The 111,217-nt window shown below is 54.2% G+C and overlaps 39 protein-coding genes across 39 annotated transcripts; 20 read left to right on the top strand and 19 right to left on the bottom strand.

Annotated features, from left to right (window-relative positions):
• Nucleotides 1-1,898: 1,898 nt before the first annotated feature.
• Nucleotides 1,899-2,849, bottom strand: MYCGRDRAFT_56988 (uncharacterized protein; the record flags this gene model as incomplete). The annotated part of the gene is made up of 2 exons (XM_003853889.1): nucleotides 1,899-2,681; nucleotides 2,741-2,849. The coding sequence occupies 2 exons, from the start codon at nucleotides 2,802-2,804 to the stop codon at nucleotides 2,242-2,244; spliced, it is 504 nt and encodes a 167-aa protein (XP_003853937.1).
• Nucleotides 2,850-3,069: 220 nt separating this feature from the next.
• Nucleotides 3,070-4,686, top strand: MYCGRDRAFT_85300 (uncharacterized protein; the record flags this gene model as incomplete). The annotated part of the gene is made up of 2 exons (XM_003854286.1): nucleotides 3,070-3,886; nucleotides 4,088-4,686. 2 exons carry the CDS (start codon nucleotides 3,070-3,072, stop codon nucleotides 4,684-4,686), a joined length of 1,416 nt encoding a protein of 471 aa, XP_003854334.1.
• A 147-nt stretch (nucleotides 4,687-4,833) lies between these two features.
• MYCGRDRAFT_38862 (uncharacterized protein) lies at nucleotides 4,834-6,034 on the bottom strand (the record flags this gene model as incomplete). Its single annotated transcript, XM_003853888.1, has 2 exons — nucleotides 4,834-5,880; nucleotides 5,936-6,034. 2 exons carry the CDS (start codon nucleotides 6,032-6,034, stop codon nucleotides 4,834-4,836), a joined length of 1,146 nt encoding a protein of 381 aa, XP_003853936.1.
• Nucleotides 6,035-6,569: 535 nt separating this feature from the next.
• Nucleotides 6,570-8,025, top strand: MYCGRDRAFT_38075 (uncharacterized protein; the record flags this gene model as incomplete). Its single annotated transcript, XM_003854287.1, has 3 exons — nucleotides 6,570-6,905; nucleotides 7,005-7,379; nucleotides 7,432-8,025. 3 exons carry the CDS (start codon nucleotides 6,570-6,572, stop codon nucleotides 8,023-8,025), a joined length of 1,305 nt encoding a protein of 434 aa, XP_003854335.1.
• Nucleotides 8,026-8,577: 552 nt separating this feature from the next.
• MYCGRDRAFT_103818 (uncharacterized protein) lies at nucleotides 8,578-9,486 on the top strand (the record flags this gene model as incomplete). The annotated part of the gene is made up of 2 exons (XM_003854288.1): nucleotides 8,578-8,692; nucleotides 8,771-9,486. Coding segments are annotated over 2 exons (753 nt in total), but the record flags the coding sequence as incomplete, so codon positions are not given.
• Nucleotides 9,487-11,057: 1,571 nt separating this feature from the next.
• Nucleotides 11,058-11,825, top strand: MYCGRDRAFT_91870 (uncharacterized protein; the record flags this gene model as incomplete). The annotated part of the gene is made up of 1 exon (XM_003854289.1): nucleotides 11,058-11,825. The coding sequence occupies one exon, from the start codon at nucleotides 11,058-11,060 to the stop codon at nucleotides 11,823-11,825; it is 768 nt and encodes a 255-aa protein (XP_003854337.1).
• A 3,212-nt stretch (nucleotides 11,826-15,037) lies between these two features.
• MYCGRDRAFT_70086 (uncharacterized protein) lies at nucleotides 15,038-16,008 on the bottom strand (the record flags this gene model as incomplete). Its single annotated transcript, XM_003853887.1, has 2 exons — nucleotides 15,038-15,825; nucleotides 15,882-16,008. The coding sequence occupies 2 exons, from the start codon at nucleotides 15,943-15,945 to the stop codon at nucleotides 15,038-15,040; spliced, it is 852 nt and encodes a 283-aa protein (XP_003853935.1).
• Nucleotides 16,009-17,496: 1,488 nt separating this feature from the next.
• On the top strand, nucleotides 17,497-20,271 carry MYCGRDRAFT_91868 (uncharacterized protein; the record flags this gene model as incomplete). Its single annotated transcript, XM_003854290.1, has 7 exons — nucleotides 17,497-17,732; nucleotides 17,899-18,969; nucleotides 19,610-19,651; nucleotides 19,814-19,861; nucleotides 20,001-20,028; nucleotides 20,086-20,112; nucleotides 20,167-20,271. 7 exons carry the CDS (start codon nucleotides 17,497-17,499, stop codon nucleotides 20,269-20,271), a joined length of 1,557 nt encoding a protein of 518 aa, XP_003854338.1.
• A 1,929-nt stretch (nucleotides 20,272-22,200) lies between these two features.
• MYCGRDRAFT_91867 (uncharacterized protein) lies at nucleotides 22,201-23,063 on the top strand (the record flags this gene model as incomplete). The annotated part of the gene is made up of 3 exons (XM_003854291.1): nucleotides 22,201-22,219; nucleotides 22,275-22,750; nucleotides 22,818-23,063. 3 exons carry the CDS (start codon nucleotides 22,201-22,203, stop codon nucleotides 23,061-23,063), a joined length of 741 nt encoding a protein of 246 aa, XP_003854339.1.
• A 523-nt stretch (nucleotides 23,064-23,586) lies between these two features.
• MYCGRDRAFT_91866 (uncharacterized protein) lies at nucleotides 23,587-25,776 on the top strand (the record flags this gene model as incomplete). Its single annotated transcript, XM_003854292.1, has 7 exons — nucleotides 23,587-23,693; nucleotides 23,753-23,846; nucleotides 23,903-24,470; nucleotides 24,536-24,967; nucleotides 25,026-25,252; nucleotides 25,361-25,612; nucleotides 25,675-25,776. The coding sequence occupies 7 exons, from the start codon at nucleotides 23,587-23,589 to the stop codon at nucleotides 25,774-25,776; spliced, it is 1,782 nt and encodes a 593-aa protein (XP_003854340.1).
• A 2,738-nt stretch (nucleotides 25,777-28,514) lies between these two features.
• On the bottom strand, nucleotides 28,515-30,557 carry MYCGRDRAFT_70082 (uncharacterized protein; the record flags this gene model as incomplete). Its single annotated transcript, XM_003853886.1, has 3 exons — nucleotides 28,515-29,600; nucleotides 29,656-30,411; nucleotides 30,462-30,557. Coding segments are annotated over 3 exons (1,938 nt in total), but the record flags the coding sequence as incomplete, so codon positions are not given.
• A 2,524-nt stretch (nucleotides 30,558-33,081) lies between these two features.
• MYCGRDRAFT_39227 (uncharacterized protein) lies at nucleotides 33,082-34,160 on the top strand (the record flags this gene model as incomplete). The annotated part of the gene is made up of 4 exons (XM_003854293.1): nucleotides 33,082-33,267; nucleotides 33,329-33,463; nucleotides 33,547-33,735; nucleotides 33,867-34,160. 4 exons carry the CDS (start codon nucleotides 33,082-33,084, stop codon nucleotides 34,158-34,160), a joined length of 804 nt encoding a protein of 267 aa, XP_003854341.1.
• Nucleotides 34,161-34,479: 319 nt separating this feature from the next.
• MgSCP9 (serine carboxypeptidase) lies at nucleotides 34,480-36,388 on the top strand (the record flags this gene model as incomplete). The annotated part of the gene is made up of 3 exons (XM_003854294.1): nucleotides 34,480-34,670; nucleotides 34,754-34,927; nucleotides 35,167-36,388. The coding sequence occupies 3 exons, from the start codon at nucleotides 34,480-34,482 to the stop codon at nucleotides 36,386-36,388; spliced, it is 1,587 nt and encodes a 528-aa protein (XP_003854342.1).
• A 2,747-nt stretch (nucleotides 36,389-39,135) lies between these two features.
• On the bottom strand, nucleotides 39,136-40,584 carry MYCGRDRAFT_39611 (uncharacterized protein; the record flags this gene model as incomplete). The annotated part of the gene is made up of 3 exons (XM_003853885.1): nucleotides 39,136-39,210; nucleotides 39,325-39,848; nucleotides 39,900-40,584. The coding sequence occupies 3 exons, from the start codon at nucleotides 40,582-40,584 to the stop codon at nucleotides 39,136-39,138; spliced, it is 1,284 nt and encodes a 427-aa protein (XP_003853933.1).
• A 989-nt stretch (nucleotides 40,585-41,573) lies between these two features.
• MYCGRDRAFT_91862 (uncharacterized protein) lies at nucleotides 41,574-42,315 on the bottom strand (the record flags this gene model as incomplete). The annotated part of the gene is made up of 2 exons (XM_003853884.1): nucleotides 41,574-41,769; nucleotides 41,939-42,315. 2 exons carry the CDS (start codon nucleotides 42,313-42,315, stop codon nucleotides 41,574-41,576), a joined length of 573 nt encoding a protein of 190 aa, XP_003853932.1.
• Nucleotides 42,316-44,314: 1,999 nt separating this feature from the next.
• Nucleotides 44,315-44,807, bottom strand: MYCGRDRAFT_103816 (uncharacterized protein; the record flags this gene model as incomplete). Its single annotated transcript, XM_003853883.1, has 1 exon — nucleotides 44,315-44,807. One exon carries the CDS (start codon nucleotides 44,601-44,603, stop codon nucleotides 44,409-44,411), a length of 195 nt encoding a protein of 64 aa, XP_003853931.1.
• Nucleotides 44,808-44,838: 31 nt separating this feature from the next.
• Nucleotides 44,839-45,437, top strand: MYCGRDRAFT_103814 (uncharacterized protein; the record flags this gene model as incomplete). Its single annotated transcript, XM_003854295.1, has 1 exon — nucleotides 44,839-45,437. The coding sequence occupies one exon, from the start codon at nucleotides 44,853-44,855 to the stop codon at nucleotides 45,045-45,047; it is 195 nt and encodes a 64-aa protein (XP_003854343.1).
• A 1,061-nt stretch (nucleotides 45,438-46,498) lies between these two features.
• On the bottom strand, nucleotides 46,499-47,761 carry MYCGRDRAFT_91860 (uncharacterized protein; the record flags this gene model as incomplete). The annotated part of the gene is made up of 4 exons (XM_003853882.1): nucleotides 46,499-46,554; nucleotides 46,655-46,728; nucleotides 46,832-47,209; nucleotides 47,259-47,761. 4 exons carry the CDS (start codon nucleotides 47,759-47,761, stop codon nucleotides 46,499-46,501), a joined length of 1,011 nt encoding a protein of 336 aa, XP_003853930.1.
• A 3,532-nt stretch (nucleotides 47,762-51,293) lies between these two features.
• MYCGRDRAFT_108706 (uncharacterized protein) lies at nucleotides 51,294-53,666 on the bottom strand (the record flags this gene model as incomplete). Its single annotated transcript, XM_003853881.1, has 7 exons — nucleotides 51,294-51,359; nucleotides 51,618-51,819; nucleotides 51,959-51,987; nucleotides 52,058-52,094; nucleotides 52,204-52,834; nucleotides 52,885-53,365; nucleotides 53,423-53,666. 7 exons carry the CDS (start codon nucleotides 53,651-53,653, stop codon nucleotides 51,294-51,296), a joined length of 1,677 nt encoding a protein of 558 aa, XP_003853929.1.
• A 739-nt stretch (nucleotides 53,667-54,405) lies between these two features.
• On the bottom strand, nucleotides 54,406-55,365 carry MYCGRDRAFT_91858 (uncharacterized protein; the record flags this gene model as incomplete). Its single annotated transcript, XM_003853880.1, has 4 exons — nucleotides 54,406-54,528; nucleotides 54,583-54,869; nucleotides 54,946-54,972; nucleotides 55,305-55,365. 4 exons carry the CDS (start codon nucleotides 55,363-55,365, stop codon nucleotides 54,406-54,408), a joined length of 498 nt encoding a protein of 165 aa, XP_003853928.1.
• Nucleotides 55,324-56,175, top strand: MYCGRDRAFT_103811 (uncharacterized protein; the record flags this gene model as incomplete). Its single annotated transcript, XM_003854296.1, has 3 exons — nucleotides 55,324-55,366; nucleotides 55,558-55,898; nucleotides 56,090-56,175. One exon carries the CDS (start codon nucleotides 55,649-55,651, stop codon nucleotides 55,850-55,852), a length of 204 nt encoding a protein of 67 aa, XP_003854344.1.
• On the bottom strand, nucleotides 56,161-56,935 carry MYCGRDRAFT_70073 (uncharacterized protein; the record flags this gene model as incomplete). The annotated part of the gene is made up of 1 exon (XM_003853879.1): nucleotides 56,161-56,935. The coding sequence occupies one exon, from the start codon at nucleotides 56,920-56,922 to the stop codon at nucleotides 56,161-56,163; it is 762 nt and encodes a 253-aa protein (XP_003853927.1).
• Nucleotides 56,936-60,375: 3,440 nt separating this feature from the next.
• On the top strand, nucleotides 60,376-61,673 carry MYCGRDRAFT_23284 (uncharacterized protein; the record flags this gene model as incomplete). The annotated part of the gene is made up of 3 exons (XM_003854297.1): nucleotides 60,376-60,448; nucleotides 60,499-60,828; nucleotides 60,877-61,673. Coding segments are annotated over 3 exons (1,200 nt in total), but the record flags the coding sequence as incomplete, so codon positions are not given.
• A 974-nt stretch (nucleotides 61,674-62,647) lies between these two features.
• MYCGRDRAFT_91855 (uncharacterized protein) lies at nucleotides 62,648-63,525 on the bottom strand (the record flags this gene model as incomplete). The annotated part of the gene is made up of 3 exons (XM_003853878.1): nucleotides 62,648-63,120; nucleotides 63,186-63,348; nucleotides 63,400-63,525. 3 exons carry the CDS (start codon nucleotides 63,523-63,525, stop codon nucleotides 62,648-62,650), a joined length of 762 nt encoding a protein of 253 aa, XP_003853926.1.
• Nucleotides 63,526-64,790: 1,265 nt separating this feature from the next.
• Nucleotides 64,791-66,512, bottom strand: CYP-51 (putative P450 monooxygenase; the record flags this gene model as incomplete). Its single annotated transcript, XM_003853877.1, has 5 exons — nucleotides 64,791-65,371; nucleotides 65,427-65,462; nucleotides 65,514-65,846; nucleotides 65,897-66,226; nucleotides 66,280-66,512. The coding sequence occupies 5 exons, from the start codon at nucleotides 66,479-66,481 to the stop codon at nucleotides 64,791-64,793; spliced, it is 1,482 nt and encodes a 493-aa protein (XP_003853925.1).
• A 2,161-nt stretch (nucleotides 66,513-68,673) lies between these two features.
• Nucleotides 68,674-69,613, bottom strand: MYCGRDRAFT_70066 (uncharacterized protein; the record flags this gene model as incomplete). Its single annotated transcript, XM_003853876.1, has 2 exons — nucleotides 68,674-69,418; nucleotides 69,483-69,613. The coding sequence occupies 2 exons, from the start codon at nucleotides 69,591-69,593 to the stop codon at nucleotides 68,915-68,917; spliced, it is 615 nt and encodes a 204-aa protein (XP_003853924.1).
• A 180-nt stretch (nucleotides 69,614-69,793) lies between these two features.
• On the top strand, nucleotides 69,794-74,086 carry MYCGRDRAFT_38812 (uncharacterized protein; the record flags this gene model as incomplete). Its single annotated transcript, XM_003854298.1, has 1 exon — nucleotides 69,794-74,086. One exon carries the CDS (start codon nucleotides 69,794-69,796, stop codon nucleotides 74,084-74,086), a length of 4,293 nt encoding a protein of 1,430 aa, XP_003854346.1.
• Nucleotides 74,087-74,129: 43 nt separating this feature from the next.
• Nucleotides 74,130-74,789, bottom strand: MYCGRDRAFT_103805 (uncharacterized protein; the record flags this gene model as incomplete). The annotated part of the gene is made up of 1 exon (XM_003853875.1): nucleotides 74,130-74,789. The coding sequence occupies one exon, from the start codon at nucleotides 74,685-74,687 to the stop codon at nucleotides 74,262-74,264; it is 426 nt and encodes a 141-aa protein (XP_003853923.1).
• Nucleotides 74,773-75,310, bottom strand: MYCGRDRAFT_80044 (uncharacterized protein; the record flags this gene model as incomplete). Its single annotated transcript, XM_003853874.1, has 1 exon — nucleotides 74,773-75,310. A coding segment is annotated over one exon (386 nt), but the record flags the coding sequence as incomplete, so codon positions are not given.
• Nucleotides 75,311-76,086: 776 nt separating this feature from the next.
• On the top strand, nucleotides 76,087-78,027 carry MYCGRDRAFT_70063 (uncharacterized protein; the record flags this gene model as incomplete). Its single annotated transcript, XM_003854299.1, has 1 exon — nucleotides 76,087-78,027. One exon carries the CDS (start codon nucleotides 76,087-76,089, stop codon nucleotides 78,025-78,027), a length of 1,941 nt encoding a protein of 646 aa, XP_003854347.1.
• A 2,271-nt stretch (nucleotides 78,028-80,298) lies between these two features.
• MYCGRDRAFT_108699 (uncharacterized protein) lies at nucleotides 80,299-84,380 on the top strand (the record flags this gene model as incomplete). Its single annotated transcript, XM_003854300.1, has 10 exons — nucleotides 80,299-80,614; nucleotides 80,724-80,854; nucleotides 80,983-81,026; nucleotides 81,268-81,340; nucleotides 81,989-82,072; nucleotides 82,127-82,207; nucleotides 82,489-82,721; nucleotides 82,777-82,914; nucleotides 82,970-83,652; nucleotides 83,702-84,380. The coding sequence occupies 10 exons, from the start codon at nucleotides 80,299-80,301 to the stop codon at nucleotides 84,049-84,051; spliced, it is 2,133 nt and encodes a 710-aa protein (XP_003854348.1).
• Nucleotides 84,381-88,302: 3,922 nt separating this feature from the next.
• On the top strand, nucleotides 88,303-89,053 carry MYCGRDRAFT_80040 (uncharacterized protein; the record flags this gene model as incomplete). The annotated part of the gene is made up of 2 exons (XM_003854301.1): nucleotides 88,303-88,433; nucleotides 88,626-89,053. Coding segments are annotated over 2 exons (437 nt in total), but the record flags the coding sequence as incomplete, so codon positions are not given.
• Nucleotides 89,054-89,851: 798 nt separating this feature from the next.
• MYCGRDRAFT_70061 (uncharacterized protein) lies at nucleotides 89,852-92,738 on the top strand (the record flags this gene model as incomplete). Its single annotated transcript, XM_003854302.1, has 2 exons — nucleotides 89,852-91,815; nucleotides 91,872-92,738. 2 exons carry the CDS (start codon nucleotides 89,900-89,902, stop codon nucleotides 91,984-91,986), a joined length of 2,031 nt encoding a protein of 676 aa, XP_003854350.1.
• Nucleotides 92,739-92,882: 144 nt separating this feature from the next.
• Nucleotides 92,883-93,740, top strand: MYCGRDRAFT_39137 (uncharacterized protein; the record flags this gene model as incomplete). The annotated part of the gene is made up of 5 exons (XM_003854303.1): nucleotides 92,883-93,011; nucleotides 93,151-93,216; nucleotides 93,302-93,416; nucleotides 93,473-93,538; nucleotides 93,598-93,740. The coding sequence occupies 5 exons, from the start codon at nucleotides 92,883-92,885 to the stop codon at nucleotides 93,738-93,740; spliced, it is 519 nt and encodes a 172-aa protein (XP_003854351.1).
• An 831-nt stretch (nucleotides 93,741-94,571) lies between these two features.
• MYCGRDRAFT_27686 (uncharacterized protein) lies at nucleotides 94,572-95,066 on the bottom strand (the record flags this gene model as incomplete). Its single annotated transcript, XM_003853873.1, has 1 exon — nucleotides 94,572-95,066. A coding segment is annotated over one exon (495 nt), but the record flags the coding sequence as incomplete, so codon positions are not given.
• A 503-nt stretch (nucleotides 95,067-95,569) lies between these two features.
• PATPB2401 (proteasome regulatory particle subunit RPT6) lies at nucleotides 95,570-96,931 on the bottom strand (the record flags this gene model as incomplete). The annotated part of the gene is made up of 2 exons (XM_003853872.1): nucleotides 95,570-96,540; nucleotides 96,597-96,931. 2 exons carry the CDS (start codon nucleotides 96,829-96,831, stop codon nucleotides 95,606-95,608), a joined length of 1,170 nt encoding a protein of 389 aa, XP_003853920.1.
• Nucleotides 96,932-97,825: 894 nt separating this feature from the next.
• Nucleotides 97,826-101,379, top strand: MYCGRDRAFT_70055 (putative H+/Ca2+ transporter; the record flags this gene model as incomplete). The annotated part of the gene is made up of 5 exons (XM_003854304.1): nucleotides 97,826-98,042; nucleotides 98,097-98,146; nucleotides 98,201-100,022; nucleotides 100,080-101,032; nucleotides 101,097-101,379. The coding sequence occupies 5 exons, from the start codon at nucleotides 97,826-97,828 to the stop codon at nucleotides 101,190-101,192; spliced, it is 3,138 nt and encodes a 1,045-aa protein (XP_003854352.1).
• Nucleotides 101,380-101,765: 386 nt separating this feature from the next.
• MYCGRDRAFT_91843 (uncharacterized protein) lies at nucleotides 101,766-106,755 on the top strand (the record flags this gene model as incomplete). Its single annotated transcript, XM_003854305.1, has 10 exons — nucleotides 101,766-101,795; nucleotides 101,848-102,103; nucleotides 102,156-103,300; nucleotides 103,720-103,894; nucleotides 103,977-104,536; nucleotides 105,074-105,178; nucleotides 105,453-105,656; nucleotides 105,711-105,905; nucleotides 105,975-106,022; nucleotides 106,249-106,755. The coding sequence occupies 10 exons, from the start codon at nucleotides 101,766-101,768 to the stop codon at nucleotides 106,753-106,755; spliced, it is 3,225 nt and encodes a 1,074-aa protein (XP_003854353.1).
• Nucleotides 106,756-108,523: 1,768 nt separating this feature from the next.
• On the bottom strand, nucleotides 108,524-110,628 carry MYCGRDRAFT_108694 (uncharacterized protein; the record flags this gene model as incomplete). Its single annotated transcript, XM_003853871.1, has 2 exons — nucleotides 108,524-109,993; nucleotides 110,090-110,628. One exon carries the CDS (start codon nucleotides 109,946-109,948, stop codon nucleotides 108,524-108,526), a length of 1,425 nt encoding a protein of 474 aa, XP_003853919.1.
• Nucleotides 110,629-111,217: the final 589 nt, after the last annotated feature.

The raw sequence follows: 111,217 nt of genomic DNA, 5'->3' as shown, positions 1-111,217 counted from the left end.
TTGCAACATTGGTACGGGATGTTGCAGCCACATCTGTATTGCCAATAAGTGCCAGACCTGATCGGTGAGCACAATTCTCGGCGTTCTCTTCCTGAAGCGTTCGAAGCGGCTGACTGCTGATAGTGATGGCCTTGATGCAGTTCGGGTGTGAAGCACCACGCCGGAGGTGAAGGCAAGGACCGAATATGTGTGCAATGTAGACGATAGAGCACTCCCTGAATTTAGCACCAGCACCAACACCATTCGTCTTTCAAATAGAGCCTTTCAAGTTGATCGTTGCCCAGTTCGAGGCCGGTTTTGAGTTCCCGATTTCGAGGCGCTGGACTTCGTTCCGGGGTTGGCCATATTCCGTCGAACGGTACAGTGCAGCCGGAACAGCGTGTTGATGACGGCGATGATGAATCAAGGTCGGTACTACACCTTATCAATGGTTCACTCAGGGTATTTATAGACGAGCGTGTTGGTTCGGTACGACGTCTATTGTTCTCTTTCGAAGGGCAAGCGGTCTGCCTTGTGAACCTTTGGTATATTCGTCACCTGTATTTGACTGGCACTTACGTGTCAAGCTCGAATTAAGCCAACAAAAAGCTGTACAGCCCTGGCCTCCGGCATCGGGAAGGTTTGAGCGAGATGCCACAGCATGCTTGTACTACCACACCCCAGAGACCGGCCCGTTGGTGAAGCGTTCGGAGATCAAGCAGAGATACCTGAGAGTGTTTGTCCAACGGACACATGACCTTGACCCAAGTTGAGCTGTTGATGAGCCGCCTGGCGGGACTACGTGAGCCGAGTTGATCCCGCTGACTGGGCTTACTCATGTTGGGTCGGAGAAGTTGGGTCGCTGGTCCAACCTCCAGTATGCTCGGAACCTCGAGTATAGCAGACACCAACCAGAAGAAAGGACGGTGCTCTGCGCACAGCCGACACCTGGTGTTGGTGCTGATGTCTTGAGGAAATTAGCATGTTGCTGTCCAGAGATACATAAGACTCTCGTCCCATGAACAAGAAATCGCACCCAGGCAACAGAACAAGAATCTTCCATATACACATACCTCAACGTACTTCCTCAACACCCAGCAACCAATTCAATCCACCAGCACACCTCCAAGCAAGATGTATACCTCCACCGCCGTCCTCGCCATCGCCCTCGCGGCGTCCACGACCCTGGCAGCACCCAGCCAGGTCAAACGCCAGACAGCACCCTGCATGCTCAACACGGTCAACAACCCGTCCACCAACCAGGTCGCCAGCTCGATCAACCAATGGAACGCGGATGTGGATGCTGTCAATACGTTCCTGAACACAGCCCTCACGCTGTCCGTGAGCTCGCTCGGCGCTGCTGCTCAGAACGCTTTCAACTTCGCTCAGGATGAGCCGTGCCAGCTGATGTACGTGAGACACCATGTCCGCTACTCCCGCATGAAGAAGTTGAAACTGACATTCAATGCTTGACCAGGACTCTGGCTTCCGTCCCCGCAATCGGCACTGCAGCGTTCACCTGCGCGGTCTCAGACTTGACCAACATTTTTAAACCAAGAGTAAGTCATCTCCAGCGGTCCGTCCACCCTCCACATTTGCTGACTGCCTTCCTTCTCAACAGGTACTGGACAACCTGCAGTCGATCATCAACAAGCCCACCGACACCGCCGCCGTCCACGCGGCAGTCAACGACATCAACCTGATCCGCTGCTGCAACGTGCTCCCAGATGCGACCATCTTGTGGACCGATACTGCTGAGGACTCGGGTATCGGTGGGACCGTGCAGACCGTGGCTAACAGAGAGAATGCTTGTGCTACTGTTGATTGTTCGGCTCAGACTCCGGTGTGCGCGTCTATGGATAATGGCTCCTTCTGAGAAGGGGAACAGATTCGGTCGATGTTGTCGCGGAGATGATCGAGGATGGCTGTCGAGAGTTGTCCATTGTGTTGGAGCAGGGCGTGGTTACTACTTGATTTTGCCTTCGGAGTAATGAGACTGGGCTTTAGAGGCGTTCACCGCCATTATCGATCCTTACGAGTATTTGACAACCAAAACAATGCGTTGATGCACGCCTTCCGACTGCTGGCAAGTTTGAGGCCACGCTCCATGTTCTTGAATGTGAGGCTCAGAGGTTCGTTTCGATTTTGCCGGCTTCAGTCCCAACGTGTAGTCCCAGCGTCTCCAAATCCGCAGTCCAAGCCAGACATCAAGAATGTCAATCGCATGAATCCGTTCATTGTATTGTGGTGGGCGTATTTCAGTCACCTCCCACCCACAGCCGCATACCCTCCCCTACCTCCACCAGACGCAGCCCCTGCACCCTCTTTCGCAATCTTCCATCGTTCCCACACTGGTTTCAACAACGCCCAACCCAGCAATCCTCCCGTAGCCAAAATGAAGCCATACACCACCGCCTGATCTTTATACGAATCCCTCTGAAAACAAGTCGCCGCTACATCTTCCTCTTTCGCGTCCGCGCAGATAGGGAGATTGTAAGACAAGCAGAAGGACTTGTTGCAATCGGCGCAGGTTTTGGGATGGAGGGTTGGTGTCTTTGGAGGGTCATCGGCGTCGGCGCGGAGGGTGAGGGGCAGACCGGGGTTGGGAGGAGGCGCGGTGGGTGGAGCGGGCGTGTTGGGCCCGAGGAGGGGGATTATGGTGCTGTTAGTGAAGCAGGTGCATTTGCAGAAGGAGGTGGGTTCTGGTGAAGATGACTTAGAGGGGAGTGAGTATTGGACAGAGTGACATTGGATTGCTTACTGGCTGCGAGGGAGAGGGAGAGGAAGGAGAGGAAGATGAGGACGGCGCGGAGATGGCGGTTCATTGTTGCGGTGTAGTAGACTGATTATATCATTTCCATCGCTTGTCGCTAGGTATTGTGCTTGGTGGTTGTGCTCGATGTCGGACTCGTACTTCGTTCAATGTCAATGATGTACCGCCGAGTCCATTCACATGTGGAGACGGGGTTCCCTCAGGGCAGCTCCTCCGGGCCGCCCAGCCCGACGATCAGCAGAAGATTAATTCCGACGATCCACCAACCTCCATCCTTTGAGTACCCTACACGCTCTTCACAATGCTTCGATAAGACCATGGAAGCTCCAGCTCGCGTTCGTCTGCACATCACTCCTTTCAACCCGTCACTTCTGGATCGCTACGTCCCGGACTCGCTCAAACCGCAAGCTTCGAATATCTCCTTCCACACTGTTGAGACTTTTCCGGAACGGGGCTTCGGCTACGTCGAATTGCCAACGACAGAAGCACAGAAATTGAAGGCGAAGCTCAACGGGATGACGTTGAAGGGAGCGAAAGTGAAGATCGAAGAGGCGAGGCCGGAGAAGAAAAGAAAGAGTAGCGAGGCGATAGACGGCGAGGATGTAGAGGAGGAGAAACCGAGGAAGAAGTCGAAGAAGGACAAGACGGAGAAGAAGGAAAAGAAAAAGGAGAAGCCGAAGAGGACTGAAAAGGTGCTTACAGGATATGTCTTGGACGAGGGAAGGCATGTGAAGAGGGGATGGGCCGAGGAGACTGGCAAGAGCAAGACAGGGAAGAAGGAGAAGGAAGGGAAGAAGTTGAAATTTAAGACTTCGGTGGATGAGAACAAGATGGTCGTTGATGAGCCTAAAGAGAAGAAGGACAAGAAAGAAAAGAAAGAGAAGAAGGAAAAGTCGAAGCACGGACACAAGAAGGAGGTCGTGGTTACGGAGTTTGCGAAGAGCACGAAATTGAACTTTCCGAACGTCAAAGGCGAGACGAAGGACTTGACGTATGAAGAAGGGCAAGGATGGGTAGACAAGGAGGGCAACGTGGTGGAAGCTGAACCGTCGTCGAAGAAGAGGAAGCGAAGCAAGGTCGCCAAAGAGCCCAAGCCAGTTCCAGTGGAAGACGCAGCTCCAGCCGCAGATTCACGTGCCGAGATGGAGAATGAGGAAACTCGCGACCTCTCGCCCAATGGCGATATTGCTTCCTCCGACTTCTCACCATCCGAAGCCTCCACCGTAATATCATCCGATGAATCCAGCGACGTGGACGAAGAGACCACCCGACATCTTGATCAAGCCACATCGAACGCTCTCGCCAACACCGGCTCGACAGAACTGCCAGCCACAGCTCTCGGCTCCGTCAGCGAAATGATCCAAACTCCACCACCAGCTGAGGACCAATCTCAGAAAGAAGTCCACCCACTCGAAGCCCTCTTCAAGCGCGCTCCACCTACCGCGAGCTCTTCCAACGAGCCCACAGCTCAAACCGAGTCATTCGGCTTCTTCGGCAACACGGCTGATGATTCCTCCGAAGACGAAGCGGAGAACATGCGAATTGATATCCCCGCGGCGAACACTCTGTCAGCCCTACAAACCGCCCCACAAACGCCTCACACGAAACGAGATCTAGAATGGAGAAGTATACGATCCGCGGCGCCGACGCCGGATACAGCTGCGATTGGCAAAAGATTCGAGTTCCCTCCTACGATTAATGGCTACGATGACGAGGAAGCGGAAGAGGAGGCGCAGGCGGACGACGGAGAGGGCAACGCGACGGTCGGAGCGGAGGACAAGAAGAACGCTGGCAGAGAAGGCGAGAGTGAGTTCCGACAGTGGTTCTATCAAAATCGAGGAGATTTGAATCGAGCATGGAAGAAGAGACGCAAGGAGGAGAGGAAGGTCGAGAGACAAAGGGAGAATCGGCGGGTGGGAAGGAAAATGGCTTGAAGTACATTTGACCATACCGACAGAGTACAGGCAAGAAGCAGAAATCCAAAACCCTACGATGTATGCGTTGCTACACGCCATTTCCCAAGCCACAACCACCGTCCCATCTCTCACACAAATCCAGCCACATCACAACATATGTATCACTCACAACTTCACCCCGGCCCGGTCCTTCTCCTTCGCCTCCAGCACCTTCCCCCAAGCCATCTCCGCAAACACCCCTCTCTCCCCGCCATACTTCTGCGCCTGTCCACTACTCGCCTGCCTCATCGCGTACCTCGCCGCAATCCCCTGGAAAATAATACTATCCCTAAACAGCGCAAACGCCGTCGCCCACGCGACATCCTTCTCACTCACCGTGAAACCCACATCGGACTGATACCAGGCTATACACTCTTCCTTGGTCGGTAGTCCCGGATGAGAAGCAGCCGTCGACTGGGGATGATCTGCGGGCAGGAAAGCTTCGTCGGCGTGAACCCGCGGCCAGGAAGGGGTGGATGTGGAGATGGTCCAGGGTTGGATGAGATTGGTGAGGTCGGCGAGGGGATGTCCGATTGTGGCCATTTCCCAGTCGAGGATGCCGATTACGCGGGGTTCGGTGGGATGGAAGACGAGATTGTCGATTTTGAAGTCGCCGTGGAAGAGGACGCCGCGATCTTTGGGTTGGGTGGCGGGTTGGGAGAAGTAGGAGAGGAAATCCTGAAAGTGAGGGAGTTGACCGACGGGGATCCCCGTGTCGACGTCCTTTGCGGAAGCTTGGGACTCCGCGAGGGAAGTGAAGGTTTTGATTTGTCGGGAGTAGAAACCTGACGGACGACCAAAGTTCTCCAACCCGACGGACTTGATGTCGACGCGGTGGAGTTTGGCGAGGGTACGGATGGCGTCGCGCCACATTTCTCGACGATCGGAAGCGGAGATGTCGTCACCGGGAATGGCGGCGTTGGAGATGAAGCGGCCGTCGAGGAAGGACATGATGTAGAAGGGAGTGCCGAGGATGGAGTCGTCTTCGCAGAGGGCGTAGGCGGTGGGGACGGGGACGTCGGTGGAGGCGAGGGCGTGGATGACTTGGTATTCGCGGTCGACGCGGTGGGCTGTTTTGGAGAGCAGTTTTCCTGGAGGTTTCTTGCGGAGGACGTATCGCTTCGCGGTGGAGTCGGTGATTTGGTAGGTTGGGTTGGATTGGCCGAAGCCGAACTGAGAGGTGCTTGTTAGGAGTGAAGGAGACAAGGAACGGGGAAAGTCTACTGACCTGCTTCAACTCGATCGGAGTCTTGATCTCGGGCACGTTGTCGTTGATGTACTTTTCCAACTTGGCCTGGTCGATCGGTTGACGGACCTCGCCTGCCATGTTGGCGGAGATGGAGTGATAAGATTCTACCAAATGAACAGCGACGTGAATCAAGCGATCAAAATGACAGTCCCATATGATACAGCAACTCGGAATATGTATGCAAGATGGTGTCAAGGTATCTCTCTAGACGTCTCTTCGATTTTTACAACGGATGCGGTCGAACAGTGATCGACTTCCCGAGGCAATAGCGGAGGCAGGTCCGTTATATCTCTTTGACCCTTCCCGCCCTCCGTTCCTCCTCTTCCATTCTTTCCCGATCCGAGCAATGCTCCGACTTCTCCTCACTTTCCATTGTCCATCCCCGGGCCATTGGCGTGTCGCATACATCCTGTCAGCGAGTGAGAGAACTGCTTATTGTGCAATATCTGGTACTGTATACTCCGACTCGCGACACTCTGTGTCTGAGTACTACCAACGGTCAAGCAACACAACCTCTTGTTGTCCTCTCATCTTCTCCTCCACCAAGATAGCAAGGTCTTCTCTCCCTCCTTTCCCTCCGCCTTCTCATATCTGTAATCACTCCCCCACAACAATGTCATCCCCAACCCTCCACCCCTCCTTCCACCGCCTCCCCCTCTGGGTCCGCGAGAACCTCTCCCCCAAAGCCCTCTCCCTCCTCACCCGCGTCTGGACCTGGGTCGAGGAAGAATGCATCCCCGCCGAACACATCTACAAAGCCCAACTCGCCGAGCCAGGTAAACAATGGCAGCATCCACCGATCATGTTGGAGTTGAGGGAACGGGCGAAGCGGGAAGGGTTGTGGAATCTGTTCTTGCCGAAGCACTTTGGGGAGTTGAGTCCCGGGTTGACGAATTTGGAGTATGCTACTATGGCGGAGGTTATGGGGAGGTGTTATTGGGCGGCGCAGGTGAGTCTTGAGTCTAGTTGATGTCCTAGCCCGTTGCGACTCCCCCTGGATGGTTGAAGCTGTTGGGACGTTCGGTTGACGCTGGACTGAATGTTGCAGACGATGAATTGCCATGCGCCTGACACTGGTAACATGGAACTATTGGCCAAGTACGCATCCTCAGAGCAAAAGGAGAAATACCTCATGCCTCTTCTACGTGGCGAGACCTTCTCCTCGTATAGCATGACAGAGCCGGATGTTGCGGCCTCTGATGCCACCAACATTGCCTGTCGCATCACACCAGATCCTGACGACCCAGACTACCTCCTCATCAACGGGAGGAAGCTCTACGGTACCGTAGCAAACAACAAAGATCTAGGCTTCTACATCCTCATGGGCTGCAGCGATCCCGAGAACCCAGATCCATGGAAACGACACACTACGGTGATCGTACCAAAAGGAACACCAGGCCAGCACTTCGTTCGGAATTTGACCGTAGATCATCCTCTCGTCCCTCTCTCCACCTCCCCTTCTAATCTCAAACCAGATCATGGGCTACCCCATGCCGCCCGAAGGCCACGGCGAATTCATCTACACCGACGCCCGCATCCCGCGCTCTAACATCATCCTCGGCCCCGGCCGCGCCTTTGAAATCGCCCAAGGCCGTCTCGGACCCGGTCGAATCCACCACTGCATGCGACTCATCGGCGCCACCGAACGCGCCTACGAACTCGCCTTGATCCGCGCCACCGACACCCGCTTCACCCCTCGCGGCAAAACTCTCGCTTCCTTCGACTCCAACCTCGAACGCCTGGCGGACATGCGCATGACCCTCGACTCATTGCGGCAAGTGGTCATGAACGCCGCCCACACAATGGACGTGCAGGGTAACAAAGCGGGGACGTATGCTATCGCACAGAGTAAAGTCTTGGTTCCGAGGGGTTGCGCGAAGATCATCGATGAGTGTATGCAGATGTATGGCGGGCAGGGACTCACGCAGCATACGGTGTTGCCGGAGATGTGGACGTATGCCAGGTTTGTGAGGGTTGCGGATGGACCGGATGCGGCGCATCGGCATCAGGTGGGGAGGGGGGAGGTGAAGGGTGTTGAGGAGCGGAGGGAGAGGGTTAGGGGGTTATGAGAGGAGGGGAGCGGAGTTGGGGAGGAAGTGGGGGGTTGAGATGGAGGGGTTTGCGGGGGTGGATTTGGTGGATGAGAGGGAGGAGGGGGTGAAGGCGAAGTTGTGAAGGAAAATCGTAGTAGAGGTCTTTGAGCCAGTCGCCTCATCTGATCTCCTTCAGCCAGGGTGGGAAGCTGATGCACCGCCTCACACAAAAACGTCGTCAGCTCATCAGTCTTGCTAGCACCTTCCACGGGCAGTACAGTTATTCGTCTGCCTGGAGAAATACCTTGCTCTATTCACCTCTGCTCTGCATTTTAGCCAAGCTTCTCGCTATCGCATAGACGGGAGTTCACCTGATGATCAATGCAACGTGGCTAGTGTCGCACGTGAAAGGAAAAAGGTGGCGTGGCTCAGCGTCAGCCTTCCATTCGAAATTGGAAGAGTTGGCGTGGATGACGTCTCCCGCACAATTCACGCAGCAAGAGCCAGGGCATTCAACGCACAAACACCGCAACTGACCAACGTATAAGAGACATCCTTCTTTCTCGTCTCTTGCTTCAACAAACACAAACATCCTCCACACTCTTCAACAATACTCTTCAAGACAACACCACCACACAAAACACATCACCTCCACCATCATCATCATGTCCACCGTCCAAGTCAAGGGCATCAGCTCTCAAACGTACGTGTCCCCACCACCCCGCCATCACACCCCCACCCCAACCCTCACCGACCAAACACTGACTTCAACACCACACAGCTCCGAGAAGGAGATCAAGGACTTCTTCAGCTTCTGCGGCAAGATCCAGTCCCTCTCCGTCAAACCCGATGGCTCTTCGCAATCCGCCAGCGTGACCTTTGAGAAGGAGACCGCCGCTAAGACCGCCCTCCTCCTCGACAACACCCAGCTCGGACCTTCCCAAGTCGAGGTCACCTCCGACTCTTCCTCCACCTCCTCCAACACCTCCACCTCCGGCAAGCCCATCTCACAATCCGCCTCCGAGACAGCGCAATCCGCCGCCGACACCGCCAAGTCCGCCGCCGCCGATGCCAAAGACAAAGCCACCGACCTCAAAGACGCCGCCGCCAATGAGATCGCTCAAGAGGACAAGCCCCGCGCTCGCGTCGCCGCCGAGATGCTCGCCCACGGCTACGTCATCTCCGACCAGGCCATCCAAAAGGCCCTCGCGCTCGACCAGCAACACGGCGTGAGCAAGCAATTCACCACCGCCCTGCAAAACTTCGACGCCAAATACCACGTCACCGAGAAAGCCCAGCAGGTCGACCAGAAATACGACGTCACCGGCAAGGGCATGCAGGCGTGGGCCGGCTTGACCTCATACTTTGAAAAGGCGGCCGAGACCCCGACCGGACAGAAGCTCCGTTCGTTCTACGAGCAGGGCTCCAAGCAGGTACTCGACGTCCACAACGAGGCCAAGCACCTCGCGTCCATGAAGCAGGGCAAGTTCGAGAAGCACCCCGTGCCAGGCAAGGAGGGCCGCACCGAGTGCGCGTGCAAGGCCAACACGGGTAAGTGCTCGTGTGCGCCCGGAGAATGTGCTTGCTCTAGCTGCGCAAAGAACCCCGACTCCGGCGCCAAGACGAGCGATGTCACCCCCGAGCAGGCCGAGATGGAGAAGGTGACCATCGGAGGTCAGGAGAAGACCAAGTGCAACTGCGGCGGTAACGAGGGCAAGTGTCCTTGTGAGGCTGGCAAGTGCGCTTGTGCCAGCTGCCCCAAGTCGTCGTAGGTGTTGAGAGATGTCGGAGTCGAATGGCGTTGGCGGTATGGAGTATGAATCATGATGAATTGTATGAGTAGCATGTTTTCAGAGGGAGGATGGAAGAGCGATGAGAGAGGAAAAGGTCGTCGATGATGTATCGCGTACCGGTGCTTTGCTAGCGATTAGTCTGTTATGAGACCATGGATGAGAATGAAAGATTGAGCTTCTACTTGCCCTGCGACATTCCCTCGCCTCTTGGTGCCGAGCTGCCATGCCATGCTGTGCTCTCTGTCCTTCATCTTGATATGTCGTGGTGTGAAGGCGTAGATTATGGCATAGCCGCGACCGCAAGAGACGGTAAAGAATGGATTGGAACAACGTGAGAGATCGAAAGGGAAAAGAGTGAGAGTGCAGGCACAGCGTGAGGTGGCCTATGTACTATTTGATCTAGCATGCATGTCATTTTGAGCAAGTTTCCCATCACGTCTTTTGCTGTCCGGTCCCGTCCATCACAGTTCCCCTTGTTCGTCATCTGATGTGCCGGTTCCGAGGAATTGCCTGTCCTGTGAGAGAGTGTGACATGTGATGCCATCCTCCAGCGTCCTATTCATTCTTCTCCGTACAAATGTGAGATACTTTTGCGCTTCTGTCTCTCTACTTGCTCAAGGGGTCTTACTATTGCTTTTGTGTCGGGCTGGCAGAGTCTGGATGTATGGATGAGGGGGAAGATGGATTGGAAATCAGCGGTGACGATGAGGAGGAGGGAGTGGGGCTCGACTCGAAGCGAAGTCGCTCGCAATGGTTTCGCTTCAATCCACCTTGAAACCTCCCTCCGACTTCTCATCGCTGCACCGGACTGAGCAGAGACATTGAATTGACGGACGACATACCACGAAGACGGACATTCACGTTGCGTTTATACGAAGCTGAGATACAGACACCGGGATTCGAGTCGAAGAACGGAAGAAGAGGGAGAGAAAGAGCAGTGGCATCCAGTTGTTGATATCTGAGGAGCACGAATAGGCAGAGCACCTCAGGAGAAGGGGTACCTTATTCGAGAAGCAGTGGTACGGCAGCGAGGTAGGGCGTTTTGCTTGGGGAAAGGACTGCGCGGTTGAGTTCAAAAAAAGTGGGAGGTTACACAGCTGGCAAAGAAGAGCAATCGCCTGGAGACGCAGCTGTGTAACGGGCGAAGGTGACGGAGATCAAGCCAACAACCGCAGTGAACGGATAGAAGGGACACCGATTTCAAACGTACAGAGAAATTCAGCACATTTGGACGGACCACTCGAACCAGCACAGCACAGAAATCCAACCGCCAAAATGACCATCCCACCCTTCGAAGCCACCTTCGCGACGCCCCTGCACTGCGACTCCTGCGTGCAAGATGTCAAGAAATCCCTCTCCCACCTCCCCGACATCCACTCCTTCGAAGCGTCCCTCGAAAACCAACAGTTCTCTCTCTTCTCCTCCCTCCCTCCCAGCAAAGTCATCACCACCCTCGCCTCCGCCGGACGCACCGCCATCCTTCGCGGCAGCGGAGACTCTGATTCCTCCGCTGCGGTAGCGATTCTGGAAGACCATTCACAACCTGTTGGGGAAGCGGTGAAGGGTCTGGTGAGGTTGGTGGAGGTGAGGGAGGGGTTGGTTGTTGTTGATGTTGGAGTCAAGGGATTACCGAGAGTGGAAGCTGAAGATGGAAAAGAGAGGGTTTTGTCTGTGACGGTGAGGGCGGCGGGAGATATTTCGCGAGGGGCAGGGAGTGTCGGTGGGGTGTGGAGGGAGGAGGGGAAAGAGAGAGGTGTGCTGGGTTCAGTGAATGTTTCTGCTTCAGGAGAAGGGACGGCGTTCTTCGAGGTGGAGGGACTGAGGGTGTGGGAGATTATTGGCAGGGGATTGGTGGTTTGTCCGCAGGGGAGGGAAGAAGATGAGGAGCTACTGAGCAGTAATGGACAAGGCAGAGGAGATGTGTTGGTTGGCGTGGTGGCTCGGAGTGCGGGTGCGTGGGGCAACGATAAGGTGGTGTGTAGTTGTAGTGGGAAGACGGTGTGGGAGGAGAGGGAGGAGATGGTCGGGAAGGGGATGTTGTGAGACCCCTAACCAGAGGGCGAGACATGAGGGACAAACACTGCGCGGTTTGCTCGTCCACATCGAGAAATTCACCAAAAATTCATATTGCCGTCAATTCCTACAACTTTGTCGCACAACGCTGGATTGACACATCGTCGAACCGACGACAGCCAACAAGAAATGATCGCCATCTACAATGGCTCGCTCCGAACGCTTCTCCGCCAAAAGCGCATCTTACCGCTCTTTCCACGCGCTCAAGTGTCTCGGTCAATTACTGCGCTCGTCCCATATTTACATAAGAACAAGATCCAGGACGACCTTTACCGCGCCCAGATCCAAAGCCCGAGGAGGCCTTACGGCTTTGACTTCCAATCTTACGGTGCCGTCACTTCACGATGGCTACCTGCCAAGTACGCTGAGCAAGATCAATTTCATGATGTCTAGGATATGACGGTCATCACCTGGAACATCGACTACAAGAGCGCAGGAGCAACGTGCAGAGCTACAGCTATATTGAGCCATTTGGAGGCCGCATGTAGCGACACACCACTCAACGCCATGATCACGCTGCGGAAAGTTGGCCATGAGGCGCTCGACACCATCCTGAAGAGCACTTGGGTGCGGGAACACTTCAAGGTCTCGAATATCCAGCCACCGCCGGCTTAGCTTATGGAGTGGAGCGTCAAATCCAGAACTCGCATTACGAACGCCCGGTTTACAAGGCTCTACCACTCGGAAGACCCACTCTCGAAGACATCCTGGTCGATGAACCGGGCCAGCAGCTCGGATTCACCGCAACTATGATTGAGATGGCCTCCACGCGTTCTATCCATGTCATGTTAATCTCCGCCGATGTGCCAATTCAGCGCAGCTTTCGGATTCCGTTAGCGAGAGGCAATGACGGCTTGGTGGCAGACTTCTGCTCATTGGGGTCCAGTCATGAAGACGATGTCGTACGAGTGTGCACAACCGATCTGTATGACGTGTCCAGGGTCGTAGGACGAAGAGGGTCGAAGCAAGATTGTGACTCGGAAGTGATTCTCGCTTTGTGTGAACGTGGTTCGTCAGTGGGCTATAACATTGTTGGGAGTATCGTCACCGGCGATACAGACCCACACGCCGTCCACGAACCCAAGAGACCGAGCACCAACGCAGATGAGACGTATCTACGAGATGTATGGCTAGATGGACCACCGGAAGTGATCCCCAAATTCAAGCCGGGCCAGCGAGACTTCTCGGACGGACTGGCTCGTGGAAATACTTGGGGATATCAGCACAGTTTCAAGAAAAGGAACGGTAGGCGCGCGGAAAGGATTTTGAGCGCAGGAGCATGGAAGGCTGTCCGTCTGTGCGAAGGCGAGCAGTTGACGAGAGGGCTGAGAAGACTAGGCGTTGGCGCGAAGACGGAGGTGAAGGCATTCAAGTACGTCAGTACAGAGGAGTTTTATGGACCTGGAGGAATGCACAGCATGAAATCGGTGGTACCGCAAGTCTCGTTTCGTGACAAAGACTAGCTTGAGCGACCCGGTGCTATCTGGTCTACGAGCGACCACTGGATCAGCGAGCATTTTGGTCTACTGGCGAAGTTCAAAACGACATCGACTTAGCAGATCGCTCCCGACATTCTCCGAGCTTCTACTTCTTATGATAAGACACCTTCTCAAACACGCCCATCTCCGACTTCTTCAGCCCCGACATGATTTTCTTCGTCCACTCGCTCTCCCCCAACTTCGCCATTTCCGCAGCTGGGAAGGTCTCTCCATCGATGTAGTGCTAGCCAACCACGTCAGCCCGAACCTCATGTAGCATGCCAAAAAGAAATCATACCAAGGTCAAAAACTTCGGCGGCTCCAATGGACTCGTCGCTCCTTCCATCGGGAACGCTGCGAGAAGCTCGTAGCGCTCACTTCGTCGCCAACCCGGGACCGTGGCGCAGTCGGAGAGGTGTTCTTGGCGGTAGAAGTTGTCGAAATCTTGGTCGTCGGCTGGAGTCATGGCCGCGACGACGAGGAAGTCGGATTGGCCTTCAAGGGGAGGTGGTGGTTAGTAAAAGCCCTCGAGGTGGAGAGAAGAGAAGGTGAGACTTACCTGGCTTTGCGTTCTCCGGCGCGAAGAGCTGCGTGCATTTGTAGGACCTCACGTCCAATGAAGCTATTTCCGACAAATTCCCACTGCTGGGGAGGTCGTCGTAGTGAGTTGGAATGGCTGCGAGACATCGATCAGTCTACCACTTTTCGTCGCTGAATCGGGATCTCAAGTAAAGTCACTCACTCCCCATCTCTGCCGTGTTCAAAAATCCCGTATCTTTCAACGGATAGAACACCAGCACGGGACGTTCAAAGGTCGGATCCTGCGCCTGCCAGATGTAGGCCTCTTCGACGCCGGAGGTTTTCAAGACGTCTGGGACGTGAGAGTCTCCGTACCATTTGAGGTAGTCGTCTTGAGAGATCAAGTCTGGCTTGATGACCTTGGAGCCGACGTAGCTGTGATGTCGTAGCGTTAGTTTACGGTCGAAGGATGGAAGGAGGAGTGGAGGTGAATATGTACAGCAAACCAGGAGATGTGCCTTGCGGTTGTTTGTCCATTGTGAAATGGGATTGATGGTGGTAAGTGTGTAGATTGAATTGCAGTGCAGCAAGAAGAATACGTGGTGAAAGGGTTGCCTTTGCAAGGTAAGCTTACTTCTAAGAGCGCAGAGCTACCAAGCTATACGACTGACTCTAAGGTATCTTTCCTGTAGGCTGACGTCGCGTTGGACCCTTGCTGCATTCCGATGACTGCCGAGCGTTCAGAGCACGCTGTGCTTAGAAAACAGAGAAGGTCAGAAACTGTTGCCCAACAGGCATACCGCTGTCATTGCAAGGTCTAGGTTATCGATTGTGAGACCCATCAAAATCAGCCCCGTCCAATCATGTCCAGAAGGTTCCGCTGGACAAGCAACAAGTTTAAGCTCACGCCAGATCGTCAAGTCAATGTGCCCATAAGGTAGGGAGAGTTGCCTGCAAGACACTTAATTCTTACATGGAATGGGATGGCGGAGACTTTGAACTGTCGGAATGCCCCGGGACGATTGGGACGTTGAGAATTAGAAGGGAGCCAAGGATTCAGCCTCCGATGGAGAGGTGAGAGCAACAAGCGACTCGTCAACGAACAGTAGGAGGAAATGCAAAGGAAACAAACCAAATGACGCACGCAATCGGGAACAGTCGATCGCCTATACCCTGACACTTCTCTCATATTTTCGATAATCTCCCCGCCGCCCATCTCGCACCGCCATCCACCGCGATATCCTCGCCGTTGACGTACGAACTCGCCTTCGAGCATAGGAACAGCATCACTCCTGCAATGTCGTTCGGCTCGCCCAGTCTCTGCCTGGGATTCGCCCGGCTCAACTCGTCCACGCCTCCTAGATTCTCGATGAGACCATTTGCCAGCTTGGAAGGGAAGAATCCAGGAGCGACAGTGTTGACGGTGATATTTCTCGGTCCGAGTTCCATCGCTAGGTTCCTCGCGAGATGATGCGCTGCGGCTTTGGAGGCGGAGTACATGATCGTTCCGTTGTCGCCGACGTGGGCGACATTCGTACCGGCAACGGAGGAGACGATGATAATTCTCGACGGGTCCGATGGCTGGCCAGCAGCGACTAGCATAGGACAGAACAATCTCGCCAGATTGAAGACGCCGCGAACATTCAAGTCCAACACCTTCTGGCTTGACCAGTCTGGTGTCGGCTCGAATGGTCCTCCCCACGTCGCTCCGGCATTGGCAATCAAAATGTCGAGGACGGGAGAATGCTTCTGAACTTCTGTGACAAGACGTTTGATGTCTTCTTCTTGGGCTACATTCGCTGGAATCCCAATGGCTTGTCCGGGAAGATTCTTGCTGCGGGCGAGTTCATTGAGACGGCGAACGGCCTGGTCGATGCCTTGCTCACCGCCGGCCTTGCGCGCGCTAATGAAGAGTGTCTTGGCGCCGGCGAGGAGGAGCGCAGTGGCTGTGTGTAGGCCGAGTCCTCTCGATCCTGAGGTAACATTAGCGTGTGGAGTTGTAGACTGGCTACGAGCTTGACGAACTGACCTCCCGTGATGAGTGCTACTTTGCCCTCGACTGAGAAGAAGCCGTTGATGTTGATGTCGGACATTGTGTGAGTGGCTTCGTTCGCCGATAGACTCTGATACAGTCCGTTCGTTGTAGCATGTTGGGTGATACCACTTGATCCTGGGTCGTTGTAAGAAGGTGGAGTCGACCGGACTGAGTCAACTGCTTTAACCGACCCAGCCGATCGCTCCTCCTTTCCATCACGTGACTTGTGCAAAATGACTGGAGTTGATCCTGGAGCGGGTAAGCTTCCTCCCCTCGACATCACCGCGCCGTGTTCATCGACTACACGTACTCTGACATTCTGCGACATCGGTATTCAGACTGTCGCGAGGCTTATTATTACGACTCACCGCTCTCGACCTGCCATGAATGCCGCGGCACGCCGCCGCATTTGCAGCTGCGACGGAAGAATCGCTATCCAAGGTCTGCTCTCAGCTGAGCAAGCCCTGAGCAGCCATAGCCTTGGCACAAGCCTCTGCACTCCTCAGTGGTGGCGGCATGCAGGATATAGCTCCGGCTCGCGCTAAACCACCACATCAGCTCGTTCCATCGCTGGCTAGAACATTCATCCACTGCCCTAATGGGGAAGGAGATGAAGTTCAGCTGGCGGCAAGACCTTCTCAGCCAGCCACAGTTCAGGGTCACGGCCCAAGAAGCCACATGTCCGCCTTTTCCATTGCTCCTGGCGCGTCGCAGTGTTGAGCATGGAGCTGACAGAAGGCGGATTTACATACGAATCGATGTAGGTCAAGGTGAGGAAAGGACGCATTGTTCGCGAAAGACTCAGCCAGAACGCGTAGAGCTTGCCACGGCGACTCGCAACCATGGCATTTTCCGGAGCCTGTCTGATGCGAAGCTGAGCTTAAGATTTGAAGAATCACGCCACCTTTCTCCGCGCTTGAGAAGTTGAGGAGACGGCCTATAACCCGTCCTGCAGCTGGACAGCAGAGCTAAAAACCGTGAGTTTGTAGATTGCTGCAACAGCGCTACGGAAGCAAAAGTTCGAATTTTGAGCCTAGGTCCTCGCTTGATCGCAGTCGGCGTGGCGCTCCCTGTGTCGTGATAATGCTGCTGTTTCGCACCCCAGCGCGAGAAGTCTCCTTCTCTACGATCATACGCACTCTGATTCGACACTTTGACACGAACTGGTGCGCCGACTGTCCTCTGTTTGAGAACGACCAGCCATGAGGACGCCACTATTCTCCTTGTGGACCCTGGGGTCCTTGATCTCAAGTGTCTTTGCGAGCCCACCTCATTCCGAAGACAGACAAGCAGTACAATGCTACAACAATCGTCAGACTCAGATCGCTGGTCGGCGCTGTGTTCAAGTCTGCAAGACCGACTTTCCGCAGTACGACTTCCAATTACTCCACGCGCCGGACTTGAATACATGCATGAAAGCATGCGCCTGGAACAAGAAGTGCGAGTTTGCCTCCTACGACCGTAGCTCCAAGAACTGCTACCTCAAGAGCAGTCGGGCACAGAAGAACAAGAGAAAGTGTGCATGGACGGACTCCGTTATATGTCAGCCCGCTCCATCCAAGGCGGTCACCACGACGACCGCGAGACGTAGCACAAGCACAACTACTACATGTCCCACGACGACTTCGAGGACAACTGCTCGCACCACGACCCGGTCAACGACTGCTTCGTCTACAACGCGGGCGATTCCGACGACTGTTACCTCGACCTCCACTCGAACCACGGTGCGGACGACCACTGTATCGTCAACGCCCCGAACTACTTCGACAACCTCCGCGCTGACGACGACGTCAACTACACTTTCCACTGCAACTACCGCAACTTGCCGCACCGACAGCGGCCAGTGTCAATCTGACCTCGATTGTTGCGGCGGATTCAAGTGTCGAGATGGGTCTTGTTCTGGCTGCTTAGGCGCGGGAAGCAGTTGCGAATCGGGGGACGATTGCTGTGTCGGGTTTTGTTCTAGCCAGTGTCCTGGGCCTGACCCTGCTGCTGCTGTCACAAGAACTAGCAGCTCAACCAGTACGACCACAACGAGCGTTGTGTCGACGCCTTCTCCTATTTCCTCGTCCAATCCCGTCGAGAACGTGCCATCCTCTGGGCGTTCCTTCACTCTCAACGCATTCAGCAATAACGGCGTCGACATTGGCTCTGGCGCAATCTCCGGTCAAAGCTCCCCGCGAGAGTTCACTTTCAACCCACAAAATGTCGCCTCGAGCTTGAAGATGGATTCCTCAAATCGCTTGGTCGATGAGGGCAGTGGCTTGATCGCGAATGTGCAAACCACATTCAGTCGAAAGAGAGCGAACCCAAGCGTGTCACAAATTTTCTTCTCCTCGTTGCAGACGATAGCATCAAGCAACGCTGCAGCATGCGTTTGCGAGGTCACCCGACAGCTTGGTGTCGATGTGTTCAGCTGCAGCTGCAACGGCCTCAAAGGTCTTGTGCTGGGTCCGAATGGCGAATTGGGCGTGGGAGAAGGCACAGGCTTTTCTGCATTTCAAGCACGCCCAGCGTTTCGCGAGACTTCGGCATCGACCGCTACCTCTATTACGAGTCCTTCTCAGCAGACGACGACTTCCAACGGAGCCAGCACATCCAATGTATCATCATCCACCAGCACCACTGCCGCTGCGAGGTCTTCTTCGTCCCCCTCTGCGGTCCTCACTGCCACCGGTTCCAGCTCCTCCACGACCTCCGCGGACGCTGTGGGAGCTGCTTCGCCCTCTTCCGCTACCTCTGGAGCATCTACAAGCACGACCTCTGCGGCGTCAGTCACCACCACCACGAATGCTCAAAGTAGTGCATCGACGTCCTCGAGTAGCACTAGCACCATCGAGAATGTAGAGACGACAACAACCATGTCGCAGAATGCTGGTGACGTCGTTCCGTCATGGACCGGCTCTGTAACGACCAGTAGCGCGACTCAAGACAGCGGTGTCATCTCGTCCCTGACAACGACCGGCAATGTGAATCAAGACAGCGGTAGCACTTCTTCCTTGACGACGTCCAGCAGCACGGGCGAGCCCGAGTCCACAGCAACAACCGAGGAATCAAGCACGACGTCTTCGACAGCTGCAGCGTCAGTCCCCTCCGCGCCCACCACGCAGCCTCCGACGACGACGCCTTTCGATCCCTTGCCTGATTTCGATCCGTTGGCTTGCGGCGGCGGCCTTAAGAACTGCGGAATCGACATTTGTATCTTCGGGAATTGCGAGAGTAGATGCAAAGACGTGAAAACAGATGGTAATAAGCCGCGTCCAGGAAGCTGCAGCAAACATTGCTAACCGTCATGTAGGACGCCACTGCGGCGCTTGCTACAATGATTGTGGCGAAGGGGAGTGTAGCAACGGCATTTGTGGGTGTCCTACCGCCGGCGACACTCTCTGCGGTGCTTCCCCGAAGCGGACCTGCTCTAGTCTCCAGACTGACAACAAGAACTGTGGTAAGTAACTGAAGTGCAGAAGGCCTCCAGTGTCCGAGACTGTCTTGGACGCCGGGCCTTCGTCCATTCCACACTGTCTACAACATCCGCTGACCTTATACGCGTTGCTTTGCAGGTAAATGTACGATCACTCCGACTGCTTTGTTTATCTTTTACGATGTGCTGACGATTAAATTACCCTGAGGTGGAAATGCGTGTACAGGTGGTCTAATCTGCCTGGGAGGATCCTGCGATCAATACTGCACACCGGGTTTGACGACCTTTTGTCCTAATATAGGCTGTCGAGACCTAAGGTCCTCCAACGACAGTTGTGGCTCTTGTGAGTGCCATCTGATCAGCTTGACACTGTGTGCAGCCTTGCTCTATCAAAGGAGATGCTGACGATTCATGCAGGCGGCAATACCTGCGGTGATGGCGGTACGTGCTCAAATGGTCAATGCCAATGCCCTGCTCCCGAGAGCAACTGTAGAGCGGGCGACAGCAATTACTGCGCTAAGCTTGACTACGAGCACGACAACTGCGGGACCTGGTACGTTACCCCCTCATCTGCTGTTCCCCATTCTTCGCCGGCGCGTTGGCTGACCATGGTCTCTGCCTTCAGCGGATTCAAGTGTCGAGACGACTCCAGGTGCCTTCTCGGCAATTGCTACAAATGCCCACCTGAAAAGCCAAGCTACTGCTCAGGTCCTGGAGCAGGTAAGTTGGCCAACACAGATCGCTGCCAGACTTCAACAGGCTGACCACACGTTCTAGGTGGATGCACAGACCTTCGTGATGATCGTAAGCTGTCACACTGCTTATGTGGTGAACATTACTTGCTAACACAACTCATAGGCAATAATTGCGGCAGCTGCGGCAATGTTGTTCCAGAAGACCTATATACTTACGAGAGACCACCCAGTCTCCGTGTTAGCTATTACTGCGACATGGGCAAGATAGGTTTGACGTTCCATTGAGGCGACTGAGAACTAATGCCTCTTGTCAATTTGTCGGTGACGACTTCTGAACTAGCTGCCAGCATAAATAGCACTAAACATCGAATTGACCATCCACCGCCGATCCTGCAAGACATGAAGGAGCTCTGCCTTGGAGAGGATCTACGACGGCGTTGAAATCCTTCCACGCTGCCGCCGCGGGTTTCGTCCTGTCCCACGCCTCAATCGCCCTCGACATTCTCCATCAGCAACATTCAGCAACTGACATACTCGAGCGGATGAGATGTGCTGGTCTCGAGGTTAATCCGGGCTCAGGGCGGTACTATCAAATCCTGCACTGCCATTCGGTGGCTCTGAAGCAGGCGGTGCTCCGCGAATTGCACGACAACTGTTCGTCCGTGGTTTCACTTTCTGCCCGTCCGCTTGCCTGTGGCCGACCTTCCCCACATCGTGCGATACCCGCCTTGAGGACGAAGATGGCCGAGTGCTGCCGCACGAGGCTGGCGAGCGAACCCGAGAGTAGGCAAAGAAGGCATCGAGCTGTGAGTATAGCTGCTGGGCATACATCGCTTGATGTTGAAGCTGGCCCTCTTGCAGGATATGACAAGAGAGGCTGATGTGTTCGGGCCCATACCCAGCTTCACAAGACTCCACGATACACAGCTCGAATATCCTGATGCGCCGCGCATTCACAACGCGCCATGGAGATCGCACATCCGATTTGACAAATCGTGCGAGCGAGAAAACTTGGCTCTCTTCGGCCGGTGTGAACAGCAGGAGTTGTGGTCGAAGTAGGAGTCTCGAGCTCTCCGGATATGCCTGGTCACCTCAAACGACTCGCCATCTCACTCTGCCCAAAGAACGTGAAGATATCTGAAACGGCGACGCCAGCGATTGCGATATCTCGAACACTCGATGCCCGGCTCGAAACGTGGTTCCGCTAATAGGACGAAACTCTAATCCCTGCGTATAGAACGCGAAGTATGCAGGCGAAAAGCTTGCCAACACACGTCGTGGCGTCGTCGGCTTGTCGGTGAAGAATTAACATCGCTACAAGCCGCATACCGCGGTTGCTCTGTCGAGGATGCTCTAGAGCTCGTTCGTTTTTCCCTCCACCGCCGAAAGACCGCAGGTGGATGTCAGAGCTAATGCTACAGGATCCCAGGTCGTCTTCCCTGTAGCACCAGATCGAAAGCGTGCTTTCTATTGGGCGAGTCGTTCAAAGCAGGGGATTTCTCACTCATCATTGACCGGGTTATACCTGTCTTTACCGGATCATTGCGCAAACGGACACACAGCACACGCGGCGAAACGACCTCACCGCTCGAGCTCCAGACCATGTCTCGTCACAGACACCTCGAATTGTCCTCCAATATGCTTCTCCCAGGCTCGCATCTACGGCGACTTATCTCTTTCATGACGACCAGCACACTCTCTCCTTCTACTCTTCAATCCTGTCTGCTCGAGTTGTGTAGCAGCAATGTTTCCTTCAACGCGCTTGTTCGACATAGTGGTGGGCCTCGTGGCGGTGCTACTTCTGGACGTAGCATGGCACAACTTTGGCCAGGCAAAGTACTCGCTACGTGACATTGCTAATATGCAACGGAGTGGTTCACAGTCTGTCCTAGCCCTCTTCCGAAGGCCCTTCAACTCGCGCTGACGCTCTACTGCCAGATCCACGCTGGGGCATGCGGACCTGCATAGGCTCTTCTCCGGTATCGTCCAACCTATACACGCCGCATACACGGATCCGACCGGGAAGATCTTCGAGATGCCGCAAAGTCGGTACTGGAGCAAGCCCCTCGGAAAGCGCATTCTGGTCCTCGATATCGACACCCGCATGCCAAACGGTACGAATGAGCTTTTTGGAGAGAAACCGATGGAATGGGCGACACACTAGTCTAAGGGAGGCGGCCTCGTATCGAATGCAATCATGGATCATTACCTTTATGGTGAGTGGCAGGATGGCATGCGTGAGCGTCCGGAGTGATGGCTGAGCGAAGACAGCCCAGATCCATGGCTACGACTACAAATACGTCCATGCGCAGCAGATGGACGGCTACCACGTTACGTGGATCCTACCTCATATTCTCGCCTCGCTACTTCCGGACTATGACTTTGTCCTCGCTCTCGATTCCGACGTTACCGCTACGCAGATGGAAGTCCCTCTTGAATGGCTTTTCAATCGCTGGAACATTACGTCGCAAACGTCGATAGCTATGCCGTGGGACACACTCGAAGAGCGGCCGGACACGCACCAGATTCTGAGCCAAGACAGCAAAGGAAACCAGGTTCTAAACACGGGCTTCGTGCTCGTCCAGAATCTGCCCTTCACATTCGACATGTTGCAGGCTTGGAGCGAGTGTCCGACCGAGAAACGGTATAAAGGATGTGGGCACTGGAAGAAGAACTGGAGTCATGAGCAGCGCGCTTTCTCCGAGTTCATCCGGTACGACTTCAACCCGCAAGGCGACAACATCGTGGTAAGTCTCCATCGCTCGCCTCTGCGCTTTGATCTTCGACGAGTACTAATGTTGCATGTCTTTGAAGCCCATCGCCTGCGATGATGCCATGTCCTGGCCCGGTGCCGTGGACGAACGACCAGGGCCTTACAGACTATTGAACGACTGCCAAGGCAGGTTCTTCCGCCATCACACGTGGCACAAGGAGAGGCCTCGGGAAGAGTTCCAGGACTCGGCTATGCAGCTCCTGACACGGCTGCTGCAGGAGCGGGTGAAGCAGAACGTGGACACGATCTTGATCGAAGAGTCCAAGGGACAGCTCGGAAGGAGGTGACAGGGTACATGAACAGACCGAGAAGAGATGGGCAGAGGCGACTGCATGTAGCGGAAATACCCGCAGGGAGCACGAGGCGTTCTTTGAATCGTCGTTGCTGTTTAGACATAGATGAGTATTAGCTGGCTGGTCGGGTCTCTTGACTGGATTCTCGTTCAACTGTGCCTCTCCGCTGCTTTCGACGACTGTCTGATTCTGTTGATGTCTTCGCCCGCGGCGCTGGGCCTTTTGATCGGAGTATTGCTGGCTTATTTGTTCGTTGTCCTCGATCACGACCGGAATCCGTGGAATAGACAATGACAGAAGCGAAGTAATAAGAGGACAGAAGTCGATCACGTCGGAATAGGTATTTCCATGTAGATATGCCGCATTTACCGAAGCTCTTCCCCACGTTTCGCACTGCACAGCTTCCATTCCTCCTTCACCTTCAGCCACTCTCCTCCTCACGGGCGCCCGCAATTGCCATGCTTCTTCCCGAGCGGAGGCTTTGCTCCCAGGACTCTGCTTGCATCCCACCAACCGCATGTCGTTGACTCGTGCGGGTGACTCGCCGAGGTCAATGGCCGCATGGCCGGAGGATCTATACCGGAGCTATGCTCCCTCCATGCGTAGGAGATCTGTACATGCAAGGTAGGAAGTCTGATCTCTTCTTCTGCTTCTATTATTCATATCTATACATTGCATTTCAGCGGTCCAAGGGAACAGATTGCTAGGCACAGGCAGGACAAGAACGACCACAACATGATCTTTAGCTCGCATATCCCGGATATTGACATACCCAAGGTAACACGATCCCTTGCGATACCCTCAATCAGCCCTACTGACCTACAGTCACACAGTGCAATGTCCTCAGCTACCTCTTCCCGAAGAACGAACCCGTTTCCTCCGAACCAATATGGATAGACGCTGCCGACCCTTCGATCAATGTGTCTCCACAACAGATGCTCATCTGGATCAAAAGAGTAATAATCGGCCTCGACAAGCTCGGTCTGAAGAAAGGCGATGTCTGCATGATCCACACGCCCAACCATGTCCTCGTACCGGCTGCATACCTCGGAATCGTTGGTGGAACACGATGCTTCAGCGCCGCAAATCCGATCTACACGGTGGAAGAGATTGTGCACCAGATGAAGCTTACGGAAGTCAAGTGCTTGTTGGCGCATCCGAGCTTGGTGGAGAGAGACTTGCAGGCTGCGGCGAAAGTGGGATTGAGTAAGGATCGGATATTCCAGTTCACAGAAGGAGAAGAGTTGTTGCCAGAGTTGAACGGCGTGAAGGATTGGAGACATATGTTGGGCAGCGTGGATGAGGCGGAGAAATTCAGCTGGACGGAGTTGGGCGAAGAGGAGTCGACGAATACCATTGCCACGATCAACTTCTCGTCAGGGACCACAGGATTGCCGAAAGGTGAGCTATATGTGGAGGAGTTCCAACCTCGATCGGTTGCTCAGCGTACTGACACAACCCGACAGGCGTCATGATCTCCCACCACGCTTTAGTCGCCAATGTGGCACAAACCGCCCGGGTACGTTGGCCGAAGCTCAATTTCGAAAATGGTGATAAAGTCAGTGGTAGTCGCTGGATTGGATTCCTACCGTTGTATCACGCCTACGGCCAAATGTACGCCAATCTGATGTGCGCAAAATTCGTCGTGCCGATCCACATCATGAAGGCATTCGTCTTCGAGGATTTCATGAAGTGTATTCAAGATTCGAAAGTCACCGAGCTGCAGGTCGCGCCGCCTGTGCTGGTGATGATGGCGAAGCGCCCGGAGACGAAAAATTATGATATCAGCTGCGTGAGGGAGATGCTGTGTGGTGGTGCACCGCTAGGCAAGGATTTGCAGAATGAGATCTCGAGGAGATTCAAGTGCGATGTGAAGCAAGGCTGGGGAATGACGGAGGGTGAGTTGCGATTAATTGGACAAGTTGGTGGAAGCAAAAGCTGACGAATACCATCAAGTGACCTGCGGATCGATCATTCAAGAGGAGCCGCAGGATACCGGAACGATTGGAAAGCTGCTTCCCAACACCAAGCTCAAATTGATCGACGACGATGGCAAGGAAGTCGGCTACGATACACCAGGCGAAATGTGCATTCAAGCACCTAATGTCATGCTTGGATACTGGAAGAACGAAACAGCAACACGCGAGGCGCTCATGGATGGCGGCTGGCTGAAGACAGGCGACGTGGGATTATCAATAAAGAAGGCTATGTTTGGATTGTGGATCGCAAGAAGGAGGTGAGAGCAATGATCCACAGAGCTCACGAGAACACACTAACGCTTTAACGCACAGCTCATCAAAGTCAACGCTCTGCAAGTGGCTCCCGCCGAGCTGGAAGATCAGCTTCTCAAATCGTCCATCATTGCCGATGCCGCGGTCGTGGGTGTCACAATTCAAGACGAGGAATGGCCATGCGCGTATGTCGTGTTGGCGGACAGTGTGGAGGCGAAGAAGACGACACCAAGGCAGATTCAGGACTGGTTCCGGCCACGGGTGGCCAGGCACAAGGCACTAGTGGGTGGAGTGAAATTTGTCGACGAAATCGTGAGTCTTGCGGTTTGCCCTCCGAAATGCTCCATGCATGATTTGTTGACCGTTCGTTGTAGCCCAAATTACCCAGTGGCAAGATTCAACGCAAGATCTTGAAGGAGTGGGTCAAGAGGGATACTCCGGAGTTTGCGAAGAACTTCAGCCGGGCGAAGCTATGAATCTTGTTGCTCATTCCTTCGGATCGATCTGTTGCCAAGACGTATGCATCGTATCATCGGAGCCAGAGACTCATTTGCGTATGACGATAGCGTGAGACAGCGCCTGTTCGTACCACTTGTAGATACACCGCGATTGTGCTGATACTCTCGTCCTCTGCAAATTGAAACGCTTGACGATCACTGAGCTCAGGTCCATCACTGTCCATTCACTTCGTAGTTATTGCAAATGCGCAGAGCTCGTGGCGGAGCAACGCGCGGTTTTCGTCCGTGCATTTTCCCCGGACTTACCCCGTAAAACTTCCCCAGATGATCTTCCAGTAGCCGGAACCCAAGGCTCCACTTGTCGACAGCGCCCCTTGAGCAGCATTCCACACTACACGCCTTTTCGTGTACCTAGCGGTGTTGTTGTCAAGTGAACCCCACGGTTGAAGACTCAGTACGCTCCACACTGGATCCACACTGGAGAAGCATGTCCCGATCAGGATGCACTCTGCAGCAAAGGTGGCGTGTCTTCTCGGATGTCAGCTCGGCTGTGTTACCTGGAGCGCCAGAGCTGCCCTGTCGCGTGCCATGTACCTTTGTACCAGAGCTGTCCTTCCAATGAGAAGCCGGCCTTTGTGCTTCCTCCGCACTCAATTCGAGCTTGTAATCAGCGCAACAGTGAAAACGAGGCTGCGTGCGGGGTACTTGCACATGACCTGTGGTGTCTCCTTCCTCGTACTTAAGAACCGCGACTCCCTCGTACCTCGAAAGTCCTTCTTTGTACTCCTCAGGTCACTTCTTCGTCGAACTTCCAACAACACCCACCTTCACACCAGAGCAGCGCTCGAACAAACTCCACTCCACACTCCACTCCACAACAGACGCCATCACAATGTTCTCCACACCAGCCGGCACCAAGATACTGTACAACGGCGCCGCCTTCTTCGGCACCTGCTCTGCCTTCGCCGCCTTCTGGGTCGGCGTCAGACTCCCCGTGCAACACAACAAGCAGGTGAGCATTGTCGCAATGAACTCCTCATGCGCCGCGACACTTGACTGACACGTTCTTCTCAGGGACCATACCACTACCACCGTCTTGCAAAGGCCGCCGCACGCAAGGCACCATACCTGCGCCGTCTCCCCAAGATGGTGTAAATGACTCCATCTTCCTCGCGGAATCGAGGCACTCCGCCAACCTCGTCGCTTGCATCCACGACTTCGCGACACGTCGACATCGCAGTTTGGTCCTTCTCGTTCGTCGGAGCAGCTTTCGCGTTGCCATCGACGCGTGATCGTCAGTCAAACTGATCACCGGCATCACCCTCCCTCGCCGTCGCACACCGACGACCGTGAATGCGGACGCGATATCCACTTGTCGAAAGGCATGGCTGCACGCGATCATCGCCAGCGCGGAGTGTTTCTTTGTATTTAGTTTTTCTGGGCCAAACTGGCAGGTCCTTGGGATTGGCGTTTCAACAATCATGGGCTCGGCTTCGCAACACGTCGCCTTGAGCCTTGATTGGGGCATGGATGGATGGATGGGAACTTTCGATGTTATCAGTGCTGAACCAAATCATTTCGACTTGCAATCGATACAACACCACAACGTATTGCACTCTGTTCCACTCGGCGCCACTCCTTCCAATCATGTCCATTCCTGTTTCATCGTGGTGAAGTTATGTTCCCCGATGTCGACGAAGGTCGAAGTTTCTGGGTACCTCCATCGCACGCCACTTTCGACTATCGTCTCGTCGCCGTCTTCATGCAAGCGGATGATGGAGAACATCTTTGGGTTCGGCGTCGCTCTTCACGTGGTCTTTGCGTCGGTCTGTGTGCGGGAAGATTTGAAGCTAAACCAGCGGTGCGAGAGTCGGGTCCATCGAGCCATTGGGATTTCAGTAGAAAAAATACTACACGACATTGTCATGATGACATTTTCCCAGCATGATGCTTTATGCGTGGAGTTCAGCGTGTCTTCGGCAAAGCAAAGCAGGGCAGGCAAGGCAGGTAGATGTTCAATTGATGCAGCGGAGGAAAACGCGAAGAGTGGCGGAAGATGTTCCAACCGAGAATTTAATGCCTCAGGCACAAGTTGCAGCGACTATATCACGAATCCGTGTCGAAGCTTTCATTATTGCCATTTAATTTGTGCCACCAAATCCATTCGCTGGATACTGTCCGGGCGCTCCATTTGAACTACCTCCACCATTGCTGGGTAGCGACTGCCAACGATTCCAATCCTCCTCCGTGGGCAAGTAAAGGAACTGAGATTGGTCATTCGGCAGGGGAGCCAGACCGCCATTGAGAGCGGGAGCTTGGGAAAGCTGATGAGAGAAATCTTGACTGCTCAAGTGTGGATCATTCCACGCAAACTGAGCGTTCGACGGCGACGGCGTCAGCATGTGTTGATACTGAACATTCTCAAGCGGCATGGCCGGCCATGATGACAGTTCGCTCCCCGGCGGTAGCATTCCGTACTCTCCTGTTGATACTTGGAGTGGAGCTTGAGTTTGTTGCCCGAGCATGGCGTTCTCGAGGCTCACGTCACTGATGTGATTCTCTCGCGGAGCGGAAGTCGGCGCCTGGATGGAGGAAGAGGAGTCCTTCTTGGAGAGGGAGGACTGCAGGGAGGATGATGAGGCTTTCTTGGAGATTTTGTTGGTTTGTCTTCGCTTTGCGACGCCTCCTTCGGGCTCCAGTGTTGTACTGCTGCGTCGAGCAGGATTGGTCGAGTTCGAGGGACTGATGGGACCTCCGCGAAGCTCAATCATGACGGCATTCAAGACAGCAGCCATCCTCTCAGCAGGTTGGAAGGGATGCGCCATGTCTTGTAGGGCCGAGTGTAATACCTCCAGATACTGCATGTTGTTGTTGCGATCTGCAATATCCGGCATGTATGCCAATGCCGCGATCAGAGCCGTCGCAGCTGCTCCGGCGTGCTGCATGCCGATGCTGAAGATGACTTTGCCATCGAACTTTTGGCGATGCTGCCAGAAAAGTCGGGCCATAGCGATTGCAGATTTCGTGCAAATTGCGCGACTAGCGCGAGAGAAGTGATTGTCCAGTGCAGTGACCTCTGCAGACGTGGAGCAGTCCGTGTCATCGTATCGTGCGAAAGGGCGGTGGAGGAGGATGAGTACTGCATGGTACTGCTGATGCAACAGATAGAAAGAGAAGGGCGCATTCTTGCGATTCTCTTCGTTGTAGCGCAGATCTTGTGGCAGTCGGGACGTCCAGTTTTTGAGATCACGGTCGATTTCGGCCATGCGAAGGTAGGCTGATTGATCAGGAGCGCTGACTGTTGGTGTATTCCGCCGAAAGTCTGCCAGCTCGGCGATCTTGCCTCCAATTTCCATCAAGTCGATCAGTGCCTCGTAGATGCGTGTGTTCAAGCTCTTCTCCCTGCCCGCAGGCATGCACGTTCCGAGCCGCTCGAATTCGTCCGCCAGTGAGTAGATTTCCAAGTCGACACTCTTCATCGTGAGCGGTCGTCCGAGGAAGAGCGACCAGTATCGATCGTAAACGACGCATGCCCACAGAGTCATCCGCCTGATGTCGATCTCGCGTTGGGACAAGCCGGCTCGACTACTGTCCAGATGGAGACCGATATCGAAGCAGAGTCTCATCGCCATTCCAGCGTACATCCATCCAGGGTTATCTCGGCCGACGCCTACTTCGGAATCACCGAGAATGAGAAGCGCTGCGACTGATGGGATACCCCCCGGACATTCCAATTCCAAGTCCAGCATGTACTTGGCCTCGCGGTGGAGTGTGCTCTCTCGCTCAGGTAGAGCGAGTCGTTGTATATCCGGTCTTGACTTATCAGCGTGTCGATAGCCCATCTTGAGATACGTCAGCTCTGGTAAATCGTCGTTCGGCATTGGCAGTAGCACTTACAGCAAGGATGCAGACATGCAGGAACCCGGAGTAGAACTGTGTCCTTCCATGCTCTCGATCTTCGTTGAATGCCTCCTGGTGAACGACATGGAGAACACCGTTGTAATGCTGCCAGAAGAGCTCCATCAAATAGTCATGCGTCTCCGATGACAGCGTCCGTATACATCTCTCAGCTCGTTTGGCTTGCTCGGGATGCTGGGTGCAGGGCGCCGTAGCGGGAACATCCAATTCTGAATAGATGTGACAGTTGGCAGTGCCTCCATACCATCGTAAGCGTCCCGACAGCTGGTCGAAGGATAGATGGCCTCTGGTCGACAGTAGGCGGCTGACAAGTCCAGTCTTCTTTTCGTCAAGGTTGGATCCGCCATCGTGGTCGTGTCGATCTCGCTGAACGTCTGCGTTGGAAGATCCCAATTCGTCAACGCTTTCGTTTTCCGGACTTGTACCTCCTGCAGAAGTGGGCTCATGCTTGGCTGCAGTCGACGCAGAGGCGAAGGGTGGCACAGCAGGTCGAGCGGGAGACTCGTCTCCATCGGTAAACAAGCTGCCACGAGTTGTCTTCGGTGGATATGTCACTGGAGGCGGTTCGATCCCGTTCTCCTTCAACAAGGTTTCCAACAATGCGACTCGCTCGGTAAGTGTAGTCATGTACGCTCTTGAAATCGGTCGTCTCCGTTCGTCGTCGTTTTTGATGACGCATTGGGCTCCCGACCGCTTGCATTGCTTGCATTCTCGCTCGCCTGGAGGCACTTCGCACTGTTTGGACCAGTCAGTGTCCACCGAATTGCGAATCTCGTCAAACCTACACGTATTCGACGTTCGCGGCACGTTGCACAGGCGATCGACGCACGATGTCGTGACTTTTGTCGCTTGTTGCTGCTGGCACCCGTCTCACTTTCCATCGCCTGGGAGTCGTAATTGATCGTCGCCTCGGGCATTTTGCGAAGACTGTCCTCTGCATTCAAGAGCAATGCACATCAGCATTGAGGTTCAAAAGGCGTCTCGGCAGATGTGGGCCTGCATGAGAGAATGACAGATAGGGCTCTCGATCTTGGGGTCGGCGTAAAGCATGAGAGCGTTAATGTTTTCCTCACTCAGCACTGCCGACGCCCGCATGGAACGGTGCGAGCGACCGCACCAGTTGTACTTCGCGCCTTCGCTCGCAGCCCTGTGCGAAGCGAGTCATGGTACTGGCGCATGGACGCGATCGCGATGGGCCCACTTCGGCCCGTCAAAGCAAACCAAGTGAAGATGTCAAGGTTTGGTCAAAGTTTCTCACGCAAGACGGATGCAGAAAAACAAAAGTCATCTCTTCGACAAGGCTGTGCAGTCAGTCTGCAACTAAACCATTGTAGTCTATGATAGTGGACTCGAATCGAGCGAAAGATAGACATGATGCATTGATGGTTGATGCAGTGCTTCACGGCATCTATCGCAAGGGTGGAGAGCGATCAGCGCTCTGACGCCATAATCGATAAAATATGCGCGGAAAAGTTCCTGATCTACCTTCAGTACCATGTCTCTGTCTTCTTTGAACACTTGACCAGCTGCAGGTCGACTCCGAGGACGGAAATCTGTCATCTAATAATAACCACTTCGATCCCACTTCCTCAACACATCTCGCTTGTGTCGGCCGGACTGCGGGTTCACTGACAAGGCCGGAATAACGGTACTCCGAGGCGGTACCTGAAGGTCATGGACATGAAGAGATTACAGCATCCTAGTCACGAGTGAGTCTAGACCCGTACACGACACTTGTCGGCGAGAGCCTTCTTGCGAGCTTCGACAGCTTCGAAGCGTTGCTGGGCCAATCATCGCATGCTCCCATTCACATAGCACACGAACAAAAGCCACGGGATTCAGGAACACTTTGCAGATCAAGCATACTCCCAGCAACATTATTGTCTGCTGAGCCCGTCTCGTGTCGTCTCAAGGCGCATCGACTTGTAGCCTTCGGCAATGAGTACCGAGATGGGGGAAGCATACGTGGCTTGCCAGGTACTTGTTACATCGCGCGAAGTGAACAGCTGAGCCTGAAGACCATCGATCCGCCGTCGCGATACTTCTCGGTGGTTGGACACTAGTTGGCCTTGGTGCCAGGTTGTTCGGGGACCCCGGCGGTAGTGTCGTGCTCGAACAGGCTTCGGATTGGGGCTTCGATTGGTAACGCGATCCCTAGGCCGTCGCTCCATCCGGGCCGGTCGAGATCCAGGCGTATACCCTGATGGGTGAATTCACTGGAGCCAATGGGGGGCTATGGGGCCGAAAGGCAGTACCAGGCCAGTTTGTCGCTCGAAGCATGCCGAGCCATGGTCTAATGCAAGTGTAAGGACCCAGGCGCCTGCGGCATATCAGACTATGCACGCAGTGTCGGGTGGCAGCTGAGCGTTTGATTCGTTAGCTGACGGTCCTAGCGCTTGCGTGCTCCGTAGTCAAGTTCGGGCTCCTCAGCACGGTGTTGTACGTCCAAGTGTCTAGGAGGGCGATCGGAGCTCTTCATTGACGGTGGAAGAGGCTCACGTCCAACTAACCTTTTCCGCAAATTGGATGCGGCAAACCGACACTTGCCCTCGGACTTTAGCCAGAGAAGAATCGATTCGTAGTTGAGTCGTTGCATACGACGAGAACACTCCGGACGATCGACCACACAAGAGGACCAGACCACAGCATTCCCATCTCAGATCACTCCCGTCAGCCGATGACAAGGTGACACGGTCATGGTTCGAGAGATCCACAATCTCAAGGTGACCGGAGTCATGATTGAAAATCGGCGAACTCGAGGAGGGATTCGGTATCGTTCTTCCGCATCGAACTCGGCAAGCTTCGGAGGCTAGAAAGGCGGCCCATTGATCATTCCACGCAATATTGGTCTCTGCGTCCAATATAAGAAGCACACAGTCGTCCAGCAGACATCGGCGGGTGAGAGGCGGTACCTCGAGGCTACGCGGCTGCGAACTCCCTGTTTTGGACCATCATAGGTATTGAGATGGAGTTATATCAATGGCGCCGTTGTTGCGATAATGTTGGAAGGAGAGAGGGTGATGTCAAAGGTGAGATGAGGTTGGAGAAGGAAGATGGGAAGATGGGACCGCCCGCCAAGCTTCGATTCATGGCGGTCAGGGTCCACGCGGACGTCCACAGATCTATTCTTGGGGGCTATGTCCAACACAAAACAACACATGAGACAGCATCCCTCGTTGAAAGGCTCACAGTGCAGTCCGTTTAATATGCCGATATTCAAACAAACGTGACGTTGAAGATAAGGACGATCTTTGTGGACTTTCAATCTTTTCCTTCAAGCAACAACATCAACGACGGCATCACAATACCAAGCATACTTATTTCGAAAAAGATCTCGGACAACCTGGAAGTTTCCCAACAGCGTAGCGAGCAGTATCTCCGCCGACATCTCCGACAACGACAGCCATGGCTCCGGCGCCTGAGGTCGACTTTGCAGAATATGTGTCTCCAGCCTTTCACCATTTCGAACGGCGGGACCTGACAGTGAATCGGACACAAGCGATCACGGTTGGAGTCATCGGAGTATACGTCGTCGTCATTGCTCTACTTTGGAACATTCCCTACGTCAAGAATGTTCTATGGCCCTTCAAGGTACGAACGAGGCGTTGGACCGCCCGAACAATGTGATTAGTTCAAGCTGACCTTGCCACAGATGCTTACCATCGCGTTCCACGAGTTTGGGCACGCCATGGCTGCCGTTCTGACCGGCGGTAAAGTAGAGTCAATCGAATTGAATCCAAACGAGGGTGGCGTGACCCACATGCGTGGAGGCAAGCAATTCTTCACAGTACGTACAGCCATTCGACCGGACCATCTGGGCGGCTCAAACCTGCCACGAAGTAACAATCGTAGATCTGACCAGTACCACAGCTGCCGGCAGGATATCTTGGATCGTCCCTGATCGGAGGCCTCCTGGTCTTCTGCGGATTCAACATCGTCGCCTCGAAAGTGGCATCGATTGTGCTCGGCGTCTGCTTCTTGTTGACACTCTGGTGGGCTCGCAAAGACTGGCTTACGATCGTAACGATCATCCTCGCGACTGGACTTCTGGTTGGAATGGTAAGTTTTGAAGTGTATAAGGTCTGCGGTAATCCGAGACTGTTCCGTTCCGCGAACACGGCAGCAGGTCTTACTCTGCATCGGATTCCCATTGTCTCGACCATGGCTGACTTATACACTTCGATCTGCAGTGGTTCGTGAATTCAGGATTGGGCCTGCGCTTCGTTGTGCTATTCATCGGAGTCATGAGCAGTCTTTACAGCGTGTGGGACATAGCGGATGATTTGATCATTCATAAAATAAATTCCTCTGACGCCAGCGTCTTCGCGAAGCGATACGGAGGATCATCTCGCTGCTGGGGCCTGATCTGGAGCTCTGTGTCTGTCTGTTTCTTAGCCGCTGGCATCGTCGCAGGTATTGCAGTCTTTCGGCAGGACTTTGCGCAGCAGAAACAAGATTCAGACGACTTCATCCCGACACGATAGAGTCGTTCAATGAATCAATTTTGCGACACAGACCATCGGGCCAGCTGCAGAGTCCAACTCAACACGAGGATGTGCTGACATTGGCATTCTATCCCGGTCTTCTGCACATTGGACCCTGAAGCTCACGATCCGTGACAGGCATCTCGTGGATTCTGGCCTTCTGTGGTTCCCCTCTGACAAGGAGCAACCCTGGTCATTGGCCATCTCATTTCGATTATCTGATGCCTTCATAGCACTTCGTGCGCGTCGTACTCCTTCTCCTGTCATCTCCGGCTATCTCTCTGGCGGAACATCGACACTTCTGATACCTTTCCCAAAGATGTGGGCCATTTCCACAGTCCTACTCGCCTTTTGCGCGACAGAGGCGTTTGCCTTCGGAAGGGCCATTGGAAGACGAGCCTCGATTCCAGCTCCGGAAGTGGAGCATCCGTGGACTATTCACAACGGCAGCTTCACGCAGCTCATTGACCACAGCAATCCTGATCTAGGCACCTTCCAGCAGTTCTACTGGTGCGTGGCCATTATTGCAGCAGGCACAGCGTGGTTCACTCGACGCAGACGGCTGAAATGCGTGCTGACCTGAGTTATCGAAGGTACAATTATTACTGGTACAAAGGAGAAGGATCTCCAATCGTACTGTGGTCACCTACCCATGACAACGGATCGGATTACGCTCCTTTCGTCTACAATACTACCACGATGGGCCGCATAGCTCAAGAGGTCGGTGGAGCTGCAATCGTTTTGGAGCATCGGGTGAGTATCCGGGAGTGGTCGGTTTGCATCGGTACGCAGGGTAATCTCGTGGGCCACAGCTGACTTTCGTGCTTCTCGACCTTAGTACTGGTAAGTCACGATTTCCACAACCGGACACGAAGAAGCGCCTGCTGCCTTCGAGGCGACGATGGATGCCGCAGTCCGCAAAGGTCTCATGGACTGCCAGCGCCTCGCAATTATATCCCTACCTCCTTGGATGCGCATAACTGACTCTATCCTTCTACTCCTCCAGGGGTAACTCCAGTCCATTCGAAAAGCTGACGGTCGAGAATTTGAAATATCTCACGGTCGAGAACGCGATGCAAGATGTCGTCTACTTTGCCAACAACGTCGAGCTTCCCTTTGCACCGAACGGCGCAACCGCTAAAGATGCGCCCTGGATTCTTTTCGGTGGATCGTACGCTGCCGGTATTACCGCTTGGGTTGCAAACGTTCATTCGGGCACTTTCTGGGCCTACTATGCAAGTAGCGCCCTGATGCAGGCCATCGACCCTTACTGGCAATACTTCGTCCGTATCCAAGCAGGCATGCCGAAGAACTGCAGCAAAGATGTCTCCAGCGTGATCGACTATATGGACGATGTTTTCTTACACGGATCCGAGCAGAACGTTACCAACCTCAAAGCAAAATTCGGTCTGGAAGTCCTTCAAAACGACGATCTAATGGCTACTATCGGAAGGGCCCCTGGAATGTGGCAGCTAGGCGACATAAAGGACAACCATCTTTTCGTCACCTGGTGCGACTACATCGAAAACGTCAACATCACGCACACTTACACCGGACCGGAGGGCGATGGCGTCGGCGTCGAAGCAGCCTTGGAAGGGTACGCCAGATGGTGGAAAGAGGCCGGTTACACCTTCTTCCGCGGATTCTACGGCTGCACCGCTGACGACACGGATCTCGACTGCTTCGGGAGCCATGATGGTCGCAGTATAACATATACAGATCTCTCGTTGGATGGTAGTCGACAATATACGTGGTTACTCTGCTCCTCACCCCTCGCTTGGTGGCAGACTGGAGCCCCGGAGGGTATACCATCTCTTGTCTCGCGCCTTCTTACGGCTGAATACAATGACCGGATATGCGGACAGTACTTCCCTCCTGGACCCGACGGCAAGTCGTCGTACAACCCAACCAACCGGACCGTCGACGACTTCAACGCTTTCACCGGCGGCTGGAACCCGCAAAACCTCAACCGTGTGCTGTTCGTCAACGGCGAGTTCGATCCTTGGACTTCATCGGGCGTATCTTCGGACTTCAGACCGGGTGGGCCTATGCAGACTTCGGAGAATGTGACCGTGTTGATTACGCCGGGGGGCCATCATGTCACAGATGGATATACTGCGAACGGAGTCGGGCCAGGGACTGAGAAAGTCAAGGCGACGATTGATGCGGCTGTGGCGCAGATTGTGAAGTGGGTTGGAGAGTGGCCGGGGAGGAAGCAGGAAGAGTAGCCTACAGCAGATAGTCATGATGAAGCACATGGCATCAGACTTGAGCATCCCGCATCGAAGACTCGAGTCTTTCGCCTCCCGCAGTATGTGATTGTCCTGCACGTAGCCTTTTCAGTCGAGTGCACGACCGACCAAGTCTGCAACGAACACGAGAGATGCACATTGTATCGGCATCTTTCACAAGACTGAGAATGGAACACCACCTCACGTTCTCAGTCATGCGGTTTGACGAAAGTATTGGCTTGCTTGGCATGATCATTGGCCGGACAACCCAAAAGGCTATTTTGGTGTTTTGAGCAAAAGCAAAAGCCGTTTCGTTCCAAATGGAAGCTCCCACGCGAACCACCAACGTCTGAACGCCGGAGAGACACGCGATATCGCAGGCTAATAATAACACATCATGGAGTCGCCTTCGATACAGCTCGAGACACATTACGAGCCCAGCATGCTCGACATTGACGGCCCGCCCAGCTCACCCTTCGTATCCGAAATCGAGCAGAGCAGAATGGCAAGCAAACATTGGGTTGCGCCGCCAAGTGAAGAGAACATCATGGAGGAGAACACAGTGGATATCTCGTCGACATCAGCGGGGAAGGCGTCTGACATCGCAGCGGACATCTTCATGGAAGACAAGGAGAACATGCAAGAGACGGCTCATACAACTCCACACAAAGCCACGCCGCTGAAGACTGCACCAGCAACACCAGAGACAAAGGCGACACCACAGGGAGTGAGAACGACACCGATAGAGTCACCTCGAACCATCGAACAGAGACGAGGTAGTCAGGACTCAGATCTCATGCCGCCGCCTCCATCAACCCGCAGGACTCCCAAGAGGAGCCCCCTGAAGCCTACACGATCTGCTGCCAATACACCACGAGCAACACATGCCAGAACCGACTCGCACGACGCTCAGACTCCTAAGAACTTCCAACAAGGTCTCGATTTCCGTGCTTCCCAGATGCCGCCTCAGGATCAGTCCACTGTGGACGACACCTGCTTCAGTGCATTCTCTGAGGTCCCCGACATGACTGTATTTGCCAAAATCGGACAGAGTGCAACCAAGACATTGCGCACGCCTGGACACGAGTCGAGCCGGAAACGGCCATCTCCTTCTCGATCGCCGTCTCCAACTCCGCGACGAATGAAGACTCCCGGGCACGGCAGTCAGATGAACAATGATGGTACGACCAGCTTTCTGATCGACTTCACTCAGCAGATGGAGGGAGTCAACACGTACCGCCAGCACTCGCCAGTGAAATCAAGCACCGAGCCGAACCTCCTGCAATACATGAACAGCCAGCGATCGCCGAACAAGGGCACCGCGCGCCAGAGTTACGCGACACCCGGCAAGCCGAACAATATCCTTAACCTCCTCGACTTTGAGCTCCCGCCCGCTCCCACGCCACGATCGATTCCCACCATCACAGTCCGCGAGCTGGAGTCGTTGAAGTCCTCATATCTTTCGCAGATCTCCTCATTGAAAGCCACACTATCCGGCCGTGAGGCTGAGGTAGAGAGTTTGAAGCGCGCGGTTGGAGATGCCGAGCGAAGAGTCGGCGAAGCACAAGAGTCGCTGAGGGAGGAGAAGAGTCGACGCGAGTATGCCGAGCAAGAGAAGGCCGGTTGGGAGAAGCGTGGACAAGAGGTTGAGAATGTGCTGAAGAGTGTCAAGGAGGAGATCTACAACAGCGAGGCTGAGAAGGAGGAGTTGCACAGGAAGATTGAAGATCAGGAGAGGAAGCTTGAGGATGCTGAGGGTAGAGCTGTGAAAGCTGAGGAGCGCTTTGCGGATGCGTTGGCTGCGAGAGCTACTGCGGGCGAAGGATGTGAGGAGGGAAGTGCGACGGAAGAGCAAGTGCAACGTCTGGTTGCTGCGCAGATTGACAGCAAGATTGAGGCTGTGAGTCGCGAGCTGCACTCAGTATACAAGGAGAAGCATGAGCGAAAGGTTGCCACGTTGAAGAAGAGCTACGAAGCGCGGAATGCGCAGAAATGTGGCGCTCTGGAAGCTCGCCTACAAGAACTCGAAAAGGCACACGATGAGTTGTTGGCCTCTAAGGATGCCACCTTTACTGGCGACCTTTCCCACGCACACCGCTCGGGAGGAAATGCCGAAGTGGAAGCAGAACTCAAAGCCCAGATCGAAGAGCAGCGCGCTCATCTCGCACGCCTGGACAGTGAAATGCAAGCATCCCGCCAGCAGCAAGATCAGCTCATGCACGATCTGGAACAAGAACGCATCGAAAAGGGCGATCTCGTCGCTGCAGTGGATGAGATGCTGCTCTTGCAATCCGAGCAGGGTCCAACTCAGGGAGCGATGAGTGTGGTCGAGGACTTCAGGAAGAGCATCAGCCGACCGAGTGGACTGCGTGCGCCGGGTGGTATGGCGCCGCCGGAGAGTAGGATTGGCAGGTCGATTCCGTCGGGGTTGGCGCGGGCTGGGAGCAATGCTGGGAAGAGCAAGATTTTGTCAAGCATTGAGCGTATGGGAAGGAGCAATTCTGGCAGTCATGAGTGATGATGTGGTCAGGTCGGATGATCGTACTGGGAAAATTTCTTGGGTGGTGGTTCCTTTGGCGTTTGGGACTGGTTGTATTTCGGAACGATTGAATGCCTCGGGACTGACTCAAATGTGTTATGACCACGAATGCTGTATCAAAGATTCCATAGGACGGAAAAGGGTGAAAATGAGCCGCTGGCCTCGGTCGAGGTTCAATTTGTGGAGACCGGTCTCCCTCAATTCCTCAATACCTGGCGTCCATGTCTTCCAAATCCTGCATCTCCTCTTCCGAGTCACTCTCGTTTTCCCTCACCACCTCCTCCACTTCATCATCACTCCCACTATCCTCAACAACCTCACTCACCACCCTGCGATCCGCCAGACTCGCTCTACTCAAGCTCAATCCCAGATCTCTCGCGTCCTCTGGTTTGACATTCAGCAATCTCGCCTGCTCAGGCGTTAGATCCACAATCTGCGGCGCAAACTCTCCCGTCTCGTCGTCTTCGTCGAACGCCGTGCTGTCCATTTGAACCTGCTCGCCGTCTTCCAGCTCCAATACGCCGCTTCGAGCGAAGTCGCCGCCGAACTGCCAGCCGTGTTCGTTGCGGAGATAGTCTTCCAGGTCGTCCAGCTCATCGACGACGTCGGCTACCGCTGTTCCGGTCAGACCTTCTAGACCTTTTCTGAATCGTGCGAGGAGGGTTTTGAGGAGGGATCCGCTCTCGTCAGCGAGGTCGATCAGGCCGCCTTCGGCGTCTTTGCAGTGTTGGAGTTGGAGGCGGAGGGCGGCAATGGCTTTGATGAAGAGGTCCGGGTGTTTGACAACCGCGGCTCGACAGGTGAAGAGTAGGGTTAGGATTCGTCGCCATTGTTCTAGGCAGGAGAAGTTGTTGATTGTGAGGACCATGAGGAAGCAGAATTGAAGTTCGCCGATGACCTGTGAAATGTCAGAGTGATCTCAGTATTACCTCCGTATGTTTCCTCTCACCTCATTGATATCTCCATCACTACACTGCGGCCGCACGACATTCTCCAACGCCCAACTCCGGTCCTGTGCGGCCTCCGTCCGCTCTCGGCCAGTCGCACCTTCCCGCCATGTCTGCTTCAGCTCGATAGGGAGAAAGTTGAGTTCGCTATCAGTCTGCAGTTCCTTCTTATCGTTGTCGTTCAGTCCAGGTATATCCTCAAGGTCTCGCTTGGCAGAGCTTGCAGATGTTAGATGCCATGCGTTGGAGTTGCCACCAGTGATTCTCGTCAGAAGTGACGCTGTAATCTCTGATATCAGAGTAGGCCAGTCATTGAGCTCCTCTTCTGCTTCGCCATTCTTTCGGTCTGACGACGACTGTCGATATGGCGTTAGGCCTTCTTTCCAGATGCTTCCCAGATTTGCCCGCCAGCGTAATTTTTCTGCCTCATCTCGTTCCAACGCCAGGGTCTCGTCGTTGGCAATCCATCGGACGACAAAGAGCGGAAAGTCTGACGTCTGTGTACTTCCAGGAAAATATATCCAATGGCCGTGCCTCTCTGAAAAAGCTGTGGTTGTGCCGGCGAATGCGAAGTGAAAGCCAGGAGCTGGGATGTCTTTTACTCCACGGAATCGAGGCGTGACAGTGAAGGAGAGGAGATCAATGCCAGCGAGTGCGGATGAAGGGAGATCCAGTAGAAGTAATGCGGCTGAGTTTGCGGTTTCCATGTTGTTGTTTCGTGCTGATGGAAAAGTTGACTTGCGAGAGCGCAGATGCGAAATTCTTGACACCTACTCTACATTTCCATCCTCCATCTAAACCGACCAGATATTCCGATGAGTAAATCGGTTGTGTATACCGTACAGCAAATGGAGATCAAGTTCTACCCTTCATTGGAATGGACAGAAAGAGGACTGCCCTGCTCGAGTGCGGGATATACTTAGTAAGCGGGCTCCATGTTCAAGGTTCCATTGTTGAGAAAGCCACAGCAACACCTCCTCTCCATTCCTTTCCACGTCCCCTCTTGCTTCCACCTCATAGACTCGTCCAGTCACTCTGCGCGCTCGTCATCCCGCCCCGAAAGTGCTTCTCGTCGTCCTCATTTCTCGCCGGAGTAGCAGATGCGGTCGCCGGCCCACCCCGAGTCGGTATCTCATGTTGACGATATGGTATTCGGCTCGGGGCCAGGGTGCAAGAGTAGGATGGCCGAGAGCTTGTTCGACAGACTGAAAAGCGTCGGCCATTCGGACTCGGTATCTCGTGTTGGCAATATGGTATTCGACGAGGGGCCAGGGTATAAGAGTAGGATCGCGGAGAGCCTGTTCGACAGACTGGAAAGCGCCGGCCATTCGGACTCGTCGTCTTCATCACCCAGCATGGCGCTGATGGCGTCATGCTGGGCATCGTCGGCTGCGTGCTGAGCGGGATATAAGTCGTCAGTGGTGGCTGCTATAATGGAATATTGCAGGCTGGCTTGCGCTGTGTATGAGGTAAGGAGATGGCTCGAATTCAATAACTGCCAGGGAAAGCAGGACAGTTCCAAGTCCAGGTCAGAGATCCCCACCCGCAATCGCAGAAGAAGTGACGACCGCCGTGCAGCAAGGGAAGAGAAGATCAGACCATCGTGTGCCTCCTGAATGGCAGCAAAGCTTTTGGGACTCTCGGACCACAGAAGGGCAAAGACGGGCTTCGAAATTATCGCGTGTATCTGGTGCTATCAATCTGCGCCCTTGTCCCCGTCCATCGGCATGGCTGCGCCGTCGCTCTGCTCGTCCTGCTTCAGCTCCTCCTCATCGACCATCACGAGCTCCCCGTGGTCTTCCTCCGGCCGCACCGCCGCAGCAGATGTCGTCGCTGGACCCGTCTGGGCCGGTTTCCCGGCCACGTTATTCTCGTTCGACGTGGTCTCGGTCCTGAGGTGGTATTAGCACGGTCCATGCGGCGAAAGAGCAAAACATATGAGGCGGAGCAGAGTGGCAAAGCGAGGAAGGCGGCACACAGAGAACGCAGCAAGGAAGCAAACAGGTAAGCAAGCAAGCAGACAGGTAAGCAGGGCGGTCTTGGCGCAGTGATCATGCATACCGTTCCTTGGACGTCTCCTTCTCCTGGAGTGCGCCTTCGATGATAGTGAGCAGGTCCCGCAGAGGCGCGAGACGCTCGTCAATCTCCTCCGCTGACTTCTCATCGTCCCGAAGTACTTGGACCATGTCGGCAACGGACGCACGCGCATGGTTGAGGTGCGACTCCGGATCGTGAGCGTACATCGCGCGAATGAGCTGATACTCAGCCCGGTACCAGCGCGGCAACGCCGGGTCGCTCAGTGCCTGGTCGACTCGAATGGCCACCGCCGGCCAGTCTGGCGGCGCCTCTTCGCCGTGCCCGACCATGTCGATGATGGCATCGTATTCAGTGTCGTAGAGAATGTGTTGGTCCAGGAATGGATCGATTGAGTCTGCCATGTTGAAGACTGCTGGGTGTTTGGTATGGCACAGTGTAAAGAGATGGTAGAGGAGAGCGCGGTTTGGGAGCGCAAGTCGATAATTATGTTGCGTTTGCTGCGCATGAGGCCGCGCTGCAGAAATCGAAAAATACCAAGGACGAAATTCGCACAGGCGGCAAATTCGTCTCTGCTTCACGCTATCCGACCCAACACCCTTCGATTCTTCCCTACCATCTCGATAGCCTCACACGCCATTCCCCCGTTTACACAAGCAAAGCCCTTCAGTATGGCGCGGAACACGCTGAAACGGAAGAAGAATCAAGGAGGACAGACGCTAAAGACCATGAAACGCATCAATTCCCGCAGTAGTGACAATCCACCACAAGAGTCTGAGCCGGAAACCGCGGAGTTCGCAGTCGATGTGGAGGAAGCCGAGTCGATGGCTACGGAGAAGAATGAGGACGAAGACAGTCGTCCAACCCCTACGGTCGTTGATACCACCTTGTTCAAGGCCCGGAGAGAACTTGAGACCCGCGGCTACCAGACAACTGCGGCCTTCGCTGAAGGTCTCACCAACCTTGGGGACAGAGACCGTCTACTTGCAACTCTCCGCCAGCTGAGGTTGAGACCTCCAAGACTCTCATCGCCCTCTCTGGCTTTCGGCAGCTGAACGAAGTCGCGAAATGGGAGCAGGCATCAGAGGCACCAAAGCCGTTGCTTCCAGAGAGTTTCAATTCTATTCACCCTCTCCAGAAGTGCGCAAGGTTTCGTGCACCGCCCATGTCCAAAAGAACAGTCTCATTTTCCATCGGCCCACTGCCAATGCCACCCATCTACGAGACATCAAGAAGAGTGCGTTGGGACCTATCAATATGACAGCGAAGATACCATTTCTGCGTCGCAGTGGAGAGCAGTCGGCGACCACGTTGCGGTCGTTCTACAGCATGTCGCATCTTTTCACATCGTCGCCTGTACGCGTAGCAAAATCAACACGAACCTTCCAGCAGTCTCTGCGCTCCCCGCCGGTGCGATGTTCAAGACGCGAGCTGGGTTCACTGCGTCGGAAGCCCTCATCAGCACGGCCCACAAGGCTAGACACCATTGGGCCAGAGGGTTTTGCGCATTCTGGAGCTAGTCTGTGCAGACGTCGGGCAAACCGCAGTGTTCGTTCAAGTCGCGTGACTCCATTGCTGCCTACATCGAGAGCCTTGTGCAGCGCTACGTGGGTTGATGCAACGCAGTTCGTAAGTATTTCTCACCTCCGTGTATGAAACACACGCTGACGCCTCGAAGGCAAGTGCGAAATCTACGATTGCAAGGCTCTCTACAGCGTCCGCCGTCAAGGACGCTCTGGAGCACGTCTGGATGGAGCACGCGGCCACTACACGACGTGTTTGGAAGCGTCAAGCTCGACAGGAAGAAACTCACGCGCAAGACAAAGCAGATTCCAGACCGTTCGGCGTGAGGATGGTGCCAAAGGTCTGTATACTGCCAATGCGCTGATTCCGCTGAATATAGGTCCTATACCACTGTACTTCGGTCACCTCAGAGGGTAGGTGAAATCCGTTCATCCAAGATTGACCTCCTGTCATAGACGCTAACTCCATCGATAGTCGATCGCACTGTGCATCGGAACGCTGACTTGGGAGTTCAAGAATGTTGATGGTAGCTGAAGCTCATGGAGCGTCGGTCTACCAGGCCGCGAATACAGACTGGCGCTGTGCAGGTGATTTCCAGCTCCGCGGCTAGTGAGGAACCCTCACAGTGCGTCGCATTGGACGTGCAATGGACAAGATTTCGCCGCCGTGGGCTGCGTGTAGAATTGCCTCCGCTCGAAATCCGCATCAAGGTCAATGCCGCTGAGTTCGACCGTGCGTATACGAATGTGCGTGTCAACTTCGAGCAGTCCGCCGCAGCGTGTATCGCCCGCGTGCTCCTGAGTTGAAGCAATGCTCTCAGGACTTCCAGACACTAGAAGAACTCAGCTGGGACACATACTTCGACTGCCTTTACCGCCGGTCTTACCAACCATGCCCTTCGAGACTCACTCCTGTCAACACGTCAACCGGCCGAGCTCGAGAGCTCCAATGTGCGGTTCGCGGAGAAGGGCGCTCACCGTTCCTTGGCGATGAAGAGGACATGTTTGAGAGCTGGTCTTCTTGGATGTGCTGGGTCTGGGCGGGCCACATTTAGGTTCGTGAACCAACATTTGCGAGTGTCAAGAATCTGTCGATCTTGATCGGAGTCGAGCGCAAGGCTTTCCCTCATCCATCGCACAAGCGAAATGCGAAAGACGAAGCGAGGCATATCATCGGCCTCGCCAACACTAATGATGAAGGTGCGTCGGAGGACGTCTATCAGCCTGGCGAGCTCCGTACCGACAATACCGAGGAGCCGTGGGACAGGCTGTCTTAGGACGCCATTTTCCAGAGCGTACGTCGTGGTGATGGCACGAAGGGTTCACACACCTCCGACCCACTCAATGTCGGTCCCACGTCAATGTGGATGCAGTCCGGCAAACATAACTCCAACCCTGGCTCCATCGCCGCCTATCTCATGAGGAGAAAGGTAGAATTCAAGTTGAAGACTGCCTCTGGTCCAGAGCGAGGAGCCCTGCGTCAGCGGGTGAACGAGATTCTGCAGCAGGAGTTCGACATGTACGCCGTGGATCTCCAGACGGCATGTCAAGGCTGCTCGGTTGACTGGGACGATCTTCGAACAGGCCCAGGCGCGTCTGGACTACCAGCGTAAGTCCGAGAAGCTTCTGGGTCCCGTCTCCGCAGACATCGAGAAGCGTCTGCACGAATATGCCAAAGCGCCACGCCCTCCCAAGAAGGATTGGAAACCCTGCCCGACCGAGGACGACTTCGAGAAGCGCCTCAAACCTCTGATCAACCAGATCATCAACGCCGGTGAGCAAAAGACTGGTATCAAAGTCCCGCGCGGAGAAGATGGCTGTCCCTTTCCCGGTGAGGAAGAAGATATGCCTGAAGGCTGGGGCTACTGGATGTGTTGCGTGTGGTTCGGTCGCCGCTTAACCCGTTTGTGGCTCTGGTGCAATGGTCGGTGGGTGTCATTTGTACCGAGACCTTGTTCCTCACCTGGCTATACTGCTTTGTGTTCGGCATGCGTGGTATGGCGGGCGTCACTTGGAACATTCGAGAGCTCCATATCCGCGGCCTCGTCTTCGCGCATGAACGCCACGGGGAGCAAATGATCGACTTCTTCTGCCGGCTCATCAACTCTAGCCGATCTCCGCGATCCTCAGGACCGCAGTCTGCGCCCCGAGCCCACGTTCGAGAACTTCGTAGTCTTGAACTGGGATTAGAAGGACCCCGAAGCCGTCGCCAAGATTGGTTCTCAATTGGACCAGGTCAAGATCTCGAAGAGCATGTTCGACCCCGACCTCCCTCGTCCGAAACGTCCAAAGCCGACCAAAGAAGACACTGCTCCAGCAGGAGACGATGATCCTCCTTTTGTACGCGGCATGGCGCAGACATTGGAAATGAGGATGAGGGTGATGATGATGGAGGCGAGAAGCCCAAGAAGACGGCGAGAAAGACAGCAAAGAAGCAGAGCAGCGACGACGGCGAGATTGACGACAACGCTGGAGCGAGCGTGGAGCCGAAGTCGAAGCCTGGCAGAAGCAGAGCGGACAGCCGAAGGTCGCCGTCTCAGAGGATCGTGGGATGAGAAAGACGACTCTGAGCGCCAAAGCTCAGCAGCAGCGCAAGATCTTCTGTGATGATGATGACGCAGAAGAAGACCTTCCGCAAGCAAAGAAGGCAAAGCTCAAGCGGCCCACTGAATCTGATGGAGAAGAATTCCTGGTGGATGAGGATGACTTCGGTCTCATCGACGCAGAGGACGATGACGGCAATGTAGACGACCTTCTGGTCGAACATAAAGAACTGGCTCTGCCAGGTGATGACGATGAAATGAACGACGATGATGGCTTGCCAATTGCGAGGATGTCAGCGACGCGGAGTATGCTGAGTGATGATGAGATCGACGACGACGACGATGAAGCTGAGGAGGACGACGGGTTGGACCAGAATCGCAAGGACATGCGGGCGAGAATGCTCGAGCCCCAGCAGAAGTTGCAGAGGCTGACAAGCCAGGTGTCAAGCCGTTTGATGTTGACCTTAGATAGACTGCCGCAAACTTCTGATCCAAAGACCGGCGCCTATGCGGCGCCTCCTTCATGTGTCAAACGCAATAGCAGTGCGGAAGACATTGGTCAAACATAAGCTTCTCCCTGAATTTGTTCAGTCAAGCTGACATGTGCGCTGAATTCCCAATTGCTGCCCCGACTCCTGTCCCGGAGCCCCAACATGCTTTCGAAGTGGTCGACATACGCACTGGAATCGTGTCACTCTTCCCCCTGGCATTCTGCAATGCCACGAGGTCCTGTACTTCGCGCCCTGTTTGGCTGGCTATCATTGGAAGAACTGAATGTCATGGTCTCACTGCGAGACCGCGGCGCAAACATGGAACTTGACGGTGTCCCGATCAGTCTTGTTCACCTCCCATACCTGACGGGATCATTGATAGGGGCGACTGGCCGTCTGGGTGGTTCGTAATCCAGCCAAAAGTATGTGCTCGGCACGTCTTGCAGGTCGTGCGTCAAGGCTTCAATCGCCTGTACCTGAGCCGTTCTTGCGGATCCCTGCCAAGCCCATCGGGCAGGCCATAAGGTTGCGTTGTCTCCTAATCCACGGAGCAGGGAATTGTATGCGGCTTCGCAGTTCATGAGGAACCGTGTTTTGTTCAACAGTTTGTACGAATGTCGAACATCAGTCTTGTCCATGGTCGCGGGATTGGTGTCGACGGCGTGGATGTTTTCCAACGAAACGGTCTTTCCTTCCTCTACGAGCGTCTTGGTGTCACAGTATAGTGGCAGTTCGTCGTAGCTAAGCCAAGGTCAGCTATTGTCCAAGATTGGCCCTTCACTTGACATACCATGCTTCGAAGGTGTCGTAGCGGTCGTGGAATCTCGACTGCGCCATCCAGAATCCAAGTCCACTGGTACGGTGAATGGTGCGCAGAACGAAGAGATGGAATGCGCGTCGGGATTCGAGACTAGCATTCTGCTCGACTGCAGCACAACGCTGCCAATGCTTGCGCAAGGTCTGTTTCGGGAAGAAGTGCGCAATCTTGTCCCAGACGTCCTCTACGCTGATGGCTCCGAAGCGGTATATCGAGAGTCTCGCCGCCATGATGACATCCCGATTGATGTGAGCGCTGCGCTGATCCAGGTCATCGAAGAATGTCTCTCGCGCAGGTTTGTAGTCTTTCGGCGGTTTGGTCGCGGCGTATTGCTTCCCTTTTGCATCGTCGTACTCTTCCTTGCTACCGCATATCGCGTTAAGTGCTGGGAGCTGCAGGCGAGGCCCGTAGCCACTGATTGCGTGGGCTACCGCTGCATCGGCTTGCGCGAAGTAGGCTGCCATTTCGGGTGACATGATGGCGGTGTATGTAGAGATGAGAATTTTGATGTTGATGTTTTTGATGCTTAGGAAGGCTAAGCTCTTTCTGCGTTACGCTTGCGCGTACGTGAATGGCCGCGGTTGCCGGCGCCGGTCCATGGGCAATGCACGTACAACGAAAGCCCAGAGCGGGAATCACATGCGCGTGAGCAATGATTGTCAGCACAATTGGAATCGCATGTGCTTGAGTAACGAGAGTAAGAAAGTGGAGCTGATCACTCACGGCCTTCCACCGCATTCAGAATGGGTGCGAGATCCGGATTCGTGGTGAATGAGAGCTTTGGTGCAGCCCGGACGGATCGAGCAGAAGAGCAGCGTGGTTGCTCCATTCCATCTTGGGAACCATCGACGGTCCCAAGGCACGGTGGTCGGCGATGGACTGGTCGTCCTCGCATCGAAAACTTCCGCGTATTCTGCTTAATATCTTGCGCAGTAGGGACACCGGCGTTGGGATGTTGGAGAGCTGAGCTGTGCTGTGCCTAACAATGACTGTGGCCCCAAAGCCCATTTCCACGACGGTGACAACTTTTCGTGTTCTATACAGAGACTTGACGAAGCCGAAAGCGGTGGTTTACGGCAAATCGTGCTTTTGGACCAGACTGCTATTGCATCCCGGGATCATGGGGAAGAGATGCAGAGAGAAGGCTTCTACGAGTTCTCTCTCCCATCTGGCAGGGGCGTTGCAAGAAGCCGGCGAGTCACCGTTGCCCAGTCTTCACCAGAGGCAGGCTTCGATCATCCGATGTGAGCTCCATTTCTCTTCTGGGGCCGAGTCAGCATTCGAGTCGTGCTTGGAAAATGCATCCAGAGATGAAGTTGAATAGACATTCGGTCGCTCTGAGAGAAGCAAGCCCTTCGTGCCGCCAGGGCGACGTGAACTCTGGAAAATGGCAACCAAGATCGACCTCTCCTGTCGAAAGGCGGCACTAGACGTCTTCCAACCCCCCAGCCTCATCATTCGTGCCGGCGAGTTCAAAGATGTGTCTGTCCTCATCATAGATGTGGAAGGCGGTTCGTTCTGCACAACGATCAATAAGGTATCGATAGATTCTTGACGGTGCTTTCATAGCCCGGACCAAACTGGGCGTGTTGGAATGACTCGAAGGGCAGCGTTGGAAGAAGCCTTTGCGAATGTAGAAGTCCCTCCGCCCAGAACATCCTGGTCATGGACGGCGAAAGTGAAGCTGAAAAGGTGTTAATTCGTGACTGCTTCATGAGATTGCCCCAAGGGTCGTCTTTGCTGCCGTGTAGAGGCTTGCTGTTCGCTTGGCAGAGAATTCGAGCTCGTAGATGGTGCACAAGTTACTGGCGTCGCCTGGAGGCGTATTGACAAAAGAAAATCATTTTAACAGTAAAACGGCCAAAAGGACTGGACCCACGGGGGTTTGACTACACATCATTAGCTAATGTCCGTAATGTAGGCGTTGATCGGAAGACGTACACCCCTGGGAGTATGTTAGCATAAGATCATTGTGCAACGTTGCAGTAGAACTGGAAAACTCACCGGACCGCTCACAGAAATGCACAGAATGCAAAGCGAGAATGCTACCACTGCACCATAAGCCCTAAGCTGTAGTGTCGGGGAAGCCGTAGCCAAATATATAATTAATTCTACGGTTCCAATAGATCTAAGCCACGATTGTCTTCTGAACATTTAAGATCCTTCGACCTTAAACGGCCGTAAATATTGACCGCAGGGCCGCAAATATATTTCGAAGACACTAGACGATAGTCACGAGAGTGCTCGTTCTTTTGAGCCATTCAACACGTTATTCCGATCAAAACGGAGGATGCAATGGCTAGAATGGCGTATGTCTAATGCAAGTCCGATCGTCACAATTTCTATCGTCTGACGTTTGGCAGTGAACTTTGCTGCAAAGCCACGACAACAACGAACACATTCACAGAGACTGTCCCTGCAGGACTGGTCAGCGGGCTCATGCATGACTGCGAAAAAGGTTCCTGTGTTCCTGGATTCTTGGATTGAACATTCATTGCTCGTATCACCAGCGACAGAACCTGCCTCAAGAGCTATACAAGCGCCCAAAATCGTAAGGGGAGGCTGTCTTACGGCATTCGAAAGCCTCGATTGATCCGCTCCCAGGGAATGATCAAACATCATGCTGCAAGAGTACCCAATGCGTAGCGTTCCGAAGTTCGATCATCTCAAGCCAAGAGACCCGTAATATCAAGTTCCTTCAACCCCTTCGTCGAAGCTCGTTGCCGGCGGAACCCAACATCAATCGTGCCACCAAGTGTAGCTTTGGTTCCGGGACCTGAGAGCCCTCGCGAAGCCCAGGAACAGGCCAGGAAAGCAATATCCTCAACACCACCGCTGTTCCGTGGGAGTCTGTCGAGCAATGCAATGTATCAAGCGCTCGACCAACATCCACATGGTCGAAGCGACTTGTCACTGGTTAGCTAGTGACCATCGACAACGGAACATTTCGCCGTCATTCAGCCATGGTCCCTTATGTACTTTCCCCTCTCCTTAATTTTCTTACCCAGACCTACAAACCTTTACTACGCTACGACCGGCTACTTTGAAGAAGAGGAATCAAGCAAGCAATGATATGTGTACTAGTGACGCACTTCAACGAGACACCTTGAAGGCACTGGGTTCAGCGCACAGCAAGCAAATAGAGAACCATCTCTCACCATCTCTCATTGTACAAGACGAATCGAGAAGACGGATGACAATGGACCAAAGGATACTAGCAATGATTGTCGTGTAATCAATCAATACGGCGCAAGCAAGCGTCAGTAGTAAACTCTTATTTAAAGTCTCGTTAACAGCATCACCGCTGAAGAACCGCTCAGCATCGCTGCCACGCCTACGACCGAAAGCCTTGTGGCATACTCCGACAAAGCACTGCAGCAGCTTATCGACGACGACTCTACCACCCCGCTCCGACATGTCTCCCGGAATGCCGAACGAACAAACCCCCGTGAAAGACGAAGTCCATGCTGAAGAGGCGAGAAAGACGGCGCATCGTGAAGAGATGAAGCGCATGGTAAGTGGCACGACGATTGGAACTCAACTGCTCGAAACCCATATAGATGCATCCCTCCGAACGAGACTAACATCCTTTGATCCCATCCAGGAAATCGAGCGCGACCAGTTGGAGTCCAGAAACACGATCTATGGTGCTGCCCTCTCGCAAACCATGGCTGCTGTCCTCAAGATGGATCAAGCCCAGAAAGCCCGCGACGAGGATCACGATTTGCAGGCCAGCGAGGACTTGCGTTCTGCCGCACACGGTATGTTCTCCATAGTATTGCTGCACTCTGAAGCAGGGTCTCTAACAGGCCGCAGCGTTGTTTGAGTGCGCCCAAGCCCTTCCGCCAGCGTCGAGGAGCCGCGGGAGATGTCGCCGACGGAGATAAAGGATTACCTCGCAACCATCGCGTCCGGAGTCAAGAAGGCTATGACGTCCATCGGCGGGAACAGTTCGTAAAACGAAGCAATGAGACTGGGACTGGCAAAGCAACTTCTTCTTTGAGACAGTCAGTCCTGCTCACATGGTGGTTGCTTGTCAGTCCATTTGAACTGATCCGGCACGGACAGGCATTGCTGTAGCAGAATTCAAAATCGTCCATCATCGTTTGCCATCGTATTCCACAGGTACCCTTTCCAGATCGACCACCTTCCTTGCCTTACGCCTCAAACGCCTGCTCTGTACTGTGATACCATCCCGTCCATCGCGATGCACCAAATTTCGGTCATCATAAATCATCTCAAGTCCGCCTTCCTAGCCTCAGATTCCTCCTCCCATCTCCATTCCCGGCACCACCCCAGCCACGATCTAGCAGCGCACACTTTCCTCCTTACGCTCGGACGCTTAGTCGCGCTCGGTTCTGCTCCGGAACTCGTAGTCGGGGAAGGGTCGACACAAATCAGACCGAAGAATTCTCTCGAAGTGCACTCATCCGTTGCGGTAGCAGTGTGTGTCGACTTGGGAACCGACGAGGTGGTGGGCGTCGGGTCGTAATTGCGGTCGTTACAGCCAAAGAACCCAGGATGTTTGCAGGTACTGGTTGAGGTGGAAGTGGCCGTTGTGGTTACAACGACAGTAGTATGGCCTGGTTCGGCGCTCGTAGTGGTGATTGTGTTCGTGGAAGTTGCAGTTGCAGTAATAGGGTCTCTGCAACCGAACCAGCCCGGCGTCTTACAGGTCGACGTCGACGTCGAAGATGTAGAGCTGGACGAAGTTGTGGTCGCAGTAGTCGTGGTACTCTCGTCAAGACAGCCCCAGAATCCTGGCGTCTTACACGTCTCCGTTCTCGTCCTCGACGTCGCAGTACTGCTCTTCGAAGTCGTCGTAGTCGTGGTCTCCGTCCCGTTGCTTTCGTAAAACTTCCAATTGAAGCAATCCTGACACTCCGTATCCGTGTCACAACTGGGGACCGTATCATACTTCTCCAGCACATCCCTGATGACATTGTTGATCTTGTGCGTGCCAATACCCACTCGCCATCCCAGGTCACCGACTGTATCGTATATACAAGTCTGGCCCGTATGACAAACTCCTTGAAAAGCATAGCCTGCAATCGTACAGAACGATGACGCCGCATTGCAAGTCCCCATGTAGATCGGATCGGCGGTGTGGCCAAAGTGGTAAATACCCAAGCTGGACCTCGACTGATGAGCCCCGATCTTGTAGCCAGGTGGAGCGGGAAGACCAAGTCGTGAAGCCGCCAACGCATCCGGGAAGGCCTCAAAAGTCAGCGTCGGCAGACCATATGTCAGTCCAAGCAGAGAGCTGACCACCCCTCCAAGTGAATGACCCGACAACCATACATCCGAGTTGGGATACCTCTCCGTCACATTATGGTAGAGGTCTCGTACCGCCCAGTAGTAGTGACTCTTCTGCCGTAGCGACTTGACCAGGCAGGTGTTGTTGCATGAATATGTCCCAGTCATACAGTCGCAGACCTGCTTCCAGAGTATCTGGCCGCCTTGTCCGCAACAGCAGGATCCGAAAAGGTTGTCGTTCAGCTTGTCATTACCAGTCGTGTCAGCGCCATCAAAGATTGCTGGCGATGTTCCTGTGGAGGTGTCAGTCTTGTCATCATTCCTCGAGAACACACCAACGTACCCTTCAATCCTATCACAACCGTAGCGTTCTTCTCATCCGCAAAGATATGTCCACGAAGACCATCCTGCTGCCAGCCAAAATCCTCCGTGTAGTTGAAGCCACCCTTGACATCTCGCCACTCGGAATCCTCAGGACTTGTGTAGTAGGCGTTTAAAGCCATCTTCGCAAAGGTAATGATCGTTTTCTTGTCCGTAATGTTTGGTCCCGCGACGTGATCCGTTGTCCATGCTGATGAAGGAACATCGGCTGGTACGCCGTGTATATATGCATGCTCAAGCAGGTTGTCAATATCCGACTGCTTCCTCTTCCTTAGCCGCTCAATCTGCAGTGATGCCGCACTCGCCTCCAATTTCTGCGGTGCCGCTTCGAAGGTCGCTCCGTAGTCCGTCGAGATCTGAAGTTTCGCATCTTTGGGGACGTCGATATATCGATGTAGTTCGGGGTACTCGTGGGAGCCGTGGTGGTAGATATGGCGGAGAGTCTGTGGTATACCAAGTCAGTGAGTCGCTCTCCGACTTCCAGTAACCATCTGTCTTACAAACTCCTTCTCCCCGAAGCCTACTGGAGCCTTCCCATTTCCAACATCCTGTCCTATTCCAGGTGGCAGTATGATATAAGGGTTCGCCTCCGCCCGCCGTTGCTGCCATGATCTTGCTGCCTGAGCATTTCCGACGAACGCCAACAGGCAAGTCAGCAGTATGCTACCGCTCCACATGGTGAGTATGTGTTGTTGACGCAAGAACGAAGGAGAAGTCACGCATAATTGCATAGGTATTGTTGCCGCCTGACACCTCTACGACAGTGTTCTAGAAAGTAGCTGAGTTCGATCACGAGGCGCCTTACTAGTAGCACTGTCGACAGAGCTCATGAGGTCACATCTCGGCCCGAACCGTGAGATGTTCCGTCGATAAGAGATAACAGAGAGAGAGCTCAGGACAGAAACGAAGAGCCGCGGCGACGAAGGAAGAGTTCGGAATGAGAATGGCTCATGGGTTTGGTCAGAATTTGTATTAACTGCACTGCTCCACGAACGATGGTCTGGTATTGATCTATAGCCGTTTCACCGGCTCAATATACTGCTGTTGGCTCGTCTCTCGGCTTCTCGATTCCAATGCCTGGCTGCAAGGTAGCAGATCACCCGTTCGACACCAGCACGATGGTTTGTGCATGTACGCATCGCCGCGGATAGCCACTGCAGCGAGGCCGAGCGTGTGGCCTGTCTTTGCCACTATCAGTTCGCAGCCACCTGTCTGTGCATATTGGTCCGCGTGGTATTTTGTACCTGCCCTTAAGCAGCTGCATCTAGCTCCAGATGCTGCAACGATGCCAAACAAACACATGCTGTGTCGACCACGATTGTCGTTGGATTGCTGCGAAGTCATCTCACGCACTCAAAGCAAAGTACGTGCCCGTATTTCCTGTCAAGCGCGTCTCAAATCGACAGCTCTGCCGGCAAGTTGTTGAAGTCCCGGTCTCGCGCGCATGCGAGAAGTCTTATCGTCAGTTCCAGACATCCAGCATTCATCCTTGCGGTGCAGCGTTGTACTTCTCGCCGGCCGACTTGAATAGCTCCTCCTGTGCGCGGATGAGCTCGTCGCTGGTCATTCCACTCTGCTCGATCTTCGTCTGCTTCTTCTCGCGATGCTGTAGCATTGTCAGCACATATCTACCTCATTTCAAGAACATCTCCCAACATACTGCAGCAGCGCTCTTAAAACTGTCCGCCTGCTTCAACAACTCCGGCACATATTCCCCAAAGTCCAACTCTTGCAACGCCTTCGTGATGTGCTCACAAGCAATTGTCTTCTTCGCATCCTTCTCGGCGATCTCGTTGGCTTCGGAGGAGAGCATGGTGATGAACTCGACGCAGCAATCGATCAGGACATCGCGGGTCTCCTTGGCGAACGCCATACCACCTTGTTGTCCATCCGTGTTGAGTGAGGGGTTCGTCGCGAGTACTTCGTTGATGATCTTTTGTACGGTCGCTGCGGGCAGGTTAGCCATGTTTGCGGGCGGATGGTGAGGATTGTTCAGGCAGCGTCGAATAGAGCAAATTCGTACCTTTTGGAAGAGATAAATCGTCATTTCCTGCGAGGAAGAAGAGGTCAGCATTCACTGGTGAATAGGCAATTCACGAACATGGCGCACATGCGCGGGATAAAGCTCACCTCCAAATTCCTTGTCCGACATCTTCTCGCTTGTATGAGATGATAGCTCAAAGTAGTTTCAAACGTTTGGGTAACTCTGGTATATGTTAGATCGTCCAGATCGTTGAGTGTAGACAATAGTCCGTCTTCAAGGTATCTCTCCGTAATCCATGGATGCACGAAGTCATAAGGTACTGAGTAAGCAGCGGCCTCAGCTCCGCTCGAACGACCCCCCAAACTTTTTTCACCTCAAATTCTGGGCCACCAACTCACCTTCGACAACACCACACGCACCCGACACCGCATCACGCGCTCGGGTGCTCAAGCCATTCATGGTATGTACACTTCCCCTCACTCCTCCATCCTCACTATCATGATGATCCGTTGTCGCCCCTATCATACCAACGAGCCTCTTGAAGGTTTCTGTGGTGATTGACCGTGCCGCCAAAGCACCGACTGATCGATGCACAAATTCACCTCTTGCACACATGAGAAGTTTGATGAATGGTCGCTGACTTCTTCATAGTAGTACCGATGGGCCGCACGCTGGGTGTCGAGATGAAAGAGTCTGTACGAGATGGAGGTGGGATTCTGGTTGTCAAAAGAGCTTCGATACAATGCGCACATGGGCACAATTGGTAAGGACACATCCTTCGACACACATCACCCACCTCTACAATGATGACCAAAACATGTACTATCAAATACCGATCTTTCATGACGGAACAAACTGGTTCGATTACCTGAAATCGCTCAAACATCACATTTGCACAACACATCAGCAGCTTTCAGTTCCTTCGCTGACATTGCTAGACAGGTAAGTTTCCCGTGAACTCGTATCTATCTCTCCACCGGAAAACCGCGCAGGTAAGAACTCCCTCTCTCGTCCTTCCTCTCCTCCCTCACATGATGCAACAAAACATTCCATGCTAAGCCTGAAGGCTTCGGCCTCATGCTGTCAAAATGTATGCTTTTCATCTTTCAACTGATCTGCAACGCCTTCATCATGCTCTTCATCATGCAACCTTCGTGGTTAACAGTCACTGACTTGCTACCAGGCCTTTCCATTGATACCTCAAGATTCTCATTTGCACCACATCCATACACTCGATAGCCTCTCGAATGCCATTCACTCTTGAAACGTATTCAGTTCCTCCGCATTCCACGTCAAGAACTGTCCGCTCAATCCCTTCGGCGCATTGAGAACCAGCTTTGCCATGACATGTCCTGGCTGCTCCGGCTTCAGCAGTCCACCACTGCTCTTCAATTCTGCAAACTTCTTCGAATCTCCTGCATCCATGCCACCACTGTGCTTCTCTCTAATGTCCTTCTGCATGTCCGTATCAACCACACCTGGGCGTATTGCCAGGCTCACGACATCAGGCTCCTCCCGCCCAAGCGTCGCAGCCAAGTGGTTCACCGCAGCCTTCGCACCACCGTACGCTCCCCATCCAGTATACGCGCTCGTCGCCGCACCAGACGACACCAAAATCAAGGCACCTTTGGTCTTTCTCAGCTCAGGCACTGCCGCCCTTGCGATCGCTACCGCCGAGAAGAAGTTCACATTCCACGACTCTCGGAATTCGGCATCCGACGTGTCCACAACACGCTGCACTGGATCGAGCACGCCGTGGTTGACGATAACGCCGTCAAGCCGCGAGAATCGAGAAAGAGCAAGATCGACGGCGGATTGGGATACTTCGGCCTCGGACAACGACTTTGCGAGTACGGCGACTTGCTGTGGATATTGCGATTCGAGCTTCTGCAAAGGCTCGGCTGTCCGAGATACCAGTACGAGGTTGTGTTCGGCCTTGAGGAGGTAGTTTGCGATTGCAAGGCCAATGCCACGAGAGGCACCGGTGAGGAGGATAGTCTTCTTGGAGGACGACATTGTGGCTGTATCTGGTGGATAGCTCTTGAATGAGTTGGAAAGTAACAACAAAAGGTGTTGTGTGAGTGCGAAACATTGCCGCGATCTGCCCCACCTCACCCCACTTTGGTGTCGAACGCCATTGTCAACACATAGGTATCGTTCACTCCCACTCATGTCCTCTTGCACATGCTAAGTGGTCAATGGAAGACACAATCAAAAGGTGACCAACGGATTTCTGCCTGACCGAGACAGCGGGGCAAGACCAGCAAGAAAAAGCAGCCAAAACGAGTGGCCCATACGGATTTCAAGAAGCGAAAATGCCACAGTGATTGACTCCTCCTCAGGATGCTTCCTCCAAGCCCCTACCTCCGAGCCTCTCCATGATACTTCCGGTGCCTGGACCACATCGAAGCATCATTACGGGCCTGTGCGATGCACTCGAAGACTCCATCCACATCCCCCATCTCCTGCTCCACGTCTAGCTCATTCTTTCAAGACCGAATCGATATCCATCGCTCCATCGTCGCTATCGTCGCTGCTTGCTGATGCCTGACTAACCCCAGGCGGCAATTCTGGCGTCTCATTCGCCTTCTCACCAGCTGCAACACCCGGCAACACGGCATTGACCGGCGAATATTCCCTTCGAACTGAGACCGGCGTCGTATACACATTCCCCTCCAATGCCGAGGCCACTGAAGGGATACGAGTGCCCACTTGAAATACCAGCCGAAGGCTTCGGGCAGGCTGAGGCGTCTCAGGCGGCTGCGATGTGATACCCTGTTGGGAGCTCTCGCTGGGTCCCGTTGACTGGCTCGTTCCAGAAAGTTTCTTGAAACGAGGGTACCAGTTGCCTCTGTTGACCCCTTGGATGAACTCGAGCTTCTTCGCATTTGTGGATCCGTACTGCGCTGGTGGAGCAGAAGACGAGGCTTCTCCCGAGACTTGCGGCGGGACTCTGCGGCAAAACACCCAGAAGCCGCGGCGAGCATCCCAGAGGTACTGACCGCCAAGCGTATCAGGGGGACGCTCGACTTGAGGGTTGTCTATGGTCTGCTCTGTTGGCGATTGTGCAGCGCATGCTGGAGTAGAAGTACTGCTTGGTGAGGTTCGCTCCGTTGATGATGACGCAGTCGCTAGCGAACGAGGAGGATCCGACAGTGATGAACGAGAGGAACCTTCAGAAGCGTTGTTCGATCCGAAGAAAGTCGAGACGGCCTGAGGGCGTAGGTCAGAGCATCCATCAATGCCGGTATGGGCCTCGCTATGGTGACTACTGGCAAAGAAGTGGGGTCTTGTGGTCGCTGTCGTCTGTCCAAGGCTGAGACCGGGACTCACGCTGTTCACAGCATTGATGGCGGTCCATCCGGTGCTTCTCGATTGTGCGTTGCTGGCGCCGTTACTGCTTCCGTTGACGATGGTTGGTAGGTTCTCGTAGTCATCGCGGCCCCTGTCACTGCCATCTCCAAAGGCGGAATCGGGCATCGTGTCGGTGAAAGTTCTGCTGTATTAGCGATACTGTGGTAGTGAAAGTCCTGGCGGTACGAATGGAGAAGAGCTTGCTTTGGACTGGCAAAATGGCATTTCGAAATTCGAAAGCTGCTCGCGGTCGACGATAGCTGACTTGCGACTGCTCCTGTTTCGATAGGCCACGTGCAATTAGTTGGAAGGGTCGACAACAACTCGCCAGTAGGAGCGTAGCACGCAGTCCTTTCTTCGAATCACTCTTCTGCCGATGGTGGAAGGCATGCTTCGGATCCACAACCAGCACCTTGAAACTGCAGCTAAGCCTGGGCGAGGTCTTGATTGTTCGTCTCTGCGTGGGCATTACGAGAACTCACATTACCTTTGTTGTAAATGTCAAGGTTTGGCTTTGAGGTGCCTCTCTCGCGTTCTCTACACGGCAAACTCTCCTGCCGTTTCCCTTCAACTGGAACGGCAATGCTTTGGCCAAAGATCCTAGACTCGTTGGTATATCAAAGTCGTGCTGACGGTGACGATGTCGAATCGCTCACTTGTCTTCATGCACCATTGCATGTCCTCGGAGCTAACGAGATCATTGGCCGTATGTCCTCCTCGATGTGCCGTCGTCCATCCTGCAGCATAGGCTCGGATCGAGACCGACGACTCTTGATCCCACTTTGCCCTTTGCATCTGGCGGCGGTCGAAATTCTGCCCAGTGCTCTGCCATTGCGGTTCATGCTGCTGTTAGATCATCGTGACTGCACCTCATGGGCTCGGAGCCAGACTCCATTCATACGTCGCTGCGCTGCTATGTTGCGGTGTTGATGATGTCTAGCAGGCGCTTCGTCTTTTGTCCTGTTGTCAGATGATGTGGGCTGAAAGGTCTTGCGACGTTTCATCGTCCGACTTCACCGACATACCAACATCACATTCTACACACAATCGTCAGCACACGAAATCTGATCAGAATGTTCGATCCAGTCGAGCACAGCCCGTGTGCTACTCATCATCATGAGCTGTGTCGCAGTACAGTAAAAAAAGGTCAAGAGCGGGATCTCTCAGCTTCGTGCAAGCGCCCACGCTTCTAGCCGCAGCCAGCCTCAGCACCAATGAGCATCCACGAGACCTGGTCACCACAGATATAGCGCTATGAGCGGAGGCTGCATACTGCAGATGGTCTGCAGACAGACGTACGTCAAATGCCCGCGATGGAGCCGCGCCCATATCTCCCACGGCGGCCTTCAGAAGGATTGCATGGGCGCGAACACAGACATCAGTCCAACCAAGATCTTGCCGAAACCTCACTGCTCCAGCTGAATTGACCAAAAGCGTGTGTTCTGCTGCTGTCTATAGCTCACTGTGCTCCAATGGGAAACAATTCATCAGCGCAAAGTCCTCCGGATCACCCATCAAGCAAACCGCAAGACCTCGAAGCATCAAATGAGAAAGCTCAAGAGAGCTCGAACGAGGAGCTGTACAATGACATCTACGCAGAATTCGACATCTCCACACCGGAACTCAGGGTCAAAGGGGATAAATCCATGGCCAAGATCCGCGACTTCGAGGATGCGGTTCAGCCTCACACAGACGAAGGCGGAGATGCTCATTATATTGGCGACGCCTATGAAGAAGCCAAGTGTGCGCACGAGTGGGAGATCAAAGAGTGAGTCGGAGACATAGTTCTATCAGCTGGAAGATGAGGAATTTTGCTAATGCGGTCCGTCGTTGAACAGTCCAGCGCCATATCTCAAGTACGTAAAGCAGCTCGCTGGAAACCCAACTTGGCGCCATCTGGAGTACCTGGCGCATTGGATGGAAGTAAGCGCTGCACCTCCCAAATGGAAGTTCATCAAAAAGTTTCCGAAGAAAAGAAACGATCGGGCGGCCCGCACCAACGTCTGCGTGATCGACTACACGAACAATGTGTTATCGGGGACGAAGAAATTTGTAGACTCATCCGCTTTGCTTGCCAGTCTTGGAGAGACTCCGCAGACAGCCGCCCAGGCACAAGTGCGACTTTTGATTGTCGAAGACTTGTCGCGAGACGTCGTCGAGACACTGGGGGCTCACTACGACGTGGATCGTAAGTCTTGCATTCTGATCACCTTCGCGCTTCCACTAACGCAAAAACAGCCCTTTTCTTCCTCTCTCACATCAGCGACTACCTCTTTCACAACGTTCGGGATCGATGGGCCGAGCTACCCAGTCTCGAGATAGATGCCCGCAATCGAACGCACTTCAACCTGCAATACCTACGGCCGCGGTACTTCCAAACAGAGGATGAATTCACGCAGGCTGAGAAGGACAGCGGAAACTTCAATGTCCTGCGCCGTTTGGACAGTGATCGAAGTCGACAATTGCACATGGGAACTCTGTTTGGAAAGGAAGGGGCCAGTGTTGCATTGAGCCGAGCGAAAACCTCTCTATGGATCAAGCCGAAAACGGTTAATGGTGTAGTCACAGGTATGTTGCAGCGACGTTTCCCATTGTAGCATCACTGATGATCATCAGCCATCCTTCTTGTCGACCCCACCGTTGGGACGGGAAGCCCTCTTTGGCACGGATACCGACCTTTCACCAACACACCGTCCATGGAGTCGATGCGGAACAACTCCGAGTCTCATACCAGCCCCTCTCAAAACAATCTCTACGAGAACATCATCTATTGGAGCACACGTATGACCCCTGAAGACATTGCCCGCGTGCACGAGGATCCGCGATCAATCGCATTGCCGATGTACCGCTTGGTAGTCGCTGACTGGCTCGTGGTTCTCACGTACATGACTGCGATGCTCTTCGACATCGATTGGGCCATCGTGAAACCCCACTGGGCCAAGAATAATCTCGACAGGATCGACAAGCTCCTCGACCGTCTCTCACCATGGAATCGCAACATGAGCTGCTACAAGAATATGATATCGGAGAGTGTCGCGCGGCTTTTCCCTGAAACTGAGGAGGGCCAAAATAGTGCCCTGCATAGGTCGCCTACTTCGACTCCACTGTTACCATCATCTTCGCCTCTCATGTGTCTGTGGCCGGATTTCCGAAAAGTCGCGCAGCAAATGGCCGCCGTTCAGCTGCGCATGACCAGAGTCCAGACCATGGTTACGGACGCCATTACCAACGAAGAAGCACACCAAGCCGTCGAACAGAACAGGGAGCTGGCTCGCCTTACCGTCCTCGCCGCCATCTTCATTCCATTAAGCTTCACGGCCAGTTTTTTGAGCATGTCGCCCGACTTCTTCAATGCTACGCAGACAATCTGGCTGTTCTTTGTCCTAGGAGTGCCTGTCACCGTTGTGGCCCTGGCGACCGTGGATCTGACGCGGCCTGACCAAAGCGGTTTGTGTCACAGAGCATGGAGGAGCGTATCTGGGAAGACTGAACAGAAGACTGAACTGAAGAAATAGAGTGACCCTGAACCGGATGCGATGCCTGCATTATTGACATGCAGGATGTCTTTGCGAAGGGGCTGTCCCGGATGACCTAGATATTTTCTGGAGGCCGGCCGATAATGATGGTATTGCTGAGATACATCGTCAACTAGAGATAACTGACGGGAGGTCTTCGAAGACTAACGTGAGCACATGACGGCTCCGAGCATACATTCATTCCTCGCCTAGACACATTGTCAGATCTAGCGACTGACCTCATATTCGTGTTACCTACGTAATAACTAGCATCAGCATCAACCACATACTCAACATACGAAGGAAAACCCACAATTTGTTCTTGCCGCTCGCTATTTCGGGCAACAACTCGGCACTACGAAAATGTCCTATGCGATCGTGTCAGCAGCAACGCTTAAATTCGTCGCAGAGACGCTTGGCTTCTCGAGAGTCCTTGGGCTCTTTCATCGCATTTTCAATCCCTACCGATCAAGGAAGCAGTCTTGAGTTGCTACGCAGCCACAATACCAATAGCCATACCACCCGCATCGACAAGCGGAAACAGGAATGATGCGGCAGAGGATCACGGAGAGGGCAGATTCAAAGCAACATCTACGGAGCTCATCAGTCGGTTTCCTTGAGCAGGAAGCGGGCATGAGCGCTCTTGTCTTTGATTCTTACTTGACAATCTTGCATAGAGCATGGTCAGCGCAGGATCAGAAGACCATCGTCAGCGGAGATCTCGAGACACAGTGAAATTATTGAAAAGGCTCAGGTGCCAAAAGACCATGTCTTTCGCTCTTGGAGGCGACGCAATAAAAGCAATTGGTATACGAAAAGATGGAAAGCAAAGCCAAAGCAGCATGACAGACCCATTTTTCGTTTCACCGTCCCTATACTCCTTGTCCTTGCCCACCACCTTGACCTCCCTCGTAATGACATCCCACGCTGTTGGGCCCAGTCAGCTGACTCTCAACGATGACCCCTTCCTGCTGGACCATGTTCACGACGGTGCTTCCATCCAGACCATCCTTTCGCCCACCTTGATGCTTGTAACTCGCTCCGTGGAATTGAACGTCCGTGAAAGCCGCCATTGGAACCCGACCGTTCAAGATGAAGTCTTCGACGATCCACTCGGCGGTCCCCTGGCACAAGGGAGCCTCGTTCTGAAAGCTGTGCGACCTAGATTGGCCTGTGCTCTTGTTCGTCCACCATACTTTGCCGCTTGTTGAGCTGTACGCTACAACACGTATGTCAATTTGGTCGCCCGGGTGGATTGCGACGTGCCAATAGCCGGACCTTGCAGGCCACCATTGGTACCAGGCGTAGTACTGAACGCCGTTCTCATTGATTCGCCAGTCGATGCCTGTCCTCGCCGAGTTCAGCTGCGGTCACTCCGAGGAGCGTGATGTGCAACTGTGCAGTCCTTACCGGCCTGGAGAATCTGCTCGCTGCAGGTTTGGGCATCATCGATGCCGACCCATGCGGAGCCGCTGTACGTCTTGCCCCGCTCTGCATTGGGCGGCAGCGATACTCTGGGCACGTTGAACGATCCATGGACTTCGGTGATGGCTTGGCCGAATTGCACGGCACCCTGTCTCGTCCATCAGCGAGTGTGTCAACGGGCTGGAAGAGTTGCACGAACCGCCCAGTATTGAAGAGTTGCTGATTGTTGTCGACGCTCAATGTCCCGTTTCGCGATATCAGAGGGTGGTGCCGCCGCGACAGATGATGAGAACAGAAGAGCGGTGGTTGCTGCCCAGAGCTTCATGGTGAGGGAATAGGAGGGAAGAATGCGGCTCGTTTTCGGGAAGTTTCCAGGCTATAGAGAGGACACCGCGGGTACTTTATGGATGCAGGCCATTGAGGTCTGAGTGAGGGGCTCTGCGATGGATCGATGGCTCGTAGGCGCGTGCTGCCGAATCCTCCCTGCGGACTGGGAGCGACATGTTGCTTGACCTGGCATAGCGTCTAGCCAAACGACGTTGTTGACCAGGAGTCTGGACCTCGGCGGACAAATTCATGGAGGGACTCTAGCATCACTCGTATGATAGCGCTATTCGTACAGGCCGTCATTCAGCGTGCGATGCACGCATTGGAGTGTCGTCCATCTGCACCAGGCAAGGATATCCTCGATATCCGACGCCTCGTTTTGTTGCGATCCTTGCAAATAGGTCTTTGCCCCAGGGGCGCGATCGAAAGGTTGCATCATGGCAGGCCTATGCGTTCAATGCTGGGGTCAAATTGGAATTGATTGCTGAACCTTGTGGCGAGGCGCTTGTCACTCCCCCAAACGACGTGCAGGGATCCGACAGGGGATGTGCAGAATGTTGAGTGTAATACCCTCGTATTGTGCGCAAACTTGCGTTGGAAGAGGATGAGTAGAAAGTGACGTGTTTGAAGCAAAGCGATATGTTGAGTTGGACTTCAATGGTGATGAGATTGACACTGTCGGCGCCGTCAGAATAAGCATGTTTCGAGTTGCAAGGAAAGTGTTCGAAGGGAAGCTGCACGAACCGAACGGGGATAGCGATGAGAAAGCGCTCGACAAGGTCGACTTTGCTGCCCGCATTTTCATGGTCTATGCTTGGAAAGCCACACCACGCAATCACAGTCTGTCATACAGACAGACCTGGCGACCATGAACAAACTCAAATGCAAAGACCGGGGACGGGGCGGAAATTGAGTTGGAGCAACGGCCTCATTCCCTGACCGCGGCGCAACAGGGTACCTCAACGATACGAAAGCTTCGAGAAGAAAGTGTGTCTGCGTGAGATTGTACAGCATGTGTACGCATCGGAGTAGCCACCGTTCCAGCCTTGTCTAAGGTTACGTGGCCTGTTAACAAGGAAGCAGACCAATCGAGTGATTCGAGCCCTTGGTATACCCTTGACATTGCAAGGAGCGGTGGCTACTCCGATGCGTTCACACGCTGTAAGTACCCTTTAAATCAACGCAACGACCAATGAGGGACTGAACTCGATCGACAAAAACATCATGTGCTCCACTGCCCCGACATGCCCTCGTATCGGCCCCTCATACCCTTGGGCTCACCCTGCATGCAAAGCTTTGCTTGACGAAGAAGACATTGTTCGTCTTCCAGTCGGTCGGAGCAGCAGGATCCGGATAGTCAAACTCGAACCTGCGGTACAGCTGAGTGATGACCTTGGACATCTCCAGCAGGCTGATATTCTTGCCGATGCATGTGCGGGAGCCCAGTCCGAATGGCATGTAGCCTTCGTTCATGCGAGAGAGTTCTTCTTTGGACGACTCCAGCCAGCGCTCTGGGCGGAATTTGTCGGCGTCCAAACCCCAGATTCCTTGGTTGCGGTGCACTGTCCAGGCATTCGCTCCGACACAGGTACCTGCAGGGAAGAAGTAGCCGCAGATTTGAGAGCCGCCCGGAGGTACGACACGATCCAGAACTTGGCCAGTAGCCGGATGCATGCGAAGAGCTTCCTTGATGACAGCTTGGAGATATGGCATGTCCTGAGTTTCCTTGAAAGTCGCACGCGCGGAGAGCTTTCCCTCCCGGTCAAAGCTGTCGATTTCGTTGCGAAGCTTCTGCGCGCAAGCAGGGTCGCGGAGCAGGTAGTATATGACTGCAGACAGGCTCACTGTGACCATGTAAGCTTCGGAGCTACGTGAGCAATAGAAATCCTTTGAGCTTACCAGCGGTGGTATCTGAACCGGCCGCTATGTTCGCGCCTATGAGCAGGGTGTCAGTCACGGTATGAGAAAGGCCGTTTTTGATCTTACCTATCACTCCAAACTGGTTCGAGAGATCTATTGAGCCCATATCGATGAGTTTCATGGTCTTGGTGAGAAAGTCCTCTCGATTGGACTCGGTCTTGCCGACGGCACGTTCTTGGATGCGCGCTCCAATAAACGCAGTCAAACCCTGCATATCTGAAGATACACCCAGTCGCTTCATAGCACGAATCGTTGGAGCATGCAGCTCTGGAAACAGTCCAAATCTGGAGGCGTGTCTAATTCCTCCGTCGATGGCATCGAGGATGTCCATCGAGTCGTGGCCCCTTTCCATCATGCCAAACGCCTTGCCAATGGTCATTTCGCCGATGACATCGAACGCTGGAGGTCGATCAGCCTTTGCTTTGGTGGGTTCAATCTTGCAGACTCACCGTAGTATTGCATCCAGGTGGGTATATTGACAGGAGATCCTTTCTCGACATGAAGAGTCAATTTCGAACAGAGGAGATCGTTCATTTGGTCGACGAATGGCTCGTACGACAGCAAATTGCTCATGCTGTACAATGAAGCCACCTTGCGTCGAGCGGTCAAATGTACTTGAGGATCCCGTTCTGCGAACAGATTGATGCGATGCTGGTCAACATCCTGGGCAGCTGTGTAGAAGGACGATTTCGTAAATCCCGAGCCAAGACCATAGATCACCTTCAGGGCGCTCTCGTCGTCGACGCTGTAGCGACCTGGAGCGAGGCGAACCACGGGTCCTGTGAGCATGCGTCAGTTGCAAAGCATGCTTGCCATCTGATGGTTTCATTACCATATTTTCGATGAAGCCTTATGTTCGTTTTCTCAAAGTCTCCCTTGATGACTTGGTACAGTTCCCAAAGTCTAGTGAATCTTGCAAGGAGAGGTCCCGGGATGGAACGCAATGGGTCAGAAATGACTTGGTACGATATGATCAGTAGAGGGAGAACGACCAATAGAAGTAGAATTGCTCTTGTATCCGTCAGTAGCGACATAATGAAGCTGGCCTGGTCAGATTGCAGCACGGTCATGGTGGCTATGTGAGGTCTGGGTTTCGAGGGAAGTCGTTGCAGGCTGCATCATGCGTGGACATGCAGACCTGATATAACGCGAACACGGCGAGGGAGTTGCATGTTCTGCGCGGGCGTGCGAGAACATCCGAAACCCCGTGCCATGATGGTGCATTGCAGATCCGCGTGCAGAGGACCATCAAAGAGCTCCACAGACGTGGTTGTCCCATTGAATAGCACCCATTCATTGGCCGTCAATCGAAGGAGCCATCAGATGGCGGGCTGGTTGGCAATGTTGGTAATCTGCTGAGTTGGCGTGCTATGTTGTACCTTGTGATTGTCGTGGGTGGATTTCTTTGCCGACGGTCTTTAGTTGTGCTTCCATGCATAATTCTCGAACAACATGCATTGCCGGGAGAGAGCAACAACGAGCATCAGAATCATTGCGAGAGCCGACTAGGAAGGCGGGAGCCGGGAGGACCGATTTGATCAATTGCAGTACCGACATTCTGCTCGTATGTCTTCCAAGCTTCGAGGAGATCTTGCAGTCTGCAGTCTCCAGAGTGGGAGGGTTTACCAAACTGTTGTAGCACCGCGAGTATTGTTCCTGAGGGACGAAAGCCAGCTCCCCTCGGGACTCCGTCCGATGCGACAGAGGCCATCACAATGTTGCGGTCGTACGATCCTTCGCTGATTTGTAACGTGCAGCAGGAAGGTGGATTTCTCTGCAGGATTGGCGTGCCAGATTTTACCTCCTACATCGCCGAGCGGGAGGCCTTTGGCTGAAGTCCTCGATTGTGCTTCCAAGCATCATTCTCGAACACCATGTATTGTTATGTTGCCCAATTGATGGAAGGTTGACAATTAGGTGGCGCGGTAGTCAAAGACTCGAAGTATTTTTCGAACAGGGCCAGGGGTCGTGGTTCGTCTATCCTTCTCATTGCGTCGGATCTCGGCTGGCAAATGTGACAGCTTAACACTCGAACAATTCTGAATTAGCACTTCCCTCGTAGTCCGTAGAATTGACGTCTCGAAACGAACCGAACCGCAAAAGACTCTGAGCTCTGATCGACGTTCAGCTCTACAAAAAGAACGATTTTTTGCCTTAAGCGGTCAATAAAACAGGGAATATAAGTGATAGATTCTGCACTGCCGCCAACCAATCAGCTTTGACGTTGATTAGCCTTCTTAGCTCAGTTGGTAGAGCGTTCGTCTCCCTACAACCCTCAATGCCTGTCTGTGTACTGACAGTAATGCAGGCGGCACTAGTAAGATATCTTCTCTCAGAGACGTCTCTAGACCATGCCGAGGTCGGTACGTAAAATCTTCGTTCCTACTCCTCACTTAGCCTGTACTAACGCACACTGAAGCCAGTTCAACTCTGTCAGGAGGCATATGTTTTTTGTTTTGCAGTACGCACAGCTCAAACAGACCTAGGAAAGACTCTACCTGACTGCTGTGCAGAATGATTGTGGTCGAACGTTCAGATGCTGCAATGTTTTGTAATAGTTCATTCACTTCGCGGACGCCAAGCCACCCAACTCCCAAGATGAGGCAGGTACGTATCTTTTGTTCGAATCACCTGCATAAAACTTGTATTCGACAAGGCTCAATGCACTAAGGTACTGGCTATGGACACTCATCCTAGCACTCCTCTGCACAAGATCTTGTCAGCTCGCACTTCGAGCAGCTGACATCGATCATCGCCGCAGCGAGAAGACGTACTGCGCCGTCAAGCTCTCCCTGCTGTCAATTCCACTAAAACGCCTGCGTTCTCTTGTAGCGCCTCGGGCAGGTCAGTGCCGAGCAGAGATAACAACCAGCGCCGTAATGCTCTCCATGCTGTCAAGCCTACTGAGCACCCTAGGTCCTCTCCCCGCGCCCCAGTCGGAACCCATGCAACCGGTAGCATGGCGATCAGACTGTTGCTGTCTCTGCTCAGCATTGAACATCCAAGGTGGCAGACGAGGATGCAGGCTGTCGAGTAAAGTTCACATCAGGGAGAGCATTCGCAGAGCGGCTACTTGATTGTCTCTGCTTAGCATCATCCTATGAAATGATCGAGGCCGAAAGACAGGGTAGAAGTCCTATCATCGCCTTGGAGCCGAGCCCATTCGAGTAGAGAAGTGCCCGGAGCGATGTGGTAGGTAGAGTTGCAGCTGAGTAGATAAACAGAACGGCGGACGATGCATACATTTGTATGCTGTTGATCTGCGCGATGACTAAACGAGGCATTGTTCAGTAGAGTTGTCTCAGTATGCATCCCGATACTACGAGCTACGACGCTTATCCAGCGGTTTCATAGTAGCATCTCTTCTGGCTGCGTGGACTCCACACACATCAGCGCCCTGTAACTCCGCACTGTACACAACCACTCCCCTCTCCCAGCCAGTGTGTCTGCAATCACCTCCCAGCTATTCACAACTTCTTTCCATTCCTCTCCGCCTCCAGCTCCCTCTCCGCGTTCCTGTAGTATTTTGCAGTATCCACGCCATGCTGGTTGTGGTTCACAAAGTTGAACCACGGCATGACATGCGAAAATGTGCCCGCATATCTGCTCTGCCTGCTCGCCGCACCTTGCATGTATTCTGTGAGCGTGCTCTTTCCGTACAGTGGCTCGCCCTTCTTCACTCGGTCCGTCATTTCCCGCATGTCCATCTCAATCTCGCGGCGGTTCTCGCTGAAGCCGTAGAATCGGTTGATCGAGCGGCTATAGAAGAGCATGAAGCCCGCGGTGACGCTGATGAATCCGGAAAGACGCATAATCTGAGCGAAGCCGCCGCGGCCGACCTCCGAGGGCGAGATGCGCTCCCACCAGTACATGAGTGCGGGTCCTGATGCGGCGAAGGCGGTAGCGGCGAGGTAATCGGAGCCGCGAGCATAGCCGACGACGCGCTTGAAGTGAGGATCGGAGTCAATGAGCTGTAGGGAGCGAGGGAGGTCAGTAGATGGAGGCGGCCGCTGCATTTTGCTCGGCAGGGCGTACTGGGTAATCGGAGTTGAGACTCCTCGCGGGCACGAATGGTTTGCTCGTCTGGCCCAATTCAGGCCCTTCGATGACGGACTGCGTCTCCTTGGGGTATTGTTGTTGCGCCATGGCGGGCGGAAGGTTGTGGTGTGCGGGGGTGGAAACACGAAGACGTCGAGGTCGAAGCGTGAGGTTCAATGCCGTTCTGCGGAGGTCGGAAGTGTACGGCGGACTATATCGAGCTATATTCCTGACGCTCCTGCCAGTACAATCTCGAAACTTTACCAGAGCGATGCCTTCACTTCCAGTCAAAACACCACTGCGACAACATGTCGCGCCCGAGCATCAGCGACCTCACCGACGACAACGACATCGCGAAGCTCGCGCGCGAAACATGGCTGTCCTCATCCGCGCCTCCAAAGGTGCTTCCACAGACACTCGGCCAGCTGTGGAAGCTCGTTGAAGACGAACAATTCTCACAATTCTCCCTCCTCCTCCTCGAACAACTGCAGACCGTCGAACGATACCTCTGGCCAGGATACACCGACGATGCCTCCAACCAACACGTTTTATTGCTGTGTTTGCTGGCCAACACCAAGCGACAGGAACATCTCCCCGTCTGGCCTCTCTTCACTTCCAATCCGGACGGTTTCTCGAGTTTCTTTCAGCGAGTCATTCATCTCAGCATCGACACGTCGGTCGCGACCAATCTGAGGACTTATCTCCTCACATTCGTCGTTGGCGCATTCCAAAGCCTGGACCATGGCATTGTGAGGAAGGAATGCGCTCCGTTGGTTTCAATTGGCATCTGGCACAACCTGCACAGCGCAACTTCAAGAGATGCGCGTTTGGCAAAGAGCGTGCAGTTACAAAAGGCGTGGCGAGCGGCAGGGAAGAAGTTTGACAACGCGGACGGCGCAGGGCAGGCCAGATTGAGGTTGGAAAGGAGTTGGTTGCACGCTCTGCTGCTGAATTTCTTCGACATGCTATACAATACGAAAGCCACGGCAGACCAGCGACAGGACAACACACGGTATTGCGAGCGTTTACTCGAGTTGCTCGCCGATTTGCAAAGCCAACTTCCGACGAGACGATATGTGAACACACTGCTGCATGATCTCAATCTGCTCACGGTCATCAAACTGTCGCCCGTCTTCCAAGACGAGGAAAGTCTCAGGGAAATGTACACTTTGCTCGAACACTATAGTCTGTTCCCAATTGAGGATCAGACCGGTCGACAGTTGGGCAGGCAGGAGTATGAGGGAGAGCAGAATGCAAGAATATCGCGGCTGCAGAAGGCAGCGCAAAAGCTGCAGCCGGAGAAGTTGAAGATCTTGGTGTTGCAAAACTTCGGCGCTCTGTCGCAACGGGCAGAGCTCCAAGGCCACCTGGAAGCCTTGGCCGATGCTGAGCTGATCGCGCTGTGCCAGGAGATGGACTTACGAACTTTGGAGTATCCTGAATCTTCTCTGCTGGTCCGCGATCGCGCCTTCCTGGTCGAATCGCTTGTCTCGTCGCTCGAAGCAAGACCATACTTTACGGAAGAATTGCGATATCTGCCAGTCCTCCCCAGCGAGGCCGTCCTTTACCATCCCGCCATGCTGCGTACGGACGGACACAATGCATCTGAACCGCTCCCAATTCCCAAACTAAACCTACAATACCTCACAATCGGCGACTTCCTCTGGCGCTCATTCGTTCTGTATCGTCACGAGGCATTCTACGAGATTCGAAAACATCTTGAAGATACCGTCAAGCGATTACAGCCACGGAAAGGAGGAGGCGTAACACGATTTGATGGCTTCTCCCGCATGGCCATTCCCATCAGCAAGCCTGCAGTCGTTGATGCTCTGCCACCTCGTGTAGGCGAGACAACCCCGGCCGAGGTCAAGGTCGAAATCATTCTGGACGTAAGCAGACTGCAACCTGGTTTACGGAGAGAGTGGGAAAGTCTCCGGCCCGATGACACAGTCTTTCTTTTGGCTTTGCACCCTGAGGAGACCTCGACAAAATTGACAAATGGCGGCTCAAAGCACTCTCCAGCTGAAGCGATCGGTCTGAAGGATATTCGATGCGCCGATGTTATCAGCGTTCTCGACGACAATGGGAGACCTCTGAGACAGAACCAACATGTGCAGAGCAACGACGATCAGTCGCGACCGAGACAACGCCGGCTACTACTTCGAATGGACGCAGCTTCGTACAAAACGGACAAAGCGCGAGCGGACGCTGGCAAGGGTGAGGTGTATGAGCACATCAATGTCATTGTGCGGAGACGTGCTAGGGAGAACAATTTCCGACCAGTCCTAGAGAGCTTGAAACAGCTCGCTCTGTCAGACTCGCCGGTACCATCGTGGCTGCAAGAAGTGTTTTTGGGCTATGGAGATCCATCATCTGCCTCTTACAAGCGCTTACCAAACCGCCTCAAGAGTGCTGACTACCGCGACACGTTTTTGGACTGGCAGCATTTGATTGAATCACTTCCTGGGAAGACGGTAGAGCCTGAAGCTTCTCAGAATGGCATCTTCCCACCTCCGTATATTCTGGAAGCTACGGACAGCCAGCCGCCACCACCACCCACCAAGAGCAAAAAGAGAAGACGCGATCAACCTGACGGACCAGAGCCAGCGCCCACTGCAGAAACATTCAAGGTCTCGACCTACCAGCCCGCAAACACTGGCCCATACCCAATGGACGCCCCAAGGCTCAATAACGTCCGATTCACTCCGACTCAAATCGAGGCCATCACTTCTGGTACACAGCCAGGTCTGACGATGATTGTTGGACCGCCTGGCACCGGCAAGACAGATGTCGCGACCCAGATCATCAGCAACATATATCACAACTTTCCGCAGCAGAGGACATTGCTGATTGCACACTCAAATCAAGCCCTCAACCAGCTGTTCCAGAAAATCGTCGCTTTAGACATTGATCAACGGCATCTGCTAAGATTGGGCCATGGAGAGGAGGAATTGATGACAGAGGCGAGCTTCAGCAAAGCGGGCCGAGTCGAGTCCTTCTTGGAACGCGGAGGCTATAACCTTGCGGAGGTGCAGAGGCTTGCCGACAGCATCGGTGCCATTGGAGCTCATGGCAGCAGTTGTGAGACGGCTGAGTACTTTGATCAGGTCCACGTACAGCCGCGATGGAAGCGATACTGGGAGGAAGTGTCAAACGCTGATCCGTCAAGCGTGGAGGAGATTGTGGTTGCGTTCCCGTTCCACAACTACTTCGCCAACGCACCTCAACCGCTTTTTCCAGCTGATGCCGGACGCGAGAAGTTGGTTGACATTGCGAAGGGCTGCGAGCACCATATTCGCCGCCTCCTCGACGAGCTTGCTGACATTCGACCATTCGAAATTCTCCGCGCTCAGCGAGACAAAGCCAACTATCTGCTCGTCAAAGAGGCACGAATCATTGCCATGACATCGACTCACGCGGCTATGCGCCGACAAGAGATCGCTGGTCTCGGGTTCCACTACGACAATGTGATCATGGAAGAAGCTGCGCAGGTCACGGAGGTCGAGAACTTTGTGCCATTTGTTCTTCAAGCTCCTCGTACACAAGATGGAAAGGCGCCAGAGTCGCAGATTCAAAGGATCGTTCTCGTCGGCGATCACCTCCAGAACTCGCCTGTCATCCAGAACAGGGCTCTCAAGGACTACGCAAACTTGGAGCAGTCCCTCTTCCAACGTCTCATTCGCCTGGGCGTCCCTCACACCACCTTGAATGCCCAAGGTCGGTCACGCCCATCCCTTGCAGCTCTCTACAAGTGGCGGTATCCATCACTCGTCGATCTTCCCTTCACCTCGACATCTCCCGAATTTCTCGCAGCCAACGCTGGCTTCCGATACGACTACCAATTCATCGACGTTCCAGACTACAAGGGCTCCGGAGAGAGCGAGCCCTCTCCGCACTTTCTTCAAAATCTAGGGGAAGCCGAATATGCAGTGGCTCTCTTCCAGTTCATGCGTCTCCTCGGCTATCCCGCCGAGAAGATTAGCATCCTCACCGCCTACGCTGGTCAACGCGCTCTGATCAAGAACGTCCTCGACCATCGCTGCAAGACAAACCGACTCTTCGGTCTGCCCGGTTGGGTCGGTACTGTCGACAAGTACCAGGGTGAGCAGAACGATTACATCATACTCTCCCTTGTTCGCACTACATCGCCCGGCTACCTGCGCGACCTCCGGCGCTTGACCGTCGCGCTGAGTCGTGCCCGATTGGGACTATACGTGCTGGGCCGAAGGGAAGTTTTCGAGTCCTCGCTCGAGCTGAGGGAAGCTTTCGCGCCGTTCTTTGCACGGAGTCAAACATTGGAGCTCGTCACCAATGAGATGTTCCCTACAATGAGACGCGCCGACGACGAGACTGGTCAGGTCAACGGAGCCGCCATTTGTACGACAACGATGGAGGGCGTAGAGCATCTGGGACAGTATGTTTTTGAAATGACGAAAGCAAAAGTCCAGGCTTTGAAGGCCGGAGGTGGGGCGTTGCCGCCGCCTGCTCAGACGAAGGAGCTGCCAGTCGAGGATGGTGAGGAGGACGAGGAAGAAGACGATGGTGAGGACCTGGCAATAAATGGAGATGAACCGGACGATTCGGAAGTTCAGCTATCGTAAGCTAAGGTAGAGCTGCACTGTGCATTTGGAGCAGTATGTTGCATTTTTGCGAGTGAAAAGTGTAGAAAGTACTATCAGAATATGTACAATCAGGCACCGAACAGATCTTCGGTTGCCAAAAGCAAGCCTCGATTACCACCCTTCACGAAAGACTTGCTGCTGACAAGCTCATGCCTCAGCCAGTGACCCTATGCGGGAAACTTGCTGAGCATCTCTGCATTGCACAACAGATGTTTGCCACGAGGTCTGCTGTAGATCTGACCCGAGAGCAGGAAATCCTCCGACGCACGCATTCTAAGCCCCATGTCACCCTCACGCAGCACAAAAGTCCCACGCCGTTCACACGTGGCGGACCCAGTCCTCCACCCTTGTCCATGCTGTACAACCAGCACAATGCCACCATTGTTTCGAATGTGCACGCGACCTTCCGTGCATCTTCCACCACCCAAAGGGCCCAAACAGCCGAGATTAAGTTCCCGGCATAGCGGATGGGTGGTGACACGGCTTCCGGCCAATGTCGCGGATACTGCAGACAATGTGGATCTGTCCGAAACTCCAGCCGAGAGTCTTCCATCATATTGTAATCATGCTCAGACCACATGTCCCGTGAATCGTCTCCAAGCGATGCAAGCCTCCGGTGCGAAAGAGCAAATGTTTCTACCAACCCATGCTCGCCATAGCTTCCTCATCGTCTGCGAAATCGTCATCTTCTTCAGCAGGAGGCTTAATCGCCTGTACACTTGATGTGTCTCTGGTATTGCTCTCTTGCTCCGCCATGAGTGCGTCCAGATCATCGTCGTCGGAATCCTCAGCAAACGGTCCTCGCGTCTTTGCTGGTTGGGGAGGAGCAGCAGCAGCATCATTCTCTGCGAGCAGAGCGTCCAGCTCATCGTCGTCAGGCTCGTCTCGCAAACCGTCTGTCCGATCGGGCCGTGTGTTATCGCGACCTGGTTCCGTATTGCCTCCACTCTCTGCCATCAACGCATCCAGCTCATCTTCCCGAGGCCCGACTCCTACATTATCCCCGAACATTGGGCTTTCCTCTCGCTGACCATTCGCATCCGTGTTGTCTTCTCCATTTGCACCCGACATTTGCACGTCTGGATCCAGGCCTTGCCGATTTGGCTTTGTGTCGTCCAGCCATGCTCTTCTTGTGACTTGCATACGCTTACTGTGTCCAACCTTTTCCACCATTGTCAGAGCATCTCGGAACTTCGCTCGCGGATAGAGATCGTCCAGCCATAGCTGATATGTGTTCAGAAGGTTCGATATGTCGGAGAATTCATAGCCCTTGCCGCGGAACTTGAGCTTCGTTTTCGTGATCTTGCGGAGTCTAGGAATACCGGCATTGGACAATAATCTGTGTCCGTCAGCACTGTGCAATGCTTTGATTATGCGAGAGCTTCCTACCGGTTCTCGTCCAATTTTGGAACAGGATTCCGCTTTTTCTTCACCTGAACTTCCTGATCTTCATCGCGTGCTGCCGGTTCCGTTGCTCTTGTATTGCCCTGCTCGCCGGCGCGGGCTCCAATGTCGTTCAGGAAGTCGTCCACGGCATTGTCCATGTCCAGCAACTGATCCAACTCATCGTTCGTAGTCGCGCCAGCATTGGCGTTGGGAGATGCTGTGTAGGCCATGGTGTATTGTGGTCGTATTGCTGTCGTCGGGAAAGCTGGGAGACGCGTTGAGGTAAAGAATACGCGACGGAAGTCACGCTAGGAACCTAACCGAAAGTTTAACGTGACATCCTTGACAATCTTCAACATTCACTTCCAAGTTGGATTGCTGCGGCGACATCATCTCGCAGATCACATCAAAGCGCAATCACCGACATCACAGCAATTGCGCCGGAACCTCGCACTATAACAGGACACCCACCGAGGCTGCTACGGACGATTCATCTACCGCGGTCAGCAATGCCCGCATAACAACATCGAAGATTCCTCCGCTGGATCAGCGCATCCTTGCGATCACCAAGCGGACGTCCGAATCTCCTCGCGATGGCGGTCGAAGTCGCATCGGATCTGCAAGTGGTCGCACAAATTGCTTCGCGACTGCAATCTCTGCTTCGGCGGGCCAGCGCGGTCAAACCAGAGACTTCCGTGGAGCCTGCATTACCCACCGCCGAGTTCGTAGATGACATCGAAGCGCTGCTGGATGATTTTGCGGAACACCACGATCAGCAGTACAAGTTCTCTGCTGTCGAAACTGCCGTAAGAGAGGTGTTCTACTCATTGATCACGTCTACGAGCATTAGCGATCCGGCTTTCGTCGGAGTCTGGAATCTCCTGGACATTGTTCTCATATGCGGTGATCGCGGCAGATGCGACGCTGCTCTCATTTGTCTGCTGCTGGAGGAGCTTCTGGACAGTCAGACGACCGATGGCTGCAGGATTGTCTTCGATTATCTCGATTCTCGACGGGATCGACTGGCACAGAAGGATTTCCACAAGAAGAATTTGATCTTCTTGCGATCTTGCAATGAATTGCTGAGACGATTGAGCCGAGCTGAGGATGCAATTTTCTGCGGTCGTGTCTTTTTCTTCCTATTCCAGACATTCCCACTGGGCGACAAGAGCTCCGTGAATCTGCGAGGAGAATTCCACGTCGAGAATACGACAAAGTTTGACGATTCCGAAGTCGTCCCGGCAGAGGGTAATGGCGAGCACATGGAGATTGACTCCCAGCCAAAGGAGGAACCGATCAAAGAACACACACCCGCGCCTGCAGTGCCCACCAAGCCTGGAAGCAAAGCCGTCCCGATCAAGGCGCCACACAAGAAGATACCAGAAGAGGAGGCACTTCCTACAAGCGAGCTGTATCCCATTTTCTGGAGACTCCAGCATGACTTCTCGGACCCAACTCGACTATTCGACACAGCAAAATTCACGGCGTTCAAGAAAGGGTTGGCAAGTACCATTGTCAAGTTCAAGAAAACGCCGACAGTGGTACAAACGAAGGCCGGTGAAGAGGAGAAGCGAGGCACGAAGCGAAAGATTGGCGAGAACGGCACCGTCGATGACAGTAGTGACCACCTCATGGATAACTACAACCCGAAGTACCTCACGAGCAAGGATCTGTTTGACCTCGAGTTGAGCGACCTGGCCTTCCAACGCCATATCCTGGTCCAGGCGTTGATCCTCATCGATTTCCTACTATCATTAACCGACAAAGCGAAGAAGAGGTTGGCTTCGTTGACGACGACGAACAAGTCTATGCTTTATTCTTTCGCGCTGAATGAAGGAGACACGCAATGGGCGACCACGACGCGATCGACCATCACTTCTTACATTTCGTCGACGGCAGAAGGGCGGCAATATTGTCGTATGGTCGAGACAGTCCTTGCTCGGGACAAGAACTGGGTTCGTTGGAAGGTTGAAAGCTGCCCCTCGATCGTGCGAGGTCCTGTTTCGACTGAGCAAGAGATGGCTGCAAGGAAAGGAGCCGCACAGGCAACTCGCCCTCGCAAGATCCCGGAGAAACCTATGGGCGCCATGAATCTGAGCTTCCTAGATGAGGGAAGCGGCGGCGGTTTAGAAGCGTTGAAAGACCCGGCCCGCTACACTGCGCCCACGATTGAGCAACTGGTGGACAAGGTAAAGACCGACAAGCTGGACGCAGACTTCGCAGCAGATGATGAAGAGAAAGCCAGCTTCGAAAATGCGATTCAGAATGCCAAATGGCGTGCCCTGCGGCAAGCACGATCGTCAAATCTAAGCTTGTTGAACAAGGTGGAGAGCACGAAAGACCTTGAGGAGATGCCCTTCGTGACTGCCGAGGACTTGGAAGCAGAGGCCGAGACTGAAGCAGCGGAACAGAATGGAGATGATGCCGCGGTCACTAATTTGACGAACGCGGGCGAGCGGGAGAACACTACGGTCGTCGACGAAGTTGTCGCAGATGCTCCTGAGGAGGAGACCGCGGTCACGGAAGCAGCGTGATCCGCGTTCAACATGCTATGTCTCGAAAGCGTAGAGCATGCCAAGATATATTTGAATCTGAATCTCTCCTCGACATCATTCCAATACACATGGAATGTGGACCCCAATCTCGCAGCTGAGCGGTGCGCAATCAGACGTCCAGTATGCAGGTACATATCCGAACGATGGGTATGAAGCCGCAATCCTTCTCGTTTAGATGCGCAGCGATCTGCCGTCGTATAGGAGTGGTGCTATTGCTTCTCACTGTCACAGCCTTATTGGTGTGCTGGCTCGCTGGTCATCAGAGCAGTTGGCCATTCCATTGGCACGATATTGGGACCGTCATTAGCACCGGAGGAAGCCCCAGATTGGGAGAGGTCGGTACGAGTTCTTGTACTAAAAATCGGGACTAAAGTATAGAAGGAAGCGGAGCTCAGCCGTGAAGTCTCTCGGCAATTCCATTTGCCGCCCCCAAGCTTTGATGCTGAACTCTGCCTTGGAGTGTTGAAGAATTGAAGGCCAACAACGGATTCCAAATCACTCTTGGCACTTGGTTGGAACTGCGTTTAAGCTTAAGTCTGCACATGTGGCCATCACCCGTGACCAGCATAGTTCAGTTTGAGTATGATCCTCTGCGCTGTGCAGATGCTTCCTCAGTCGAGCCAAGTGCAATTTTTCCTTCGCTTGAAGCTGCTGTTCACTTCACTCTTCGCCCACTGCGCTGTCTGGGACTTGTCAGGGTGCAATCTGAAGAAGCCCTGCAGGTCCTTCATGGCAGATCTTCCATCTCATCTGCCCAGGCAGCCTGGTGGTTGCTCGGCCGTACGTCGAGTGGTACGAAAAGCGCTTTCGACATCTCAGGCAAGCCTTGCGTTGGGGAGGCGAGTCCCGTTGATCTAGCGTGTGGAGTGTGCGGAGCGTTGACGCCATCTGCGCATATAGGCTCACGCCCCAGAGTTTGGACCAGATTTCCTTCTGGTGAGGTCAGACTTGCAAGCTGTGATCACGCCCATCGGAAGCTATTGATGATGAATGAGAACAGCACCCACAGATAGTCGTTATGGCTGCTCGTGAATGTCTGACGGTGTTATCTGGTCTTGCTGCGTCATCGCCGCTGGCCGAGAGGCCATGGCTCGGATGCATGACTTCCACGGAAGATGTGGTATGGTGCACTGCAACTGGTCCACACGCTTTCTGTCGTGGACGGCCCTGGCTCATGCTGGCCGTCGTCTGTCCGGACATAGGGCTTTTCGTAATACCCGCGTGGAGCTGATCGCCGCGTTGGGCTTCAAGGTAAGCTTTGTGCCGGGAAATCTTCCAAATAGTTGATCGGATAGGAGAGGCCGAACGTGCAGAATGGTCATTAGAGTGACTGACATGCGATTGTGGCAGTGTCTGTGAACAGAGTTCCATGTTGTGCAGAAGCACCTGTGATGATCGTTGGTGGGCCGACGATCAAGGAGGGCTCAAGGGCTGCTCGGCTATCTCACACGGGACCTGGGCATCAATGAAGACGGAATCGTCAGCTCGAAGCGATGGAGCATGTCGATCATGGTATCGTATGTATTTCCCGCATTCTTTGCTCTTGGAAGTAGGAGAAGAAGAGGAGTCAGAGCGACCGGGATTGTCGACCGGGCCCTCCGATGCCCCACAATCCTCTCTCATCAAGGAGGGAGAAGTTCTCCCCGTCCCGGGCGCTCGTCAGCCGCTTCCACTGGGCCAAACCTTCTGCCATGACTGAACTCTGTTTGACATCACCGCCGATTGACCATCATCATCCGACCCGAGCTGTGCAGGTGACGGCACCGAGTGTTGCAGCAACAATGGGCCGCCGGTCCCATTATCGTCGGTTTCGACGTGGCAAGCGAGCGCATCCCTGAGCGCGATCAAACAGCGCCCGATTCACCTCCAATTTCCGACCCACCACTCTCTTCGGAGAAATTGCAGGTCAAGAGCATCTGCATGCTGTAGGCGCCGCTGGACAGATGCGCCTCCAGCGTCCACCGTGTACTCCACCCCTCAGTCCTGCTCCCAGGGTGTGCGGGCAAGCGAGACCATGTCAAACGATAGAACGTTTGAAAGGTGGCACCAGATCATGGCTGGCGAGACGGTGTGCTGCACAACAATCATCAATAGCACGTGAAGTCCATGTACCGGCCTGTCAGCCGTGGGAGATGCGCATCCACGAAACCCTGCACGGACGTCCAGCGGGCAAGCTCGACGCTCGTCAACTTCCTTCCTTCAAGCCCCCGCTGCTGATCTCGCTCCATCCACTGGCGAGACCAACCACACATGCAGGGGTTCATTTCTCCTCGACGTGACCGACCGTGCAATGCTAACCCGGACGATCACCGCTGGACATTGAATCACAACTATCTTGCCCGATGCGGCAATCACATCTTCCGTTCTGGGGAGGTGGGAGCCATCGACCGCTACCAGCACTTCGGAACAAATACGCTTTACCTTAGCATACCAAACATTGCCTACGAGGCCACACCGAGAATTGCTTGGAAGATGAGCCGGTTCGGACCGTGCTATCGGGTTCCGATCTTGGAGGCTTGCGATCTAGAAATGAATCCTCCGAAGCAGACCCACTGGTTGGTGGATCGTAAGCGACTGGGCGAGTGCCGCGACAGGGGAGCATCGGCATGGTCCTTATCGATCATGGACGGCCCTAGTTTTCAACGAGCACATGTCCATCTTCACGGATCGACTAGGCCGTTTTGGTGGCGGCGTTGCGTCAGTCGTTCATGCAGGAGCGGCTGTTCAGAGCAGTGAAGCGAAGAATGTTCGCAAGCGACGGCAGGCGCTTTCAACAACGACCCACACGATTGAGTTGCCTAACTTGGTCAGTGTCTTCAGATGCCGCAGCTTGGGGCTGCAGGATCCTGCTGCCACAGGTACACAGGCGGTCCACGGGCGACTAGTCCCCGCAGAGGTCCACGCCTTGTTGACGAGCTCAATGATCCTTACTAGCACATGCGAGACTCGAACGGCTCTCTGGCAGCCAACCACACGTGGTGAGCGTGCATTTTGCCAGGATGCTCTCCCACCCTCACCCCTTCGTCCTCAAACTGCATCTAGTCTTGCGAGAGGGGCATGACCCGCTACTAGTGTCTACACTTCGAAGATCGTTCCAACATCCCTGGGATCTTCTCGGCACGCAGGCGGGCCTTTATACGTTTACGGCTGTTCAGGACCCTTTCGGTTCGTTACCCGTCCGCTCTACGAGTTTCGAGTCCAAACTACTCAAGCTTGCAGCATCATTCATCAACTGAGCGAGTGCGGTCTGGGAAACTATCGCGCTGCCGTGCACCGAGACACACCGTTGCTCGTAAGCATCTGATGCGGTTCGAGCTTAGAAATCTCCCCGACCCTCAGCCTCCCTTTGTCAAGGCCAGGGCTCCAGCGGATCAACTACTTCAACAGAGAATCCGACAGACGGGCACCACTGCATCAGATCATTCGCCTAATACCACATCGTATTCGTGCCCACTTTGAACGGGCTTGCTCAAGGCGCCGCCGCCTAGCCAACACACTCCTCTTAGCTCCGCCTTTTTCAGCACACCTGCTTCGATCACGAACCACACGATACCATCGTTGCCTCTATCCACCTGATCTCTCACGTTGAAATTGACCTCACGTTCGACTCTCGGAAGGACACACATTCGACATTCGGAAGGACACCGGTCTTCTACGATCATCGACTGCTCAGTCACTGCGATATCTGTCGCTTTCCACAGCTGTCGAAGTGCTCTCGCCCAGTCGCCAGGTTGCTCCTAGAAGGTTGACGTCCTTCCACTTGGTTGCACGATTGTGATCTTGTCCTTGCAATCGACAATTCGCAACAGAGGCGTCACGACGATCGTTTCGAACCATCGCCTAACATCTTCGCCTCTTTCGAAACGAGGTAACCAACGTTGGCCAAAGGAATTCCTCGATCAGACATTCGACCAACTTGTCTGGATACATCGGGAAGCAGCATCCACCAATCAGCAACATCAACTTCTTAACGCACGTCTTCCTTCAAACATCGCAAGTCGGACTCTGTGCTGTGCTCGTCCAGGTTTGTTGATCATGCGACGCTTGTACAGAACTACTCTAACTCTTTGATGTGTAGCGCAAGTCACCGTTGTATCAGCCACTTTCCAAATGGTGGGAGGAAGGTTCATGGTTCCACTTTCGCCGCCGACCTCACCACGTATGTTAGACATGTCACGGAGCGAAGCCGATGGGCAGAAGCGATTCTTACATGCGTCTTACGGTCTGCACGACACTTGCTATCGAGACGAATATCCGAGCCAACCGATGCATCACGAGAGTTCCGATGGCTTTGCCAATGAATCGCACCGACAGTCTCTGCGGCCTTACAGGCCATTCCCCCATTTCCAGGGCACTTCTGTTGGACCAAATCTGCAAACGCATGGGTTGAACATGACCCCAGAAAGCCATGTCAGCTCCCGCGACTATCCCTTCCCGCAGCTCATACAGCCTACTGTCACAGGTGTATCGATGTCTGCGAAGTCTGCAGATTCAGCACCGCCCAGTCCAGCTAATCGACTGACGCCTCGCTCAGCAGAGCAGAGCGTCAAAGCGGATGATGATGACGAAGAGATGGTAGATTCAGGAGGCGAGGACGAAGACGATGCGCTCGACAAAGTCAACATGACTCCTGCTGAGATACGTGCTCAGAAGCGGAAGATGAAGCGGCACAGGTTCGCAAGCACCATGCTCAAACATCATCAAGCAATAGTGCTGACTCTCCCGCAGACTTACACACACGCAGACTCGCTTCTTGGTGAGCGAATTTGCTCGTCAGGCTCACCCTGATGCAGCACATCGCGATCGATTAGCACGAGAGATTCCTGGCTTGAGCTCTAGACAAGTCCAGGTCTGGTTTCAGAATCGGTATGTTGAGTGAATGCTTGTGTAGTGCCTTCATGCAAGACTGACATCGTTATAGTAGGGCGAAACTGAAGCGCTGTTCTACTGCCGACCGCGACCGTATCATGAGGTCAAGAGCTTTGCCAGCTGATTTTGACAACACAAAAGCACTGCGTTCGCAGTATGGCGCATCGCCGTCCTCAATGAGTGCATCGACACCAGCCGCGAGCGGAGGTCCAACCTTTGCTGATCATACGAGCGCACGATCTCTGGCATTGGAAACGACGCAAAGAATGTCAGAGTACGACGGTCGTAAACATGCCTATGCGAGTCCTACCGGCGTCAGTCCGGCACTTGGATCTTTCGCATTCACTCCTCCAGCAGCGGGTAACATTTCACCGGATTCAGGAGAGGTTTTGTCGCCATACATTTTACAGCATCCCAACGTCCAGGACACTTCTAGAAGACACGGTATTGGTATGCCTCCTGCGAGCCATGGCTACCCTCATCAGAGCGCCTCGTACCAACTGCCGTATGAGGAGCGACTGGTGAGACATGCCGCCGATGTGACCAGCACACCTCTCCGATCGAGTGTCTCACATACGGGACTTCGTACCACATCTGGCAGCATACATACTCTGCCCGAACGCTCATCATCGTTTCCAGAGCATGATTCGCAGGAGAGAAGCGGTTTCTACGCTCACGGGAACCTTGTAACTCCCGCCGCGTCTGAGCAGGAGCCATTCGGCCTTGGATTCTCCTGTACGTATCGACACTTGTTTGAGACAATCTTCCACTGATCCGTCGATAGACTACCAACAGAGCGAACGATTGCAGCAGCAACCAACGGTGGACTTTGACGTCTTACGCCGCACTTCGAGCCTTGGTTCCATGTACCAGCCCTTTGCGACCGCTGCGTACACACCCTCGCCGTACGGCCAACACGCGCCTCACCAGCTGTCCTCCACACTACCTTCAGAGTACCGCTCGCACTTGACGAACGCTGGCCCGATTGAGCACGCAATTGCCTCTCACACTTCCCGCGAATACCAGCCTTCATCGGCATCACGACCACCGCACTTTGCAACCGGCGACGATTTCAACTCGAGCTTCCAGTTGAGAACAGACATGAACGATACGATCCTTCCACCGACGTACTAAGCGGCTTGCGATCATGAACGATGAACGGAAATGCGACGTTCCAGCAGATCATGACATTCGTGGCACCAGAAGATTCCTTCTGAGAATTGCGACAGATCAAACAGAAAGAGCTGCGCTACATATATCACCACGCCCACATATCACGTCGCCGAACAGCGTTGGAGCGGCGATGCGAGCGGTGGACACATTTTCTTCTTTGGCTAACAGGCCTCACTTCTTCCTCACGTTGAGGACCAGCGCAGGATGCTGATCATGCAAAGCGTGTGGGACAAAAAGCTTCACTTCAGCATTTGCACCTGGATACCCCCTTCGGCCGAATCTTTGCATTCGTGTCTTGTTCTTCTTTTCATAGAGGCAGCCTTGGAATTCGGATGGGATATGCCTGGTGCTAGGAGTCTATATATCCTTAGGATACAGTTTGGGAACTTCCGACGGAGAACTTGACACTTCTTTTCCCTTTCTTTCTTCCTCCCAACTCAAAGCCCATCGAATCAGTCACATGTCTGCCCATCGCCAAGCTCGTCTGAAGACGATACCCAAGAGTCTCGATTCGCGAGGCACACGAGCAATATACATTCGCGGCATCTTGCTCCGAAGCCCTAAAGAAGCTGTGCGACGTCCCAAGTCGCGCCATCAACCAGACAAACATTCATGGACTCACGAACCAGTTCATACATTATACTCCTCAATCTCACCGCATCGAGTGTCTGCCGACATCATCGCATCAAGACACACCTCCGCTCCACACACTGCTCATCGATATCGTGGCAAGCTGCCCTACTCTACCACGCTGATCCATGCGACCTGAACCTCCACACACCGGTCTTCCAACCGACGTGCCTCACTTCAAGCCAAAGCCGCCGCAAGTCCTTTCCGCATCTCTAAATTACCCATTCGCCTTCCGGATGTGGGTGCTGCTGTAATTTTGCTAAGCGAAGCAAGCATTCGTCTCAGATTTCCTCCGACAGGTCAGACGTTCTAGAGTCTAGAAGCTCTTTCCTGGCGGTGCGTGGGTTTCTTTTCGGTCGTACGACGTGGAGCTGGCTGGTGAAGTTTCGAGACCTGGAAGATTTGCAGTCCCCTGCTCTGCTTATTTCGTTGTTTGTTGAGGATGAGAAGGAGGGGAGGTGGATCGACGTCAGTTTTCCGGTTTGTGCGACTCGAAGTCGGAGTAGACGGCACGCGGGAGTATGCCGGTGGATCGATGGCTGGGAGCATATATGGTTCTTCTGACAAACGCTGGATTGCTGCTCGCGACGAGTCTCGTCAAGTGCTCGTCGTTTTACTGAAAGGTATGGAAGAGTGTCGAAGTCATTGCAGTCGTGCCATTGCAAAATGATATGTCAATACCGCGGTGACGTACGGCGCTAGCTCAGAAAATAACCACACCTTTCTTGTGATGAGGGTTCCAGCGATCGTCACTCATTACCCACTTCTTCACGTTCGCCCCAAAGCGGTAGGCGTTTCTCTCCCTAATAAACTCGATCTCATCTGATACACGCAAAGAAGTCGATGAGCACGACGAAGACGAAGTAATAACGGCCGACAAGGGATGCGAGGACGGATCGGAGCTGCCGTCTAGTGCCGCCCCGAGCGGACCGCCACTGCGCGGCCGCCTCCATCGCAGCAGCCGGTTTCAGCTTCGACTCTTTTATCCGGTTGGCCCGTCGAAAAAGTCTTTGACTTTACCTTATACGTCGAACTCGAGCAGTCAAGGACTTCTGGACTTCTCCTGAGATGTCGGATTAATTTTGCGTCACGCTTCTCCATCTCTCGAGCGAATCACTGAACAAACGGCTTGCCACGAGGAACTGAGTCTCCATGATTTCATTTGCAGACCGTTGTATGTGCCGAGTCTTTGCCACGGATCCCGCGCAACAAAGGACGGGGCTGCGTGGGAATCAGACAGTGGGATGAGGGTTTTGCGAATGTGGCTCGTGGCCATCCACCAACTCACCGGATGCTCCGGATGCTGAAATGGCGAAGGCCAGTCTCCGAGGCATCCATGCCATCTGTTGTCACTCGAGGCGTTTGTTCACCGTGGCAATGATGCCACGGATGTCGACCTGTGGAGTGGCGCATGTGCTGCGAGATGCGGTTGGCGAGCCAATTGGGCACCGGTCAAGACTTCCTTCGCTATGCGTGTCACTGCAGCTCGCCGCTCGCTAGATCGTGTCAGAACTTTGACCGAGTCATTGTTGTGCAGCGAACTACTATTTCGAGGATTTCACCCTGACATTGGGGCTGCAAATGTCGTTTTGAACATGAATTGTGTATTCGCAGTATACATTTGACTTATATGGACCATAGGTCCTTCCCACGCGGAGAACAGCAACGAGGGACTGAGACATGCCCCAGGTGAGACAGCTTGCAAGTACCCGATAGATAACGTCACGTTCTGCTGCCCGCCATAGGATCAACCGTTTGGAGCGAAAGATGACAGGTGCTCGGCATATCTGAGGAGGAGGCATCCAGTATTTGCTTTGTTGTAAGAGAACAATCACAACACAAGGCATCGCTTCTCGAGATACTCGCGTGCGTGACAACGGGCAAGCAAGGCGCAGCGCATGTGTTCACCAGTGTTTGTCTCGACCGAGTTGTGTTCATGTAAGGTGGCATACATGGATCTTGGCTCTTGTGTAATGATGCGGATACTGCAAACGACTCACGGACAGCGAGGCATAGGTACCAACAAGGGATCCTTTGGTGAGGGAAGTTGGAAATATGAGCCATGGCCGAATGTGCTATTCGAGTCTCGCTACTGCGCATTGCCGTGTGTGTGTGTGTATATATCGACACCTGGTTGAATACAGTACCTTATGTCTATATTCGTATCATTATGTCCCGTGAAATGTGCTCGGTAGTTGGGAAGGGGGCAGACGGGAGAATTGGGCGTCATGAGTACATGGCAGGGCAGCCAAGACAAACCCTAGCGCTAGCCGGACTACCTGGAGAGATTTTTGTCCAGCAACTCGCCATTCTCCCACTTCTTCCTCACCATCGAGGACCGACGTTGTATCACACTTCGTCTACGCCCGCCCGTATCTGTTCTTCCATAGACGGATACCCTCTTCTTCCAGCAGAAGAGCTTCTCGCATCTTTGCGCAGAACCTGCCGGGACCTTCCTAGCCGACGCCGTCGCCGCGCTCCCTTTTCCTGAGCACCTCCAGCCGGCCTCGAACGATCACCCATCACCTCCGCTCCACCTCGAGCAGTAATACCTCCGCGCGACACCACGACCTCGAACCGGTCACGCGATCACGAACTCGTCCGCACGAACAAAACCAAACCCGATCCGCTCATGACAAGCGCGCTCCCAGCAAGCTCGCAAAACTCCGCCAGCGCCGCCTCACACGCCCGCAACTCATCGAACAACTCCGGTACGACCACGCCATCATCAGGAGCTGTGCCGGCACAGTTGCCTGTCAGGTCGTACGCCTCAGCCACCAAGACGGCTACTCCACCCACTTCGGTTGGAGCCTCCGCGCCCCCACAACATGCAAAGTCAGCTGCAGACTCGCAGATGAACGGTAACATGGCGCAAGGAGGCTCGCAGCCCACACACAATGGCATTGCCAACGGCTCAAGCGATCATTCGCGCAAGCCTTCGGTCGTCATCAACGCTTCAGGCGCATCGGGAAGCTATCCCAACGGAGGTCCAGTCGGCCAGAACGGCAGACCGGCCATCAGCTTCGGCTCCATGAATGCGCCTAGCGCAGAGTCACCCGCCAATGTGTCCTCGCAGCCTCAGAACACTTCACTGCCGACTCCGTCCAGAGATCCTCGCGTCACGTCACCAGCGCATTCTCCATCGCCAATTCCGCAGCCAGCTGCCAGCGGCGGCCGGCCACCCGCCAACCTGCCCGGTCAGAACAACGCTGTACTGAACTTTGGCGCCATGCCAGCTGATACCGAGATGGTAAGTCATTTCTCGAGTCACTCGACGACATACCTGCTGACTTCATCTCAGATGCGCGGCCAGCACCCGTCAGGCGCCATGGGAAACCTGCCCATGCACGAGCGCCGAGCTTCTTCGCAGTCCATGCAGAGCGAGGTCAGCAACCAAGGCATGAACCCAAATATGAACCGGCAAAACTTCCAGCCGCAAGGACGCGGCAGCGGACGAGGATATCAGCAAGGCCAGCAATTCATGAGCTCGCCGGGTCCTAGCTTCCGCAACATGAACAACCAGCCTGGTCGGCCCAACATGCCTCCAGCTTTTCAGCAAGGCCAAGCTCCCGGTTCGCCATTCAACCGTCCCGCTGCGCGAGGCAGCCCTTCTCCGATGCCTGCGCAACCCAACATGCAGCAAGGCCACATGGGCCCGAATCATCAGATGCAGTACCCAGGATACCCGCACCACCTCAATCCTCAGCAACAACATGTAAATATCGCCCCTCCCTCGAATTCTCTTCTCTCGGCCTCGCGTTCTGCGTCAGCGAGCTCAAACCGCAAAGTCAGCTCCTCGAGCGACATGGTGGACAGCCCAATGGAGCAGGACTCGGCGGTCTTGGAGAAGAGGATCGTTCCTACAAATGACGTATCGAATCACAATCTGACGAAGACTCAACCACAGCAACAGATGTACGGCATGCCGTCCTACGACCCGAATCAGGGCTACTACCAGCCATACTACTACCCAGGTTATGGCCAGCAGCAGGCACCTCAGAGCCCACGTCCGCAATACCCGAGCCCATTTCCAGGTGCTCCCGGCGCTGGCATGCAAGCTCCCTTTCACCCATCGAACGCACCTGGCATGGCGCGCACTCCATCCCAAGCCTCCGAGCGACCAACATCCAGCCTCGGACAACCTGGAACTCCCGCACAGAATGCGCCTGCGCCTTCACACACGCCGATCAGCCACGGGCAGCCTGGTCAAGCATCAGCAGCATCGAGCTTCGTCCGGCCAGTCAAGAAGAGCAATGCTATTAAGATTACTGACGCACAGGGCAACGCCGTCAACTTCACCAAGCCATCTCCTTCTCCCAGCACGGCGCAACCTCAAGGACCTGTCATCGTCTCCACACCCAACGCACCCACACCTCCACCTCGCACTCCGAGCACGCAGCACAACCGCGTCGAGAGCAAGAGCACCAAGTCTTCGGAAGAGACAAAGAATGCTTTTGCCGAGCAAGTCAAGCGCCAGATGGCAGAGACGAAGCGTCTGGAGGACGAGGCCGCGGCCAAGTCCAAGCAGATCGCCGGTGACCAGGCTGCTGCTGAGACGAAGCAGAAGGAGGACACGGCCAACGCTGAGAAGGCTGTCGCCAAGGCAGCTGATGAGAAGAAGTCTGCGGAGGATGCCGAGGCTGTGAAGAGGAATGCAGAGACGGCGAAGAAGGCTTCCGAGGATAACGAGGCAGAAAAAAAGCGCAAGGAGAAAGAAGAGGAGGACGAGCGCCTCGAGCGCGAGATCGCCGAGATGGAGGCTCGTGAGAAGGAGGAAGAGGAACGGGAGAAGGCTTTCCAGGAGAAGCGGGCCAAGGAGAAGGCTGCTGCTGCTGAAAGGGAGAAGGAGAAGGCCGCCAATGAGGACGCGGAGCTCAAGCGGCAGGAACGTGAAGCTGAGGCTCGCGAGGAGGCTCGCGAGAAGGAGCGCAACGGCGAGAAGCCAGAAGCTGCGGAACCTGATGAGGAGTCCAAAGCTCTCTTCAGCTCCCTCAAGAAGCCGACACTTGGACCTGGTGCTACCGAGGATGGCGGGGATACTCGGGATGCCAGTCCGGAGGCAGACTCCACACCTGCACCTGCCATGCCTGCACGCGGCGCAGGCGCACAGAAATCTAAGCCTGCCGCACTCAAGCTCGAGACAAACAAGCCTGTCGAGCGCGCCGAGCCTACACCCGGAATGCAGGCTCTGAAGTCTGCTCGCTTCCTCGAGCTCAAAGAGGACGCCAAGTATCCCGATGGCTTCAAGTCGCCAAACCCGGCTCTCAACCAAGGTTCTCAGCGCGTGAAGGGTCGCGCCTACGACAAGGATTTCTTGTTGCAATTCCAAAACGTCTTCAAGGAGAAGCCATCCGTCGACTGGGATCAGAAGGTGAAGGACACTCTCGGACCAGGCGACGAGCCAGGCTCTGCGCGGGCCTCATCTGCTCGCACTCCATCCGGCATGACCTCCAGATCGGGCTCAGGACGCCCTGCACAGCCAGCTGCCAATTTTGGTGGCGCGATGGGAAGCTTTGCTGGACCAATGGGCGCTCGCGGCACCACGTCCGAGCAGAGATTCATGGCATCACAAGGGATCGGCGGCGCCATGCCCGGTCGCGCTCCCTCAAGTGGCATGGGCGGACGCACTCCAAGCAGTCTCGGCATGGCCGGTGCTACAGGCATGAGCAGGACCAACAGCTTGCAGATGATGAGCAACATGGGCGGCCAAGGCTCTCCACGCCAGCCAAGCTCACGCGGCGGTCGTGGTGGCAGCAAAGGCGGCGACCGACAACACAGCAAGCGTCAAGACCATGATCAGGCCGCCAAGATGCCGCTCACCGCGCACATGGAGATCGCGCCGTTGGAGAAGTCGACGACTGGATGGAAGCCACCCAGTGTCTCTCAACCTGCAGCTCACAGCTCTGGCCCAGATCCATCTGGCAACATGGCTCCCGACATGGTGCAGCGCAAGGTCAAGGCTGCGCTCAACAAGATGACGCCTGAAAAGTTTGACAAGATTGCCGATCAAATTCTCGACATCGCCGCACAATCGAAGAATGAGACTGATGGCCGCACTCTGCGCCAAGTCATTCAGCTCACATTCGAGAAGGCTTGTGACGAGGCTCACTGGGCTGGCATGTACGCCAAGTTCTGCTCAAAGATGCTGACTGCCATGAGCTCAGACATTCGCGACGAGACCATCAAGGACAAGAACGGCAATGCGGTCGTCGGTGGTGCGCTCTTCCGCAAGTACCTGCTCAATCGCTGTCAAGAGGAGTTCGAGCGTGGTTGGGAGGCCAATTTGCCAGACAAGCCGGAGGGCGAGACCCAGGAGGCTGCTCTTCTTTCCGACGAATACTACATCGCCGCTGCTGCCAAACGTCGTGGTCTTGGTCTGATTCAATTCATCGGCCAGCTCTACAAGCTTAGAATGCTGACGCTTCGCATCATGCACGAATGTGTTATGCGTCTTCTCAACTTCGAGGGCGAGCCGGATGAGTCTGCCATCGAGAACTTGGTCACCCTGCTCAAGGCGGTCGGTGGATCCATGGAGGAAGAAGAGAAGGGTGAAGGTCTGCTCAACACATACTTCGAGCGCATCGACACCGTCATCCTCAAGAATGCGAACCTGCCCAGCAGACCGCGATTCATGGTCATGGATCTTCTCGACCTGCGCAAAGCTGGCTGGAAGGGCAAGGACGATGCCAAGGGCCCCAAGACCATCACGCAGATCCACGAGGAAGCTGAGGCAGCCCAGGCGAAGGCTGAGGCCGAGCGCCAGAGGACCAGCAACCGTGGTGGCGGACGCATGGGACAGGGACGTGGCGACGCCCGTAACTTCTCCGGCGGCATGCCACCACCAGTGGATTACTCACGTACCACAGTCGGCATGGATGATCTGCGGAGACTCCAGGCTCGTGGCACTCAGCGTGCTACTGGAGGCGGTCTCGGACCAGGTGGCGGACTTGGACCGTCCAGCCTTGGACCTCGTACCGGCAGCAGCAGACGTGGTGCCGCTGGCATCGGACCAGGCTCTGGCAACACTACGCGTACCAACACGCCGCCCGTCGACGGCAAAAAAGACGAACCAAGCACGCAGCAGAATGCTTTCAGGTGAGCAAAGCCTCTCGGCCCCTGTTCCAATCATGACATACTGACTTTCTTCCCAGCGCACTTGCCGCCCTCGACCCATCTGGCGAAGTCACCAACAACGACGAGTCCGAGAAGCCCGAGACTGAAGCCGAAGCTCCCGCCGCTGCTGAGAAAGAAGAGACAACCGCATGAGATACCCCATTACGCTTCGTCGGCTGTATTGTATAACTTGGAACTTCAGTAATCTTTCAACGCATTGTCTTAGCAGCACCGGGCTCGCGAACGGGTCTTCACAATTAGAGCTTCCCCGAAACCGACTTCTTCTGGAGATGCCGAAGGCCTTTCTTCTTCGGCGAGTGTGTTACAACATGTCTGCACGACGCAAGAAATGTGGGCTACCATTTGGGAGAGAATAACAAAATGGGCAAACGGCGTTTTCTAAAAGGACCGGGATTTGCTTGCTTTTAGAGCTCTTTCTTCTTCTGCACGTTTTCGACAGCGCTGCGACACGGTTCCCGCGATGGTTCGACTTTGCGTTCTATTTGCGCCTCTTTCACGCTTTCTTGGAGATCTGGATCCGCATGGTACTGCAACCTCGAGGACAAAGGCTTCTTGCCAAGTTATACGACACGTACTACCGGATCGGACGGGCTTCACTGGCCACTTTAATAGGTTCAAAGTATGGGGTCTTCCTCTCGGAGGATTTCACGCATCGGACTGGAAGTCTTTCGAAGATTGAGGAGAGTGGGAAGGAGCGAGTCGCTTCTGGGGCGGGCGATGTGGAGAAGATGAGAGGACAGTCCTCAAAGCTGAGGAGACTGCCAAGTGTGCGATAGATGAGACTGAGAGTGTGGCTCTTTTGGTTCGGTGCTTCTTACAGTGTGCGGATCGGACGGTTATGGGCTGTACATACTTTGCTTGTAATCTGAACTGAAACTTTCCAATGTCTTCTTCTCCTTCCATGTCTTGTCCTGAATGATGGTTGTAGTCTGTGAATCACGTGATGCCATCTTGCCATGCTCGCCTGCTGCTTGACTTCACTTCGAGCTTTTCCCGTGAGACCTTCTTTACTCTATTTATTCGCCAACATGAGTTCACGTTGCCTACCGTTTGTGAAGTCGGTCTGGGAGTCTTTTCGGGCCCATTCTGGACTGGAGCCGAGGTATCGCTTTTTGCCCAATGTTGTCCGTCGTTGGAATCAACACGCTGACTTGTGTGTTTGTGTAGGCTCCTCGATGGTGTACGTTGCAGATCTCCGAAGCAGCGGGTCATACATGCACTCCGGAAGATATCCTGAATTCGCATTGACACGCGCTGATGCCGAAGCCTTTGACTGACGTGGGAGCTCCAATGTAGCTCCGTGTTACAGCAGCTCGTCCAGGTACTGTCAATTTCGAGTTGGACATTGAGAAAGAACACACCGTACGTCTCTCCGCCGAAGGCTTCTTCGAAGACAGCAGAGAAATTCGGATTGGTAGTATGCACCTTTGCTTATGTCAAATGTCAGAATCGCCTGCAAATCCTCCATGGCGGAACAATTGCGAGCATGGTCGATTTGGGAGGCAGTCTGGCAGTGGCTTCGAGAGGACTGTTTGCTACGGGTGTCAGCACGGACTTGAATGGTATGTCGATCTGTATCCTGCAAGGTAGAGCTTGGCTGACATGTCTGATGCTGCAGTAACGTACCTCTCCTCCGGCGGCAAAGTTGGCGATACCATTCGGGCGGAGGCGACGTGTGACAAGTGTAATATCCCCACGTTTCCGCGTTGCTGGAGAATATGCTGACGATTTCCACATGTGCAGTCGGCAAGACTCTGGTCTACACTTCAATCAAGTTCATGAACTCGAAGGATGAAACGTTTGCGAGAGGAAGTCATACGAAATATGTGTCGATGGCGTGGAAGGATCCGCAGAACATTACAGATGAGCTCTCGCCGAGACCGTGAGGAGATTCGCATTCGGTCTCAAGGCGAGCATGTACCATTTGCACATCAGGATTCATTCTGTTACTTCATCTCCGCGCTACTCAGCGTCATGAATACAGTTTTCCAGAAGGGCTCCTGACGGACCAGCCAAAGTGCACTACTGGAAACGAACCGCCTGGTGGCATACGTCTTTCTGGTTTCACGTCTCAGAACTCATCTCCCAGCCGTGAAGGACAAGCAGTCAGATCGAATCGCGGAGCACGACCATAGTGAGTCTGCTGAAAGAAGCAAGCCGTGCATACCTGTAGCAATTGGTGTCCTCCTCACAGGAAACGGTGCTACGAAGACGTGAATCGCGTACGGGATTGCTATGCGTGTCTGCCGAGCGGATGTAAGCGCTTCGAGTACGATCTCGAAGACACAAGGCAGATTGCTGACGACAGTCTTCTAGTCGATTGCAACGTCGCTAAAGAATGCTGCTTAAAGACGTGTAGCGATAGTGGTAGAGGCAAGGTATGCTGAGCCATATATGCTGCCATTGTCTACAGCAACGCCAAGCATCCGCAGACTCGATGGCCAACGCCCAGCCTTCGGGTCAAGGCACGATGACCAACGTACCGGGTGGAGAGAGAGACAGTTCAGATGGCGAAGCTGCCGTGTACGATCTGTACAGCGGACGATTGCTGCAATGCCTGTTTCGTCTCCATCTCATGGCAGACTGCAAGGTGCACAGAGGCTAGTTCGAAGGCCACTTCTGGCTCCCTAGTTCGCTTCTCTCTAACCTTGAATGAACCACTCCTCGCGCGTATCGTAAAGCCTCAAAGCAATCCGCGGGCGTTTGTCCATCAATGCGATCGCAATATCGAACAAGAACTCCGGGCAATGGAGTGTCGCATCCTTTCCAAACCAATCCGAATGTCCAGTCTCAACGTGGATGTGGACCATGAGCTTACGTGCTGGCGATCCAGCAACCGTACCACTGTAGATCACCCGGACAGCTTCTCTGATAGGGCTGTAGGTAGAAGTGATTGTTCCCGCGCCATCGCGTGCCATGAGGATGGCCGACAAGACTGCGTTTCTGAAGGCAACGCTCTGTACTTTCTCGCCGAACACGTACAGGTGAGCAAGCCGGATGTACTGCTTGTCGCTGTCTTCGTTCTGCAGGAGGTGGGTAGATGTGACAGCAATTTTCTCTGTGTACAGCCACTCGATAAAAGAGCCGATCACTTCAGGCTGGTCGTCAGGCAGCTCGATCTCGTGTCGCTGGCCTTCTTTCCATCTCTTGTCCATGGCAGCGTGAAAGAAGTCGTGTCCATCTCTGATGAGGTTTTCGTGCACCGTAAAGGTTGCGATTGCGTCCGACTGCGCGCCTACTTTGAAGGTGACAAGGGGGCCAGAGAACCTAAGCGTTGTGAGTCATAGTCCACACGCTCGCATGGGGCAGTGCTGCGCTGCTCGGAACATGTTGGTGCTCACCTCGAACCCGTCACAGTTGGAGCTTCGACCGCCATGCTTGCTGGTAGATGCGCTTGACGACGTGGTTTGCGGTGGTGGATGTCGGAGGTGTGTTGAAGCAGCGAACAGCGTTTGTGATGAGACTAAGAATTGTCGACGCTAAACGCACGTGGAAAAGGTCGAAGGAAAGCAAACGCAGCATGCAGGGTCCCGGTGGAAATGAGACAAAAGAAACGGAAATGATCTTACCAAGTGGATTGATAGCATCTTCTCGTACGCTCACGCTCTGCATTACCGAACTCACAAGAACAGCACGTACTCACCGAGGGGACGCCATTCCATGCCATCGTTGCTGACTCACGCTATGCACGTGGATATGCTACACTTCACTCTCGCTCTTCTCATCGGTTTTATTCGCGCGCTCTCCTCCTCTACTTCCACAACTTACTCAAACTCATCTCCTTGTCGTCGTGCCTGTTGAGCACCTTCGCCGTAGCCAGATCGAAATCCTCCTGCGTCACGTGCACTCTCCGCTCCCTCAACGCAAACATACCAGCTTCTGTGCACACGCCCTTCAGCTCAGCCCCGGAACACCCGTTCATCTTCTCCGCGATCTTCGTCAGGTTAATACCGCGGGTCAAGTTCATGCTGCGGGAGTGAATGCGGAGAATGTCGGCACGAGCTTCGGTTGTTGGCGGTGGAAATTCAATCTTGCGGTCGATACGTCCGGGTCGGAGGAGGGCGGGGTCGAGGATGTCAAGACGGTTGGTGGCCATGATGACCTTGATGTTCTTGGTTGGCTCGAAGCCGTCGAGCTGGTTGAGGAGTTCCAACATAGTTCGCTGGACTTCGGAGTCACCGCCAGAGGATCCTTCGACACGTGAGGAACCGATGGAATCGATCTCGTCCATGAAGATGATTGATGGTGCGTGCTCACGTGCCATGACGAACAGCTCTCGAACCATGCGCGATCCCTCTCCGATGTACTTCTGCACCAACTCAGACCCAGACACTCGAATGAACTTGCAGTCGGTATGATGTGCCACAGCTCTTGCCAACAGCGTCTTGCCCGTTCCCGGAGGACCGTAAAGTAGGACACCCTTCGGTTGCGCAATTCCAAGTGATTCGAACAATTCCGGGTGCTTCAGACCAAGCTCGATGACTTCCTTGATCTGCTTGATCTGCTCGTCCAATCCACCAATCATGTCGTATGTGCTGTCTGGAACCTTCTCCACCATCATGAGAGATACGAGAGGGTCGACCGATGATGGGAGGAGTGATGAGAGCTTGTAGGAGTCGGAGAGGAGGGTGACGCGCTTGCCGGCGGTGAGTTTGGATATGTCGATGCTGTCCGCCACATCGACGACTGCAACCTTGTCAGCTGGATGAAGATAACAGAACTTCTGTCGATGCTTCGCCTACCATATTTGCCCTCTGGGTGTACCTTGACCAGCACTTTCTTCGTTCCCATGACTTTGACCACCTCACCAACATAGCTCCCTGGCTGTTGTAGCAGACCCAGCTCTTCCCGTAGTAGCCGCACTCGGCTGTTGTATTCGTTTCGCTGTGCTTCCAGACGTCGCAGTACTGCCTGGCCCTGGATGATCTCGAGCTTCATGCTCTCGATCTTGTTGTTGAAGAAGGTGTCCAACGCCATCGTGGCGGTTGATCAAGTTGAGCGCGGGGCGATTTGACGGTGTAGTCCGCGTTGTATGAGAGATCGCTGGATGTCGGAGATGGAATTGAGGCGAGGCACGTTGGTCAGGTCGGGTGAAAGTGCATGTGAAGGCGATGTTTGATGGACAAGCAGATGGCGTTGCAAGCGCGAGAGAGGCGGAAGCAGGTCCGCCGAAGCTTGAATGCGGTCCTTGCCGAAGCGTCGAAATTGATGGGACAGCCGTCAATAATTGAACCACTCAAAGACAATCCGGCGAGCCAAATCCATGGGTCTCGACAGATGACGCTTGGACGCCTCCGAAGAGCTTTGGAAGTACCAGACACAAGGGTAGCAGATGACATGCTGCAAGTGTTAGGTTATCTGCAAAATCTGGAAAGGTCCGCCTGGTCTCGTCCTCGAGTTCTACTACATAGACTTATTCTTCAAGAAAGAGAGTATACCTTACCTCATTTCCTGCCGACGGTACTGTCATCTGATCCCATCTCCCGAGTGCGCGTGTCGTGTCTGCTATCGTTTCACTCTTACGCCTCACAACAACATCCGATTGCGAGTCTTCCTCTGCGCGTGAGAAGAGGCGACAATATCAGATCATGCTTACGCAGTATTGGTAACCAACAGTCGATCCGCTCTTCGCCAGTCGTCGCCGAACGTGGCCGCATAGGAAAGCGCTCCGCAAGCCGATCACCTCCACTCGCCGGGGAACTTCCGCGCGGCGCCTCGAAAGTATAGCATGGCCGACAACAACATCCCAGGTGCTTCGCACGACTGGGCAGACATCTCCTCCACGGCACCGGGCACCCGCCGGACGTCGACGTCCTCGATGAGCACTCCGCGTGCTACCGACCAGTCTGGAGCTGGCGGCAGCAGCACGACCAATACACCCAATCCGATGCAAAACAGCCAGGCTAGCATTGCGTCCGACTTGGGCAACAGCACTGTTCGGCGACCACGCGCTCGACAGGACTATGGCTCCATGCAGGGATCATCAACAGGAGGTCGTTCTCTACAGTCGCCTGCACTGATAGGGCCGCAACAGCATCAAGCGCCTCAGCAGACCCCCAAACGACCCAGCACAACGCGGAAAGCATCCGTAGCTCCACATCGTGGCGACATATTCTCCGTGGATGACGACCCGACCGAAGTGGACTTGGATCTACGCAGCGCGAGAAAGGAGCCGAAGGAGGATCCCCGTCGCGATCGCACGCTTAGAAGACGTGAGAGTACAATAAGGCGGCGTCCAACAGCTCAGCCTCCCACTCTACCGCGAGTTGAAAGTAATGGTGACGATGAGGAGGTTGGGAAGACAAGCGGGACCGATGCAGTTGCAGCCAGGCCTGCTTCCGTGAAGGACCACGCAGAACCGAGTTCGGAAGGTACCCTACAAGGCGATGAAGAGGAGGATGACGAGGATGCATCGCCGGACGACGAAGATGACGACGAGGACGGCTTGAGCGATGCCGAGAGCTTCACGCTGAAAGACAGACAAGAGGCCATCAACGAGACGCATCCATTCGGTATCAGGATTTGGAAGCCGGCGCTGTACAAGAAGAATCGATCAGTGCAACGGAACGCAGAAGGAGACATTCACAGTGCACCCGGAGGCAATGTCAGTCGATGGCTCTGGGTATTCAACGCTCTATGGACGATCATGTTCGGATGGTGGCTGGCAGTGATAACTTCGCTCGGAGGCATCGTCTGCCTCATCTTTGGCATATTCCAGGACGAGGATTCTGATGGCTGTCGAGCTTATGGCCGGGTTCTCATCAACTTGGCCCATTACCTGTTCTACCCATTCGGAAAGTACGTCAAGCTGGACCGCGACGAGGCATACATGCACGAGGATGAGGGCGAAGGAAGAGATATTGCCGAGTACGAGCGATGGCAAGCTGGTGACATTGAGGAAGGCCGCCTCTTCTTCGGACCCACCGACATTAATCGTTCGCTTATTGGGCGACGACGAGACGAAGAGCCCGACCTCGAGGATCACGAGACTGATAGTCTGCTCGGTCGTGGCAGACAGAGCTCCGTTGCAAAGGCTGCGCGGGTCAAGACGAAGAAACGACTCTTTGGCCGTGGAAGATGGAACTTCGGCCGTGTCATCTTCTTCCTGTCGTTCTACTTCCTCATCACGCCATTCTTGTTCCTCGTCAGTGGGATCTGCTGGTTCATGGTCTTTACCATCCCAATGGGCAAAGTCACTCTGCTGCTGTTCTACCACCTCCGCCGACATCCCCTTGCAATGAGTTTTCACACCGACAGCCATTACCAACGTGGTTCTTTCCAGCGTCGTGGAAGCAGCGATAGTGTTATCCTGCTTTGCACTTACCGAGCTGTCGGATCGAGATACTGGAAATACACCATTGACGGCACAAATATCTTCCTGATCAACCTTCTTGGCCTGGTCATCTTCGCGATCTTTGACTACTTCGTGCTTGCGAAATATTTGGGCCTTCAGATGTGGTTTACTGCGCCGGGCTTCATGTTCGTCCTGGCACTGTCGTCCATCATCCCCTTGGCATACTTTATCGGTCAGGCCGTGGCGTCCATCTCTGCGCAGTCATCGATGGGTGTCGGCGCGACTATCAACGCCTTCTTCAGCACGATTGTGGAAGTATTCCTGTACTGCGTGGCTCTGCATGAAGGAAAGGCACAGCTGGTCGAAGGCAGCATTATTGGGTCTATCTTCGCAGGCATCCTTTTCCTGCCAGGATTGTCCATGTGCTTTGGTGCTATCAAGCGCAAAACACAACGCTTCAACGTTCGATCCGCTGGAGTGACATCCACCATGCTGCTGTTCGCTGTCATCGCTTCTTTCGGACCAACCTTGTTCTATCAATTCTACGGCACGCACATTCTCAATTGTCGACAATGTCACACCAAGCATGAAGAAGAAGAGCGCGACTGTCGGCGATGCTACTTCACGCAGGTGCCGGAGTTGAACGATAGGTTCTTCAACGAGGCCGTGCGTCCGTACATCTACTTCTGCACCGTCTGCCTCTTCCTCTCGTATGTGGTTGGCCTGCTCTTCACGCTGCGCACGCACGCCGCCGTGATCTGGAACAACGAGTCTGATGAGAAGAAGGAGGTCAAGCATGAACAGCCACATCAGACCCAGCACCAGCATCTCCACGGTCATATGAATTTGCCGTACACTGCCACGCTTGTCTCAGGTGATGGAGCGCAAGCTGCCGCTGGTGCAAGAGGAGCATCGGGCAGTCTACCGAAAGAAGACATCAAGTCTACACAGATGTACAAGCGCATCCTGACTCAAAGCCTGAAGCAAGCCGGCGTCGCGCCGTCAATTGCGCAGAAAGACTCTGTGGACGGCGGGTCACCCAAAGCAGAAGGACAGGTACCGCATATCGTGCCACCCAAAAGCTCCGGTAGTGACGCGATTCAAGGTCTGAGTACCGAGGACAACCGTGCTCTGCTTCACCAAGTAGCTGAGATTGCGGCGACCGCAGCCACAGTTGCGGCCCGAGACGCGACCCAAGTGCCGCGACGTGGCAGCGCTATATCGTCTAGGCATGGATCCGTCGCGAGGGAGCCTAAGAACGCTAAGGATCAACATCCGACCCATTCGACACATCAGCACGCCAACGAGGTGCCGCAAGAAGCAGCGCCAGGTGCTGCAGCACCGCACGAGGAGCCAGCATCGGGAGGCCATGACGCTCCCAACTGGTCACGCACCAAGTCCGCCGTTATCCTCCTCACAGCCACCATCGCGTACGCCGTCATCGCGGAGATCCTCGTCGACACCGTGGATGTCGTGCTCACGTCTGTCGATATCCCCGAGAAGTTTCTCGGCATCACACTCTTCTCCCTCGTCCCGAACACCACTGAATTTCTCAATGCCATCAGCTTCGCTATGAACGGCAACGTGGCGCTGTCCATGGAAATCGGATCCTCCTACGCGTTGCAAGTCATCCTTCTACAGGTCCCGTGTTTGGTTCTGTTCAGCGCGGTGTATGCGAACTACATCCCGAAGGAACAGATCATCAACCACACCTTTTCCATGATCTTCCCGCAGTGGGATATGGTCTGTGTGATCTTGAGTGTGTTCTTGATGGGCTGGGTTGTGGGCGAGGGAAAGAGCAATTACTTCAAAGGGAGCATTCTAATCTTCACGTACTTGGTGGTCATTATTGGGTTTTGGTTCGCGAGCTTTCATGATCCGAAGGTGAGTGGTCGAGAGGTCGATCCGAGACGACGAGAAAGGACGCGCTTACTGACATATATCACAGATCATGGGCATTGACGCATACGACACTCTTGGCCTGCCAGAAACCTTCCGTACCTTCGGCAAGAGCTCCAGCGGACCAGCGTTCCCAATGGCATAAGCACACGACCTCCACAAGCTTGTGCCACAGCTTGCTCATTCATGGCATCGTTCAACAGCTCGCGGTGCGGATGGTTCTCTTTCTGCTTTTCGGTCGCGTTCGAGCAGGGCGTTTCTTGGGGGGTTTGCATTTGCATGATTGGAGCACACTTGGAAGAGTTGGTTATTCTTCTCTCAGTCTGGACAGCAGGACAGAGCATCGCAACAATATTACATGGCTATTCGCTCACTCTCTTCGCAGCGTATTTTGTGACCTTCGATCCGCCGATCATGCATGCATTGCCGTGCGAAAAGTGACAGGCCACATGCTGGCCACACAGGGTACAGGCTTTCACGATCCCCGCGTAATCACGTTGGCGTGAACTCCTGGCTCGCCCTGCGATTTCTGTATGGTGGGGGTGACTCTATGACACGGGCGAGGGCTGACCACTTTACAACGCGAATGGCACACGACTACCCCGGCGGATGACCACGGATTCTCGCAGCCTGCGCGTCTTCCTCCGCCAGTTGGAAATGACACGACTCTTACCTTTGACCTACATCAGAGCCGCAACCAGTGTGACTATCAACCACAATGGCGACTACCGGGGCGAAGTCGACCTTCGTGAGTACTCGAGCCCGCAGTCCTTTTGAGCAGCATCTGACTACTTGTCCAGGCGCCGTACCTGGCGTACAAAAGGATGCAACGAATGCCACGAGACATGCCAGAATTCGAATATGATGACGAAGGCTGCCCGATCGTTCATCACGGCGAGCTCTTCTGTCGTATGCCAATGAGAAATGGTGCATTGTGCGGCAAACGTCACGAGAGAGCCGACCATCTCATACAACACCTCCGTGCCAAGATCCACAGTGCTCCTGCATCGAAGCTTTTCCATCGCAAGAGGAATCTGGGAAGAGATGCGGCTCAAGGTACGACGACTATCTTACGCGCTTAATTTCCCTCTCTGATATGATTCTAAAGACTGGTATCAATTCCTGAGCCACCGCGGCATTACGACAGGCCCCGATTCGTGCGGTGACAGCGATACTACAGAAGGTGACGTTGCCTCGGAGACCGGTGACGCTCCGAACGACCGCGACAACGTGCAAGACGACGATGGCATGAAGGATGGCGATGCGATGGAAGACATCAGGGTCGCAAGAGATGGTGGCATTACCAGTGCCGATCATTTCGGCTCAGTGGAAGGGACATCGCCAACTTGTACCAATACTCGTGACCGGCGTCACCTGAGCTTGTCGAGAGATGCATTGAAAGAACGGCGTGCAATGGACAAACCCAGCGCGAAAGTGGACTGCCACTCCCTCGACGACGACACCGTGGCCCAACATACCGACATCACACACAATCAAGGTGTAGGCAATAATGAAGCCGCACCACAAGACAGGAACGACGCCTCTGCAAATGACAGCAGCACAGAGGACAGGGGTATATTGGCAAAGCTCAAAACAAGCACAGGAACCGCACCAAGACCTGGTCCAAGTCGCACATGGTTCAAGCGACTCACGGCCGAGATGGTCGCCAAGACTGAAGCTGCTGCTCTTGGTCCTCAGGACTGCCATGGGCTCGACTGTCATTCTCCATCTATCCCGTCGACGCCTCTGCGCAAAATTGCGGCTCCAGCTACGCCCATCTCAGCTGGACTGAAGAAAGGCGACAACACGGAGGCCCACCTGGCTTCGCGGCACAAGAAAACTTCTCCAGCCCCGTCTGAACCGCCCGGCTGCACAGCACCTTCCTCAAGCCTTATCACTCCGCCCTCCGAAAGACGTAGAATCGATACCGCTACTGATGGAATCACAGTCGCACGAAGCGACGGCCAATGCACTGAGCGACGACCGACTGCGAAGCGCGTTGTGCCAGACGAAGAACACCCGACGCTAGAATCCCCTGAAGAGGAGCGTCTGAAGGTCCACATTTGCCAGACTCGAGTGGCCAAATGGGAAGCCGAGGAGGCCAAATGGGCGGCCCAGGAGGCAAAATATGCGGCTCAGGAGGCCAAACATGCGGCACATGAGGATATGCTGAATGCTCAGCTGCGAGTGGCGCAGGCTGCACGAAGAGATGGATATCAGTCTGCAAAGCGAAGATGCATGGAGTCCACTGATGTACGTACACGATCTTGGTGTCCAGCTGATTGAAGCAAGAAGTGGGCCACGTGGAGACGCACTCTCAAGTTCAAATTTCCTCATATGACCGGCACGTGAGTATCGTCGGCCGCAGCAGCTCAAGACATGGCTTGCACGGGGCTGAGAATTGTTACTCGACACCGATTTCGGGGTCGCGCCAAGCTGAAATGGAACTGCCCGATTGGGATCAGGTCCACAAAAGGAGGCTCGATGCGCACGAGCTCCGCCTATGAGCGACGAGACGCCGTCGCTAGGAGACAAGTCGATGCAGCCAAAAGATCACGACTGTTCGAGTAGGCTGAGCTTACAGAAGTGATAAGACGATGGCATTGGAAGACAGAATGGTGCGTGTTTATGCCCTTGCGAATGTGCATACTATACTAACCTGTCTCTCCCAGTATCGCCGCCCGCTATCCAGCAGAAGACCGGCTCCGACTTCACACATTCCGGGCTCGACGCCGACCAAGAGACAATTGCCTCCGCTTATGAAGGATGGATCGAGCCTCGAGACTGCTCGGCGGAGGTCCAGAGAGTTTCCACAACATGCGAGGCAAGAGGGCAAGCAGAAACAAGGTAAGATACTTCTGCGATCTTGCATCGTGCCTCGACCAACCGACTTTGCCAGGATGGCTTGCTGATACAACATCAAACCCAGTAGTTCCCAACGACAAAGACACGCTCGAATGCCACCTCGACCGTCATGTCGCCTCCATCGATGGCGCCGCTACAAGATTCCACGAAGACGAAGGTCCAATGGATATCGACCCCGAGTTCATCGACGACTCCTCTGTGACCAAGGATACGAACATGCTAGAGCCGCACGAGCAGCATTCCACCTCGCCCATCTCGCCCATCTCGCCGAACTTCCTGATAGGGCCCATTGCCTTCTCTCGCTCTGAGGAATCTGCCTATCACGAACAATGGTTCACGAGCACCTCGAGACCGAATCTTGCAGAGGACGACACTTCTGTCGACCCTCTCGCGGCACGTGGCTTGCAAGATCGGGCCACAGATGGCCAGAACTCCACTGACGAGCACTCCCTGCTCGATGGACGGCACAGGCACGACTCTCTTTTCAACGAAGACTCCCACACCGTGGGCGATGTGGGATCAGCCATCAGATCGTTCCAGCTGCTGGGTATCGAGGACACCGACCACGACCCACGCCGGCAGCTCGAGCTCAAGCGACTCGAGGTTGCAATGTTTAAAGATCGGGTGTGCTTAACAACTGCACAATTCCAAGTCAAGAAGCTGGAGTATGAATTAGGGGATTCAAGGACGGGAGCAGTGAAGCATTTGAACAGCTGGGTGCATGAGGACTTTCTGCTTCGGAGCGGTGGTCTGGGCTCCAAATGAAGCACGTTGGGCGGTTGCTGAATGATGTCAAGCGGCCGAGATGGAGGCTTCACAGAGGCTGCTGATTGTGGACGAGCCATGTACGGCAAGGGTTGCAGTGAGGTTTTCACTTACCAGCACTGTGATTTGCGCGCTCATGTCCTTCAGATGCTATGTCAGGAAGGTGATCGCTTGATCGCTTGGTCGCTTCCGCATCAGGTGATGAGCGACGTAACTGTATCAAGTGAGTATCTCAACCCCTTGTTCGTCTCCGTCCTCTCTTTCATCCTTCGACGCTCCTTGTGTGGATGGTGTCATTCTTCTGCTGGTGGATTTGGCCGCAGCGGGACGCCCAAAAGGGGCAGAAGCATCCCCGCTGCGGCGTTTGTCTGCGGCATCGCACTTACCTGCACGAAGCACTCACATCAGCCATCGCCAGAACAACACCGAGCTATCCATTTCGAAACCACTCGAAGTCTCGCAATGCCGAGTAATCACCCGCAGATCTGGCGAAAAACGTTGGTGAGTGGGGGCCGTCAGAGTCCTGCCGTCGCGGCCACAAGAGAATTGTGAGCAGAAAAGACTTCTGCAACTTGCGGACTGACCACGAGGTGCTTCGCCTGTCCGAAGCGAAAGGTTCGTAGGCTCGAATTTCAGTACCTGCCCCTCAGCTCCTTTGTACCTTATGTTTCCATCCTTCCTCTTTGTATGACGTTCTAGCACAGCTTCCAAATGAAAAGGGGCAACGCTTGCTCGATCCAAAACACAATTTTGGAAGGTCTGTGCCACTCGGCAGCTACCGCACGGCGACCACTTGACCTCACGATCATCGCATTCCAACACTGCGCCGGAAGATCACTTGAACCTCGACGGTGGCCGCAGCCGGCACTTCACGATACAGAACAGCCTACACTTCGCGACAGAATACGATCGAACACGATATCCAAACAAAACACCGAACACGATTAGCAAGATGTCTGGAAAGCAGCTCAAGGATTGTGTAAGAAAAGGGTTATCTCAATACGGACACAAACGCGTTTTCTTATCTGCTTAGGCCGCCTATGACAGATACTGCGAGTACATCAGCAATGGCACTGCCATCATAGGCTTCGAAAAGATGCCAACTGGAAGAGACGGCAAGTCTATCAGTAGCGCCGATATCATGCTGGGCGAGAAGATGTGCCGATTGAAGGCGATGCAGAAGGACGCTGCTCCTGAGCAGAACTCGGAGCCCGAGCTCTGGTGCCGCGTATGTGCTCTTCCAACATGTTGGGCCATGCCCCAGATGACCTCCAACACAATGGCTAACATGTTGTAGAGGATCTACGAGACTACTGGCGCCTTGCGCAATCACTACAAGCTGGCTGTAAGCTGCCTTCCTGAACCGGTGACGATATTAGCTAACGATTCAGCACAAATTGCAAGTTGTCAATCGGGGCGACGGACACGACAAAGGTGGTAGGCAGCCACAAGCTACTGTGGACGAGTCCAAAAGTAACATGTTCAGCGAGCAATACGTTCGTGAACATGTTCGCTGACATATTTCAGACTTCTACAAGAACATGATCAACACCCACCTGGCCAGGACACAGGAGGCCGGGGCGCCCGCGGAAGATGAAGTCGAAAATGCACATGTCGCTGAAGTCGGCATTACCGCGCGAGGACGGCCACGTGCTTCGAATCCCTCTCCTCCCACGCGGGCTACTCGTCCTGTCACCCGTGATGCATCAGTCGACCCTCTCTCCGCGTCCGCTCCACCAGTGTCACACTCCACACGCCGACTCGCTGTCACAAGACTCCGTGGTCCACGCCGCAGCAAGCGCAGTGCGCGCGCCGCATTCAGAGAAGAGCGAAGCCAAATCACAACCTCAGTCGAGCAGACAGACACCGAAGCCACCGACAACTATCCGGCTTCAGTCAAGCATGACATGGTGGACGACGACGACACTTTCGCTAAACAACTACATGTGGAAGGCCTCGAGGTTGAATTATTGGAAGCGAGGCTCCGACTAGCAAAGACGAAGAGGGATATGGCGATGCGCAAGCGAGAGAAGCGAGGTCAAGGAAGATCGCCGGACTCGTCAGGGGTATTCGGTTGAGGCGTTTGGGCTGGAGATACCGGTCCGTCCTGGACGAAAGGTCATGACGACGAGCGGGACATACTCGACTGCTGTATGGGATGGATCAGCAGCGTGTCGGCTTTCATAGCAATGCTTGTCGATGAAGTGAGGGAGCAGCCAACGGACTCTGCACCTTGCTGCGAAGAAACACGGGCTTTCGGATCGGTTCTCGTCTCACCACTGCACTATTCACCTTACACGACGAAAAATGGATCGTTCAAAGTACTCGTACGCACCACGGTCTCCTGCATCATTGCGGAAGTCAAGTCTCTAGCTCCACCATGTCCCTTACCCCTTTTCAACGAAAGGATCCACACGACCCTGCACAGACTCGGTCGGAAACAGCCCACGCAACTCTGCTTCGTCAAGACCTTCACATGCGCAAAGCCTTTGTCAGCACTTGGCAAGGGTACGTTCCAGGAATTGTTCAAACGACAGAGAATGAAGTGCCGTGGGATAGAGAGCCATATTCGATCGGTAGCAAGATCTCGCTTGTCGACGGATCGGAGTGGCCGCCTCGTTTGCAGGCACAAGGGCGTGCAAGACATTCAGACTGGTGACACCCGGCTGGACTTCAACAGTGACCACTCGTGATTCCGGTGCGTTCGTATGCTGTATGCCACCTTCGAAAATACTCCGCGCAGGTAGTAGGTTGAGAGAGTGCGGCAGCGACGCTGGTCACCTCTGTGAGCGCTAACCACTGGTAACGATGGTCTTTATCTCTTGAAAAGTGAGTGTCCCTGCTTGGAGACCGGGAAGTCCTCATGCGCCGATATGCTTTCTGAAGGGATCGTTGTCGAAATGCCTCATATACGGAACCTCCACATAGGTAGTGCTGGCTGGCAACCCAGAACGACAGCACCAGCGTTATATCCTTACATCAAGAACTGTTCGTGTTGTCAGCACAAACGTTCTTCAGCACTAGTGATTACCAAGTCGTGAAGCAGGCTGGGAGACAATGGTCGCATGCAGCCGCGGGCAGTGGCCGACGAGTTCCTTCAAGCACGAGAGCCGAAAAGCGCGGTGAAAATCTCCGAAAACGAAGGGCAATGCATGTATTCCATTCGCATTTGATCTCTTCCTTGTTCCCTCTCGAGTCCATCTCCTCTCATCTCGCTTCTCCCTCGCGCCCTCACTCGCATCACTTCTCGAAAAGTCAGGTCCACCTGCCTCTAATACACACAAGCCCGCTCGCATCGCAAACAAAAGCGTAGTCCCACCGCAATTTTTTGAAAAACATCGCATTGTCTTGACCCATCCCAACCCGCCTTTTCGAAGTTCAAAAAACGCCATGCTAAAAGTTTTTTGTGCGCTTGTCGCAGAAAAGTTTCAATCCAAAAGGTAAAAGAAGCTGCCATTTTTATCCCATTCCCACCCATCCCGGATGCCGCATTCAGTAAAAGTTGTAATTCGTTGCAAAAAGCAGACTCGCTCGCCTGTATCCCGAAAAAGAAGGAAGACGTAGGAAATTTTGGCCCGCCCGATCGCTACTTGTGCCGCCGGTGAAGAGTCGGCAGGAAGCTTGCGGGTGGGAATCTGGGCATAGAACCAGTAAAGGCGATCAATCCTTCGAGGTCCGTGTGTACGCGATGTGAAACCGCAGGTGCCATGAAATGTCCAGGCAAAAGTCGAACAGGTCCGGAGGAAGAAGCCAAGCAGGTTTTCTAGACCCAAGATCAAGCACAATAATCGCACAGCCCATGTACAGTGGTAGGTAAAAACTCCAGGTAATCATAGACGGCCGCATCTATCCCATCACGGTCTGCGCCGCGTAACCAGAGGTGATGGGCCACTGCCGGTAGTGATGCTGGTACAAACACTGGGAGCAGTTGCAATCGTATCGATGAGTGCTACCGGTCCAAGAGCTCTGATCCCACGCAGATCCATACGATGGAGTCTGGTAGTAGGATGGGTGTGCACTTGGCGCGTACTGGTACGCGGCTTGAGTTGAGCTGCGACCTGGAGAGACCTTGCGGGCAATATCCTCAAGACCGTTGAAGGACGGGTAGCTTTGCTGTTGCCTGTAGTACTCCTCGTTTGTCGCCCATGGATCGCTCGCAGTGTATGGCGTAGAGAACTGTGACGAGCGAGAGGAGAGAGGCGTATCGAACGAACGTGACGACGAGAAGGATGGTGTCGGGTACGGCGAGAGTCGATCGCGAGGAATGCTCGAGTGCCGGTGCACGTTCGTGTTGAGAGGCGACAATCTCGCAGCCTGCTGTTTAGCCGCGTACTCCTGCTTGGCGAGGTACTCTGAGTTGTACTTTTGCCAGGCATCCATCCAAGCCTGCAGACCGTTCGGCGTTGACGGCTCAATGTGCAGCTCGTAGTTGATGAGGTGGAGCCACTTCATCTCCAGCGCATTCAGCTCGGAAACCTTGATCGCGGTGACATCAGACCATGATCGATTGATGAAGGTGTTGTCGTCGAGGAATTTGCTGCCGAGGATCAGTGCAACAGCGAGCAGTCGATATATTTGGTTCTCGCCCTGAGGGACTGAATCTGGGTAGTTCGCGACACGATCGTTGAGGTAGTGGAGGGCGAGCAGGATCGTTGCTGAGGGTAGTCTTGTCGCGGAAAGCACTTGGTGCACCCATTTTCGAAAAGACGGTTGGCTCTGCATCTGGTGTTGAAAGCTTCGAGTCATGTCAATATCTGCGAGGCAGATTGGGGACACATGGAAGGCATACATTGATTGAGCCGCCTCGGTGACAAAATCGGTCATGCGCTCCATTTCGTAGTCGAGCTTGGCGGACACTCCACCGGTCGTCTTCTCCTCCTTGGCCTGGCGCTGCTCTCGCTCGGCTGCATCTTGCTGTTCTTGCTGGACACGGCGTGTGTAGTCGTCGACGAATGGAACGCGGTCGTTGATGCGCAGAGGCGGGAGGATCGGTGCGCCGATGGGTTCGTAGTAGCCTTGAATCGGAGGGAGAGTCGTCGATGCTTGGTAGCTGCTGGGCTGGTACTGGTAAGTCGGGTGCGTGGGCTGGATGGCCGTCTGCAAATATCCTCCTTGCTGGTAGTCGAAAGAGGTGTCTTGGCGGCATCGCTGACTCGGCTGTGCGTATGGGTCTTGCGGGTAGTGAACATTACTGTACGCGTAGCCGTTACCAGAATCAGGTGGTGTGAGTGGCATTTGGCCCGCCATGGACCGTGAGTAGTAGCCGGGCATGATTGCGGAGGGAGATGAAGCGAAGAAACGGCGTGGAAGCACGGCCTGAAGTATGTCAGCGGTGTCTGAATGAATGAAGGTCATCTCATTCGGCGCGGTTCGATGCTCAGTGCGAAGAGTATGGATGTGGATAGAACGTACCGTTTCTTTTCTTCGCGCAAACAAAGACCAAAGCGCAACAGTGAAGGTGCGCTGTCTAGTTGCTTTTGACCATGCGATGCGATTTGTGATCTAGATGCGTAGGAATGTAGTCGTGAATGTTGCTATCGTTTGCTCAGGATTTGGCAGATGCGAAATCGGCTGGTCACTGAGGTGACGTCTTGTGCGTGCGTTTTTGAGGTTTGCGGTCGGTCGGTCGGTCGGCTGTTGGGCCGGCTGAAGCGGTGGTCGAGTGGTAAATTCACACGACGTGTATGCGACAGCGGATGGTCGACTCGCGCGGTGTATCTCGTGGACGGAGCTAAGTGAATAGGTCGTCCGGGTATAATGAGTGTTGCTGGCGGAGGTCGTGGCGTCGCGCGGCCGGGCTGAAGGGGTGGGAGTACGCCGGCAGTGAGTGGTCGGACTCAGCTGGAGGTGATGCGGTGGTGAGAGTACGAGAGGCCCGCCGGGGGAGTGGTGCGGTGTGGTTGAGGCGGGAAGGAAAGGGAACTTGTCGAACGAACGAGAGGTCGTTGTCGTTGTTCGTTGTCGACGGGAGTCGCAAAAAGCACCAGCGTGGCTGCGTGTGAGAGATTCGATGAAATCAGCCAGTAGACGCTAATCTCGATTCGGCCCAACGCAAATTTGCGATCGTTCCCTGGATTTTCAAACAGCCGGATGACTCGACTCGACTGGACTGGGCAGAAATGTGCTTAAGTTCCGATCTCGCAAGCAATCCAGAATAGCATGCCGTTGCTCAGAGTGCCGTTGTCTTTTCCTCACGAAAGAACAGAGCAGATCAGGAAGAACACGGACACGAACGGGTTCAAGCAGGCTGACGAGTTTGTATGACGGGCGCTGCGGCAGGCAGACGGTTCGACGAATCCGGATCGTGGCCGTTCTGAGCCTGTGCGTGAAATGAGGAGTGACACCACTTTCGGCCGAGCAACACGTGTGCCTCCTTTGTTGATCGTGTTGAAATTGAGATGTGAGATGCACGCACACGCACAATCATATACTACTTGTATACACACACATACCAAGGAGAGACAGGCTACAGCGAGGAGATGCTTCGAGGGATGTCATGAGGAATGCAGCAGGGAGAAGAGACTTCGCCCGCGTGAGCCA

Source organism: Zymoseptoria tritici, chromosome 3, assembly GCF_000219625.1.
Source record: "Zymoseptoria tritici IPO323 chromosome 3, whole genome shotgun sequence".
NCBI lineage: Eukaryota > Fungi > Ascomycota > Dothideomycetes > Mycosphaerellales > Mycosphaerellaceae > Zymoseptoria > Zymoseptoria tritici.
The sequence above is the reverse complement of the archived record's forward strand: the minus strand, read 5'-3'. Positions and strand labels throughout refer to the sequence as shown.